This window comes from Orbicella franksi, chromosome 2, assembly GCF_964199315.1.
Source record: "Orbicella franksi chromosome 2, jaOrbFran1.1, whole genome shotgun sequence".
In the NCBI taxonomy this organism is placed as follows: domain Eukaryota; kingdom Metazoa; phylum Cnidaria; class Anthozoa; order Scleractinia; family Merulinidae; genus Orbicella; species Orbicella franksi.
In genome coordinates, this window is record NC_138146.1 from 17,669,222 (window position 1) to 17,809,511 (window position 140,290).

General features: G+C 39.2%; 8 protein-coding genes, 1 long non-coding RNA gene and 1 pseudogene across 13 annotated transcripts in view; 6 read left to right on the forward strand and 4 right to left on the reverse strand.

Moving 5' to 3' along the window:
• The first annotated feature begins 6,213 nt into the window (after positions 1-6,213).
• LOC145478367 (galanin receptor type 1-like) lies at positions 6,214-22,781 on the forward strand. Of its 3 annotated transcripts, none has more exons than XM_081456374.1 (3): positions 6,214-6,511; positions 19,339-19,409; positions 20,856-22,781. In XM_081456374.1, exons 2-3 carry the CDS (start codon positions 19,361-19,363, stop codon positions 22,052-22,054), a joined length of 1,248 nt encoding a protein of 415 aa, XP_081312500.1. In that variant the 5' UTR covers positions 6,214-6,511; positions 19,339-19,360; the 3' UTR covers positions 22,055-22,781. The 3 variants fall into 3 exon arrangements, with proteins under 3 accessions (XP_081312500.1, XP_081312499.1, XP_081312498.1); XM_081456373.1 differs by lacking the exon at positions 6,214-6,511 and adding an exon at positions 16,761-17,340; XM_081456372.1 differs by lacking the exon at positions 6,214-6,511 and adding an exon at positions 16,761-17,113 and having other exon boundaries at positions 17,226-19,409.
• Positions 22,782-24,682: 1,901 nt separating this feature from the next.
• On the forward strand, positions 24,683-50,845 carry LOC145478370 (RRP12-like protein). 2 transcript variants are annotated; one of them, XM_081456377.1, is made up of 41 exons: positions 24,684-26,372; positions 27,009-27,038; positions 27,703-27,756; positions 28,059-28,135; positions 28,456-28,561; positions 28,752-28,868; positions 29,076-29,199; positions 29,555-29,631; positions 32,424-32,477; positions 34,510-34,608; positions 35,255-35,346; positions 36,962-37,073; positions 37,262-37,362; positions 37,516-37,594; positions 37,851-37,886; positions 38,038-38,138; positions 38,313-38,354; positions 39,073-39,197; positions 39,893-39,957; positions 40,818-40,868; positions 41,392-41,503; positions 41,846-41,994; positions 42,502-42,569; positions 42,723-42,816; positions 43,128-43,286; positions 44,067-44,144; positions 44,236-44,344; positions 44,734-44,841; positions 44,969-45,072; positions 45,393-45,446; positions 45,954-46,045; positions 46,556-46,673; positions 46,923-46,969; positions 47,194-47,257; positions 47,614-47,731; positions 48,053-48,190; positions 48,383-48,414; positions 48,949-49,018; positions 49,116-49,174; positions 49,588-49,670; positions 50,529-50,843. In XM_081456377.1, the coding sequence occupies exons 1-41, from the start codon at positions 26,037-26,039 to the stop codon at positions 50,620-50,622; spliced, it is 3,828 nt and encodes a 1,275-aa protein (XP_081312503.1). In that variant the 5' UTR covers positions 24,684-26,036; the 3' UTR covers positions 50,623-50,843. The 2 variants fall into 2 exon arrangements, with proteins under 2 accessions (XP_081312505.1, XP_081312503.1); XM_081456379.1 differs by lacking the exon at positions 32,424-32,477 and having other exon boundaries at positions 24,683-26,372; positions 50,529-50,845.
• Positions 50,846-50,962: 117 nt separating this feature from the next.
• Positions 50,963-64,651, reverse strand: LOC145471255 (myoferlin-like; the record flags this gene model as incomplete). The annotated part of the gene is made up of 18 exons (XM_081454833.1): positions 50,963-52,068; positions 52,456-52,565; positions 52,933-53,102; positions 53,725-53,827; positions 55,045-55,135; positions 58,561-58,608; positions 58,947-59,077; positions 59,283-59,313; positions 59,421-59,509; positions 59,825-59,967; positions 60,544-60,692; positions 61,167-61,337; positions 61,970-62,061; positions 62,357-62,392; positions 62,514-62,636; positions 63,252-63,383; positions 63,729-63,845; positions 64,496-64,651. Coding segments are annotated over 18 exons (2,085 nt in total), but the record flags the coding sequence as incomplete, so codon positions are not given.
• Positions 64,652-65,217: 566 nt separating this feature from the next.
• Positions 65,218-74,384, reverse strand: LOC145471271 (myoferlin-like). The gene is made up of 11 exons (XM_081454835.1): positions 74,373-74,384; positions 73,680-73,782; positions 72,978-73,105; positions 72,403-72,591; positions 71,809-71,863; positions 71,376-71,453; positions 71,069-71,250; positions 69,967-70,116; positions 69,631-69,729; positions 65,716-65,880; positions 65,218-65,427 (listed from the first exon to the last, which is right to left on the reverse strand). Exons 1-11 carry the CDS (start codon positions 74,382-74,384, stop codon positions 65,218-65,220), a joined length of 1,371 nt encoding a protein of 456 aa, XP_081310961.1.
• On the forward strand, positions 67,401-68,672 carry LOC145470249 (QRFP-like peptide receptor). Its single transcript, XM_081454084.1, has one exon. It carries the CDS (start codon positions 67,530-67,532, stop codon positions 68,670-68,672), a length of 1,143 nt encoding a protein of 380 aa, XP_081310210.1. The 5' UTR covers positions 67,401-67,529.
• A 6,249-nt stretch (positions 74,385-80,633) lies between the features above and the next one.
• LOC145478374 (uncharacterized) lies at positions 80,634-85,584 on the reverse strand. Its single transcript, XR_014048242.1, has 3 exons — positions 83,970-85,584; positions 83,343-83,389; positions 80,634-80,825 (listed from the first exon to the last, which is right to left on the reverse strand). It is a non-coding gene; the product is annotated as an uncharacterized LOC145478374 (long non-coding RNA).
• A 3,505-nt stretch (positions 85,585-89,089) lies between these two features.
• On the forward strand, positions 89,090-90,866 carry LOC145478373 (adenosine receptor A1-like; annotated as a pseudogene).
• A 10,091-nt stretch (positions 90,867-100,957) lies between these two features.
• LOC145478369 (myoferlin-like) overlaps positions 100,958-140,290 on the reverse strand; it is a 67,171-nt gene continuing 27,838 nt past the window's right edge. For both annotated transcript variants that reach the window (XM_081456375.1, XM_081456376.1), the window contains 33 exons: positions 136,793-136,945; positions 136,259-136,408; positions 134,939-135,016; positions 134,649-134,728; positions 126,153-126,270; positions 125,703-125,805; positions 125,001-125,128; positions 124,426-124,614; positions 123,833-123,887; positions 123,381-123,458; positions 123,073-123,254; positions 121,954-122,103; positions 121,616-121,714; positions 117,851-118,015; positions 117,407-117,587; positions 116,656-116,738; positions 115,892-116,008; positions 115,417-115,548; positions 114,690-114,812; positions 114,534-114,569; positions 114,145-114,236; positions 113,342-113,512; positions 112,672-112,820; positions 111,952-112,094; positions 111,548-111,636; positions 111,073-111,168; positions 110,687-110,734; positions 110,229-110,319; positions 105,814-105,916; positions 105,023-105,192; positions 104,567-104,676; positions 103,891-104,038; positions 100,958-103,311 (listed from right to left, as the gene is read on the reverse strand). In XM_081456375.1, coding sequence (XP_081312501.1) covers positions 103,279-103,311; positions 103,891-104,038; positions 104,567-104,676; positions 105,023-105,192; positions 105,814-105,916; positions 110,229-110,319; positions 110,687-110,734; positions 111,073-111,168; positions 111,548-111,636; positions 111,952-112,094; positions 112,672-112,820; positions 113,342-113,512; positions 114,145-114,236; positions 114,534-114,569; positions 114,690-114,812; positions 115,417-115,548; positions 115,892-116,008; positions 116,656-116,738; positions 117,407-117,587; positions 117,851-118,015; positions 121,616-121,714; positions 121,954-122,103; positions 123,073-123,254; positions 123,381-123,458; positions 123,833-123,887; positions 124,426-124,614; positions 125,001-125,128; positions 125,703-125,805; positions 126,153-126,270; positions 134,649-134,728; positions 134,939-135,016; positions 136,259-136,408; positions 136,793-136,945 — 3,843 coding nt within the window. In that variant the 3' untranslated portion in view covers positions 100,958-103,278. The remainder of the gene's footprint in view (positions 103,312-103,890; positions 104,039-104,566; positions 104,677-105,022; positions 105,193-105,813; positions 105,917-110,228; positions 110,320-110,686; positions 110,735-111,072; positions 111,169-111,547; positions 111,637-111,951; positions 112,095-112,671; positions 112,821-113,341; positions 113,513-114,144; positions 114,237-114,533; positions 114,570-114,689; positions 114,813-115,416; positions 115,549-115,891; positions 116,009-116,655; positions 116,739-117,406; positions 117,588-117,850; positions 118,016-121,615; positions 121,715-121,953; positions 122,104-123,072; positions 123,255-123,380; positions 123,459-123,832; positions 123,888-124,425; positions 124,615-125,000; positions 125,129-125,702; positions 125,806-126,152; positions 126,271-134,648; positions 134,729-134,938; positions 135,017-136,258; positions 136,409-136,792; positions 136,946-140,290) is intronic.
• Positions 118,022-121,577, forward strand: LOC145478371 (QRFP-like peptide receptor). Its single transcript, XM_081456380.1, has one exon. The coding sequence runs from the start codon at positions 119,664-119,666 to the stop codon at positions 120,792-120,794; it is 1,131 nt and encodes a 376-aa protein (XP_081312506.1). The 5' UTR covers positions 118,022-119,663; the 3' UTR covers positions 120,795-121,577.
• On the forward strand, positions 126,288-134,568 carry LOC145478372 (adenosine receptor A1-like). The gene is made up of 2 exons (XM_081456381.1): positions 126,288-128,547; positions 132,821-134,568. The coding sequence occupies exon 2, from the start codon at positions 132,839-132,841 to the stop codon at positions 133,874-133,876; it is 1,038 nt and encodes a 345-aa protein (XP_081312507.1). The 5' UTR covers positions 126,288-128,547; positions 132,821-132,838; the 3' UTR covers positions 133,877-134,568.

The following is a 140,290-nucleotide window of genomic DNA, read 5'->3' on the forward strand; positions in this document are numbered from 1 at the left end:
AAAGACGAATCGTTGAACATCTTCTGTACATGAAAACTTGCTTTATCTAACTTTAAAAATGCATTCCGTTTCTCTTCATGATGGTTGATATTACATTTCACGCTTCAAAATGCAGCCTGTTGATAATTTGTTGGATAATAACACTCACGCTGCTCAATCTTGTGGAATGATGTATGATTTTAGCCGAGTCACCTATTTCCCCATTGGTTAAATATCGGGCTGTATTCTGCATGATTTTGCAGGATAAATATTTGCTTGATTTTTGGGCTCAGTTTTATACACAATGTAGAGAGTGGATTCATAGAAACATTAGGAGCAGAAATGTTATTGTTTCCGCAGAGATACAGAATTATATTCAGGGAGCAAGTGCCGTTTTGGGAAGTCTTCAATAAAACGCTCATGAAATTTCAATTTTTATTATCCAGTCGATGAATAGCATATTTCAACACTCATAACGTACATTACTTGCAAAAAATATCGGACGATTTTAATTTCGGACAAAACCAATGTCCGAAAATAAAACCTTCCGAAGTTTTTAAGCGGCCAAAATTTTAAGAAAGAATTTACAGACGAGTGCAATACAAAATTTTAAAGTCGCTCCAAAGCTCTTAGTTTCCTTTATGGAGCGAACTCAAGTTGAGACACTACTGGAGATAAGTAACAGCTTGATAGAATTGGTGTTGTTTCCTCGTCGATGTATTTGTGAAACCTTGAGGGTACAAAAGATAAAAAGTGTCCGAAAGTTAAGTGTCCGAAATTTTAACGTCCCAAATGTTTTGCAAGTAATGTAATTAGTTGCTTGGCGTTCATAAGACAAAAACTGCAGGCTCAGTCTGGTTTCAGAAACCATTATCAGCCATCAAATGGAGCTTGTTCCCCCTGAGTGAATAGTTAAAGACTTCTGGCAAGTCTAATTTAGAGTGGGAGGGAGTGTAAGGGTGGTCTTAGTATGCAAATAAGGGGCTTTAATAATTAATTATTTTTTTTTACGATAACTGCATAAATTCTCACCCGCTCATTGGCTAATTTTCATTGTCAATAAACGGACAGACACATGAATTTCTAATTTACGCGATACGTCAACGAGCGAGAGCGGATAATTTGACAATTTGTTATTGTAAAAGAACACAAATTGACGTCAGTTTTTCATGCGTCTGTCCTGTTATTGACCATGAAATTCGTCAGCATTGTCAAAGTTGTCTGTATTCACGATCAACAACAGGACAGACTCATCAAAAACTGACGTCAATTTGATAAGTTGAGCTATTTATTGTTATTTGTAAGAAGCAAGTAGGAATTTTGTAATGCAATTGATACAATTTTCACAGTTAGTTTGAAATTATTAAATTCTTTTGAACAATTAATAGTTTGAATATGGTTGACTTCCGTGCGTGTCAGATGGGTGTTTGTCGAGTCATGCAGTAGGTATTACAGCTCTTCAAGAAAGAATCAATGTACCTGTTACGTGATCGTGTCAGTCATACGAAATGGTTCTAGAATGAAATGAAATTAGTAGCTGCTCAAAATTACCAATTCTGAGACCAAAGACGTTTGAAATGAGTTATCACATAGCTAGCAGAGCCGTGTGATCAAATTCAGTACATGTGACACAGCCTTAGCTATAACCCCCTGGGGATATTGGGCCGGCCAGTATACGTAAGCGGGTTATGACCGAGAGATTTCTATCGCGCATAGAAATCGAGAGCGAATAATCTAATTGTTTTAATATAAATCTACCAGTCGTTCAAAACTTTATCTAAATCCTCCTTATAGACACTTCGAAACCACCAAGAAGCGGCCGTCATTTTGTTAACAAGATCACACTGCTACGCTACTCACTATCTACCACAGAATAGATAATGAGTAGCGTAGCCAATCGGAGAACGGCTTCGTGATAGAAAGCTTGTAGATTTATACTGAAATCCGTTATAGTTCACCACTAAATTTTCTCCGATTCTTATTGGTTTAAATTATCGTGACGCGATAGTGTTCATCCGCGGAGAGACACTATCAGCCCATAGTGCCCGTCCGTGGAAAATACCCGGATGGATAGTACTCGTCCGTGAAAAGTTGCTGTAAACAAGCGAGCTTATAAAGAAAATAAACAAATGAAACTGTATTAAGTGGGTTTTGTTTATTTTCCTTTTAAAATTTTACAGTTGGCTTTCACGGCTTTCATCTAAAAAAGTTGAAAATAATTTAATGTGATTTTTGAACTGGCACGCGGAAGAAAATTTAGTGGTGAACAATAAAGACAATAGAGTGTTTAGGTCTCGGAACTATCGGTCTGATAGTTGCCCCTTGGAAATTTGATGTTCTTAAAACAAATATTTGCCCGAGAAGCGAAGCGTCGAGGGCAAATATGCTAATTTGCGCGCGGCAACTATCAGCCGATAGTTACTCGACAGAAACACTCTATTGTTTAAATAGCACGCGCTGATAGCGGGAGCAAATCGTTTCAGCCAGTATATTTCCATCGGGTACATTTTCACCGGCAACGCCATGAAACATTTGGTTCATGCTTTTAGCTGTGCACTATATCGATTTATGGTACACGTCGAAGATATGGAGAACACTCGAAGCTAGAGCTGCCCTCGGCTCTCGCCTTGAGCAACTCTTACACTCCTTTCTTGCTCTCCAAATAAACGGCGTACACCATAACTTGATATTACGCGCTAAAGCATGGCCCAATTCTCTTTTTGTCCTTTTGCGAGAAAACGCAAACGTTTACTGATTATGGTAAAAGGAAGCACTAAGAGATAACGGTTCAGATCTTAACAATATCAAGTTTATTGTAGATCTGGGGCTGAATTTACGAAGCTCTCTTAGGTTAAGATGTGTCGTAAGCATTGTTTCTCAACAATAGTCTTTTAATCTAAAAGGATTTTCTGAATCTGGACCCTAGTTTCTTTGTTGCCTGCTGTCCTCACTCACTCGAACGAACGTCTTGACTTGAAAGTCTGACTGACGTAGAAATACTCTATACATCCGGTTCGACCCCCAAGAGCAAACTCTAACTTAAAGCTATATTGCTCTCAAGCTAGTGTTAACAGTGACCTCTGATTTCAAGAAGATCACGTAATTTATAATATGGTAAAGATCAATGGGACTAAAAGCCCATGCTGAGTCCTCATTAAGCCGGAACTGGTTAAATCTGGAGTTTAACTGAACAGTATCTATTGGGGAATGTGATTATGTGTCTCTTGAGACTTGCTTATACTGAGGTACTCAGTTCACTTCAGGCACGAGAGACTTCCCAAAGAGAAAGTGAATAGACTAACTCTAACTTAACGACTTTTGCAATAACATGACTGTTAAAACCAAAACCAAATCAAGTATTCTAGCCAAAAACAAAGGACTCAGACAATACGGTGAGCCAATCAAAACTCGAAGTGGTCTTACCTCTGATTGGATGGAAAGTTGGCGCGAGTTTTTTAAGCAAATCGTGTAGCGTGGTAAATGCAAATAAAACCAATTACTTTTCGACAATCTAATGAAAACCACTGTAAATTAAAAGGGCAAATACGAAAAAGCGCTGATCCAGTCTTTGGATTGGCATCCTCATACCAAAACCTACCCGTCCCTCTTAGCCCGCGGGGACTAGGCAAGAGCAAAATTTGGCTCTTGAGACACTTGGTTCGATTGGCTAGATTCTAGGATTAAGATTACGGACAACGGAAGCTCAGTAAATCTCGGGCCCCAGAGAAAAAAATTTGTGTCATTTGTCGTGGACGACATGCAATGGAAATGCAAATATCTGTGAATTAATCAATTATAATGTACCTCAAAAACACGAGCTTGGGTTAGTTATTATTTGAAGAACACTTCACATCATTAGTGGAGCGATTACCGGTATGATTTTAGCTTCCTATCTGTTACCAGGAGCTCCTGCTGTTACCTATATAACACATACAACTTCCTCTCTGGTACGACACTTTGTTCCCCGGGGGAACTCCCATCTAAAAACGACCGGGATGCTCCTCGTAACTTTAGGCCGGGCTGAAAAAGCGGTTTTGGTACCTCTCAGGGTGTTCAGCCTCAAAAAGCCCACAGCGGGTGCTTTAATTTCGCGGTACCTTTTAGGGTGATGAGCCGAAAAAAAATATGACAGGACATATTTGACAATCAACTATACGAGACGAAGGTATTCGAAGGAATCGCGTTTGTCATTTAATGTATTGTTTTAGACTTGGTACCTCTTAGGGGTGAAAAAAAACTCAAGCCACGCCCACAAAACAGGATCTCGGTACTTCTTTAATAAGGGCTCTTTTCAAAATTCCCAACGAGCACCCCCGTGGCGCGTCCGTTTTATTCGGGAGTCACCCCATGGGGGATTTCGTTCTGACCTTCAATTCGGTGTCGGTCAGTAAAGAGGTTTAACTGACCTTTACTGAACTGTTCAACGTACATTAGTGAGTAGAGATATTGTTTGGCATCTTGAGGATACATGTACTGCTAACTGGTCGATGTTAGCTACGATAAAATTTAGTCCGCGCAATTTAAGTGCTGCTAAAAGGTATTTCATCTCTAACGGAACTAAACAATCATCAAACTTCCGAGAAAATCTGCATTTGCAATTCAATGACAAAATCACATCTTTCCAAATAGCTCAAAATAAAGAACTAAACCTGAGCATCAGATCACAAACCAAACATAAATACATCGTCTTTTCTTTCCCCACACCGTGCCGTAAATGCAAATTAATGTCTGGCCGGAGTTGGGGAATTTCGGCCACGAAACGAAATCTGCATCAGTAGAATCAAAAAATCCGCATGAATGTGTTGATTCCTCATACGTACCGCGAAATAAGCAGAATAGAACAGTATTAATTCGTTTTCCGGTGAAAAGAAAGAAAAAGAAAAAGTCAATTACCAAGGTAAACTTGTCTCATTTTTTATTAATTTGTAACGCTGCTCACTAATGTAAACGCTATTTCCATACTGTTTTTAATAATCTAGGCACAGTATTGCCATGTATCTGTTGTCCTGATTTATTTGAATGTTGTCTGTCAGTGTGTTACCCCGGTGAGTTGACACAATGTTTTCTTTGCTCGATTCGGCTTGGATTATTTTAGGCTTTTGTTTTCTTTTTTTGTTTTTGTTTTTTTTGTTTTGTTTTTTTTGTTTTTTCCAACTTAACTCTACTCTAGTACAATGCTATTAACAGAGGTTTTTGTTCTGTCTTGGGAAAACTATTTAGATATCACAGTAATAGAAGTGACAGTTGATATGTGAAAAGACACCGACCGATATTGAAAGACATCGAGTATGACACCACATTTTGATCACGATACCATTGCTATTTTTTCATGACACTTTCGCTTCCTTGGGGGAAATAGAGTGCTTCCTTTCTCGACCTTTCAATTAATAATGGAGATAGCGAATCGAACCGACTAATGAAAAAATGTGCAGCTTTCATTTAACAAGTGATAGGCAAACAAAGATTTCGATTTAAAACTTGACAGCGTAGTTCCTTTTCAGGGTTTGGTCTCGATAATATATCAGTGAAATAACAGTAAGTTAAATGCATGAAAGATAAGTATTACAGTGACTATAGAAGAATATTAATTTCAGGAAGTAAAATCGTTCTAGTGGAATGAACAATTCTCGAAACCTAAGATCAATCGTGGACTTAGCGGGAATTGAACGGGGTTGACAGAAAGAAAATTGTCAGGGTGTATTTCCATTTTCCGGTGCAGTGTCTACAAAAAGTTATAATTGCACATCCAGAACCTTCGACATCTTGCTCTGGTTAGGTAGAGATACATGCAATAAAAGACTGAGGAGCTGGACCAATGCACTTTAAAAAAAAAAAATCAAAATTATTAACTGAACGCAACGTAGATATATTTGGAATGTTATGAACCACAGATTCGACTGAAGGACCCTTAAAAAAATTCTAAGTGTCAATTCGGTCTGACTTATAAAACGAAACAATACATGTTTCAATCAAAAGTCTATATGTTGCAAAAAATTGTCTCGAATAACCTCTTCTTGAATTTTATACCTTGGAAGAGATTAATATGGAGAAAAAAAACGGCTCAACGGGTGTCGCATTTGTCGCTGAAAAAAGGCACTGTTATATTTCTCTTTGTTGATTACGCATTTTTAAAATAAGTTCCTGCAAGGTTTGACAAAGGGACATGTTCTCTACATGCTAGTTACTCACAAAATGTCTTCCTTCGCGCAAAGTCACGGTGAAATCATTAAATATTTTGATTTTCGCTTTCTTGACAAAAGCAATCACTTTTTGTGCGATAGAAATCAGGCATGCAATTAGTAAGACGTGCGGCAATGAGTTTTAATGTATTCAGTCGAACTTGAAGTGCCAATATGTGAGTGACAGAAAAGCTAGCTATAGACACATAAAAGCATTGAGTCCCAACATCAAACGCTTTGTTTCCGAAAGGAAATTTTAGGTCGCTCATCCGAGCTATGTACAGCTTGCGCCCTGAGAAGAAACTCAAGTTTCGTGACAACGGTATTGGAGTCTCGAACACTTGAGGAAACCGGTGAGTACACTAGTTTTGAGCGAAAAGAAAACCATACTCATGTATTGTTATCGCAACTCGAAATCATTTAAATTAAGGCATCCTTGAATTTATCTTAGTTCTTTACCACAATATACAGTGATGTGGACAGAATCATAACCTCATCCTCGTTGTGAAGGTACATCCGACACCCTCTTCTTTTGACTTAGCGTCTAGTAATTAAGTTCTATGGTTTGAGTACGTGTTCCTCATGATTTTACGTAAATTTCATGCGGTTTGCCTCAACCATCTATCCTTGAAATGATGTTGTCTATTTTGCGCAGCTATCGATGCCATAATGAAACTATCGGGAAATGAAGTAAGCCAGTTCTCTGAGGCGGCTGAATTGCATATTAAAAAGAAAAACAATTGCAATAATTATAACTTGCATGGGCGCTATTACAATATGCAACTCAAGGTGTAATTTTCCGGGTATGTTACATTTTATGTAAGACACATGAAACGTTCTGGAGATATTAGCGATACGCCTCTAATAGACAGTAAGCAAAGAGCGAAGCTTAGCTGAGATTATGTCTCAGATCAGAGTGGGAGGCTGTTCCCGCAAGAGTTCCACAGGGGACCACACTGGACCCCTGGCTGTTCGCTATTATGACAAACGATCTTTCCGTAGCAGACACAACTCTATGGAAATACGTAGAAGATACCACTCTCGCCGAGCCAGTATCCAAGAACGAGATCAGTTCCATGCAGTCATTCATAGATGAGCTTGTTCGGCAGTCTGAAGCTGACGGATTTCAGCTGAATGAGTCAAAGCGTAAAGAGCTGAGAATTTCCTTTTCTAGTTCACGTAGCACTGTAGGCCCCGATGATGAGCAAATCGAATTCGAAGTTATCTCTTTCGCAAAGTTATTGGGAGTTATAGTTTCAGATAACCTCAAGTGGAACGCGCATGTTGAATCTATTTGCAAAAAGTCCGCAACGCGCCTGTAGGTCCCACCGAATAATACGCTACTGTTTCAGACCGCCGACCGGTTAGCTCAGTTGGTAGAACGTCGGACTACCGTGCGGGAGGTCTCGGGTTCGAGCCCCAGACCGGACCAACACTCAGGGTCTTAAAATAACTCAGGAGAATATGCTGCCTTCGCAATGACATCTGCAAATGGTTAGATATTCTAGTCTTCTCGGATAAGGACGATAAACCGTAGGCCCCGTCTCCTGCATCTTCACTGTTATGGTCAGCAGGGGACGTTAAAGCACCCACACACTAATCGTAAAGAGCAGGTCACGAAGTACCCGGTGTTGTGGTCTGGTCTCTGCCCATTGTGCTGTTGAAATGCTCGGAGACATTAGCTGTTAAAGCTACTCTACAATCCGAGGGTAAATAAAGTATACTACTACACTACTACTACTACGACGACGACGACGACGACGACGACGACGACGACGACGACTACTACGACTACGACGACTACTACGACTACGACGACTACTACTACTACTACTACGACTACGACGACTATGTCATTCGAGTGTTATTACATTTTGCGTTATTACATTATGGATTAAAAAAGTTATTACATTTTGCGTTACAAAGTTGTTACATTTTGCGTTGATACTTTATTACGTTTTGCGTCGATGTTATTACATTTTGCGGTAGTATTACATTTTGTGTCAGTATTACATTTTGCGGCGATTATTACATTTTTGCGGCGTAACAGCGTTTCTATAGGGCTGTCGTCGAGATGGAGACATGTGCAGTAATAATTATGGCAATAAAGAAAATATAAGGCTAAATGAAGAACTTGAAGAAAAATACCTGTCATTGTAACACCTTCTTCGATTGGACAAAACATATAACATAACTCCATGAACGCCCAAGGCCAAAAACACGCATGATTCGATTGGGCGGCGATAGCTCATTTAAGCTTTCAACTGGCGTTGAGTGAAATTCAGATTTTGAATCCCTCTTGGTGTAGGATACACATTAGACATCACAAAAGTTCACCGCCCCGGCCACAAACCTATTGTTTTCATTGTTTTCCTCGTTCTTTTGTTCTCTATTGTTTTACCTCGGCTGTGTCTTTTACACCTAGTAAGAGCCCAGATTTTCAATTAAAGCTTAAACAACACATGCTGGCTGGCCTCCCGAGAAACTGCGAGATTTGTTTGTCCAAGAACCACGGTGGTTCCGGAGACGAATTTGGAGAACATTACAGGGCTTCGGGAACCAAAAGCGAGGCTGTGTCCTGAGGGAGGTGGAATTCCGTCTGTGTTTCTGTTGCCATCCCATGCAATAGTGTGTTCCCGCGGTAACTACGAAAAAAATGGTCAGACTCAATGAGGTTAAAATGATCGATAAAGCTATCAATTAAATGCGAGAATCGAGAACAACCTGGAGAGGAGATTTCACTCACGTTTGCGTATCGAGCCGGTTTTTCTCTTTTCCCTTTCTTACTTTTTAAATTCTTAATCCTGACTGCAGTAAATGCACTCGGTTTATCGCTTCTTGTTATTCGTAAGAGAATAACTTAGTGTGGAATCCTAAAAAATGTTTAATACTTATTAATTGCGGCCGAAATATCCGGACTCGTTAAAGATGCCCGTCACAAGACAAACTTCGGAGTCCCCTATTCGTTGTATCTGGAACTTTCACCCACCTTGCAAGAAATTGTGATGAAACTGGAGACTTGTTGTGCGCCCAAACGGCGAAGCGAAGAAGTGGCCAAACTAGACGGTCCGAATTTATCACAAATTCGAATTCTGCACGAAACTTAATCCTCACTAGCGTTAGTAAAATGGCCCTATAACCCATAGTCAGAACAAGGACACAGGTATAGCGGAAGCGCAGTTTCTCAGTCGTCTTCACTTTAATTTCTGTACCTGTCATTTCACGAGCTGTACCTTTCAGGTTTCAAAATGAAACTGTTACTATATATTTGATTCTTATGATATTCTTGAAATGGCAGGTTCTTCCGTCATGGTGAACATTTCGGAGTTTCAGTCACACCAAACTTTCACTTTAACAACTTAAAGCAAATCCATTTGTTATTGCTTTTGAGCTCATAGGGAAGCGCTCACGACAAGCAGTTGTTAATGTCGGTGAAATCATGAGGAGTGTTATGAGAGGGGTCGGGGAGGGGGCTGTGGAGCAATCCACTAATAACTGAATTATTCCTTTTGACTTCTCCTGGAGCAATGAACCTCCAAAAGGCTGCGACAGCGGATTCTGTTTATTTTCCTTTTCGTGGTGTTTCAGCTGATGTGTGCTAGTTTCAGTTCTTCCTCGCTTGACCTTCCCCATGTTTTAACAGGCCTTCCCACCTTTCTTTTATCCCGCAGATTCCATTTTCATGCCTGCTTGGTAAATTAAGGGCTGTTTTTCGCAGTTTGTGACCTTTCCAAGTTCGTAATTCCTTCTTGTTCCAGAGTCAGGCTTTGTTACTCGTCCTATCTGGCCAGTGAATCCTGAGGATCTTTCTGATAAATTTGTTGACAAAGTCGGCTCTGTATCGTATTTGACTTGTATCACTTTCCAGGTCTTTGAGCTCTACAGGAGAGTAGCCTTTGCATTAGAAGTGAAGATGCGCAGCTTGATTTTCGTGGACAACAACGAGGCATTCCAGATTGGTCTCAGGGTGTCAAATACCACTGAGTGGTTCATACCTCCAGTTACTTTCAATTGATGATATTGCCCAGATGAGTGAAGCTTTGAACATATTCCATTTCCTCGCGTTCAACTTGATTTTATCCTGCGGTTTTCTCAGTTAGTTGCATCTCTTTGGTTTTCTTTCAGTTTTGCTTACCCTGCCAAATTGTAAGGTTTTGGCTTGAGAAAAGAGTTGAGTTGTAAGTGTAAGTCCAGTGTAAATACCTGTGATTAACCTAGTTCAAGGTCAGCAGTTTAACTTATTGTAAGATAGTCATATATTTCTCTTTTCAGTGTGCCTGACGGGTTCGGAAAACGATTTTTATTCACGTGGAACGACTTCAAATGATTGAAACACATCGCATGCAAAACGAGTCAATTCGAGTGAATCCTAGTTCCGTTGTTAGCACGCCTTGAACTTTAATTTCCCATAGAGCTAAGAACACTTGGCGAAAAATCTCGAGAGATTTTGGCAACAAACACAGCTTTAAATTTTAGCGGGCCTTACAGCAGAATCAAGGCCAGGCCGCTAAACTGACCAATCACAGCGCGCGTATGGTTAGTAACTAAGAGTCACAATACACCATTTTACGTTGAAAGGTAAAGCTCGATATGCAGTGGAGCCAGAGAAGAGGATCGCAGTATTTTGCTTTAATTTTTTTCAAATTTTTTTTTTACTACGGCTCAAAATAGACCTTGGGTATAGACTAGCTATATGAGTATCTTCACGCTTCCCTTTTCTCCCTTCCTGCCTGCTCTATCGATCGAACAAGGTCAAGTAAGTATTCTGTATCACAATATGTCAGTTAATGATGATAGTGACGTCTAATGATCTAATGCCGGTAAAACAAACTGTTCCTGTTTGGTGGATTCAACTCAATGCCATCATCTCATCTCGAGATGCCACACGACACACACCTCTTTAATGATGTTCGTTTCCATGCCTTGCTCATAATGCCACTGTTTACTGGGCAGATCGCCACTTCACGTAATGAATTTGCGTCGCGTTTCAGCTAACCGAAAGACAGGAAATTCAGAGAAGTCCCAAAACTGGCTTCGTTATATGATATGCTGCTGGGCCACTGAGCCACAAAATATTACTTTTACAAGTGTATTTTTCGAGCTATTTTGCATAGAGGCTCTCGTTTTGAACTAATTTTCAGCGAAAGGATACACTATTCCAGGCTTCTGTCGGCAAAGTGGTAACCTATCTCAGACTGTTCTGAAGAGAATGTATAGTTTTCTGAACCTCGTTTACATAATTTGTGAGGACTAGCTACACTTTTGGGTGGATGTTGACCAGTTAATTAAACAGATAACAACTATTTCGCACATGTAAAGGACGCCAAGCGACTTTCACCATGCAAAGGTCAAAACTAGTGGTTTTGGTTGATTACGAAGTGGTGACAAAACAAGTCATTACTTTAGCATACTATGTCAGTTACGTTTTAGTTAGGAATGGCGGCATTTGGTCGGCCCTTTAAGCATGGCATTGATGTTATTCCATGAGCACGGATCGAGTTTAAGTGCCAGGTAATAACAGAGCCACTTCAACAAGATCAAGCATCGAGAAACAAAAGTTGTTTTTTTTTCGTGCGAAATAATTTTCGAGGGTTGATCACTGCCCAAGTAAGACTTGGCCTTGACTTGGCACAGTGCTCGTGGAATCCCACCTGTTTCAGTTCATTCCACGAAGTCGGTTAGTTTACTAATCCTCTTAGTCTTAAAATTCTCTACGGATCAGGCTCTCTATAACAGGGTTATTCTAATAAGATCAAAATTTGCAATAGCATTTACCGCCATAATCGAATCAACAAGGTTATTGGAGCTTTGTTCGTGAGGTGACTGCGGTGTAGCAAGTTTTTGTTAGTACGTACATTCCGTATTATTACTTGTGTCAAGGATAGCTGCATTGAAAATACTCCGAATTGCCGAAATTCGCGGTAAAGTTTGCCAATCCTATTTATGAAAAAAAAAAAAAAAAACAGCTGGTTATCAACAAATGGCAAGTTCTGCTCATTTGCTGCAACGCCATTTTGTGTTATCATTTCATAGTCTTTTTACGTACTTATATGTATTTGTTTTGGTGAGCACCCACCACGTGAAACAGCAATGTATAACCAGGGCGATATAGCGAGTTACCAAACCATAAGAACCTTTGGCTATGAAATGTGCTAACTAGTTAGTGAAAATGAGGTATCGACAGTTTTAAAGGAAATCGTACACATCCCACAACCGCATGATACCCGGTCGACCCAAGATGGGCATGAAGTGTTTGGCAAAAGATGAATTCTTATTGTTGTAGATTAGATATCGGCTTGGTTAAAGCTTCCGTATATCAAAACCTGTTTAGTGGTGGTCAAAACACTTAAATAGAGCCGATTAATATCTGTACTGTAAAATTAGTATTATTTCACTATTTATTTGGATCGCGTGCTTGCAAACATTTTTCAGCCGAAAGTGAGACGATATATCTAAACGTCTGGCGAACTCTGACACTTCATTCCCTAAAGTAATTAAACGATCATGGCCAAAAGAATACCGATTAAAAAAAGTCTTTAAATCTTGTTTTAACGTTTTTTCCTTAAGCAAGGGCAATTCAATTTTACGGAGAGCATTATAGAGATTCCTTCTTAATTTGGTAAATATTTGGCATTTTAAGAATGTGCCTCTTTTTTGAACTTCTGGAATACTCAAGTGGCTAAATACAAATTTGCCTATAGCTCTCAAAAATATTTTCTCAAAGCCCTTTGCCTCAAAAAATGAATCTAGTTTAAAATTATTTGATACAGCAATATCATAAGTATATAAAAGTGGACTCTGGCTACATATTGCCCAGTGCGGGAACCCCTTTTGAAAAAGACAATGGTACTCGTCTTAACCTTTCAGGTTTAATCTCGTGAGAAGACTGATAAGACGAAAGTAAAATTTTTTTATTAGTATCGTTAGAGTTGTATAGTCACAATCTTTATCAGAAATTGCTTGTGGCAGTAGATTTATTGTTTTAGAATTGCTACCTCCTGGGGTGAAAGTAATTTTGAGCCACGCCCACAAAACGAGGTTTGGTAACTTTTGGGAGTTCTTGTTAAATAAACCGACGCACGTTCCCATCAATTTCTCATCGACGATCCCCCCTCCTTAGGCAGAGTATCAAGGGACTCATTATAAGGTGTTTGTAAGACAAACCGCTTCACATGTTGCGCTATGTTTCGAATGAATACTGCGTAAATCTGATCAAGCAAACAAAAACAGTTCCGAAAACGCGACAATTGCGATTGAATTGGGACCATGCTCAGTCTCAATCAAAATGAAAGGAAAAAATAATCAGAAGGCAAAGAAAATTATCTCCAATTACTGGATGAGTCTCCGTTGTGAGAAAATGAGATAAGTGTTATCTACAGAAGTTGAAGGTTAATGCTGATAGCACTTGGCGAAACCTTGATTATTCCGGATCTGGACTTCACAAAAACCGAATCCGATCATTAATAATTAATGATTATACAATGTTTCAAAGATAATATCAACTGTGTGCTGAGCACAATCGAAAGTTCGCCTAGTGAAAGTTTACGAAGTGCCCGGGCTCCGCTCGGAAAGTCTCGGAAATCATGCATCGGTGCCCGGAAACGTGACGAATAATTTACGGTAGCGTGTCATAATGAGCAATTTACTCGCAGAATATTCATTTGCTGTCGCCTCCGCTGGTTTTCATAAAATAAAATGATGCAAGCCTGAGGGACCGCAAACGAAAATGCTGCTAGCTAGGTAAGATCTGTAAAAGATCTGATCAGCCAAAATAAAAAACATAACAATTAAGCAAGGACAACGACAAGATAGGTCAAAACTGAAACCTTAGAATTGCCATCGTGGACCGCTGTCTTCAAACCGGAGGAACTTGAAGACGCCGGCTTTTCGTTTTCGAGTGGACGGAGAACTTTTTGAACACGGAGCTTTTGGAAAACTATGACTTCCGATAATCATGTGATTTCCCTGATCGAGTTTTCCTGGAAAACAAATCCAAAATGACCGGTGATTGTTGCGTTTTTTAAATTCCTCCGGCGAATTGTGGACGGAAAATGTTTGATCCGTTTTCAGAGTAAAATCTCTGTTTTCAAATTCCTCCGGCGTAGTGTGGACGGTGTCTGAGCTGAAACTTTGGATCACCTGTCTTCCTTTGCAGCTTATCATAAAATTAACGTTAAAACAGTAAGGCTGTGGCATGATAACACATTAAAAGAAAGACAGACTGCATGTGTCATGTCAGTTAACCGCATTTCTTCTTCATATTCTTCATTTAGTCATCCGCGCAGCTTTATTACAGAAAAGAGATTTTAACTTTATATGCTAGATTAACAAGATAATCAACATACATTAGCCTTATATAGACATACTTTTTGAATAGAAAGCTATTTGATCCAGCTGAAGATGATTCTAAGGACGCTTTTCTTCAGGTTTTTTTTCTGCCGGAGTAGAGAGACAAGCTGACTTTTACTTACGTCCAAAATCATTGAGATCGCATGCCGGTTTTTCCTCTGTTACTTCTGTGTCCAGAGTTTCGCAGTGACGGCTTTATATCAACAGCTGATCATCAAGCTTTCATTAATTATAGATGGTTTTCGATAACATATCATATAATAAACAAAATAAATAACTTGCCAAAGTTGGGTCACATATCATAATTTTACAGTTAAACTTCGCAAATTACTTTTAAGATTTTCCCTGAAAGCAAAAGGGTGAGGCAGTGAATGTTACTACTTTAAAATGTACAAGTGAAGTACGGTAAACGATATCTCAGCGCCTGTGAATAGAGAGCTTTGTAAAAGCAGAGCAGATCAATTTTAAAAGCTGTAACTGAGCCATGAAACCAGTATATTTGTTGATATCGCCTATTATAGACTTGTCGCGAAGTTTGACTGGAATCTTAAGTACTACGAAAGTGCCCACACTTTGTTGTCGATGATAGTCAAATTTTAATTTGTAATAAAATCTTTGATAGGGAGGTTCTTCCCTTCAACCGTGCGAATCCGGCTGATCCTTTTTTAATAACAAGTTGAGTACGCGTACGCACACTTATAACAGCTAAAATCTTGACAGATAAACAGCCACTTAAGTTTTTCTCACCCCAAGAAATATTTCATTTATACAGAATTTATACATGCATTACACGTTTGAGACGTCAGACTATTTATTAGAGCAATCCCTCAATTCGTGAAAAAAAAAAAAAACGCTGAAATGACACTCACTGTAAAAAATTAAAGAAACAAAAATTAAAAAGGATAAAAAAAGTAAAATTTCACTGGCCTTCCAAATGTCCTTAACGCCTATTCAGATGTAGTGCTGCATGTTCCAATAGTTCAGAAAACCCGCTCAAGAATATTGATAAGCAAACATTCAGATTTGATTTACAGTTTAATGATGCGGCAATTTTGCTTATTACCTACAATTTTAAAAAGTTTTACGGAAATACGCGAACCAAATTAGCACCTCCCCGTCTCGTTCTGAAGTAAGCATGGGCCATTAAAGAGGGTTTCGACTAACGAATCGTTAACGAACAAATTCTCTGCTCACAATTCAGAAGATATTATTTCCCAGCTTGAGGCTAAAATAGAGGAAGCAACGAATCTAAACTGCTTTAATGAAGGAAAATATAATTGCGTCGGCCCCTTTTAACCCGTAAAACATATGCCACGCCTATATGATATATATCTTTTACGGGAGGCGCAATAAAATCACAGCAGAGATCTTTCAAGTTTATATTTTCTCAGTTAAAATCTCATTATTCTCATAAAAACTGGAAAAAACGCGAGTAACACTATGAAGCCAAGGAACATAATATCAATAAAGACAAGTTTATTTCTGTTTCAAATAAAAATAGCCGAAGGAAGAACCCTTCTACTAATTGGAGACACAAAAAATAAAACGTAAGAGGTACTATTTGCATGACTAAAACAAAATACATTCTAAATGTTATTTAAATTCTTTTCACGTATAGAGCCACCTTCATGAGATGGATCCATATATTGCGTTTGGTGAGAACTTGCTAGCCCTGAGCCAAGCCACCTATTTCCTTGAACAATTTTGTCAGAGGTGAAACACATACGGTGAAATTTCATCTCGGGCCGTTTAATGTGATATTCACGTCAGTGTAGAAGGTGGTTCGACGACCTTTCAACACTGTTGATGAAGCCTACTACGTCGCCATATGATTTGCATTAGATCTCTCGAGCTGTCTAACTTTCTTATGATGTTGTTTCTTGTGATGCGCAAGGTTGGTATAGATTGTGGGTCTGTGGATGAAGCCCTATAATGTTACCATTCAGATGAAAGCCATTGAGTAGTGCTCTCATTCTGTTCTGTTTCTTGTGCTGTAAAAGTTGGTTCCATAGTAAATGATGTGGCTTGTAAGTCTGCAGAGGAAACCTTGATGTGTGACCATTCAAATGAAAGTTATTGTATAGCTCTTAAATGTGGTAACGATTTGTTACGCCTTAAAAAAAAAAAAAAAAAAAAAAAGCAGACTTGATCTTTGGATCAAATCGCAGTGTGTTACGTTACCGTTTCGTTTTCCTTTTTTTGACGATAACAAAATGAAAGTCAGTATTTTTTTTTATTAGCTTTGGCATTTGTCAATAAGGTATAGGCAAAATCACGGTATTAACTCCCGTCACCTGTTTGGTCAGTGACATCTTGTGAGGAGAAAATGATGTATGATCACTTTTGGAAGTCAAGAATAAATTGACCTAAAGGCCAGTCCGAGATAAGATATTAAAGTCCTGATGCTAGAAAAGCCGGATGGATTCGCACGAAATAATACTATTTGTCCTTTATCCTGCTCTTCGAAAGTAATGGCATGATCTTCTCAGCAAGACATAACATTGACGATATTTAAAGCAATTTTACGAATTCGTAGACATTGGCACGTAGTGCAGTGCGAGAGACGCTGAAAAGACCCGCAGGTCAAAATTGCTCTATTTTCTCAGGTAAAGCTGGTATTTCTGGTAAATTAAATCAGTCATTGGCGAGCATTCGCAAAGACTGGGTCTAAACATCTATCGTAAGGGCTACAATAACTAGTGATTTTGTCATTTGTAGACTGGGAATTCAGTTCAACGTACTGCATGGTAAACTTAAACGACGGGTTGAAGTCGGCAGCCCAAAGCTTCGACTAAACTCCTTTCCTGCCTGGTTAGCAGTGTCACTATCGGAGGTAATGTTGTGTAACACTTCTAAGTAGTTTGATTGTATATTTTTATATTTCAAGCCTTGAAGTACAATTACATTCTTTGAAAGACTTTAGAAGCTAGGCCTCGAGCTTTGGCGCAATTAGCAGGCGCAAAGTTTCTTGAAGGTTTACACTGAACGGACTAGAAATTTTTTGTGTTTGTATCTGAACTAAAACATTATTAAAGAGTCAGGCAAACGTCTGCGTAAAGGGACCAACAACGTTTTTGGTTTACGAAAACAATGTTTAGCAGGTTTCTTCCACCTTAAACGCGATCATTGTTCATGGTAAGACAGCCATGGAATTGTTCCAACTAAAATTAAAGGTAATGGTTTTGTTGCGAATTGTTGTGTTTGGATAATCAAAACAATATTAAAGAATCAGGCAAACGTTTCTCAGCAACGCAACTTAGAATTAATGAAAATAATGTGGAAGCACGTTCAGTTCCAGCCATAGTCCCGACTGTTGTTCAGCGTAAGACAGCCATGGACCTGTTCCCACAGAAATTAAAGATGATGACTTTGTTGCGGTTTCCGTTTAGCAAAGGTTCAATAGTTTTATCTCAAGAATGTCAATATGAACGCTAACAATGTTTTTAGAAAGGCGTTCTCCAGTCTCTATAAACATAGCTTAAAAATAAGAAACGAAGTGAAATTCTCGATCAGATGATCAAAAGGTTCATCTTGAACTTTTACGAGTCAAGATCCTTCTGGAAATTTTTACGATAACCTAAAATCAAGATAAAATTAAGTTATTTTAATTTTAAGCTGACAAAACGTCTCGAAACAAAAATTCAAGACGAGCCACACCTTGTGATTTTCTCAGGTCACGATCAGATTAACTCTCGTTAATACGTCGGCAGGTCTTGGTAAAGACTTCAATTAACGCGAAATTTTATTCATTTTATAGATAAGCGTTTATCTACAAGAAAAATGTTGACACGAAAACAAAGTCTCTTTTCCTCTTAGGTTATTGCTCCCTTATAGAGTAATTGATGGCAATCATTCTGGAATAGTGCCATTGGACTTGCGAAAAACTATAAAGCGGTTTTCTATTTAGTCATTTATTTTGGTTTTTGTTTTTATTACCGTTTGAGATTGGCTGAGTAGTCTAATTGGCAAGTAATTGGTTTGGTCTTTTACGACACTTAATTGAAATGCACTCTGTTATACCTATTAAATTTTCGATCTAATTGAGTACCTCGAAAATGCGAGCTTCGCGCACCTAGAGTAGGTCTGTGGCATGTTTTCTGTACCCAACAGAAACTTCACAAGCATAAATACAGTCTGACAGCCTTGTATATACTATTTTCGGAGCAACTACACAACTCTGGGTGACCTTTGAAGGTGCATATATTTAGTGGCTCGTTTGGCTCGGTAGTGGATAAAAAACAACGAGGGATAATCTATATATGCTTTACGTCTTAGGTCTGATATATTTATTAGTGGCTCGTTTGGCTCGTTTGGTTCGTTTGGCTCGGTAGTGGATGAAAGAACGAGGAATAATCCATATATATACGTTAAGTCCTAGGTCTATATAGTTAGTGGCTCGTTTGGCTCGGCAGTGGATGATAGAGGAGCAAACGAGCCGGCTCGTTTAGTGGATGATGAAAAGTGGCCCTGTATTCTGTAGTTTAGCCCTAATAGTTCAAACGCTTACCGATGCGAATGGAATGGAGTCCGAGATATACGCACGCATTGCAGACCATATTTATGTTGTGGTCCGACTTGCTTATTTATTTTTTAATTCAATCAGGATTTACCTAACCATTTGTATGACATATCGATGAAACACTGAATTCGTTCAGATTTTATTAGTTGTTATCATATCAACCTTGAGTAAAGGGAGGGGAAAATAATTGGTATGTAGATTAATTTGTGCCTTGAATTGATCTATCGCATGACTGAATGGTTATTTTCTTGTTTAAACAGCACAATCAAGCCTGTTATTTTTCTCTAACTCAACTTAAAACTATTTTTACAGGCGATTTTGACAGGACTCCAACATGACCTTGGAAGGAAATTCTTCTTTCAATCAAACAAACAACTCAGCTTGTAAGTGCATTGAAAGTTAGCAAATTTAGCGTCTAAAAACACTTACCAACAAGTACAAACCAGAACAGAACTACCTTCTATCACAACACTCATTTTACTCCCCGTCCACACTACGCCGGAGAAATTTGAAAACGGAGGTTTCACTCTGAAAAAGGCATCAAATGTTTCCCGTCCACATTACGCCGGAGGAATTATGAAGAGCAACAATCACTGCCAGGTTATTTTTGATTTGTGTTTGGAAAAAAACTCCGAGTCAGGGAAATCAAACCATTATCGTGATATTGTCGTTTTCGAAAAGCTCCGTTTTCAAAATGCTTTCTGTCCACACGAAAACGAATCGAAAAGCTGGCTTTTTCAACTTCCTCCGGTTTAATTAAAAAGCGTTTTCGAAAAGCTCCGTTTTCGTGACGGATTTGTGTGGACCGTGGGCCTAACCGTAGAATTTTAGCTGCGTTTTCAAATTCCTCATGCACAGTGTGGACGGGCCTTAAACAAGCAAAACGCACTTAAACGGTCACTCTTTCGGCTTAATTGAATGATAATAAACCTCACTGTTTCTCACTGCAAACAATAACAAAGGCTTTCACTCACAAAAGCTATACTCGCGGAGTTAGTTACTATTGTTATTCAGTTCGTTGGAAACTGCCTGAAGTTTTCGACTGAACGTGTTTGGAAAATATATCTCTATTTGAATGGCACTTGAGTGGCTGAGAAACACAGAAGTCTATTCAGTGTACCCTATCACTTATACTACAGTTAATATTAAGGACTGAAGTAATGTAAAAGTTGAGCTGTTCTGGCAAATGGCGTAATGCCTACACTGTACAAGATTAGTAGCTCATTGCATCCAATCAATGAAGGATGTTATCGTTTAAATTCTTCTTGCTTTGTTTGGTACTGTGTATTGCACTGATGTTCTTATGAAGATTGGTGACGAGAATAAAGAAATTCCTCACGTTGGAGAGCTTGCATCAAAAGAAGTCAATACGCAAATGAATAAGGGGAATCCTAAAACACAGAATCTCGCGTTTTCAGCTGGAGAAAAACAACAACAATATCTTTATTCCGCTCGACACAATATCAAAAAGATGCAATGAGTATATTTAGTTTTTGAATATGTAGTTTATAAACCCAAATGGGCTAAACATGACTACCACATCATTAAGATTGGGGAAATTTCCACGTCTAAATATTACATTTAACCACTCGGCAAGTGTATCGTGTTGCCTGGGTGTTATTATCTGTTCTGGAACGATCGCAGTTTATCGTGATTATTCCCCTCTTTAGACCACCAACCCCAGCCGCCCTTCCTTGGTTAGATCGCCATGTGCTTACACGGGTCAAGCTTTTTTCAGTGGGCTTTGCTGAGATTTCTACAGGATATCTAAAACACGGATTTCACAGCTTGCAGTCCACTTTCCCTCACACCTCTGTTTGTCTTCTCAGATGCTGCACACCACGGCCATTTTTCCACCGGATCATGGACGCACGATATCAAGATCACGATAACGTCATTATACGCAGTCTCCTTTCTCTTTGGATTTGTGGGAAACGCTCTTGGACTTTATATCATCTGCAGAAAATGTGGCATGAAAGCAGCCACTCACTTGCTCATCGGTAACCTGGCCTGCTCCAACTTACTCATCACTCTCATTGTTATGCCAATGTCGGTTTTTTTCTTGTACAACGAACACCGCTGGCACGCGGGGACCGCGGGAACCGTCACTTGCAAACTCTCCCAGTATTTGTTTCTATTCCCCATTGCGACGTCTATTCTCACCATATTGGTGGTCTCTATAGATCGTTTCTTTGCGGTGTTTCACCCATTAAAAGCCAAGGTGTTTCGAAGACCTAAAATCATGACAGCGACGATTTGGATTTGCGCAGCAATTCTTATGAGTCCAACGTTGGCAATTTACAAAGTGATATCGTCGCCAGATGGAAAATGGTTTTGCGTATCTTACTTTGGTCAAGAATGGCACAGGGCCGTTATTCTCTCTAAGGTTTATTATAGCCTGATATTTGTCCTGCTCTATTTACTGCCTCTTTTCGCTATCGCTGTTTTGTACGCGCTTATTTGCTACAAACTCTACCATCGAAAAGTCCCTGGCCTATCACGGACTCAGAATTATAGGGAAACGGTCGAGAAATCGAAGCGCAAGGTAGTCAAAGTGTTGATTATGATCGTTGTAGTGTTCGCACTCTGCTGGTTTCCAGCTCACGCTATGCATTATTTCATCACTTTCCAGAGCGAATTTTACGCTCGTATGCCAGCTTATCTATTTCCATTACTCTTGTGGATCTCACATACGAACAGCGCTATAGAGCCGTGCTTGTACATGCTGCTTAGCCAAAACTTTCGAAAAGAGTTCCGTCAGGTGATCAGTCATTGTGGCTCTTACCAGAAGGAACTACGCTTGGGGAATCGTCTCTCAAGACTGACATTCAACTTCTCTAAAAGGAATTGGGACGCGTATCGTAATGGGTCTTTTATCTTCAGGAAAGCTGGCTCTTACAAAGTTGCTTCACCGCATGATATGGAAAGTGAAGAAAAGGACAATGTGCATGGTTTGAACATGCGCAATTGGTCACCGACAGAAGAGTATAACAGAAGTTTGGAAAAATTGGATGATCACGCGCTCTGATGGTCAGGCTATTGCGACAGTTCTCGTCCTCCAGCTCCAATCTCTCCTCGCCCTTTATTAAAGGTCTGGTTTCCAGACATTAGTCACTCACAAACTTGATTACTATCGTAGATGGACCAGTAAAGGCTGCAGCATCTTAAGTTGTAAAATTTATCCCCTTATCAGAGTAAATTTGCACAAGTAGTTAATACCAATGGCGTAAACCATTTTATTGTAACTGGGCTGTGACTCCGAGGATGAAGCAATGTTCTCAAACTCATTCACTGATATTTCATCAAGTTTAAACAAAGGAAATCATGACCGTGAAAGTGTTTGGATATCTGATCTTGATTAGCATAGATTTTTTTGAGATTTTATTTCTCCGTTTTCTCCTTAATTAGTTTTAGTTTTGATTGAGAAGATAATTCAGTCAAACACCCAAGACTGTTTGACCCATTTCCAAACAAACCGAAGTCCGTCAAAAATCATGATACCCCGCTGCGCGTCGTATTTTCAACTTTCTTCGCGGTGTTTGGAAATGTGTTCTAAAACGGTCTTTCGTGTTTGATATATTGCATCTAGAATTCGCTTCAATTGAAACTTTGTCTTCTTGAAAAACGAGCGAAGATTACCTTGCGCGAAAAAAATCAATTTCCATCGCGATGCTTCTGCCAGTCAGGCTTTGTAACAGAAAGTTGTTTGTTTCTAATTATAGATGTAGGTAAGAGACAAAACGTGTCGGGTGATTGTTAAAACGTGTCGGGTGATTGTTAAAGTGTAACAGATTGCAGGACAATCCCCTGCTCCCTAAGAAAAAAATACCTCTTTTGTTCTTTGGCCTGACTTCAACAGCACCGACAAAAAAAAAAAAAAGCAACAACAACAAGAACAAACAAACAACAACAACAAAAAAACACAACAAAAACAACAAAAAAAACACCAAACAAAATAAATTTCTAATTTCCTAAATGATACCATGGTAACAAAGGTCACTCTCCATTCTCCTCTCTCTAAATATTGATAAATAAAAGCTGCATCAGCAACAAATTAATCAACTTTTGAGATCATATCACATTGCATGTACATGTTGCGTAGTAGATGCCAGCAATCTTCCGCCACAAACGGTAGCTTACTTAAACTGAATTTGTCGCGGGATTCAGTCTATTTATCTCTATTCAAGGCGCACGGATGTAGACTGAGCAGTATGTAAGACTCGGGCACTAAAGCCTGGTTTTCACTACGACATAAGCACAAACACAAGCACACGGTAGCGAGGACGCGTACAACACTGCGCATAAGCACAAGCACAAGCCAAGCAAAAATTATTGCTCCTCTTGTGCTTGTTCGTGTTGTTGCTAGTGCCAATTGCAAGTGAGAACGCTCTGCTGTTAGCTGTTAAGTCCGCCATCTTGTTTTAATCGGGCAATTATCCAATTTGCCTATGCTTACATGCTCATGCTTATGCTATGGGCGTACTCACTACCGTTATGCTTATGTTTGTGCTCGAGCTTATGTCGTAGTGAAAACCAGGCTTAAAGTTTGCGAGACTCCAAGTTTTCGATAAAGCTATAAATCATTAAGGAATCAATTGCAAGGGACATAGCAATCTCGTATATCTTGCAATTAACAACCTCTATTCTTTGCTTCTCGTTTCCATTCTTCTTTCTTGACCACCCTATCGGGGATCAGGCACAGCCTACTCTACGTAATTAGCAATATAAAACCACTTCTAAAGTGGCTATATGTCGCAAGAAGTAAGGCCATTTTCTTGAGGTAAAAAACTTCCTTGAAATGGCAAGAAACCTTGCAGTAAAGGGTTAGTAATTAATTAGGGAATAAAAAATAATCCAGACTGAAGTCAAAATCTGTTGACCCAATTAAGCACTTATGAATTGCGGTGCAACGATGAAAAAATCGCCTTAAAGCAAGTGTTTAAAGCAAGTGGCTTAAAATCAAGGCTTTTCAAGGCTTGAGTTGACGAGCTTCGAATTGGAAGGCCCAACAGTTCTGTAGCAGCATTATTTTGAAGTACCTGCAGTTCTGACATTATGGTGAGATTGTTCTTGTCCCCCCAAACGAGGTCTCCATAATCAAAGAGTGGTAGGATTAAGGTGTTGTATAGGGTGACCCTGGCTTGAAATGGCATTAGATTTCTAACTCTCCTGATTAGGCCTATCCTTTGATTAATATTCTTACAAACAGATTCGATGTGATCTGCCCAGGACATAGACTGATGAAGTGTTACGCCCAAATACTGGAATGATTCTGTTCTATCGATTATAGTACCCTTTACAAGTAGTGAAGGACTGGAACAGCCTCCCGCGTGAATTAGAAGACACACGTGTTTTATCTATTTTTAAAGCAAAACTGAAAACTTTTTTGAATGATTTTACCTAATTTTAATCTTTAGAATTTTAACTTTTTAACTAATAGGAACTCTTTTTACTCTTATTTCATTTTAGCTTGTAGTAATTTATTAGGTAACTCTTATTTATGTCATTTTTAGATGATTTTTATTCAGGAGGGCTCCACTGAAAACCGCCTTTGGCGAGTTGGATTCCCTCGCTAAATATTATTATTATTTTATTTATTATTTTATTTTACTGGAACAAGCAAGGTCGAGATTTGGGAAGATTGAGCTGGACTACGAAAACCGGACGAATTCGATCTTGAAATCAGCAGGCGCCATCGGTGACATGTATAGCTTCTTAAACAAGCAATAAAACAATAATAACAACAGCAACAACAAACTAAGCCCAGAAAATGGGCTCGGTTCATATTTATCGCAAAAAGGTAATAGTACAATTCAAATTATTCTTTTGAATGAAATAGAATTTTGGGTTCAGCTCTCCTGGCTACGTATGTTGGCAATTTCTGGGAAATGTACCCTAGCTTTGTATATTGTTGTTACTTTTTGTTAAGACCAGACCACGTGATGCTGACGGACCTAATATTTTCATATATGTGCCTAAGATGTGTCTTTCTCGAGATGTAGAACGACTTATACTGCATTTTGTTTTTTCTCAGCATTACAAGCATTACAAACTTCCCTTGCCTGGCTTGTTGGCGTTTTCGCCATTTACAATTCCCTTCACGAGGCCTCCTCGACACTCACAATAAACATGCGTCTGTGCGTTCAGTAAACAAGACAGGTGTCAGTGGATCATTTTTCCAAGGTAGAGCGCGGAACGCCGCGCGATATATGCACGGGGTCTACTCGCGAGATGGGAGAAATTTGTTCGTCCTCGTACGTGAATAATGCGCCCCGGGCTTTATTGCAAAAAGCCCGATTTATTTAATCGAATTTCATCCAAGCTCACAAACGTCAGTTTAATTCTGCAAACGTCCGAAGAGCTCACAACCTCGTTTCAGAGGGCTTTTCCTCACTGAGGGCAATAGAGGTAGGCTCAATTACCAGCCGCGGTAGCTGGAGGTTTCGTACCCAAGCGAATTTGCGCCCACCGAGTTCGCACCTTCATACTAGCTATCAAGTGCTTAAAACTTATCTTTCTCTTACCGAGCAAAAAAGACAAAATTGTGGGCATAATGAAACAAAATCACGCAAGACATGTTTATTTCTCGTTCTTCAATGCATTGAAGGTGAATGAATTACCAATGAGTTCAGGGGTGCAAACTATCGATTGGGTGCGAAACAGGTAGCATTTCTAGCCGCTGTCCGGGAAAGGAGAAGGACGCTCGGGGACCGGAGCCTAGAGAGCGGCGGAAAGCACCTCAAATAAGCAAAGCGCCTTAAGTAGGCAAAGCACTTCAAGTAGGTTAAGCAACTGAAGTAAGCAAAGCACGCTTGGAGTGGCACAATATATCGGTACAATATATTTCCCCATACACCAAGTACTCACCCTATTTACATTTCTAATTACTGCTGTTCATCGGAACAGAATACCGCGGGCTCGATAAGTAAAGCCACGAGGATTTCGCAAATCGACAACATTGTCGAGAAACACACAGAATAATGATGTTTTAAGGAGTTTAATCTCCCATCATGGTACGTTTACGACAAGGTAAAAACAAACGTTGGCGAAAGGGCCAAAGTTGCGAGTCCAATCCGGCAACAAGGACGCACAGAGACGCGGCGAAGAGGGGTGCCATTGTAGGACATGCTACTCGGAACTCTAATTTGACTGTCGATGCTCTGGCTAGGCATGAAGAAAAACACGACGAAGAAGGCGACGTTGAACTTAAAGATGAGGAAGGATTGAGTGTAAAGAGCGGGCAAACGTTTGGCGCTTTCAGTGTGAGTGGTTTAACGGACTGTTCTAATCCTGTGTTTGCTACTGTCAGACGATTCTGGGATTCTCCTTCCTCGCAGCACAAAGAGGTCAGTTCACTCAAGCTTAGGACTTACTTATTCACTGTGACATTTGTAAGCTGGAATTTTGCCTACCGGCAAGCTTTCATGTGTTGGCTTTTTCGGGTTATAATGTGCCGCAAATTTACATGTAGATTAAACACAGACCGTGCATAGCCATCAGATTGATTTGAGCTACAGTGTACAGTTATTGTGTTTCTTTGTGAACATCCTGATCAGTATCAATGATCCAAGATCACTTGGATCATGGTGCTTCAAAGGATCTTACTGGTTCTTTGAATCACCAATCACTGATTAATTCCCAAAGGAATGCACGCTGTATTCACCAGCCTGAAGTCTGTTTGCTTGCATGGATGCAAGCTGGTATCAGTCAATTTAGGGTAAAATAATATCAAACCCGAGATGCTTAGCATAGCCTCAGCATTACAGGTTATGTAAAGTGTAGAAATTGATAGTCGACATCTTTCCTCCTGTCCTGACCTGTCATTTTCACCCTGTCACGTGTTGGAGTTTTACTCTGAAAGGGTAAGCACAAATACATGTATACTGTACATGTACTGAGTCAGGTGCATAGTGTTACATGTAGTAATGGAATCAAGCTGTGTCACTGACAAAGATACATTTTTTAACTCCATTTTTTTACAGGTTTGTGCTGTTCTGGCTGCAGTCACTGAGGTAATGATGTAACAATTTGCTAATGAAAGTCTCTTCTTGTCTGTCAAGATGGGTGAATGTCCTGGCTGTTGTCACTGTTTTGTATTCTTGGGCTATCTGATATCTTACTCTCACAGCTCCTTTCCCTGTCTACACTGTACAACCGTAGGTGTAGAGTATATAAATAGGTACAAGCAAATTTATTGTTGGAGGTAACCCTGCAATAGCCCAGAATCACATCCCACATCCAGGAGAGGCAGGGCTGGTACAGAGGGGGAAGGAGGGGGGGGGGGGGGGGGTGTAGAAAATGCATGTATACTTTAGGATTTGCCCTCAGTAGGGACACTTGACCAGACTCAGACTTTTGAATGTACCTATCATTTCAATTATTTTATAGTTGGAAATTTTTATATCCGGATATTATTATTACACACTCTCATTCAGGTCATCATACAGGTACATGTATGTTTAGTGGAAATTTTGTAATGAAACTAAAACTAAGTTACATGTACCTTGCATTATGGTATTGCTGTAATAACTCAATGCAGGATACCACATGCAGCTTGGTTGGATCTTAATGTTTGTGTGCTTAATTCTTTCGTTACTAAAGCTGCAATGACGAGGACACATGATAATTATTATGCATATGCATGTAGATGTACAAATACTGTTTAATTATTTGCAGGTTATCAAGTCAAAGGGTGGAAAAGAATCTGAAACAGAGTACTTTGCAGCTCTGGTAAATTAAATGTATTTTGATTCTCAGCCTACATTTGAGATTATGGCAAATTCTTCCATATGGCCTTGACAATGAACCCTTATTTACAAGGATGCTACAAGCGTGTTGCCCAGGTTACATAAATTAGTCTAGTATCAGTCTAGTATCAGTGCTGTATTTCCTTTTATGATAGTTCAAAAATTACACTATGTGTACATCAAGGATACTTGCTCTTTGGAGTTTTGGCCTTCATATAGGTCAGAACTCTGTCTCCTAGAGGTAATCATTAATAGCAATGTTTTTGTTTCCTTCTTTTTCCGTAGATGACTGCTTTAGAGTCAGCTGATGAATTGGAAGCAATTACTGCAATTACATTTCTTTTGAGTCTGGTTATTAAAAGGTACAAAAAATGTACTGCTATTCATTGTATTATTTAAGAAACATTTATTTCATGTACATGTAAATGTAGATGTACCTTTAATATAGGTGAGTACACTATTTCTATACATTGTATGTACAATCTCATGTTAAGAAGGAAATTAATTCAAAAATAAGCACAAAAATATTGGTTGCCATGGTTCACACAATTTGCCCAAGAAAGGATCTAGGCAAAGCACTGCACATACGTGTACCACTAGATACATGTACATTGCTAGCTAACATGCATATTAGAAATTAATTATTACATAATTTTGTCTTTTCATAATTATTTTTATATAGTGTCCCTGATGGCATTCTTCAAGCCAAGTTCTCTAAGTCTTGTCAAGTTCTTGTCACGATCCTGGCATCTCATGCTGCAGATGGCACACCAGGACTGCTTAGACCTGTAAGTTGTCACAAAATCACCAGATCAATAGACATTACTTTTTGCATGTAGTTCTGGCATTATTTCACCACCATTTCTTTCTCCTGAGCATGTTCTGAGGGACTGGCATGTACATGTACATCTACACGTACAATCTACTCTTGAAAACAATACTTAATTCTAATGATATTTTCTCTTGTTGTTGCCCCAGCTACTTGCCTGTTTGTGCAGGTTGCTTAGTGTTCAAGAAGGAGCTGTTTGGTCAGAATCATCAACAATGACAACTTTCAATGGATTACTGAGCTTTGTGGTACATAGTAAACCGAAGGTATGCTTGGTGGGAATTTTAATTCTCCATTGTTAAAAAATTTTCTTGTGATACAGGAACTCACTGTGAATTGACTGATCATTGGATTAGAGCCACACATGTATGTATGTGTAGTGGTCTCTGGAATGATAAAATTCATGTACATGTATAGCTGTATGTGTGCAGGTTGTCTGCTTGCCATCTCCCTTTTCTCTGTTTCCATTACAGGTTCGCAAAGCAGCACAAGAAGCTGTAACGCTGCTGTTAAAGAAACCACCAGGTGACATGCAACATCATCCAGCATCAGCAACAACGGCTAAGTTCTGTGTTCAGCAAATTGAAGAACATGGAGGTAAGGGGCCAGGTCTCAGTGATCCCCAGAGATCCAGGGGCAGATATTCTGGGCAGGAGGAAGTCAATGGGTCAAAGTGGTACAAACCAAAGTTTACAAGAGTGAACGACTGATCTTGTAAAGTTTTGTTTGCACCACTTTTTTCCTCCCGACCCGACTATCTGCCCTGCGCCCTGGGTCTCCGAGAATGAGGGGATCTGATTGAACAATATTCCTGATTGAGTGGTATATGTATTTTATTAGCCATGCACTGACTTTTCTTTAGTGCATATTAGTGCATATTTTCTTTAGTGCATATGAACATGATGTCTCCAGATGTTGTTTTCTTGATTTCTTTTATTTATTATTTTTCAAGGATCTTCACAAGGTGCAACTACAACTCTCCACGTCATAGGTGTTTTAAAGGAAATACTCCCTTCTCTTCCTGGACAGGTTTGTGTTACGTGATGTTCATGTACATTTACATGTATTTAATTTCCTAACTCTACAAAATGTTATTCTTGATTGATGATATTGTTACATGTAAGTTACATGTGGAATGCAATTGAATCAATAATTGAATGGCTTAGTGCAAGACTGACGTAAGTGACTTTTTCGGGTGAAAAATGATTTTTTCGTTCAAAAGCGCCCAAATTTTTGCATGTGGTCTCCAACATAATAGGAAAACTTTGCCCTGTGTTTGTATTCCTTGTTTTTTTCACCTGATGTACAAAACAAAGTGGAAAGTTTACTCGCTCAAAGACTGGATCTGGAAATGAATTTCTTCAACTACGTTGTGACGTAAGCTTGCGTTTGCATTATTTTGGCGCGCAAGACAACATCAAGCTTTCGATCAGACAAGTTGAAACTTCACCTGTTGCATGAAGTCCGCTTATTTGACTCATATTTGCGCCCGCCTGGCGGTGAAAGGACTTCATTAAGTCCGGAAACCCGTAAGTCACTAGCATATCTCAAAGAAGCGAGATGTGTTGCTGTTCCAAGATCGCTAAGCGGTCGAAGGCACACTGAAGCCAGGCGAGGAGTTTGAAAGCACTTCTCAAGCCAAAAAATGAGTCGATGGTGAGAAGTGGCCCATTTGCCAAATGTTGCTGTGCAGAACGTTTGGAAATAAAGAAGTGCTTTTAGACTCTAAAAAAATCTGTTTAGTCGGCCCGTAGGCCTTGCCGTGTTGAAGTTGCTCAGGGATATCCCATAATAATCTTTAATGCATCTCGATAGGTCTTGTCAGTCGATCTCAGTCGGCAATGGAAAACGTGACAAACTTACATTTCGCTCAGCCAACGGAATATTAATTGAAACAGAATCGACGGAAAAGATATTTTTTTCACTGAGAAAAGTAATGTATTACTTCATTTAGACAAAAATAGCCCTAAGCCCTGATTCTTTCCAGGAATAAATGGCCAATGTTTTCATGTAAGAGAAATGATTGATCCAAAGTCGCGATTGTTGACCATTGTTGTGTTACAGTGTGACAGTTGACCTTTTGGGAACTGGGGCAAACAAACGCCAATCATATTATGGACTAGCGGCTTTCGATCGCTTGCCTTTATTATCATGGAATCCCAATGGAATGATTCGTTTGTGAGGTTAGAAGATGGCGAGAGAAAGAGACAACAGTGTAAGTCTTTTGTCTTTAAATATGCCATTCCTTTTGCTATATATTTTCCGTTTGTTTTCGGTTTTCCCGCTTACATTCAGTTCAGTGTTTTCACAAATATACAGGGTATTTAATTATCGCAGAGACGGAGCAATTTCAGATTGACTCAGCCATTCAAGTACTGTAATTCGGAAAAATCATCTCTCTTCGAATGTCAAGCGTTAATTCCTTGTGGCAACATTTCAAGAAATATGTTTTATAAGGTATTTGTTGTTCGTCATGCAGTCAAAGTAATGGCAAGCTGCGCTGTTACAGCTCATTGAATTTCAAAACGTTTTACATCATCGCAGTAGCACCTATGAAATGTCGCATTTCGCTAGTGATTTTCACTTTTTTTTTTCGAAAGAATGCAAACCGAGCTCTTTTTTGTTCTAAACGAGTTTCATGTTTTCACTGATGGCAAAACGTTTCACTCTCAGAAGATAGGTAACCACCGCTAATAGACACTGGTCGTTGACTTTATTTAGATTCTCGATCATGCATGCTTTGTTTATGAAATGAAGCGTTTTCTTGTTTTATTATTTTCCCTAGGCTAGCACCAAAATAGAACTAACCCTACCACAAAGTGTTTAGAGACTCTAACCCTAAGCCCTAGCCCTAGCCCTAGCCCTAGGCCCTAGCCCCTAGCCCCTAGCCCCTAGGCCCTAGCCCCTAGGCCCTAGCCCCTAGCCCCTAGCCTCTAGCCCCTAGCCCCTAGCCCCTAGCCCCTAGCCCCTAGCCCCTAGCCCCTAGCCCCTAGCCCCTAGCCCCTAGCCCCTAGCCCCTAGCCCCTAGCCCCTAGCCCCTAGCCCCTAGCCCCTAGCCCCTAGCCCCTAGCCCCTAGCCCCTAGCCCCTAGCCCCTAGCCCCTAGCTCCTAGCCCCTAGCACTAAAACGGTAACCCTAAACCCTAGCACTAAAACAGTAACCCTAACACTAAATGCTATATCTAGGCCAAGGGTTAGGGTTTGCTTTTAGGTCTAACGCTAGCCGTGGGGTTATGTTACCTTTACTGTAACTGTCAAGCTATAGGCTCATCTTTCTCTAAGGCCCATGTTCATCCATTTCGTTTTGCGGCCCTGTATTATTGTTTTGAAGTCATTGTTGTCCTAATGTTTCTTTCTTTTTTTCCGAAGACAAAGCGCAAACCAGCTAAAAAAATATACGGGGCTATGCTCTTGTACTCAATTGAAGACGACACGCAAAAATTCGGGCGCTTTTGAACAAAAAAATCATTTTTCACCCGAAAAAGTCACTTACGCCAGTCTTGCACCAAGCCATTCAATTGTATCAGTTCCATGGAGGTATTTTTTTACGAATTATCTTCACAAATTTGTTACTGTTTAAAGATACTAAGTAAACCATTAAACTGGGGTTTCATTAATGTTTTCAGCAGTAGGGCAATTGGTTTTCACAGGTTGGGTAAAACCTTTTTAAACTGAACTTTGTGATAAAAAAATATTCCCTAGTACATGGTTAATCCAGGCAGGCAAAATCATCCTCTAACAGCCAGTTACTGTAATTTGTCCAGTACCCAGCCATTTATGAAACCCATACATCAAGTATACAATTGCTGATTCTTTTCATAGAATGTGAAGGCGGTTTGTGAGTGCCTTTTAAAGCTGATGACGTTAGGAAATGTGGTATGTCTTAACTGCAGTATTGTGTGAAAATTAAGCCTCATGTACCAGGTGGATTAACTATTGTACCTTCAAGGAACTTTAGTTAACAAACTACTGTATGTTACAGAGTTGTTTAAGCTTGATAGGTTCCTGACCTTTGAATACTGTCCATATTTCCTCCCCCTAATCTTCTGACTTACTCCTTATCCTGGTGCTGCTTCCTTGCCATCCTTTACGTTTACATGTACATACAAATCTCCCATAAATTTTCTCCTTTTTCTACCTTCTTCCTTTCTTGCGGTTTGATTTTTAAAACACCAACTTCTGTCTCTACAGTATGCTACTTCCTTTCTTTAGACAATTCATCTTTCAGCTTTCTTACATCCATAATATCCTTCCTTCTTTTCTTTCCCCATTTTCATTTTCATTTTCATTTATAAGTTACTGTTTTCCTTTTCTGCATACGCAGTGGTATTAAAACATGGCATTTCAGTGATGGCATTTCACCATTATCACGTGCAAATAACTGTATTAGTTTGGCAATGCTTGTAGAAATGAAAGTGTGAAGTACATTACATAGAGTAAAATGAGGGATGTAAAACAAAAGAATGTAGTACATAGCTACACATGTACATGTAAGTGAACAGTTTTGCTGGGATGGAGTCTGTTTGTCAATGAGTGTTTAAGGTTGATCTCTTCAGTTTTCTTTATTAGGAAAAAGAGACCAACTTTAAACACTCATGACGAACAAATCCAAAAAACCTTAAACACTAAAAAAAAAACAAAACAAAAAAAACAAAGAAAAAAAAAATGAGAGGGCAATGAAGACCCCAGAAATTTAACTGAAATTTTGCGAGATTCATATTTTTTGAAAGGCCATTTGCCACCCTTGTAATGGACAACTCCTTAATGGAAGGCTTTTGCTTTTCCTTGGCAAATGTTCTCTTAGCATTTGTGACCCTCTGTGGGAAAACAAGGATAAAGGTGATAGCACTCTCACAACACACTTCACTTTAAAACAAAAGAATTTGGCTTTAGCATGCTTAAAGTGCCGATGAAACCAAAAAATAATTGCTGCTTATTTGAAAGGCTTTTCAAAGTTAAGAAGAATGGCATTTGCCTTTTTGGAATATCTTTTTTTGTTTTAGAGATATTCACGTTTTTGTATTACGCAAATGACGGAAGTGATGGCATCATAAATAGCTCCACTTAAACAATAAAAATACTGAATCAGGAATATCTCCAGAAATATTATAGCAGTGTTCTTCAAACTTGGCACCAGCAATGTACATCACAAAAGAAACAGAATGACACCTACTATGATGTTGCCATGGCAACACTCTTGGCTCCAGTCTCTTTCTGTGAGAAGCGAAATATTCCCATTTGCAACCTTCTGAAGTGGGAGAGCGAGTCTTGCTTGGAACACACATGGTTTCCATATTGTCTTTATTCTCCCCATTAGATTGTTGGGAGTGGATGATCCTTGTTTGAGATAAAATCTGGGAATTTTAGTCTTAATTAAAACAGGACCAGTGGCATAACTGTTGTCATGGCAGTGGCACGACAGGTGTCATTTTATTTCTTTTGTGATATACATTTCTGGTGCCAAGTTTAAAGAACACTGCTTTAATATTTCTAGAGATATTCTTGATTGAGTGTTGCACTGTTTTATTGGAACCACCTATGATGTCATCACTTTTCTCATTTGAATAATACAAAAACGTTAATGTCTCTAAAATGAAAAAAGATATTCCAAAAAGGAAAATGCCATTCTTCTTTACTTTGAAAAGCCTTTCAAATAAGCAGCAATTATTTCTTACTTCATAAGCACTTTAAAGCGTGTAAAGGAGCACGCTTCAGTAGTAAGCTCTTTTGTTTGGTTGGACACACAATAAAGTGTGCTCACACTTGTGTGTTTTAATTGGTGGCTTATTTGTCACACGTCTGTTTTCCCTCCTTTACACTTCGATCTACATATATTTGAAAAAGGAATTATGCTGCCTACACTGTAGGTTGATGCACAGTTTTAAGATTTGTGTTTTCTTTTGATCAGATGGTGACCGTGAATTCTCTTCAAGCCATTTACAAGTTGCTTTCTGCATCACCAGACATCACAACCCTAAGCAAGCAACTCAATGCTCAGCTGATCAATGTAAGAATGCTGGTTTTTTTTAACACAATTATTATTATGTAAAATTGTATATCACGTTGTGAGACTCTGGTACTGGTCAATATTTGGTAACATTGTAGGCATGCAGTGCATACAAATGGTTATGTAGCTGTAGCCTTTTTCATGCATTGTGAGCCTTGGATGTTAGTCAATGTTGGATAATATCAAAGGCATGCAATGCGTGCTGAGGGTTATGAAGGTGTGGCCCTTTTCATGTATTGTGGATCTAAGATGCTGGCCAATACATCGAGAACATGCTAGCAACTTGTTCATGTATATGATATAACTGACACCCTTGAGAGTGGGATTTGGTTTCCAAAATGCAAAAGTGATGCTTTGGGAAAGTGTTGGTGGTGTGAACTGACTGTCCAGGAAACTTAGTCTTGTGCTTGTACTGATATTTGCACTGGATTACATGTAGCATTCCATCCGTGGAGAGTAACATGTTCTTTCAGATCACTTGATGCTACCAAAACTAGAGTATTAGCCCTTGTACTGTGAGGCTCTTTTAATCCCAGGGATTTGCAACCTACTGGTCTTCTAACTTGCACTGTACAGGTTTGATTTTATTTTGAATTATTGCTATTATTGCTATTATTAAGTAGAGATTATTACATCTCTTCTTTAGGCCCTGTATGATTATCAGCCCAGTGTAAATGACCATGAAGTATCACAGGCCTGGATTTCAACCATGGAGAAGGCTTACATCAACCTGGGAAGGTACATGTACAGTGTATACAATTACATGTAGTACAGTGTAGATGCTCATACTTCTATTGATTGATTTACCGTTGGTTTAGTGTTATCTTTTCTCAGTAGACCATGAGGTGAACCTGAGAAATATGTTCTCCCTTTACCTCTGTAATGCATTGTTTTACTTACATTGTACCAGGGGTCTCATTAAGTTTTGAGTCACCTATAGCCTTGTTCTTCACACCCTCAAAAAATAACTTGTTACTTTGAGGCTGAATTCTATCAACAACAGGCAATTTGACCCATAGTACCAGAGGAAAATCAAGCATACATGTACACTGCACTCAGCCATGACAGGTGTTACAGGCTACGACCCTTAGTGACAGCCCTGCTTACACTTTTGCAGGCTGTAGTGTGTGATGTTAGATTTTAACAGTCAAAAACAGAATAGACTACACTATGCACTGAACATTGGTGTGAATTACACAATGGTGATAATGGAGATAATAGTTCAACAACACAATCACGATCAACTACTTGTTACATGTACTTGGTAACACAACATTAATGAGGTTAAGATTAATGAATATATAAACAGATTCCTCAGTGCAGTTTAATATACTTGTATTCCTTCCAAATTGACACAAATTAATTGACAGTAGTATCAATTTGACAATGCAATCTCATGAAGCCTGTCAGAGCTCTTAACTGTCAGTTGCATTATTTAAGGTGGCCGAACACAGTTTTGAAGAGCCTATACCTAATTCACCATTACTTTTAAGCTATTTATGCTTTGGCGCCCGTTTTTTGCAAGAGTTGAGGTTAACCACAGAAAAGTTTATTATCGCATTTTGGCTAAGGTGTGTGCTGTTACCATGGCAACGGGGTCGATTAAAAACAAGGCTTAAAAAAGGGTTTTTGTTTATTAAAAAAAAATCCAGTCGTTATATTTTTTTCATCTTTTGCCCACTACGAATTGACATTAAATCCCTTCTATCAACACTGTTCTAATAAAATTTTGATATAGGCGATTTTCGTAATTCGCCGTAAATCGTTTTCACTGCATGTTCTGTATTATTAAAAATTCCCTATGTCAAAATTCAGACTTTTTGCGATAGATCATTCACGTGGTTTCTGAACTATTTTTTTGCCAAATTTCTCGAAATTCTAACGACTACATCGTAAGAAATTGGCAAGTTTCTGCAAAAGCAATCGGTCTCAATTTTTCCAGCAACTGCGCATGCGCTGCATTTAACTGGGTTCTTTCGGTAACAAAGAAAAAGCTGAGAATTGTTGGGTTCTTTGCGTCGTTACCTTTTCTAACATATCTTTGTAATAAAAGACTTAAGTCATCAATACATTGCGTTCAATAATAGAGAAAAATAGCACAGATAGTGCGGGTGTTGAGTAAATAAAATGATCTCTCTATTGACGGCATGTTTGTTTTTGCAATCCTTGTGCGCGGGCTCAATTGCATCAGCAAAAGCGCGCGCGAAAACTGTGTTCGGCCACCTTAATGAATCTTGTTTTCTTCATGTTTACTACTTGCAAATGTTAATTAATTAGAATGGAACAATAAAAAAGAAGAGACCGTAGGCCCTGATATAAAATTTTATACAGTAACCTTGATCTCTTTGCTCAGATTAGATGCAGTTTTGTGCTACAACCATCTTCCAAGGATTTTTTCATCATTGATGAGCTACTACTTATCAGATCACTCTACTCTATACAAAGCAGCTCAGGAAACAATGAATGTAAGCCTTCTGGAACACTACTAAATTTTCCTTGAAATTAGCCTATATACATTGTACATTGAACGTAACCTGTAGTAAGGTGTTTATAGGATTCTGTCATGTACACATTTTCATGTGTTTCTCAAAGGTTGGACTTGTCCTGCCCTGAATGACACTAACATGCAAGTTTTCCTCTCTCGTTACTTTAGACACTTTTACAAGACTGTCTTGCTCCAGTTGCTGATGATGTGTGCACAGAGATCACCAAGTCTGCTGGTACAAATAATACACCATTACAAAAGATAATTAAGTGAGTTGCACCTTTAACATTACCAAATTGTTGGTTTGATTGCAACAGTAAACTTACAGTACTGAAGAATAGGGAATGCCCAGTGTATACGTGTGCATTACATATATATCTGGTCAGGTCAAGTTAACAGTTGCCTTTGTTTTCATCACGCAGATGTCTAGAATCAGGTCTCCAATATCGTTATCAAGCATCTTGGGCTGTCATCTTAGAAGTGATCGGAGTTACATTCGAGGTTAGCGTCTTTTTTTGGGTTTGGTTTCCTGTTTAGAGTAAGTTGGTTCTTGCAATTAATTAATTTACATTCATGTTTGTGACGTTACATTGACTATCACACTTGTATTTCTGCAATTTACTAGCCATGGTTTTAGTATGTACTTGCTTGTTAGTTACAGTGTATATTAGGGGAAAATGTACACTTGTGTCATGATCGTGATTAATTTATTGTGTGGTGCAAAGTGGCTAATATAATTTTAAATTTTGTCGTCCAGGTTCTTGGAAAGCATTGCCCAAAATTATTGAAAAAGGTTAGCCACTGGGAAATTGTTTACTTGTAGATGTTTGTTGTATATTCTTTGCATTTATCTCCAATCTTCCTCTTTTGTTATTGTTTTTTCTTTAAATATGAATAATAATAAGACTCATAATTATTCATTATTGTGTTAATATTTCTTGAAGCTCTTGATGTCCCTTTGTGACTTGCGAGGCACACATCAATTTCCTTACATAAACAAACTAGAACGAGCTGTTGGTATGGCTGTTCAGAAAATGGGACCCAGGTACAATTATTTGCAATGATTTATATGACACATTACATATACTGTTAGCATATCACAGGATAATGATATGACGTACGTGAATAAATCAAGTTTTTAACGTATGCTAAATAATTAGTGTGGTACATATACTTGTACGTTTGATAATTGGATATGAATTTTGTTCCTATTTCCTAGGATTGTCTTGGAAGCTGTGCCACTACAACTTGACAAGGAAATGTAAGATTTGATGTTTACCACTTACAGTAGGAGCTTAATACGATACAATTCTGATGAACTAAACAAAAACAAAAACAAAAACAAAAACAAAAAACAAAAACAAAAACAAACAAAAAAAAAGAAAAAAGAAAAAGAAAAAGAAAGAAAAAAAATTGGCTGTGTGGAAAAAGATAGAGGAGACCCGAGGCTGAATTAAACTCCATAAACATCCTTTTAAAGTGTTTGAACTTTGGTCTTAGCGGGGAAATCATACTGTACAAGATATTTGTGTTACTTTGTATCCAAGTTTAATCCTTGACATAACTACTCTTTTGTAATATGACGAAATTCATAATGATTGTTTTTAACACAGTATTATACTGCTCTAAAACAGCGACTTGTGAATGTTGAGATCGAAACGTACATTGCTCGTAACCATGGATTTGTTACAATGTACGTTAATGCTGATCACAAACGTCAGTCATACGTGTACGCTCGTCAATTTACCGAAAATATTTAACGGAGAAAGTGAGACGTCCGTTTTCTTCAGGTTGGCGCATCGCTTTCCATTGCATTCTAAAATTTCGAAATCCCCTGAAAACGGACAAACTCTCTTGCCCCCGTATGTAGATGATCGAAACCTAGTCCACTCTCGTTTCATTGTTCATACCCACAGATGTACCCTGAAAATGATCATTTGCTTGTTGGTAACTGACTTATTTCAACGTCGCTTTCGCAGAGGCGGACCATGTAACTTTCCTCGGAGTTGGCTGCTGCCTGTATTGAAGGATAACGTGAAAGACACTGAACTAAAGTACTTTTTCGATGTGATGTTGCCACTGTCGGCTAACCTGAGAAACAAAGGTAACAACCGTTGTAAAAGAACAACTGCGAGTCAGAGTATGCTAAGAATAAGAAAATGATGATGTTGACTGTAGTGGTAGGGCTTGGTGCTCGGCAGGAGGTAGGGGTGTTCATAGATATATTACGTAGGAAGAAGCCATTTTACAGTTGTCTGTTCAGTGACCTTGCTTTTGACTGGTTGCGAGGCTGGATGTGACCTTGTTTTCACTAAATTGATAAAGACCTGACTGCTTTTGTTGTGTAAATCAAGTCGTTCTTATGTTACGTGTAACTACAGTAGTTGACCTTTAAATGAAAAAGCGGAGAGGTCTGTATTAAAAGCAAGGTCACCTCCAGCCTCGCTTGAATTCGCAGGCCAGGTAACTAAGCACACAACTGTAAAATGGCCTATTTACAATGACTCAAGTCAAAGCTTTTATTATTACATGTATAGCTTTGACGTGTATCAGGACATTGAAATCTATTCTTAGCGTGGATTTGAGAGGGTCCATGATATATGACGAACTTACTTGTAGATTACAAGTACAAGCAAACGCGACAGATTAGGTAAAATCCTTGGAATGTTCATTACTGACTAACAGGGATAGAAGTACACTACAATAAGATGCATGGTTGAGATGACATTCAACCTGGCTGTTTGTTTTTACTAACCAATTAAATTTTGACATTTTCCTTTCGGTGGCTGTTTGTTTCAGCGATGTCTCTGAAAGAAGCAGGGAAACTCCTCGAGAGTAAAGTGTATGACACTTTACAACTTCAGGTAAATAATTATGCACGTACGATTCGTTTATTTTCTTGACAAAACCAATCAGTTTCAACGGACCAGACTTATAACGCCATCGACTGACAAACACTATTCACATCAGTGACTATAAGGATGACTTCCGCTCAGGTTGTGGAAACGTCAGTCACCATCAACAGTTCTTTTCTACCCTCACCCAAAAGATCACATTATACAAACTGCTGATACTCCTCCTGAGTTCAAACCATTTGCTATGCTGTCAACTGGGTTAATTCATGTTTTTGTTCGTTCCAATCCATTTAACTCATGACAATTCTTTGCGGCCATTTTTATTTTGCCATGTTAAGTGGATGGGCAAATTAGTTTAAAGAGAGAAAAATGAACACATCCTTCTGTGAACTTTTTTTTTTTTTCGGGCGAAGGGACTTATAATCCAGGCGAACTGACATCGAGCGAACTGGCTGTCGGGCAAAATGACTGGCTACTGATGAATCAATTGCAAACATGACTCTTACCCGGCCCTCGAGCTTTCTTCTCTGGAACAGGAATTGTTTTCTCTCGTTATTAACCTCAGACAGGTTGCTCAGCAACTCGACTAAAACCTTCGAGTGCACGAGAATGACTTGAGTACCATCAGAGTTAGCCTGCGAGCAGGCCCACGTTGCGCGGCGTAGTCGCGAGTAAGAAATCGAGCGGCGAAGCCGCGAAGCTGGACTCCTTCTTTGCTCTTCGCCGCTCGCGTGTGTGACTCAAAGGTGAGCTTGCTCGCAGGCTACCTCAGAGTGCTCTCAAACGCTCTTACGCTCACTTTCTTGATTCGTTTCACACAGCGTCAAATTTTGGTAATGAACTCAACTAGTTTCTTTTGTCTTTCACAGACCTGGGCTCTTTTACCAGGATTCTGCACCCGACCTACTGACCTGTGCCAGGTACTGCATATACACATGTAATGGAGCATAACTTATGCTACCGTTTGCAGAAGATTCTACTTCTTTTTCGTTTTCACCATAGAAAGTTTTTCATGAAAAGAACGCGGCTTGCAGTCGACTTGAGTAAAGGACAAAAAGGAGAAGACTAGTGTGCTAAATATAGCAGAGGGAAAAAAAAAATTAAATGAGCCCTGGAGTCAAGAATATATGCTTTTTACAAAATCAGCGGAGGCTTTAAGTGCCTGTTACATGTAGGCATTGCAACGTTGTATGGGTAAAGGTGACAATACACTCCGAGCATACAGTATAAATTATAGGTAACTGCTATTTTGACAACGTGCAAAACATCGCTGGCGCCCAGTTTCCAAGATAACTTTCGTTCATGCGGTCTTCTACAGTCTTTTGACTTGGGGTAGCGTAAAGCTTGTGAAATACTTGTGGAAAAATGACCAGCCCTTAAGGCCAGAACGTTTTTGTTTTGTTTTGTTTTGTTTTTTTATATTAACCTCGACCTCTTTCGTAGTCATTCAAGTCTGTTGCCCGGATATTGGGCGTGGCTCTTACGGAGAGACCAGACCTGTGTTTGACGGTGTGCCAGGCCTTGAGGCTGCTTATTTCCAAGACGTCTGATAATGGTGAGTCGACCAAAAAAAGGCTTTCAATAATGTGCACCCTCATTACTGTCACTACTTCAGTTATTCCACATAACGTTATTGTGCTGGCTCTCGCGAGAGGGATGTCTGTCCCTCGAGAGCGAGTCGTCACTTTCGAGAAACGCGTCGAGTCTTGAGAAAATGGACGCGACGCGCAAGAAACGAGATACAATGTGGAAGAAGTTGTCAACTTACTACAGGTAGTATTTTTTATTGGTATTGATGTCAAAATGATCGCAACCTTCCGTACCAGTCAGGGAACTGTGCCATGTTAGTGATGATATTCAATAATTAAATTTCATTTTTTTTTTTTGCCTCTTTTAGCTGAAAGCAAAAACGAGTTGTCTCTGTATGCAAAGAACTACTTGCCGATCCTGTTTAACTTGTATACCGCGGAAAAGAAGGAAGGGGATCCTGACAAATTGCCAATACTGGAGACCATCAGAGTTTATTTGACCATAACAGATCCCAAGGTTAGTTCTGTGCCCTCCCTGTGGTTTCCGGTAGCGCAACTTCGCTACTGGGACGTTCTGGGCAACAAGTACCTTTTCGCCTAATCTTCGAATCTGGGGATTCTCCGACATGTCAAAGAAAGCATGCGTTGTCTTTTTAGTCAGTTAGGAGCGTACGCACGTTATTTTTTTTTTGAACTTTTCACCGGTTATATGTGCGAAATTAATTTGTGTCGGCCTGTGTTGTGCTGTGCTGTGACGTAGCGTGCCGTGCCATGCCGCCTTCCTCGTTGTTGTTCAGTTGACAGATATGAGAACTTAAGAAATGCGCGTTGTCTTGTGTCACTTGGCATCATTCCCACCGAAAAGTCAATTCTCGGAGAACTGATAGCAACTGAAAAATAGTTCCTCTAATTCTTATGTCCTTTACATTTACATATAGTTGTGTCTCTCTTGCAAGAATATCTGGATTAATGTCCAGTTGATACTGTACATAACTGTACATGTGTTCCTCTTGTCACTGTTTAGCTTGTTGCCACGTTCTTCTCCAAGGGTCTAGAAAAGCTAAGAGGAAGCGAAAGTGATACTAGGGCGAGGTATGTGAATTTGGAAGCGAATTTAATTTATATAGAGTGACATTTCTTTGTGAACGAATCGAAAGTACAGTTGCATTAAATTATATCAAGCTTGGAATGTTTGTAAGCAATGTTTGCTCTGTCCATTTATATGAGTTCTGGCGATCTTTGCAGAAATTTGATGATGGACTTGGTCATAGCAATGACACCTTACGTTGATGGGAAAAACATCAAACTACTCTACGACTTGGCGTTACCATGGCTACAGGTATATAAGCTGTGCACTGTTTGTGTTGTCTGGTGTGATTGTCCGCGTGATTATAGACAATTTGGCCGGTAGGTACAGTTGTTAAACAACGTCCAAACGCTGTCCATGTGAGTTGCGGCTCATTTAAGCTGAATTAAATCAAATTAATCCTCGGCCTAGTCCTCGGGTAAAACCTTAAGTCAGTTTAAACCATATCAAGCTCAAAGGAACTCTGTGACGACATTTTAGCCTCGAGAAAAAGAAGGGTTTTAGCCCTTTATTAAAATAAAGAACCACCAATGGGTAATTGTGACTTTTTGTTCATTATTGAGGTCACGGATGTCACGCAGCAGAAGAAAGCTTATCGGATTCTGGAGCAGATTTGCGGTGCTGATTCTGAGAGCAGTAAAAAGTTCGTGGTGTCGCATCTCAAGGAACTTCAAGAAATCCTTCTCAAGACATTGGCTTCTTCAAGCTCGGCTTCCAAAACTGTAAGTACCGCTGCGTTTTTAATGCACAAATTAAATCTTTTATGCAAAGGATTGATTGAAAGAATCGATGTTACGAACAAGACTTTCAGCGAAGTTGATAATTTCAATATCCTTCAAAACATTCACGTAACCTTATGTGTATTTGTCCTTTTTTGACGATCAACTGCATCCTCGAAGGGAAGCTTTGTCATATCACTCTTGGCTCATCGGACTCTGTCCATGGGGTTTGGAGAGTCGGGAACTTGAGTTCTGGTCTTGCATACAACTGTTATTGGAGTTAATCTTCCCTGTGAATCCCTCCTGCATTAATCGTTAACCTCCTAGTTTGTCCCAGTTATGGGGATCGGTGTGGCTAGGAGAGTGCAGGAAATTATCGTCAAGTGACGTTGTCTTTCTGTAATAGGCCCTTTGCACGATTCGGTCACATGGTACGGAATTAATTACGCTGAGACGCAAGTTACACAGTGGGACTTTCAAAGCAAAGGAAAGTCGGGCTGAACTGGTACGAGTTCCTTTGTTTTGGATGTCCCACTGTGTAACTTGCGTCCCAGCATAATTAATTCCGTACCATGTGACCGGATCGTGCAAAGGGTCTATTCTCAGATTCTCAAAGAATCCAGGACAATGTATCCTACACTTAATATACGTACAGGGGGTGGGGGGGAGGGGGATGGTTGTTATTGAACAAGACAATGTCTTAACAGATCTTGGCAACTCCTTTAAAGATAATAGATCTTTACGATTAATTTACCTACCCTATTTGCTCTCCTGCCTTTGTAGCCCCGTTTGCGATGTCTTGCTCATATAGTTCGGAGGTTGGAGGATCCTGTACAGTTCATTCAAACGATTATTCCAGAGGTAAACTTCAACTGTTCCTAAGGTTTAGCGGTTTTTATTGACTAATGCTTACATATAAGAATGTTGCTTTTGTTTCTTAACCTTGAATCAGGTCATACTCTGTACCAAAGAAGTTGCAGTCAAAGCTCGTTCGTCGGCGTTCACTTTACTGATCGAGTGCTGTAACGCCAGTTTCCGTTCTTCGGGAAAGACAAGACAAGGTGAGAGTTTGTCTCTGTTTGTTTGGTTTTTAACTCGCGATTGCAATGGCAAGTTGCGAGTTGTAGTGGGTGATCAGATTGTTGTTTTGGATTGTAGTTAGGTGAAACGTTCTTAGGAATAGCGTGTTTCTTATTATTAGTACTAAAATCATCATAGTGAATTTTATTTTTATCCAATACAGCTACCTATATTACTTGCAATAATGATACTTACACAACTAACATTACAATACAGCTACTTACACAACATACAATACAACACTGATACTTTTACTTTGATGTATTGTGTCCATTTGGGCCGAACAGACTTAATTATTCGCTACACACACTATCCATGTTGTTATTACTGTTTCACTCATAACCTTTTGCACCTTCTTTTGATGTACTAGAATGTCTGACGTCATTCTTGGAGTTGGTGGTTGCTGGTATCGCGGGCTCACCTCACATGATCAGCGCAACTATAATTTCCGTGTCTAGAGTGGTGTACGAGTTTCGAAGTGAGTACGTCACTGGAATTAATAACAGATCTTGTGAGCCCTTTGGTTTAAAATCGCTTGGTGTGGTCTGATTTTTGCATGTAATGCCATTAATTCCATTCACTTTGAATTTTCTTTTGTCTTTCAGACGAGATTCCCAGTGTAATCCTGGAGCAGCTTATTCAGGGAATTCTTGTTTGCCTGAGATCTGTTGCTAGGGAGGTGATAAAGTCCTGTCTTGGTTTCTTTAAGGTAATGTTACTCACCCTGTAAATAGGAAACTAATCAATCGCAAATAACCTCTTACCCCCTCCCACCATCGTATGTGCTGAGACAAAGGTTGCCCTCACAATTTAAAGTTCACTGTTTATGCAAAGCTGGCGAGAAAGAGGCAACGGGAGCCCCTTTGCATGAAACACGAAAGGACTACAATCGCCCAGGGTTCGACCTTCGACATGTGGATTTCTAGTATGGTTTCTGCTATAAAGTACTTGTCATACTGTTTAAGTTACGCAATTTAAGTACACGTTGATGTAGAAAGTTTCTATGTCATTTCTTTTCTCCTTCTACAGGTTATAATTTCTGTAATGAGCCAGCAGGAGTTACTTCCATACCTTCAGGATCTTGTAAGTGAAAGTAAAGACCTTGGTTGATGGAAACGTTCCGTTAAAGCGATCTGTCATTCACCTTAGAACCCACAAGCTATAATAGAACAGCTCGAAATACTTATTTACTATTTACTAATTTTATTGTAGTATTGTAAGTTGTAAAGCGCTGTTGATCAGTAAATGTAAATAGCGATCTAGAAGTTATTAAATTATTATTATTATTATTATTAATAGTATTATTATAGTAGTAGCTGAATCATCATAGAGCTGATTAAGTAAGACGTTATTCGTTAAAATAAACCTAAATTCAATTCAGTGCCATGAACGCGAGGCAGAGAATATTTCGAGTCTCTCACGGAAGTCAAACCCTGTGACATTTCTCGCATCGGTCGGTTGCTCAATTCACTAAGCTACGAAGAGGGATATGGTGAGCAAGGCCATTACTAGGTTTATAGGTGACACGCTCTTACATGCTGCGGGTACATTCATTAGATAAAGTTGTGTGTTCTAACTTCGTATTTATAGATTGCTGGTCTAGTGGCGTGGAATGACGATACGAGGCGCCGCTTTCGATATAATGTCAAGGTTCTATTTGAACGGGTCATCAGAAAGTTTGGGTAAGTGCCACTAGAACAGTCAGCGTAAAGGACCTTACACGAATGGGCCATTTTCTTACTAAGAGCTGTTCAATTTGTTTTCTTGGTACAAGTTACGACTTTACGTTTATAATGAACTTTAATTCAGTAATCGTTCTGTTAATGTCGCCGAAAGACTTTCGTGTATGATTCTCCTCGCTTTCTTTCTGGTTATATGCGCTAGAATTGGATATTCTTCTGGTGCGTTTACCAAGTAGAAACAATGCTGCGGCTCGATCAGTGAGTCCCTCAACGATCTCGTAAGAAGCGCAGCAACGGAGTGTAAAGTAAACGTATTCTTCTGAGAATTGCAAGCATTACCGATGACGGAAACTATTCTTTCAGGCCAGCTAAATATTCCGTTTGAGTATATTGTCACTTGATTAAATCAGGGACATAATAGTTTTACCTGACAATATTCAAAATTGTTCAAAACTATTCGTTGCAAAATAAAGCGTAACTAAAACCGTCTACTTTTTGCTTTCTACGTAGCTACCAAACGATATACAAGTGTACACCCGAAGAACATCGTAAGTTAGTCCACAACATTTACAAGACAACTCAGAGGCTAAAGAGACAGAAAATGGCTGCAAGAAGGGAAAGAAAATTAGTAAGTGTTTCTTTTTTAAACATTTGGGATTTCAAGTTTGATTCACGTTCGCTCTACACTCACGAGCAACAGCAACAACAACAACCTGAAGTTCAAAGGATTGTACTCTTAAATCTTTCTCCTACTCTACGCTACTCCTTATCGATCGGCCCCTAAAGCGCCACTGGCTGACGAAAGTTAAGGCAGTATTTTCGCATCTTTTCTGGCGTTGATTCCTGTTTGATTTTTCTTTCTTTTTTTTTTTCATAGCATGAAGACACCGAACGAAAAGAAGAGGAAACTCCACAACTTGAAAGGTTTGTTTCGGTACCTTGTTACTTTCCTTTTCTGTTGACTTCTCGGTGTTGCAGTTGAAGCTTACTAAATAACAAAACTGATGTCTATCCGAGCCAAAGATTCCCTCTTGTTGTCGAGCTAATCAAGGATTAGCTTGAAATCAACTTACTGTATTTGAAGGCTAAGCATGCAGTGTTTGTTCATTAGTAAGTACTCAGAATTCATATAAAGTGTCTCCTTCTAGTTATGAAGATCTCATGTTTGGAGAAGACGAAGAAGAGGAGCGACCAGGCATGAAAGCAAAGAAGGTAACGATATCCTGCCTTTTCTCATTACTTTCGTGGAATAAATTGTGAACAGCTTCCCTTTTTCTTCCAATTTTGAGATGAATGAATGGAACAGCGGTCTGCTCAAAGCGGCTTTCAAACATAACTGTGACTGCAGTAGCATGAAACCTCATTGGAGGCGAATGTTACCTTTGCGAAGGGGAAAGAAAAAAACAAGACAAAACAACAACAACAACAACAAAAACAGGTGCGTCAAGCGCGACTGCCTCTCCAGCAATGTGGATATGGGGTTTGAAAACCAAACATTTATCAAGGATTATATATTTTTTGGTTTAAGTATTTTCCAAACCGTTATTGATTAACTAATCGTTTTACAGGCGGCCAAAGCAGGAAAAGCGAGCGAACGTGCGAAAGGCCCGAAAGCCTGGATCCGAGAGGGAACTGAGGAAGAGCCGGTAGATTTTCTTGACCCAGGAGTGGTGCAAAGAGTTGTTGGTGAGTTTTATTATTCGCAAGTCACTTTGTTACGCAACTAGTCTTTTAGGTCATTATGAAAATTCTTTTAAGAATTAAGATTAAATTAAAATCATTATAATTAGAATTACAATTGAATTAAAATAATGTTGATCAAGTTTGTTATAGCAAGTTAATACACGCAGACTCAACCCAAAAATATGAGTGTGTTTCATAGTCGTCCGTAAACATTCTATAAACCCCGCGATTCTGAACCAATAGTTTGGTTGACGTCAGTTAGATTAAATAATCTTTTCGTCGGTAACATTCCTCTTTACTTATGTTTGAATGTCTCTCGTTAAGCCACTGATCCCAAGAAGCCTACCAAACGTAAAGCGACTGATGATTTCGAAACTTCTGCCGATGGTAAACTCATTATCCCGGATGACGAGGACGAGGAAGTACGACAGGAATCTGGATCCAAACGCAAAAGAAATTTAGGTAATGATCTGTGTGTAACCTCAAACATTTCCAAACACCTCAGAGTTCATCAAAATACTCCGCTATACGCGTCGTATTTTCAACTGTCTTTCCTGTGTTTGGAAATGTGATGAAAAACGGTCTCTCGGTCTTTCATACTGTTCTTTATCTACATTTTAACTGCCATCTTTTAATACTTTTGTTTGTGCACAGGTCTGCAAGACTCCGATGATGATATGGAGGAGGTAAGTCACAGCGTGATTATCGACTCAGAGAGCGTTTATTAAATGTAGTGCCAGAGAGAAAACCTGTCACAACTCCTGGATCCACTTCAGGGTGTGACAGCATGGAGCGGTTCTCAAATGAGTGTCGTAAAACAAAACTCAAACCAATTACTTACCAAGAATAGACTACTAGGCTAATCTCAAACCGTAGTAAAACCAGAACCAAAAGCAAAGTAATTGCCTGATTACTTTCGATACTCAATCGAAAACCGCTCTAGAAAAAAGAACCGACGTGGAGGTTTGGTTAAATAAGGAAAAAGTTAAATTCTGAGGAAATTAAAGGACGCCAGCTTTACGTTGTGACAGCAATGGCCCTTTTTCAGGGCATTCTACGTGGTTTTCGTTATGCACTGATTTTCCAAGAGCGTTCCTTGTCAAAGAAACAAGTGACGAGAGTGAACAAAATTATCAACTAAATTTAAAGCATATTGCAATTAGTACAAAAACTGCCTTGGATTTGAAGGCCATTCATTGTTATTTGCATTTTTCCATCAGAGTCCATCTTCAAGGAAAAAGAAAGGGAAGCGCTTTGGAGCTGATAATGACGATGACGACAATGACGAAGGTTGGCGTGTTGGCGGGTGGTCTTTTGATGTGATTATTTTGTGATTCTTAAATAACCATTTGAGATATTGACTTAAAGATATTGATTTACTTTGTAGGACTTTCGTCAAAACGTGTAAAGAGTGAAAAGGCATTGGGTGCTGAATACAAAGCAAAGGTATGCTCAGTGACTGAGTGACTGAGTGACTTATGGAGTTACTGAGTGACTGAGTGACTGACTGACTGACTAACTGATTGACTGTGTGACTGACTGTGTGACTGACTGTGTGACTGACTGGAGGACTGAGGGACGGACGGACGATTTCTTTCATTTCTGTAACGTGTGCCCTTCAAGATTGACTTCCATTGTTGCTTTACTTTCCGTCATCGCGAATGGATTTTACTACACATCTTCTCTGTTATTCAATCAATAAAATTCACCCATTAACGTGCGTAAAATAACGCGACATGAAAATCCTCTTTAACACCTCTACAGGTGTCTTCTCCAAGCAACTGCCAGCTACTTTACGGAACTGCGTAAAGTGAAGGTATTGACTAACTTAAAGAGATTTCTTTGTCACCTTTCGATAGAAAGCGGGCGGTGACGTGAAGAAGAAGGGAAAGCCTGATCCATTTGCTTACGTACCACTCCAGTTAAATATGCTTAACAAAAGGTAAGTAGCTGTGGACAACGTAGGCCTAGTAAAAAATGAATTTAATTTCGCAATTGTCTAGATCTGTTTAGTGCGCCTATCGGTCTTCTGGGTCTCAGAACTTGCTCAAGCTAAATATGTAATGCCAGCGTTCAATTCCAAATGATTGTACGAAAAATTAGTCGCCGTCGTTCGCGTTCCCTAGAATATGCGGAACCTAGTCATTTCACGTTGTTGTGCAGAGACCGGCTGAGAAATGTACCAAGATTTATAACGCACGTGCACAGCTATTGTTTTGCTCGTTAAAATATTTTGTTTAGTGGTATTCTCGTTGCTGTTGCCGTCGTGATTTGCCTAAGGTCCCTATTACCTCTTTGAGTTTGCCTGTTGGATCGTAGTTGAACTTGTAGCAAACCACCTGAACTCGGTCTGACATCGCTCGGGACATTTTATCCATAATACTGTATAGTACCAACCAGACCTTCAGTTTCTTTAGACATCTAAGGATTAGGGCGTTTTAAATTTACATTTGAAAACTGTGAAAATCTAGGAATTTATTTTTAGGTAGTCGCGGGTTTTGCGAACGTTTATTTCGGACTCGGCAGCATTTAAGTCTCTTTTCAAACTGCCTAATTGGCCTGTGCTGCATGTTCAGTAATAAGTGTCCGTTTTACACTTGGATTGAACAAGCCGAATCAAAAGAAATCTCCGATGAAATAATTATTGAAGTCCTACAAAACAAAATACTAAAATCTCTCTATGGTCAGGAGAGTTTCAGAGATTGTTATTTCTTTAACTGGGTGTGTGGGAAATGTGCAGTAGCTAAGCCACCTTAAAAAAGATAGAAATGAAAAAAAAAAATCTATTTCTTTGGCACAGAAAACAAAGAAAAATGGCGGGTCAGTTCAAGGGACTGGTGCGAGCGACCAAACGAGGCGCGGCGAACGTCAGACACAAGAAAGCGAAAAGATGACAACCTAGTCACGACTGCGCAGCAAGCTGCAGTCCTCATGGGTGGATAAATCAATCAATCAGACAAATTGAGCATCCGAGCATTTTATTTTCTTCACAGCTGAAGATCATTTCTGACGTCTACCTATATATGCCTTATATTTATGATGTGAACCCTTCCACTTTTAAATAAATAACAATGAGTTCCAAATGTTCGCCCATTGTGATCGTTTGCAAAGCAGTCGTAATGCTTTTTAATGACAAAATATTGTCCTATAATTCTACCAGATGCCTTACGATTTCACTGGGTGCTATATGTTTTGAAAAAAAGTCTGATTATTCTGTAGAATGTATATTGAAAAACTCTTGTCTAGTATTATTCGATTGGACTCCAAATATTCTAAAATGTTCCGCCTACTTAGATTTAACTTCACCTTCGCATCTTAATGGATGCAGTCAATCTGAAATTCGTCTGATGCACATTACAGTCAAGCGTATCACTCAATTTAACAACCTTAGCTATTTCCGCGCCATTTCATACTTGTTAACGTTCTGTTCCTTTGTATGAGCGTTTTATTTGACTTTCGAATTTTAAAACTTGCTATCCCCGTTGCCTGGTCTGCAAGCAAGTCCTCTTCTTGAGTCTAGGCCATATCGTCGTTACGCATTCAGCATTTTCTTCATGGTATATCCCTGCAAAACAAACCGCATAAGGGAACGTCTTAACTACCTAGTCAAATCACTGAAATCATTGAAACCAATCGTAAGTGGCGAATGCCGCTAACACTGTGGAGCCTGTCTATATATGTTGGGTTGTCGTGTCTGTGTAGTGTAAACTTATAGCAGGCGTCTGCCAGCTGGTTGCATGGCAGGCCTGTAGCTTTACCAGTAATTGACCCCAGGTTAAGCAATATAATTGATGTGTTCGACTTCCTAAATCACCCTACGTTTCGCTAACGTGGAATTGCGCTTGTTATAATCTTACTAACTTTGTGCTTACAAGTTATCCAAGTTATAATATATTTACTTTGCGCTCGAAATGTATTCTGGCTGTTTTATGCCTAGATTAAGTCAAGGGGAAGAAAACGTCATTTCCTTCAAAGTCGGAAAAAAGTCTGTGTCCAGTTCCAACTTGTTGTAGTAACTTGGATTCTTTCCATTTGATTGGCTATTTTCATCAGTGAAAATAGATTCTTGGTTCGGAATAGTCTGGCCAGTGACTTATTTTATTAATGAGCGGCAACAATGTGTTTGGCGTGATTTGCAGTGAAAACGCTAACTCTGCTGTCTAGACGGGTCGATTAAATACGATTCACTCACCGGTGCGGCGTAAATGAAGAACGCAATGAGGCTGACGATAAGAATGAATATCAAGAAACTGATGATATACCACTTGTACCTGCCCCAGATGATATGGCGGAGAGCTTTCAATGGTGATGTGAACCATGGAAACGAGGTTGGAGGACGACGGCAAGGAAATACAGAATGTTTTAACATACGGTACATCTGTGTATTATTTTTTATTCTATCCTATACACCTTGATTTTTCTACAGTCGTTCAAATACAAAGAAGCTGCAAAGAAATGGCAAAGGGTGCCTACTTGATACTTCTACACAATGACTATTACGTCCTGTCTACACTTGATCGTTTTAATCCTGCATTCGCTTCGCCGCGTAAACCAAATGCCAATCTGGAATTTAAACGAAAGCTGTGTCTAAATGGTACGATCTAAAACACTACGTAGTGTAAACGAGATATCTAAAGAATCGGATATGTCTTCAGATTCATCATTGTAGTGTAAACAATAGTGTAAAGTATAAATTCTTAGCTTCAGTTAAACTGTTACAAACATACTTTGGTTCCTCCAATGTTGGGTTCTTATTCGGATCTTCTCGCCCCTGTCCGGCCGGTTTAGCCTCTGCTTCCGCCTTTGTCATTGTTTCTAAAGTCATCTCAATTTTTCCCTGAAAGAATAATGAAATTCCTTGTAACTACTTTGCTTTTTCGTCTCCGTTTGTAACTTTCTCTCTCGTTTTTCCTCCAGTATTCTCGTCTAACCTCCCACCAGCTGGTACACACGACAAAGTTGGTGTGCTATATTAGCATACTCACATTAAATTTTACAAAACGAAATGCCTTGTGAAATATCAAAAGTTCTCAGTGACCAGTAACCTTGTTGTTGGTGTTGTTGTTGTTGTTGTTGTTTTCGCTATTTTCATTTGCATTTTACGGTAATGGCTGGGAAAAGATGCTGGGAATGGTGCATGTATGGTGATAAGCTATGTGTGTATTAGGTGTTTTCAAATACGCTGCTACTGACAAGAAGCATACCGTGTTCTTCAATGTTCCGGTTTTCATGGAACTCATCGCCCACCAGCCGTAGCATCGTTTCTGTCTAAACAGGTCCACTGTTGGTTCAGGGCTTGTGCCACTTGGTAACTTGCAGGAGCGGGCACTTGTCGCCGGCTTGATTAAAGAGGTCAGGTCGAGTTGCAAAGAACCTGCAATATTCATGGGAAACATGTTTGTTCCGTCATGTAAGGCTACCTGTATGTTCCTAACCGGTTCTGGTCCGAGGCTGTTTCTTTTATGGGTGGGTGTCGTTCTCACGATACCGGTCCCTATACCAATCTGCTACTGGATCAACCTGAGCCAATCAGCTGGCTTTTTTTTTACAATTTGTCATGTGCAGACTAAACGTTGTATTGGACCGTTTGGGACCGGTCACGTGTGAACCTAGCCAAAATCTGGTGGCAAACCGGACCGGTCTGAGTGTTCGCACTGACCAGTTCACCTTGAGACCCGCTGTTTTGCAGGTGCAAACATCCCACAGGATTGAGACCGCATGAGCGGTATGGTTAGTAAGACTCGTGCGATCGAAAAGCCTATCCGGTCCGATTTCTGATCTCGATTTAAATAAACCGCCCATGTATGAAGCATTGTCTATAAGACGTTCTCTTATTATCTAAAGTATCTGCGTCGAAACTGTGGCTTTCTGTCATTCAAAGCTGTTTTTTGTCCTTATCGTGAGTACTCTTCAGGGACTATGTTTTTACCGATTTCATTCAGAAATAAGTTAAAAATCAACAGATTTACTACTGCTTAAAGCATGCAAGCACTCACCAAGAAAATCATCATTAGCGAATCCCAGATCATTGTCCCATATTTGAACCATTAACGGAGGCGTAAGTTTTTCTACTGACTCGTCAAGACTCCAGAAGTGCTCCTGCAAATTGACACACAATACCCGCTCCGCTCAACATACATATACTGCGCTGTCTATTGTCTCTTCTATGATACTTGGAAACAAAGTACCAAGAGTTACAATAAAACATGCACTCCCTGCATCGCTGTTGAAACAGTTACACCCCCGCCCCCGCAAACTCCATTTTGTATTGCTTTTTATGGAAACTAACAGGAAGATATAATGAAACTTCCCTTTTTGTTTGTTTGGTTTTTAAAGTTCTGTTCCAGATAGAGTAAGCACCCCTCGATTTCGGGGTTCAGGCTGATCAAGTTCTTAGTTACCGGTGCTTAGTGAGAAATCAACCTGAAAATGTTCTTCAAACTTGTTTCAGAAATACTATACATTGTACATTCTACACAATCATGTTTATTACTTACACTAAAAAATCAATTTCAAGTAACAAAAATATGTATATATATATATTACTACTAATAAAAGGGAACATTAACTGTTAAAAGTTCAACATCAAGTTGTTAACTAGTATAGTAAGCAAAAGGGTGTGAACTGTTATAGTCCCACAGTGCCATCCTTCCTTCCTTGTCAGGTACTATAATAGTACTTAAATATGAGTGCTTTTTATTCTGGCCACCTCTTTTTATACAAGAACATGTTTTATTTATCAGGCTGATTTGGTTCTTATATCTGTAAATCAAGTCATCGGCCTTTTAAAGTGCAATACTCTCACAGCCACGAGTATTAAATGTGAGCGCCACTTGACGCAATGCTTGGGAGAGGGGCAGGGGATAACCTACAATGAACTAGCATGAGTACTTAGTACTAAAAGAACCCCCAGTTATGGGCCGCGTGACCTCATTTTGCTCTCTTTTATGACCTTTACACAGAAACCAAGAAGTTACAAGAGCGTTACCCATTAGTCTGGGAAATGAAACTGAGACTCCCTTTAGTCACGTATGTCAGCCGCAAGGCTTCCCCCAGTACACTTTAAACTAAACAGTCTAAATTAGTGGCAAGGGGAAAGAAGGAAAATCCCGTGGGTGGGGGAGGGGGGAGGGGGGAGGGGGGAGGGGGGAGGGGAGAGAACTCCCATATAAGAAGTACGGGGCTGCTCGTTGTGCCTTTTCTCGGTTAAATCTTCTGAGGAGTTGTTTTCAAAATTTCTGACGAGCAGCCCCGTCCATGTTATATAGAATTCCCCCCCCCCCCCCACCACGCCCCCTTGGGAGGAAAATATGAACCTTTTCTTTTATCAAAAGTTTCTTCTCCGTTGGAATGTAAGCGAAAGGAAATACAAATCTCCAGTTGAAGTTTCCTTCCCCGTCCATAGATCTATACAATGTATAAATAGAAAATATAAAGTTAAGGCACAATCAAAATGAGCTTGGGAAGTTTGTGTCTTGTTTCACAAAATAACGCCGGAAAACATATTAAGAGTGCCTGCCTGTAAAAATCAGACAAATTCTTAATTTCGCGGCAAGGGTCGAAAATTCGATTTCGCTAATATTCTTATGGTAGACAGGCTAGGGCATGACAAAAACTACTGGATAGTTTTTTTGGTAAAATATCCTTTTATTTCAAAGAAATATGCAAATTACCAAATTCCATTAAAATCGTCATTTGACGCACCATTTTATTAAGCAAGTTTGAGAGCCTCGCATGCAAAACCACATCATTCTTTAGTCTTTAAAACACTCAAATATTTTTGTGCAATGTTTAAATGTGTACTGGGTTGATTTTAGGGAATGTTGCGTTGTCTTTTTGGGTGCAAAATAATTAAATTTCGAAGACATGTATTTCATTCACTTAAAAGTACTTCTTGAATATAATTAATTTTCACTATGTGCGAAACCTTGAAATGGATCAAGCTTCTGGTGGTTGAATTGCAGAAGGATGGTCTACAGATTCCTGTAAAAATTTCTTTGGGCAAATGATTGTGAGCGACGCGAGAGCTTTTCAAAGTACGTCAAAAATGCAAATATTTGACCATCCGTCGTCAAATTTCAATTTACGGGTTAGACGTATATTTTAGCATGTGCCACACGACTTGACCTATAATAAGTTGAAATAGACACAGAGCTGATTATTTCGAAATGTTCTAACCTTATTTGTTGTAAAAGGCAGGTCCAAAGCCGATTTGACGTGTTTCTAGTCGATCTCTCACCATTCGTCGCACATAAAGCAGAAGTTCGCTTTTGTTTACACAAGGTTAACGTCCGATGTACATCGCCTACTGTCAACCTATTATTGGTCGAATACTATGAATCTGTGACCATCTTTCTGCGCTTATGAACATCACTGCATCTAAGTCTAAAACGGCTGAGTCATTTGTAGATAGTTGCTTGCTTTACGCTTAGCCAAAATATTGCGTTTGATCGATTGCTGACCATTGCTGATAAGCGTGTCGGCGCAGCACAATCTTACAGCCGTTATTTGTTCGTCACGCAATGCTGTCACGGCATATGCTGCACATTTTGATCTATTTTGTATAGAGTACTCTCGGGATGACTGAAACAATTTAATCATTGTTCATCTGTTTGTTCATATATATAATAATGTGTGTATATTTATATAATCGCGTTCTATAGTGTACGAGGCGTCGGTCCACATCACGTTTGTTGTACGTTCTGACGTTTCAGACAACAGCTGATAAAGCTAGTGCCTGTACTCACTAGAATTTTAAGAAAATCGCCATAAGCAAATTATAGATCAATGAAGCAAGAACTAGCTGAAATAAAAATAGGAAATCACAACGTGTCTAATTCGTGAGAAAAACAGACTAAATTTAATTAGTAATTACGTGAGTAAATAGCCCTGGCCATGCCATTTTATTTGGCGTATTTTGTTTGCTTAGTGGCGAGGCATTGGTATGTTGTTGTCAATACAGTCCAAAATTATCGTCAGTAAAATATTATAAATAAAACACCTATTGACCGGTTACCTCCGCGGCCACCATTTGGTCATTCCGATAAGGGTTTCATTATTGTCTTTACCCCTATTAAGCGGCCACCCAAAATTTAAGAACTTTGTTTTGGAAAGGGCGATGGCAGATAAGAGTCTGAAATTGAAGGTGCATGACGAGTGATAATTCAGACACACGTCTATCATGATTGTCTTGAATGTTCACCAAGTAATTTATAGCCCGACAGTGACAAATTAAATATTCAAGGTACACCAACCTCTATTTAAGCGGCTACCCCCATTAAGCGGTCACCACCCATTTCCCCAAGGGTAGCCCACTGTATTACATGTAAACCAAAAATAATTACATAGCGCGAAAAGACCTAGGTACGAGTTTAGCGTTACAGTATTACGCAGGGCATGTAGGTAGCGGTGGTCGAGTAAAAGATAACAACAGGGGCAATGGTAAACTATTCATTCTTTTCATTTCTTAATTCAATCTCTTCCTACTCAACACGATTGTGTGCTCCCAGTGATTCCAAACCTTACGGAGCCTTACGTATTAGGATAGAAATTGTCCTACCGCTACCCCCTAAAAGGGGATGACAGCATTGCGTGACGAACAAGGAACCGCTGCAAACAAGGATTCAAGCCATCAAACCATGATGATCAAACGTAATATTTTGGTGTAGTGCAAAGCAAGCAACTATCTACAAATGACTCAGCCGTTTTAGACTTAGATGCAGTGGTGATCATATGTGTCGAAAGAGGGTCACAGATTCATGGTATTCGACCGTTAAATAGGTTGACAGTTGGCGATGTACATCGGACGTTATGTAAACAAAAGCAAACTTCTGCTTTATGTGCGACGAATGGTGAGAGAAACACGTCAAATCCGTTTTGCACCTGCCTTTTACAGCAAATGAGGTTAGAACATTTCGAAATTATCAGCTCTGTGTCTATTTCAATTTAACATATGTCAAATCATGCGGCGCATGCTAAAATATACGTCTAACCCGTAAATTGAAATTTGACGACGGATGGTCAAATATTTGCATTTTTGACGTACTTTGAAAAGCTCTCGCGTCGCTCACAATCATTTGCCCAAAGAAATTTTTACAGGAATCTGTAGACCATCCTTCTGCGATTCAACCACCAGAAGCTTGATCCATTTCAAGGTTTCGCACATAGTGAAAATTAATTATATTCACGAAGTACTTTTAAGTGAATAAAATACATGTCTTCGAAATTTAATTATTTTGCACCCAAAAAGACAACGCAACATTCCCTAAAATCAACCCAGTACACATTTAAACATTGCACAAAAATATTTGAGTGTTTTAAAGACGGAAGAATGATGTGGTTTTGCATGCGAGGCTCTCAAACTTCTGTAATAAAATGGTGCGTTAAATGACGATTTTAACGGAATTTGGTAATTTGCATATTTCTTTGAAATAAAAGGATATTTTGCCAAAAAAACTATCCAGTAGTTTTTGTCATGCCCTAGCCTATCTACCATGAAAATATGAGCGAAATCGAATTTTTGACCCTTGCCGAGTTATTTTCCATTTTTATGGACAGGGACTCTTAAGTACGTTCTCTTTTGGCGCGATGAAATTGCTTTGTAAGTTGTGGAAGTTCTGGTAAATATTCACAAAACACTCTTAAAACGCGTTTTTAAGTTATTTCTCATTGGACTTAGATTCTTTACACGCACTGCCACCACACGATAAGAACACACAACAACACAATGTAACATGTTGAACAGTTTGAACTGCAGTTTGAACATTTTGCTCCCAGGGTTTGTCTTGGACGGGAATAATAGACCCTGGAAAGGAAGTTGGTTAGTTATATACCTGTAATGGACGTCCGTTTCCTGTGATTCGTCAATGCCATCTATCCACCTGATCACAAACAGAGCGGTCTAAGTAATTTTCAATATTGCTTTACTTTATCAGAGTCATGCCTGGCCTTAATGTGTTAAGATATTGAGACTGGGCAATGCAACAGAAAATGTTCACAGTGATCGCAATTATAGACTGAGCAGAACGTAAGATCATTTGGGTTGTGCTGTTGCTTTTATGTGTTTGTTCCATTATTTTCTAAGATCGTAACCTTGTTAAGTCTCACCTCATGACTTTATTATGTGAATATTTAGTCTCTCAACCTAATGGGCTGATATTGAGATTATTTGTACCATTTATTCAACCTCCTCTAAATGAAGAAACTTTTCTTTTCGTACCCTTTCACATAGATATCACTCATTTTCTCTCCAGTGATCGAGGTCTCCTCCATGATCACGTTTGCGGTGTTCCAGATGATAACACGAAGCACATAGTTAAACATTAAAATGAGAAAATTAAAAAGCGCACACTAAATCAACCACTATGATCAAAAAGTCTCTTTAAGACACCACGATTGCAGCATTAGTAGACTATTACGAAACGTTCAATGAATTACTGACGACGTCCGACTGTGCTTGCATCGTCAACAGCAAGAAAGCATTTTTGGATCATGCATGTACCACATACTTCCCTTTCTACTTCCTTAAAATCATCAAGATTTTCAACATTTTAACTATGGAAGCCTTCATGCCCGCACACAGGTTGCTTTATAAAAACGTTCAATCGATCCGGCACTTCGTACCCGCGAAGAAAGGTGAAAAAAAGTTTCGATGTTTGTTTGGATAACTTAAAAAATCATAGGTTAATCTTACTCTTGTGGCTCCCTCGGCTTGACGTCGACTGCAGCAGGTGGTTTACCCTCTGAGATTGGAAAAATATCAACCCGCAATTGAAGTTTTCCCTAGAAAATAAAGAACAGATAAATAACCAAACCGACAACACATGATGGAAGGCCTAGGAGAAGCCAAACTACTTCGTTTGTCTCATTCGCTTTCGCCGAGAGAATTGAAACGATCTTTCTTAATTTCTCGGCCGTTATAGCCCTTTCACTTCCGACAGTGCCAAAACTTTAAAACGGTTCCAAATACTGAAAACAAGCTGTACCAAAAAGAAAGGTACCACTCATATTAGCTTTCCTCTTAATTACAGTTCCACTCTAAAAACATTTTGTAAATTTGATAATGTAGTTCCATGTGAAGCTACATGCAGAAGTTACCTGTTCCGTTGTTGGCTGTTGTGTTTTGTCATACAGGCCCCTAGTTTCCACGTGCTCAGGAACAAGGTTCAACTTGTTGAGAACATAGACAGCCAAGCGGCTCCGTTCTTTTCCAAAATGCTTATGGATCGCCCTTCCTTCCTCTACGAAAACAAGTATTCATGTAGGTAAGTATTTAGGCCCAAAAACTATTCCATGAAATGTATCAGTGTTGCCGCTGAAATCACGGTATTTATACTAAACGCAATGTTTAGATTGACTCTTGAATGCCGTGTTTTGCCTCATTGATGTCAGCAGCGCCAAAAATTTATCGGCATAAAATGCAAAAACCGAATGGAAACGTCACGTTTTGGAATGTCCCAGTAGCAAGCCCGTGCTCTTTACGTTATTTCTGGCGGCGTTATCAGCTGGTAACTAACGTTTGAATACTTGGTTTGCCTCGATGATGCCTACAGCGCCAATAATTTGTCGGCATGACGTGCAAACACCGAATGAACGCGTCACGTTATAGAATGTTCAGGTAGCAATTAAGCGCGTGCTTGCAACGTTATTTCTGACATTATCAGTTATGAACTAACCACATCTTAAAGAGTTTTGTAGCAACCCCTAACGAAGAAGCCCCAATAAATTCCTTTTGCTAGTGTCTTGAAAAGTGTTCTTTAGGTGTTGGCATAAGTTAAAACAATACAGATTGACACCAATCTGGCTAGAATCCTCACCAAACTCAGCCAAAGTATATGTTTGTCCATCCACTGTCACTGAGCATGGTTCATCGGTATACACTGGAAGGCTTATGTTGTTCATTACGCACCAGTCATTGAGAATTGTTCTCGGTTTGCGACAATCTCGCCATCTGTTAGGACCAGTCCTTTGAAGGGGAATCAGTGAATGAATCGATCAGTCGACGAATAAATGAATGAATGAATGAATGAATCAATCAATCAATCAATCAATCAATCAATCAATCTTTCAATCAATCAATCAATCAGTCAGTCAGTCAGTCAATCAGTCAATCATTCAATCAGTCAATCAATCTATTAATCAATCAATCAATCAATCAGTCGATGGATCGATTAGTCATTTAATCAATAAAACAATCGATCAGTCAGTCAGTACGAATCAAGTAAACACATGATCATGTTAAAAAGTTATGATGGATAAATAAATGGCGTAAATTTTGTTTGCTTTTTGTTTTGCGATTTACTATTATGGGACAAAATCATTTTAATTACTGTATGAGTCTACTTTTTAGTAGCTAATGATACAAAGATTGTAGCTGGGGAGAACACCTATACGCCAAGGGCAAAATGTTGTAAGTTTAGTGCACTCTGCCATTTCGTACTTGCAGTAAGTCTTAGAACAACCACACGTGGCGAAATATCGAGACAGCATTCTCTGTTCCAAATCAATCTGTGTTTCACCAATAAGGTCATCCCGTCCGATGAGGTCATAATCCATGACAGCAATTTTGAGATCTTTGACAACAGGAATGCTAGCAGTGAACTCGAACATTCTGAAAAAGAACGACAAAAATATTTTGTTTTTGTTAGAGGATAAGCACTGAGTCGACGACCCTTTCTTTAGTATTTGATCAGTAAGTTACAGGTCCGTGTTTCAAAATTGTTCATAAAATTTCGATATTTAATTTCTCAAGCAAAATCTCGTTCTTGCATCACACTAACCGTGACAACTTAGTGACGTTTTTATATCCACCCGTATTTACCTTGTATTTTTCTAAAAATACAAGGTAAATAAGGGCCTTGAAATTAATTCGAATCCGCTTTCACAAATCACTTAACGTTTCATCCATGATGCTATATACACAGCTGCAAAGAAAACGTTTTGAACACCGTATACATCTCTCTTCTTGACTACACTGTACTGCTGTAAACATGGCCCGAATCATAGCAGACCGTTGTAGTGTGCATAACGCTGCACACTTGGTTTTGCATAGTTTTTCATTCTGCAACGAAGTATTACCTTTCTACGAATGTCTACTTAAATTACAGTCGCCGACAAATTTATAAAAAAGTGCTGTCTTCTGAGAAGTACCGCAATTTCATCAATTAAACAAACGGCATTCTGTCGCGAATCTTACAAACAAAGTGGAGCTTGCGCAGTAGCGATTGCTGGTGGGTGGCTTACCTCCCAAACACGGGGTTCACTGTGTAGGGTTTGTAAATGTCCTTGTCATCGAACTCTTGTTCCCCTAAACTAACTACCAAGTATGGATCAGCCTACAAAAAGAAATGAAAGTAAATTTAAATACAATATCTGTCCAGATGTGAACGAAGTTGAGGCATTACTTACCTATGAATTCACTATTTCCTTTGTATTTGAAACGTTTTGGGATGGAACAGATATAGATTATTGCTTTATCATCTTATTTTGATTCTGTTTTGTAGCAGACGAATGCTATCCTCATAAAATTCCTCTCCGGCTTTTTTTTACCATATTTTGATCTGGCTCTTTTGTATGTCGTATTGGATAACTGGATCGTGGATATTTCGATCTCACGTCACATCAACTTACAGTTCCAGAGTCATTCCTTGGCTGAAGGTCCAATGCCTGAAAAAAAGGTTTTTTTTATGAAATAAGCTGTCTGCTGTTAACGACATGATAAATTTCTCATTAAACTATAACATTCCTTAGCCCCCAACATGAGGTTTTCAAACTTTGGTTCTCATACCTTGATGACGTAGAGACGGACAATACATTCTACCGGTTTGCAGGGTGGTAGATAGGTAAAAACAGTTTCGGGTAATGGCCAGGATCTCTCGTCCTCTGGCATCGGGTAAACTCGAAACGTTCCCTAGAAATGCAAGGAGGAGAGATTAATAAAATTACGATACCTGATGTTCTATTTTTTCTATTTTTTTCCGTGGTAATTTTGTTGAAAATTATTTGAGTTCTCAAAGGCAACTGTTGTGTCAATGAATAGTCCATTCAAGATGGAATTCTTTACTTGTATGGAGCGTTTTCTCTCACGTGGCCAGCAGCCATGTAAAATGTATTGAAATATAAAACAGAATAAAATATTTGCCAAAGAAAAGAGTTCACCCCCCACAGGATTGGTTTGGGACACCAAAATGGCCAAAGTTTCATTGCTGTTTTGGGACACCAATATGGCAGCCGTCACGTCATGTGAAAACGCATTATGGCATATGGCATTCACGGGGAAGCTACGTTTCCGCTTATCCTTCCTCCGCAGACAATGCGCCCCGGCTCCAAAAGGGAACATACATCTAAAATTGAGGGTGCACGAGGAGCGACGGAAAAGGAAAGAAAAACGCTTTTGTGTCCCTTTTCTTCCTTTTCGTCGTGTAAGGAGGATTCAAGCAAACACAACTTCGTTACTGTTTTTACCGGTTTCGATTCTTTTTTTCTTAAGTACAATTGTCTGTTAAAAATAGAAAACTTCTCCAACCTTGAATTCACCAACAATCGTGTCCTGCTCTTCGTCTCTTGATTTGGCTCTTCCTCGGTAAATGTGGAACGAAGAGATAAAATCTTCAAAGCCATCGAACTCATCCACTTTCTCCAGTTCGGTCTGGTAGAGCTGGAAATTATGGTGAAAAAAAAATAGTTAAAATTGACTTTGAACAGAATATTTCTTTTTGGAATCTTCAGGCATTCCGTGACGGTGACCACTTTTGAGAGGTTGCCACGCAACCATACGCACGTCTGTAATCATTACACTTTCTGGTGTATCGTTTGAACCCGAATTTCACTCAGTTAAATTCTTGTACGGGGACCAAATTTTGTTTGGAATGATCTTTCTAGATGCGATAAGTGCTCATTTTTTTGCACCACCAAAGACCGCCCATACTCCCCAGATTACACACAATAGGTTCTCAAGGTACTTTCTAGTGCTTTTGGAAGAAATACGTATTTGATTCCTCACCGTCATCTTTTCGTATCCTTGGTTGATATATTCTCCGCATTTCTCTTCATCTCCAATTGACGCATAAAACTTTGACCACCAATCCAGGAACTCCTCAGTAACCTCTTGCTTATCTTTCTAGAAAATGCAGTAACAAAGATATCCGATGGGTAACTCGGGAACAAAAAAAAAACTTAAATGTACCGTTTCAACTTAGATTAACATTGCTCAAAAAACTTGTCGTATATGCAGACCTCTTTCCCAGGTTTATTGCTCGTTATTTTCTTGAAATAACGTTTTCGTTTCCCCTGAGAGTTCGAAATAGCAGGGTTCAACTGTATTTTGTGTCATATATCAAACACGAGAGACAGTGTTTCATCAGGATATCCAAACACCGAGAAGAGAATTAGAAGTAAGACGCGCAGCGGAGTATTTTTGACGAAATTCGAGTTGTTTGGATAGCCGATGAAACACCCTCTCCAGTGTTTGACATATCTTCTCAATCTAAACAAAATCTCGGGAGTAAACGGAGAAGTAAATCGTCAAAATCTATGCTAATTAAGACCGGGCATCCAAACCTCGTTCACGGTTATGATCTTCTTTGTTTTAACTTGATGGCTTATTAATGAGTTCGGTGAGAAGCGGAAAGCTAAACGTGTCTACTGTTTCTGACTTTCAGTTGGGAACGAGAATTAGATTATCACAAGCCTTGGAGAATTAATTGGTTGACGAGGTAGAGCAATTTAGAATCGTGACTTTAATCGATGTTTTTTTTTTTTTTTTTTTACCTTCTTCTTACTCTTTTTCGGTTCCTTGACATCCACGACATGTGACGCCTCCTTGCTTAAGATCGAAACATTGTCTGCAGTAGCTAAGAATAAGCCCAAATAACAAATAAAGAGTGAAGAGAGACAAAGGATTAATTTAAGAGTGGATTCGTCGTGTACAAGTTAGTGCAGTTGAGGAAGCAAATCTCATTTTAGCATTTAAAGGGAAAACTCCCAAAAGTTTCATACCAACTGTCTACACAGGAGATAGAGCAGTAAGCCATTTAAGTCTAGTAGCTTAAAAGGCCTGTGATTAGATAAGTACCTGCAGTTTATGTTGCGTGAATGGACTCGTAATAAAGCTACTATTTGGACACTCTAAATGAAAACAAAAAAACTCAAAAGTAGGATTTTGTGTTCAAAATCTATTTGTGTACAACAGAACGGAGACGTTAATCTTACCTTGGTTTGAAAAGCAACGGCTCAAATAATTGTTTGTTGCTTTATTTCATTACACTAAGGTAAACTCGAAAGAGAACCCAGCATTTCCAGGAGCATATGCTTCCTTTATAACTATTTTGCCAATCAAATATTCTTTGCCTACTTATTAGCTAGAGATGCACGTTAGTACATGCCATGCTAAAAAACTAAAATTGGTTCACGAAGAAGATAATTACTCTGCAATTATCAGACAGTGGGCCTTTTTGTTTGGGTCTTCTGAATGTTCTTGTAATTACATATTCTTAACTTACTAATCGGACCCAGGCTGTACCTTTTGGCGCTGGACCCTTGGCACCGGAGTCGACCTCTTCAACCACTTTCGGCGTTGGGCAGCGGTATTTCTGAATCGACCTCAATGAATGCACGCCGACAATTGGTCGGCGACCAAATGAACGGTTGTCACGGACGCGGATGTTCAGTGCTGGTGCGTAAATCTCTTCCACGGGAAGATTCTGTGAACGAAATTGAACACAAAAACAGCGTCAGACAGCTGGCAATCGTATATCCCTATAGCTCGCAATTTTGATCTCAGCCTCGTTATACAGAAGTCCCTTTTTACATGGTGAATTCTTCCCTTACAGAATACCTGACCGCGTAAAAGGAGCCGTGAGACGTTTGTTTGTTGACTCATACAAAAACAAAAACAACAACAACAACAACAACAACAAAAACAACAACAACAACAACAAAAAACATGTTACACGTCGTTAAGTAGATAAAATGAATATAGGTGTAATAACCACCATCATTCTGGTAAGAAGAGGTTTTTCAAAGTTTGGATTCTTCTTAGTGTCCTTGATGACGTCAGACTGGACCACTTCCCTAGCACACTCAAACTCTATGCTTGGCGACGTCACACTTGTGAGTTCAAACTTTTTCATGTTCCTTACACCCCAACACAAAACCTGTCAATGACAATGAATTAACCGATAATATATAGATTTCGCCAAGCCTAAAAGCGGAGTTCCTGATGGCTTGAGCCTGCGATCCAATCAAAAACCTATATCTAGGCAGCGGTCAACATCAAAAAAACACGTGATCTCCATGAGCTCTAAACATAAGCCTGCCATATGTTGCGTGAAGCTGATCAGGGGATACCTTGTTTGGACAGGTATCAGTTGAACATAACATGTCCGCCCAATATCAAAGATGCACGCTGTAAACCTGCCCTCGCAATCTCTTAAGAGAAAATCTCCGGGAACGAGGTTGTTGAAGAGTGACAAATCACATTGATTTACATGAAGGGGTGCACGTACGGACGGATGTAGGGCCAGCGCGTGATAACCAAATTTTTTAGCTCGATAGGTTACCAAATTCTCTGAGCAATGGGGCCGGCTTATGCCCCTTCGGCAGCCAGGAGCTCCGCTATTAAGTGAATTTATCAAAACGTACATCATGACCTGACATGATGACTCGAAACGTACAGTATTAAATCTTTCAGTAATTTTAGCATGTCTTTGCTATAGCAAATCTCTCCAGATCTGATTAATCAAAACTTCAATGACGGAAAAGAGTTTCCTTGTTAGCACATAGTTAAGATAACACGACGAAGTTCTATTAGAAAGCAGATTTTAGCTAAGGCCCCGTCCATACTAAAGCGTTTTCGAAACGATACGTTTTCGACGACGCATTAGCGCCAAAAACGCTTCCGTCCATACTACCGTTTTCGCAGCGTTTTCATCGTCCACACTAAAACCTTAAGAAAGCTGAAGGGCTATGAGAAAACGAGCAGAGAAATCACCACTTTCATTTGCACATGCGCAGTGATGTGAATAACGTCAGAGTTTTCGGATGTCTCCGTTTTCACTGTTCACACTAATACCATAAGACTCCGTTTTCTCGTTTACACTATGGACTGTATTTTTGGATGTACACTACGCGTTTCAAATGAAAACGATGAATATTTTCCATTGTTGTAGTATGGACTGTAGGCGAGAGCGTATCAAAGAGTATTCGCTTTCAAACCAAAAGCATTTCGTCGTATTATCTTAACTCTATGCTAGCAAGGAAACTCTTTTGTATTATTGAAGTTTTAATTCAATTCAACTGCTTTTAATTTGAAGTTCCTTCGTCTCTATGGGGTGAAGGAAATACCGTTTTTGTAAAAGATAGACAACAACTAATAATTACACGGTCTCTCTCTCTATATGTGGCTTTTAACAACAGGAAGCCGAAATAATAGATTTGTACTTTGAAATTTCGTTTTCCACCTGTCGTAAATACGTCGAATGAACAAACATGCTTTGTCATTTGGACAGCTTTTCAATGTATTTGCAGAGAAATAAACGCTGATGTGGTATATTGGCAATTACCCTAATGAAAGCCGTATAATCTATTGTAAAGCAAGGAAGCCTGTCGTTCATTACTTTCTTAAATACGAACGCAAAATTGAAAATTATTTGCATTGGCTTCTAATATACTGAAGTGTTTGGAGCAACGGAATTGAAATTCATTTCCGATTAATCGCGACTCACGAAGTATATCGGGTCAAAATATAAAAGGGCGTGCTTCTACAGCGCTAGCAACGACAATGCTTGAGAGTAAGGAGTAGATCATGTCATTGAGAAACAACACCACAATCTCAGTAACTGTGAACGAAACTGCCCTAAGCCAATCGAACACGTCATGCGATCCCCATGTTCTTCACATGACGGCAGAAAGAATTTCTTTCATATTCCTCTATTGTGTTAATTTGATGGATAGTTTCATCGGTAACATCTTCATAATCATCATCGTCTACAAGCATCGAGATTTACGAAAAACAGTTAACTATTTCATCGTGAACATGGCTGTGTCAGATCTACTTTTCCCACTGATTGTAATCCCTGTCAATATTGTTGGATTGGTGACTGATTCATGGCAATTGCGCGTCAGTGGAAACTTGGGATCGAGTTTTTGCAAGTTGTTTTATTTGTCGAGTGCTGTGGCCCTCCATGTTTCTGTTCAGAGCTTGGTGTGGATAGCAATAGACAGATTTGTCGCCGTCGTTTTTCCAATAAAACTTGGTCTTATTTCACCAAAGATTCGCACAACGGCCATCGTTTCCACTTGGATTTTTGCAGGCTTGTTTAATTCACCATTGCTGATAATCTCGGATGTTGTTGTACTCGAAAATAAAAACACGTTTTGCGACTACACAGGCGGTGATTCAGTCTACAACTCGGATGTTTCGGCGGCATTTATGTTTGCACAATTTTTTATGCTTTTTATTGCTCCGTTAGTTGTATTAACCGTTTTGTACACTGCGATAGCAATCGCTTTAAAAAGACAGAATAAAGCCCTTAATGACGCCGCACAAAATCTACAAAGGCATTCTGAAAAGAAACGAAGACAAGCTATTCGAATGGCCGTTATCATTATAGTGCTATTTTACATTTGCGTTATTCCATCGACGTTGTCATATTTCGCTGCATACAGGAGTTTGTCTTGTGTCTCTCAAAAACTGTTTTTAACTCTAGCGAGTGTTGTGTTTTGTTCGTCTTCTATGGTCAATCCAATAATTTGTTTGTCGTTTGTTGAGAGTTATCGCCGTGGATTACGAAACATTTTATGCCCTTGCACGAAAACACCGGACAACATAACGGCGAAACGCGAGCAAGTTACTTTACAAGGAGTGAGAAATCGTTCCGGAGAAAACTGTCGACGAATTTTGAAGGACACAGAAAACTACAAAGAAACATTGAACACTGCTATGTAGAGATGGTTCTGAGACGACCCTAAAAGATGCCGTGTAGGCAAACAAATGATTGATAAAGAACATCGTGTATGAATTTGTTGCTTGTATTTGAAAAAGGGAAATATCGGTAAATGATGTGTTTGCTGTGATTTTGGGTGTTGATGATATCCCAGGATTTAGTGATTGTGGGTGTTACCATGGTTATCACATTTGTCAGAAATGAGTTACGAAAGAATGTTGTTGACAATAGGCCCTTTGCACGATCCGGTCACATGGTACAAAATCACACATGCTGGTGAGCAAGTTCCGCAGTGGGACTTCCAAAACAAAGGCAGGTCCAGGTGGACTGGTACGAGTGACATTGTTTTGGAAGTCCCACTGTGCAACTTGCTCACCAGCATGTGTGATTTTGTACCATGTGACCGAATCGTGCAAAGGGCCTATTTGAAATAGAATCTCGATAAAACCCTGCTTGAATAATGACTTGAAGCTGGAATGCTGTGAGACGCATGAGAATTATACAGTACCTTTTTGTGATCTCCGGAGTAAGATCCTCTCCTTGTGCTTATTATTAGTTTAAACTTTTTTACAAAGTTATGTGACTTCTCAGGTCTGTATAAACACTCCTTTTGTGCACATAAGGAATATTGTTGCATGCATGGGATTGCGTGCATGGGGTTCTGTTCCTATAGTTATGGGGCTCCGCTTAGCGGCCCTTGGGGCCGCCGGAACTCTGCTATAACTTTCCTCCCGAAGTACAGGGAAGCTTGCTAGCTAACAACACAAAGGGGAACGTTTGAAATTTGTGCCACTTCGTGCAGTAGATGTAAATGTTTTCCCAGAGCGAAATAAATAATGTTATTAGCGACTTAAACAAAAGAAAGCGAGGAGAAAATGATTTTCTTTTATCTGGATTCATCAGCGATTAAAAAGAAATTAAAACTAAAGAAAAAAAAAATTAAAGGGAAATAAAGCCAACCTCGATAGCCGAGCGTTGTAACTTTGGGCGCACACGACTTCGCACGGCGTACAACGCTCCTCTCATGGGTGGAGTGAATGGTAACTCTGCACCTTCGTCCTGCAAGTACAGTACGTGAATGACACAATCGTCTTCTCTATTACATCTCTTCAATTCACATTGGAGCAAGAGACGAGGAAGTTAAGGGGGAACAAAAGACTAAGATGTACAGTAAAATGATTTTGGATCAGTGTTACCCACTCAACTGCTGGATGTAAATTAAACCAAAAATACATTGAAGAAGAGTACAGTGAATGCGTTAAGAATATATATAAAACCCAAACATGACGGACGCACAAGGAACAGTTCACAAGCAGCTAATAGCTCGCCCCCTTCCTCTTCTCCTTTTCTGATCTTGTGCCACTGCAGTCGTGGTTCAGGAGTCTGGTGTCCTTCTAGCCTTACCATGGGCGATATCACGCAGCGATCAAGAAATCCGTCTTTACCCTGTTATAAAATGAAACATCTGATTGCTTTCCCTCAACATATACTACAAGACACATAAACTACCTCTTTAGATTCGATTATTTTCCCTGTCTAAGTGAAAAGGAATTCTTTTTTTTTTTTTTTCCATTGTGATCAGCGGACCAAACATATCATGTGGTTGAATTCTCTCAATCAATCATCGTATGTACGTGCAGTACCAATATATATATATGTTATTAGATGGTTTGGTTTGTAGTATCGTTGTATATTTTTTCGAGTTGTGTCGTATTTTGACGAGCCCGTAGGGCGAGTCAAAATACAAAACAACGAGTAAAAATATAAAGCGATACTACACACCAAAACATCTAATAAGAGATTTATTATCCAACTACTGTAGTCAATAAATTTAGCAGTGAAAGAGGGAGAGTGTGACAGTTTTGCGGGCGGGCGCCGACCTGTATGGCAAGCAGGTTTTCTACTGATACAAATAACTGTACAATATCGCTGTATATTTGTACTGTTATTTGGACGGTATTCGCTGCAGTTAGATAATAATAAGGGAGACTTACTAATTAAGTCTCATTAAACGGGATAAGAGTTACATTGAATTATGGGAGTTAACAAAATAGGGAAACAAATGTATCTAAACTACCAAAATCGGTAGGATTGCGTCGGGGTTATAGCAATCTATTTTTGTATTGTCTATAGGTTTTTGGGAAGGAACCCATAAAATGTTTTTTAAAGACTCTTTTTGGTACAAGTTAAAACTTCTGACATTTTAATTACGAGTCCTCCCTAAACCTTCATTAATTATTCTCTTGCTTTTTTTTTTAGAATTAATTGAAACCTACTAACTAGTCCTTATTCTTGGGAAATAAGCAAAACAATCTTACAACATGCAATACTTTTTATCATATATAGTGAACTGTGGAACGTAAGAGACTAAAAATGTAAAAGAAGACACAAATCTTACCACAGAGTCTCGATCAAACAACTCTACCACCACACTTGGCGGGTTCTTTGCCACGTTCTCGACACCCTCGTAAATTTCAATCTCGTCGAAAATCAGAGTCTGATCCCAGGTGGGACACAGAGTCTGAGTCAGCACTGCTGTCACAGCACTTTGCTTACAAAATGCAACACGGGCATAGGCATCTAACAGAGGAAAGCACATGCATTCAATAATAGTGTGTTATTATTCAAGGTGTCAACTATATAAAATCATTAGTAAATAACAGGCACCGCGATGAAAATGTTTCAGGAACGTAATGCATTTTTACCATTCATTCCACTTTCGTCCATCGCAAGCAAATCACGTGCTTGATAAATGTAGGCCCACAACTGATACTTGTGAGGCTCTGTAAAAAAATATCATTTACATTTTTATGTTTTGTTTCATATAATGATCATAAAAAAGCAATGTTATCCAGTCAGCTTTCCTAAACTTTCAAGCTTTTTAATTTGCACTGGTTCTTATAACATTCCTGTTTATTTTCACCCACATAAACCAACATTTCGCGTCTTTTTGATCATTCGACAATGGCTCTAGATTGGCAGCCGAAAGCTTATTTTAACCTAAATTTTTCAGACAGAGAACGATGAACATAAAATTTTGAACTTTGAACATAAAATTGCATGCCAAGTGAGTTTTGTCTGTTTATAAGCAGAATCACAACTGCTCACAGAACGTTTCCAAATGAACATTTTACTCACTGTGATAGGTGACAAACAATCTTGGAATATTCGTCAAACAGTTTTTACTGTCTTCCTGTTAATTAAAAGGAAAAAAAAAAACGCATACGCTGCGAAGTGAGACTTCTTCAGGATATCATATAATTAAGAACCCAGGATTGCTAGAGAAGCAATCACATTAAAAGAAAAAAGACAAGTCTGGTAGGTTTCTCTTGATTTGGCTGGCTATCGAATGGAGACGAACGACAAAGCAAATGTAAAACACGTGCACCTTAAAGAAAAATTAGTTTTCCTTTGGTTGGGTGTCTTAAGAGCAGCTTATATCTTTCGATATATATATTTTGCTATAACCAATAAAGACGAAATAAGGTTAACGTTGGAATTGCTTCCAACAATAATTATCTATACGATGAAAATAAACTTCGTCCAATGTTCTGGTTTTCTATTGCTCTACTGAATACCGATATTTGACCTTTTTCTTTTTCTAGGTCTTCAAGAGCCCAAACAAGAACAATAGCACGAAATTTATACATTTTCCAGTTTTTATCCCTAATCATTTATGTCATTTTTTCCATTGCTAAATAAATTAAGGTTGGCTATCTACAAGACTCTAACCTCGCCGTCAATTTCTAGAAGACACACGGGAGGCATGGACGCTTTGACGTCTTGTCCTCCTTTTGCAACCATTTTTCGGTGCCAACGTCGTCGCCTGACAAAATCGATCTTTCTTTCCTTGTGGTGATATTTGGCCGTGAAAATCGAGGCGTATTCCCACCCTTCTTTCGCAAACTCTTCAAGTTCTTTCTGGAAAAAGGAAAACAAAAAGAATGCTTTGTCTACTTAGGCTTAAATTGTTGAGAGAAGCATGTAGTCGTAAGGAACATGCAATAGTCATTTCATCTCATGTTTGTTGTTGTTGTTTGACTTTTTCAGAAGTTACTCCACCTTATCTTGTCACATTATAGTATTTAAAAGTTACCTGGGTTAACTGCTGCTTTAAATTTACCTTCGATCTCGTGTTTTCATTATTGTTTTGAATTCACTCCTTCTGAAGGAGAACACGACTTACAAAATTTATTGTAAAGCTATAGCTATTTCAATAAATCATCATTGCAAAATGTAATGACGGAAGGAAAGGTCCCTTCAGAGCGCGAACAAGAAATTATTTTAAGAGCACTTCTTGTTATTACCTGTTTTACAACAGCCTTCGAATCCTTCAGGAGTCTCTCTCTGACCCAACGTTTTCTTCTCACCAAATGGTAAGCCTTTTGTATTGCTCCATACACTCCGTAAGATGCATCAACTGCGTGCTCCCAACCTGAAACAAACAGTCCCATGCGCTAACTCGTACACTACATGTGTGCTCTCACGTAAAGTGACCTTGAATTTAGGATGTCAGAACATCCGAGCAAACATTTTACTTCAATTATTACTTAAAATGGTGCATTTTCTTTGGGATGCTCCGGATTCCATGGACACTGACATGGTACATCAAAGGAACCTTGCCCAGACTAGATTCATCGTTCTGTCCGGCCCTTTCTTTACCAAGTAATCTCATATCATTATTCCTTATCCTGATCATCCCAAAGAAACGTACCCGTGATGTAAGTCCTTAAATGCAATGCATGGAGGGTGTAGATTGCTAAATGAACAATAACTGTGGCTGTTTCACCCTAAAAGCAACAATTCATAATTGGATTAAGAAGACATCACAAAACTCAACATTCTTCAAGATGCGCCTTTAAGTTACGGACATGTACCACTACGGATGGTAAGAAACTACGTTCTGCTTGAATCAAGACCACATTATGTACAGTTTTACTTCATCACTATCAATTTACGTTCAATCTATTTCGTTCGAGTCAAACTATTGCGTATAAGTAGAGTTTTACCTTCGTCGTCCACAGCTCTGTTGTCGTCGACTTCCCAGTTACTAGTCCACTCCCAGCCTTCTGGACATTTAATCTTGTCTTTTTCATCGATCTTGTCACCATGCTGTAAACGTGTAGATATAAAAAGAAGATTAATTCAATTTTGCATGTAAAGACATATAAACAACTAACTCCTCTTGGCGCGCAGCGAAAATAGAGAAGGATATTTGTCCGTGGATCGTTCGTGGAACTGCTAAGTTCTCACATGAATGGCTCGATCACCTTTAAGAGAACAATAGAACAAACAATGCCCGCCCTAGCTCCAAAACATATAACAGCTGCTACAGTTCCGCTTCAGTGAGGCGACCTTCAAACGCAACATCCTTAGCAGACTGATGGAAAGTAGATCAGTTCTACAATACAGGTGAAAAGCAGCCTGTTGCTGGCTTATGAAAACAAATTCTTTACCACATTTGTCTATGGCGCGGATGCTTGGCCCCAGTTCCCACCAGGAATCATCCTCGCCTCGTTTTCAAATACATCTTCCAAGAAGATCTTATGCCCTGAGTCGCGGTCAAATAATAAGCTAAGGATAAGAAATAAAACGCTCTCTTTACTATGTGGCTATAAACTGGATCTGTTTTATAAGGAACATAACTAAATAAACAAATATCTGAAGAAGACATACGGACGGTTTCTAAGGCTTTCCCTTACAATGTTGGACATTGCTACTAATCATCTGCTTAGCCTGTCACCCCAGTTCCTAACTTCTGAATAAAAGAAGGTAAAGTCTACATACGAGACAAGTGGCTCATCAGGCCGGAGCTTATCTTGGTTTCAGTGGCATGAAGCGACTAGAAGTGTTTCTATTCCCCCCTGGATGGGATTCTAGTCCACCGCAGGGTTACCCCCCAGCATTAAATTCGCCATTAGAGTAAAGTTTCTTTCCCAAGAACACAACACAATGTCCCCAGCCAGGGCTTGAGCCTGCACCGCTCGCTCCAGAGTCGAGCGCACTGACCATGAGGCCACCGCGCCTCCCACTAACTTCAACTAACTTCTGAATGCCCCTGAATAATTTCAGTTGTTGTGGCCTATAGTTAAGTTTTTGTAACGTTTAGTTTCAAAAATAAGTTGTAAATTAATTTAAATGAGTGTGGTGAAGTTCTTTTTCACGCTTCGTCTCTGAATATTCGGCTTTAATCTCGCACATTAAGTTCACCGATTCCCATGAAAGAATGTTTCGAATGATCTCACGAACAGATATTCACTTCTCGGAAAAGTGAAGCAAGCTCGGGCACAAACCTATCAGCAGATATTCAAAATTGATAGCCGGTCATTCAGACAACTTATTTTAATGATTAGAATGTTATCCTAAATTCGCAAATCACAAAGGAAAACGGAAACGTTCGATCGTTTTGTTCGTTTCATAGCGTTACATGGGGCCAAACATTTATCCTAGAGACGATGCTGCATCTAAACCGACAAATGTTCCTTCCACGGATTAGGCATCTTTTTGCATACCCGGTATAATACCCGGTGTAACTGTCTCTTTCATATATACACTCTTTTTTTTTAATATTGAATATTGTTTTTCTGGCCGATGCTGGATATTTTGATTTTTTCTGCCGATTTTAGGCTGTAAACATTCTCGTGAATATTCGTAGAGTACAGCGTGTAACGTGTCTGTTTTTGAATGTATTATTTGGTGTCTGGATGGTGTTAAAGTTATTTTAGACTCAGACTGCAGTAGATAAAGCCGGATACGGCTCAAATAACTTCTTGCAGAAATGGTATTAGCATTGAACATAAGGCTAGTGCTGTTTTTGTTATTTTTTGGCCAGTTTTGTAGTTTAAAGAAAGGAAGAATTTTATACGGTTTAGTTTAAATTAAAACATGTAATTCTATTGTATTTTAATACAAATTTTCAAAACACCAAAATTATGTACTTTCAAAATCTCAGCCTCGGGTTTATTCGCAAAATATTCTTTAAAATTTTTGCACATTTCAGCCTCAATATTCTTCTAAAATATATTTTTATATATAAATAGAGTGTATCCTGTTACAATGACTTCCCACCTGAAATTTTTGTATTTGCATTTTTATTGCGTTTGAGCAACATTCTGTCACAAAATTTGACATGGCCAAATTTACTCAGATACAACTACAGATAAATTTTATACATTGCTGTTCGAATGATTTCATCACTGCAGCTTCAGAGTAAACTCGACAACGTTTGTTTTGAAGGTAACACTTGGAATAAAATTTCCTTCAATTTTCATCGCTGGTATTTGTTACCACTCATTAAATCATTTTCTTTTCACTGATGTTGTTGATTAATTGACCACGGCGGCATATTCATCTTGAGGAAAATACGCTTTTTTATGCTATGCACCCTCGTCGTATTTGCACACTAACGCTTCGAAGCAAACAGCTGCCAACAGAGTCCGCCAAATGACAATTATCCCTATCGACAGGAACCTCGTTTAATCAGCGTATCATTTCCGGTGACTCTTTGGAGAGACGGATGATTTTGAAAACAAAACTAAAGCTCAAAGGTTGAAGACTTTTCAACTAAATATATATTAAGGTAGGTGTCTACTTTTCTTTACTTTTTATTTTTTTACCCTAAACGAAAAGCGATTGCTTCCGTTTGTTACTGATTGTGGAAAGAAATATCATAGGCAGGGAACAGGTGCAAATTACTACTTCATGCATCTTCGATGGCTGATATGTCCTCAAACATAAAGAGAAACATCAATAACATAGGAAGTTGAATAAAGAAGAATATCTCGTCGATCCTATTTCTCCTCGAACCAACAACATGAAGAGAGAGTGGGTCACATAAACATCAGCAAGGAATCTATTTATCTGAAACTGAATCCACGCTGAGCCCATTATCCAGAACAGGTAGGCTACTCGCGTTCCATGTCACATGTAGAGAACAAGATATCACTTTGGTGTCAGGTTTAGCACACATGTGGCAAATTGAAGGCTCAAAGCGAGGAGGATCCCCTTGTAAATTTTTAATTGATCGTAAGGAAACAACGCTTCAGGGATCGATCAATCAGGTATCATCTTTAACAATCAAGCACTTAAATCATTTCACAGTCAAATCGTAGCCGAGACAGGACAAGAAATGAGATCGAATCGAATTCTAGCGTAGAAAAAAATAATAATAATAATAATAAAAACTAGCAGGGGTCGACAGGGTCTAAGCCAGACAAATTTTTTTACCGTGGCGTTATCAGAAAAAAAGACTTTTAATTCCTCCAAATCTGTTTATTATTAACGCATAGCCTTACACAAGATCCTCAGCCTCGGCTCGCCTGTTACTAACCTCCCACGCAGACGCTCTTAGGGCTCGTCGTGGGAGGCTAGCCTGTTACTGTAGCTACGACCCTACTCGGGGTACCTTTCCCGTTTTATTTGTGTCATAAGTCTTGTAAAACTGGCATAAACAAATGGAGTGACAACAAAAGCGATTAAGCGATATGTGCAATTCTGAGAAATATGGGCATTTTTTTTTTTACCACTTTCCTTCTCGTTGCAACATAGCCTTCTCCCCTTAAATCAAACTTTATCAAGTATTCTTTCTTCCGTTCGCTGTCATGCGATGAAAGACACCAACTGGCAAGCTAGAACCAATGAAATTTTTAAAAAGAAATGACTTTCCTCCCAGCGTTATGAGACGAGTTCATGTTATGTGTATAAATATAGCTAAGAGAAAAGGAGATTGTTTGAAACATGTAGCAAATGTACGCTCTTCGTGTGATTTATAATTTGCGCGTGGAGCGACAATTTCATTTTGGAAACTTGGAGAGAGTGTTAATGAGAAATAGAGGTGGGACGTTGAACTGTTCAAATAAACATCCGTGCCTAACATGTTATTATTTTTTTATTCAAATTACCTCACTCGTTTGCTAGAAAACATTTAGGAGGAAGCTCTTTCACAATAGTGATAGTGCGAATTCCTAGAACACAAGTTCATTTGTGATATAACGGTCCTGTATCGGCTCAGATTAAAAGCAATATTAAAAATTATAAAAGCCTTTTGAAAATAGAGCGCTACCTGCCACTGGAAAAGTTGAAAATTTACAGAGTATGTAAATAACATGTAATTAACATGTAAATAATCAAAAAGAGACTGTAAAGATTAATTTACATGATTTTTCCCCTTTTACATGTTTTGGAGGTTTCATGTAAAAAAAATGTAAATATTTCAAGTGAAACATGTAAATGATGAAGAAAACACGGTAAATGTTTCAAAGCAAAGGGCTAAGATCATGTAAATAACATGTAAACTGTGCCTGCAAATACTGTAAATAGCCTGTAAATTTCTTGTGATTCAACCTGGAAACCCGTAAATAACATGTAAATTTAATACAGGGAGGCTGCCATAATACTGTAAACAACATGTAAATAAAAAAAAAGGGAGGCTGTAAATAACATGGAAAATGAAAACAGGAGCCTGTAAATAACATGTAAATTGAAAAAGAGAGCCTGTAAATAACGTCTAAATCGAAAAAGGGAGTCTGTAAATAACATGGAAATCAAAAAAGGAGCCCATAAAGAACATGTAAATCGAAACAGGGAGCCTGTAAATAACATGTAACTCGTAAAAGGGAGCCTGTAAATAACATGTAAATGGAAAAAGGGAGCCTGTAAATAACATGTAAATGGAAAAAGGGAGCCTGTAAATAACATGTAAATCGAAACAGGGAGCCTGTAAATAACATGTAAATCGAAACAGGGAGCCTGTAAATAACATGTAAATGGAAAAAGAGAGCCTGCAAATAACATGGAAATCGAAAAAGGGAGCCTGTAAATAACATGGAAATCGAAAAAGGGAGCCTGTAAATAACTTGCAAATCGAAAAAGGGAGCCTGTAAATAGCATGTAAATGGGAAAAGAGAGCCTGTAAATAACATGGAAATCAAAAAAGAGAACCTGCAAATAACATGTAAATCGAAAAAGGGAGCCTGGAAATAACCTGGAAATTGAAAAAGGGAGCCTGTAAATAACCTGTAAATTGAAAAAGGGAGCCTGCAAATAACCTGTAAATTGAAAAAGGGAGCCTGTAAATAACATGTAAATCAAAAAAGGGAGCCTGGAAATAACCTGGAAATGTAAAAAGGGAGCCTGTAAATAACACGTAAATCGAAAAAGGGAGGCAGAAACCCTGTACGATAAATAACTTGTAAAAAATAACTTGAAGAAAAATGCATGGAATGTACTGTTTTATTGTAATCAAATCTGTTGACCTTAATTATAATAGTAGAAAACATGCAAATTTCTACAGAATCAGAAATTTATTGCAATCAGAACAAACTCAGTAAAATTCAAATAGTTTTTATATGCCATGAATAAGGTTTACAATGTACACATTGCAACAAATAAAACATGTTTTCTTTTCTTTCTATCCATAACAAGACGACTTTAATGTAATTTTGTGCATGGCCAAAATATTTTAAAATACCATGACTGAGCTCCTTTAACCGAATTCAAGCACTGTTCAAGAAGACTACTAAAATTCAAGACCTTTTCAAGATTGTGCAAAACCATGTCATATTCAACTCTATTTAATTCATAAATAGTAAAATGATTAAGAACTATACTGTTGTCAGCTACAACGAGTGAAAATTTTGCAATTTAGGCGTATTACTAAATTAAAATCGTTTGCAAATGGATACCTGTCTTAAATATATACTAAATTCACAAAGTCAAATGTAACATAATGATAATACCTTTGTCATAAAATGAATGGATAAACTGTTTTTTTCTTACTAAGTAATTAATGTAGGATTAAATTAGCCTTAATAATTATTATGAAAAATGTGGGAGGCACGATGGCCTTGTAGTTACATGTAGTGAGCTCAACTCCTGATCGAGCGGTCCGGGTTCAAGCCCTAGGCAGGTACATTCTGTTGTGTTGCTGGGCAACACACATTACTCTCAGTGCCTCTCCACCCAGGTGTATAAGTGGGTACCAGCGAATTTAATGGTGGGGTAACCCTGCAATGGACTGGCATCTCATCCAGGGGAAGTAGAAATAGTCCTAGTCGCTTCCTGCTACAGAAAGCGGGATAAGCTCCAGCCTGTTGGGCCACGTGGCTCATATGCAGACTTTACCTTTACCTTATTATGAAAATTACTGCAATGTAAGTGTGAAATATTGATCAGCTTTTTTCATAGAGTGAATTGTTCTTTTGAAATAACAGAAAATAGGGAGAAAAAACATTTACCACAAGATAGAGATTGACATTTTAAATTCATCATAGAAACATTCATGCTAAAGGAATACTACATTGCATAACATAAAACAAGGCTTCTGACATCTTTTAGGCTATGTTTACAAAGTCACAGTTTCCTTCTTTTTCCAAAACTGTACAGAATCCAAACAGGACAAACATTTTGAACCCCTGACAAAACATTCACTGTAAACAATATTCAAAATTTTACTTTTTCTTTTTGTGATAAAAAAAAACTGTACTGTAAAAAAAAAAAAAATTCATAGGGACCTGTTGAAATTGAAAGGCCTATCTAGTACCATAGTTCCCATAACACATCATAAGTTAATAAATTATTGTTCTGGTACTACATGTATGTAAACATAGCCGTTGCTTTTTATGATGAAATCTTATAGCTGCTGTATTGAACAATAAGTATCAACCTAGCAATCTAAGATATTCAAATTTAATGCTAATTCACTAACACAGGTACAGTGTAGGTGATACTTCAAAGCATTGAAAATAATGTTTAAAGTGGTTGAATTTATGCCAGAAAGTGTTGAAGGTCACCATGTTAGACTGTAATGCACCAGGGGCCCATTTCTTGAAGGTCCCAAAAAGTTTTCGCACCCAGAAAGCCATACCAAAATCTGAAATCTTATGCTTACAGAGCTGTTTTATTCGCTTATTCTCAATATGAACAGAGGTTTCCTTCACACAAGAAGTTTCAGGCATATACAGCTCTTAGTTTTTAGACACAACTCAATTAAAGATGGCTTTATGGGCCCAAAAAGTTTCCAGGGCCTTCAAGAAATGGACCTCAGACCCCTTATAGAGTCATAGGTACTGTAGACTTCTCAGTGGCTGATTTTTTCCTGATCAAGCATCAATGCCAAGGAGTATGCATGTATTGACCACTCTCAATTTTACTCCATCCTACAAGTAACATAAAACATTTCGTTAAATAAGATAAGTTATGTCTGAGTATGAATCAGCAAATTCTGTGTATGATATCAATCAGCGAATTTTACACTGGAGTTATTATTTCGTTTCTTATCATTCCAATTTATACTGTGACATTTGAAATCGGACTGTAGCCGGTCATGTTAACCGGCCAAAGTAGTTTTAGCTCAGTCACGTCTCATTTCTGACTGGTCAAGATATTTACGAAAAAATCAAGTACACGTAATGTGAGCTAAATTAAACCCACAAATATAGTTTGTTTGTTCCAGTCACTGCTACACCGTTTAAAGATTGGCTTAATATTTTTCTGAACAGATTTAACCCCAGTCGCTCGAATGGCATTCCTATCGATCTTGAATGCATGACAAACAGCAAGCGAATGGTCTTTAGCCGTTCGAACAGATACATGTATGCATTGGTGTATGTTTTCATTAGAGGTCATGATAAAAAAGAGATAAAAACTCTCAGATTTACAGTTGGGGATTTGATTGTTTATTCAAGAATGAACAACGTGACCGTCTCAACATGACATGACTGGTCAACATGACCGGCGAGTGAAGTTTTTGGCCGGTCAAGTCACCATTCTGGCCAGACATTGCCCGTTGACCGGCCATTATTTTGAGCCCTGAATATTCATCAATCAAACAGATCATACATCTACATCTGTAGGTACTGTGTGACAAAAAATTTGCATCTCTGATTGGAAGGCACTGAATGTCAGAGGATGTAGAAGAACTAAACTCAAAATCCATGGCAGTAACTATTCAATGTTCACTATCTCCTACATTGTAATAATCATGGACAATAAATCAACCTCCTATCAAACAATGTTTAAATAATAAGTCAAGTTATTTGCAGGCACAATTTGATTGTTTCTTATGTGCACTTATGCTCTATTGGTGGACAAAGGTACAGATGATGTCATAAAAGTTTGTTTTTGTTTCTTTGTTATCTATTACGAAGCAGACAGATTCTATGTTGTTGTGCATCTGTTCAGTAATAGATCACAGAAGACATCAAAATGTGGTAAAAACATCAGTGACACACACCTGAAAAATTCACAGATTCTGTGACACACTCTAGTAATGGCTTATGTGACTATTTTTTGTTTTTACCACATTTTGATGTTATCTGTGATCTACTCAAGGCAGGAAAAAACCCAGGTTTGATTTCCTCAGCCAAGTAAATTTTGCTCTTGGGCAAGCGAAAATAGAAGTTCAGTGGCCCAGTGGGCAAGTGAAATTACAGTGTAGCGTCAGTAGTCTTGTGAGTCTGACTAAAAATGCCAGCTTGATAAATGATAATTTCCAGTCATTCCATTTCAAAACTTAACACCTAAAGATTAGTTAATTATTAGGTTGAAAGCATGAATTAGTTTGGAATCCGAGTGTACTTCATTCGCATTTGTCCCCTCATTTCCTTACTGGCCACCACACTGGCAACTAATATTTAAGTGGGGCAAGTGAAAACTGAAATTGACTGGCCCACTGGGCAAGTGACTTACAATTTTTTTTCCTTCCCTGCTACAGATGCATGAACAGATGCATGACACATGAAACCTAAATGTATTTGGTATGAGCCCAATTTTGTACAAGTAAAATGTACAGCTGTGACAGGGCTCTAAAGTGCTGTCTGGTTATCCCAGGGTAAGGTAATCGATTGAAATCAATCCATAAATTGATATAAATCAATAAATTGAAATTAATGTAAGTGTTATCAGTGCTATCGATCAATTGAAAGAAATTCGTACTCACATGCTAGAAAAGTTTCAAGTTATCAGTTTGATTTTACCAAATTTATCAGTCATTAGAGAATCAATTGAAAGTTGGTCTCTCTTTGTTAGTTCACCTAAACTGTAGAAAAATTGTCCCTCAACACAGTGTTTGATTGTAACTTTTTTTATGTAGATTTCAAAGGCACTACCAAAAACCCCCAAAACATAGTCCCTGATACATGTATGCCAGCAAAATATTGTTTACGAGATACAATGTTATGTTTTTATGTAGTTGTATTCATGATTTCATATTTCACTTTAAATCTTTTGTTCATTTCTTTCTTATTAAATGTTGCTTAAAAGATAAGCTAGTATCAGCAAAATTGATAATGCTTATTGAAAATTTGATCACAATTGATGACTCATGACGAATCCTTTTATTGATTTCTGATATCATTGACTAATTTCTATTGATTGTTATGAAATAATCGATTGACTATACTGTGTCATCCAAGACAAGTAGATTTTCCTGCCTGGGCAAGTTACTCTTCCTTTTTTTCAAGTCCTGTGTAGTTTTCACGACAGTTTGAGGTACATGTATACCTCTTCATAAAGTATCATAGTGTTTTTTTTGTGAAAGAAAATACCACAACATTTAACTTACTACAGTATCAGTACCAGTGGGTGCAATGTCCATGTACAGTTGTGTATAACAGCATATTGTAACTTGCGTGTAGGTACAACTGTAGACACTTGAGTAACTTCAGAATACTTACTCTAGCATAAGAGAAATTTCTCTGCTGAAGATGGCACAGTACATGTCCTGTGTAGAAAAAAAAGAGTCCTGTGTAGTTTTCACGACAGTTTGAGGTACATGTACACCTCTTTATAAAGTATCATAGTGTTTTTTTTGTGAAAGAAAATACCACAACATTTAACTTACTACAGTATCAGCACCAGTGGGTGCAATGTCCATGTACAGTTGTGTATAACAGCATATTGTAACTTGCGTGTAGGTACAACTGTAGACACTTGAGTAACTTCAGAATACTTACTCTAGCATAAGAGAAATTTCTCTGCTGAAGATGGCACCTTACATATTAGCTTACTAGCATTCACATCAGAGGGCAACATAACCTTACAAGAGCATGCATCAGAAAGAATCATGAGGTGCATATAAGCCAATAACAAATGTCGCATGCTCATGCTCAGTTATCGAGAACAGATAATAACAGATAATAAAGCTCTTTATGCACGGCAGGTAAACATCACCAAAGTCGATTCCACAAGCAATGTAACTTCTCCTTGATAATGACACATTCACAACCAAAGGCAAAACGAAATGTATACGTATCTTGACGTTACTTAACTCTGCTCGTTCAATTTATGCAAAACTTGCTTACCTGTTGTTTTTGTTGCCTGTAATCGCTATCTTCAACTTCTGGGTAACGGTAAACTTTGCCTTGAAACCGTGCACGGTGACGAAGCGAAGGTAGAGTTGATTTTGGCCCGCTAAAACAGAGCTCGAGTTCGATGCAAGTTCCAACGAACTGCCAAACATGGCGGGAGAACCGAGAGAACCTGGTACCTAACATGAAGACCGCTGATTCCTGCTTGTTGGAGATCGGGCAATCACAAGGCTGGTATGCTCTTATAAAGGGACTGGGATAACAGTGATGGCAATGAAAGTACAAAACGGTAGAAATCACCAAAACAAAACAAAACAAAACAAAACAAAACAAAACAAAACAAAACAAAACAAAACAAAACAAAACAAAACAAAACAAAACAAAACAAAACAAAACAAAACAAAACAAAACAAAACAAAACAAAAAACAAAGAAACAGTGAACATGCAAGGGCAGACTTAGTTGTATTAATCTTACTTGTAGAATGTGCATGTTTCGGGATATTTAACGCTCTAAATCGATGATATTTCGTTCATTCTCAGCGGTTCAGGAGCACAACTGTGACCTCGAACTTTCGCGATATGAGAAGTTTAATGTTTGTTGTTTTCGGATTGTTAAAAATGTCATTTTGGGTACCGAAAAAAAGTCTGCTATCATTTTCGGAAAGGCGATAAGACCTAACGTTTTCGGGAAATGGACAAAAAAGCCCTAATAAGTTCGAGAATACTCAAGCTCCTCTAGAATAACCGAACAGATAAATTTTTTTTGCGCAACCTAAAATTAACCTACAGAGCTTTGAAAGTACACCAGATAGCCTAAAACAGCGTTGAAAAGCATTCGAGAGGAAACGGTCGTTGGGTGTTCCTTATGGTTCCCTGCCTAACCTAACTCCGCGTCAGTTCAAACTCGGTCACCAGGGCACTTTCCGTCTTGAACTCACACAACACGTGACGCTTTCATGGTCCTTCATGAATAAATACGTACGTGTCCGAGAATTAATTTTTCTCTTTTCTAGAGACGTAAGCTTGGGACGCCTGCATGTGCAGTAACAATTCTAGTTTTATTTTGTCGTTGTGGATGCGCGGAAAGTTCACAAGAAGACAGCTTCGTTAGTGCGGTGTCGCACCCGTGCAACTTCTAGGTTTTCCATTTACATGGTTTCTACGTGTTTCTTACAGGCTCCCTTTCTTTCATTTACATTGTTTTTACATGTTTCTTACAGGCCCCCTTTTTTCATTTACATGCTTTTTACATGTTTCTTACAGGCCCCCGTTTTTCATTTACATGCTTTTTACATGTTTCTTACAGGCCCCCTTTTTTCATTTACATGGTTTTTACATGTTTCTTACAGCCCCCTTTTTTTCATTTACATGGTTTTTACATGTTTCTTACAGGCCCCCTTTTTTCATTTACATGGTTTTTACATGTTTCTTACAGGCCCCTTTTTTCATTTACATGGTTTTTACAGGGTTACAAACATAACATTTCCAGACTTTTTACAGCATTCGCTTGAATTATTTACACGTTCCTCACATGGTTTAGCAAAGCAATTTACATGTTTTTTACAAAGCCAGATACTGTAAAAGTGCGTAAAATATTTCACAAGTTTTTACATGTTCTTCAAATGATCATTGTCGACAAAGACAATGTAAATCACTATTTACAGAACATTTACATGCTGTACTAAAAGCTGTAAATTTCCTGTAATTTTATTTTACAAAACCCTAACATGTAAATTGTAATTGACAAAGAATGTAAATCAAGATTTACATACTGTAAATTACAATTGACATGTCCATGTAAATTTTCAACTTTTCCAGTGTGCCCTGGAATAGCGACTTGAATATTGATAAAGAAAGACTTATTGAAGTATTATAAAAATTCCTTGTTCGAAAAGTGCCACTTATTTTTTTTTTCCTTTTTCAAATGAAAAGCTATTAAAATGACACGGGACTACTTTCTGTAGAGTGGGCGCTTATCGGACAGAATAAAGATTCAGTGTAATTATCACGGTATTTTCGTTCATTTATGCGGAGTTCACGTGGCTTATTATGGCGACAGTTAACGTTGTTTATGTGAGATGTACTGTTATTGTAAGATAGATAAACTGCTGTCACACTCCGACAATGGGCCTTTTGGTTATTTGAAATTATAAGAGACCCAAAACATTGTTGATCATCCGGTTATATCGCAGTTCGGTTTTGTTTGCCTACATTACTTCAGCTACCCTCTCCCGCAAAAGTCAATTTTCCAAATTAAAAAACAATAGTTTCGCAGGTGTTAAGGAAGTCCTAACAGCATGCTAACTGAGGAACACGCGTAAATTAGTCACGTCTTGTTAAATTTAGCCATTAGCGTTTGGACTTTCACGAAACTCATCTCATTTTTCAGGTACGTTAGTTCTACTAATGTAGCGCAAAAGGATAGAGGTTATTAACTTAGTTGACGTATTTGCACCATTCATTGGCGTTAAGCACACGTAAAATACGTTTTAATTCAAGTAGGAGTTCTAAAAGGGAAACTTATTTCCTTCACCCTGCGTCCCAGACAGTCTGCACCGACGTTATAGATCGCAAACGGACTAATTCGAGGATTTTGTAACACGTCGGGCTACATTGCAGGCTAATCTTCTTAGAAATTAAAATTTTTGACACGGTTTCTTGTGAAGTAGCGGTGAGTTCAAAAGATTTGTTCAAACCGTAAATTTCTCTTTGAGTCGAGGAGAAATAGAGAGACTATAGAGCTACAATATTTTGAATTCCGGAAGTCATTTCCAAGACTACTCTTTGTTCCTTTAAGCCGATTATTTATGGGTTTTCTCATCTGTGTTAGTGTTGTCATGGGTTTTCCCTCTATTTTTCTGTTGCCGGTTAAAAGAGTTAGAAGAGTTTGAATTATTCAACATCTCATACTACTACTTTGTAAGAGTATTCAATATCTAATATTCCGCTTCTATCCCTGCAGGAAGCGCTTGTCTTTCTCTGAGTTAATTGATCTCTGGGCTCAAAAGCAGCCATCAGAAATGCAAGAGTTTTGGTGTTTTTTAGGGGCAAGTGGTTTTTTTTCTTTTTTCTTTTTTTTTTTTCTTTTTTTTTTTTGTTTGCGTATTTAGTAATTTTTTAAGCTGAACTCTAAAATAAAGGCAGCGAAAAAGCCAACAACGTTTTTTTTCTGGTTTCTTAAGTAGTCATTATCAAAATTCGACTTCTTCCGAACAGTTGATTTCGGTTGTTTCATTCCGTTTGAAAGCTGGCGTCGCTTTATATAAAAACATCGTTGGCTGCAATCCATTGTTAATCGAAACGAATTCGATCATTGTGACGAGTTTTAAGATAACGTTTTGGTTATTGCTGATCAATTTTTCATTGTCGATACTCATTGTCGACAATCCGTTAGTTTTCGCTTTGCACGTCACTGTTGCTATAAATATTCTGTCTTCTTCAATGTTTTCAGTGCTGGAAGGTTACTTATTATTTACATGCATTAACTCGATCGGGTCCCCTTCTTAACAACAGTAACTGCTACCATAGAGACTACAAAGTTGACACCCCGTGCGTATCACGAGAAAGAAGGTTAGTTTTTACATTAATTTAAAACATCGAAATGAAAAATTAAACTCTAAACGGCATACATTCTAGGTTAAAATGTTCATAAAAGTCATTATTTCCGTTTAATTTTCACATCTATCATCATGCCTTTAATTACACTTGAATGCATGGGTTATACCAAAAACTAGCAGACTAATAGTATATGATATTGCGGGTCCTGCAGGCAAAAAAACCTAGTTTGACTTACAAATTGATTTTTCTCTCATACGGGTGCTGATTGCGGTGTCAATCTTTTCACATCGCAAAATTGACTTAAAAATTAACTTTTTCCGAATTAAACCTGAGGAAGATGAAGAGATGGTAGCACAAATGGACCAAATGAACTTAAATTCAAATCTTTTATGTGCGCGCAAGCTGCTCGAAGAGGAAGACCTCATTTTTCAACTTACCTCGTACAGTATTACACCTTCCTGTGGAGTTTTAAATTTTCAAGTAGGCTTTTATTCTTCCCCTTATAGTGATCGATGATGAGCGTAAAATACATCTCGATAATCAATAACATTTCAGTGCAAAGTCAGATACGTGAAAACGTCGGACTTCAATCCAGAAGTGTTTAATTAATTCACCCAAGGTTTATATGCTCCCCAATCATTGACATGACCACTGAATCGACCATTAAGCCCATACGAAATTTGACGGCTGTAATTTGCTGCATTTTGGTCAAATCAGAGCCTGAATTTTATTTGAGTTCCTTCGCTCGTACTCGAAATTGCTATTGCAACATCAAAATACAGATATTACGTAAATTGTTGACGGGAGAGCAATTGTTGCCACGAAGCAGAAGTTGAAAACGTCTGACAAACGTTTTAAATGAGATACCTGAATCTTGTGCATGCATCCACTCTTTTAATACCTTCAGCGCACTTTTTAAAAAAATGTTTAGCGATGGTAGACCGTTGTTTTTAGGATTCTGTATATAAAAAGTATATCTTTTAAGACCCAACATTTCGAAGTCGTGATCATTGTAGTGTTCTTTAAAACCCTGTGTTTGCTGTCAGGTATTGCCCAAATTCTAATTACCTACTTTGCAGCTGTCGACCATTGTCCATGAGAAAATTAAAGGAAAATGGGCGGCTATACACAGGCTCAAAGAAATTAAATTTAACCGGCGTTTCTAGCAGATTGGAATTTTAAATTAATTATTTTTTTAATTAAAACTTGCAAGACTGAAGCCCGCAATCTAACTGAACTTTACCGCGTTTAACTTGCCATGGTCGTAATTAAGTCGAGAACTCTCATTGGTTGAATTTGGAGCACTTACACTTGTGACACAGTTTAGCTCAATCTTGATCCCAGGCTCTCACTGCCTCCCTTGACAAGGGAGGTAAACTGGAGTAGAGAGAGTTTAAGATAAAGGTTGAGTCCAACCGGCTTACTTTCAACCGATATTGAAATAATCAGTCTCAAAACGTAGCTTGACCTCATCTACATTCGCTAAGCGAATGGAAAAGAAACCATCTAAGCTAAAAACTTATTGCTCATTTTTGTCCTTTAGAAACCTCTTTGTTTCACAATGACATTTCAGTCCAACCTTTGCGAACAAGTATGGGCGCCATTTGCAACTTCTGTTACTACAACGACCGTATCTGCTATTCTGTGTATCATAACAGTACCTGGTAACTTACTTATTTGCTGGGCTGTAATTTGGAATCCAACAAGAAATCTAAAGACTCCATTCAACTACCTGGTTCTTAACCTCGCCATTGCAGATTTGATTGTCGGAGCAGTGACAGAGCCAGTTTTTGTAGGTTATCACGCAAACGAGGCTCTTAAACACCCTGTGCTGGGTGTATGATGGGTGGTGTACACCTCATATTTTATGACTTCAACAGCATCTGTCTTGAGCTTAATGGCTCTAGCGGTCAACAGGTATCAAGTAGGGACTTCAAACCGCATCGAAAGAGGCAAGATTCCCAGTGCAGTTGCTACATCTGTGGCTTTGTGGATATGTTCTCTCAGTCTTCCTCTTCTCTACCTGGCTGTTGGCTTTTACCTACTGGCCTTCATATTTGCCAATACAGCCGTTGTGGTCAGCATTGGTGTCCTCTTATTCGTAAACTACCGGATCTATCACAGTCTCCAAGAACACGAGAAGAACTCGGAGCACATTCGAAGCAGCCGGGACCGACAGAAACATGTGAAACGAGAAAAGAAGATCACAGTCTCGTTTCGCTTAATAATCATCTCGTTTTTAACTTGCACTGTACCTTCCCTGGTGATGATCTATGTCATCAACTTGTGCAGCACGTGTAACTGTGTTCTAATTCACTGGTTACGAGATTTGCAATACCTGTTCCTTTTGCTCAATTCTGCCACTAATCAGTTTCTTTACGCTTGGCGAATACGCTCCTTTCGGGCAGCATTTAGAACAATTCCTGTAGTACAGTGGCTTACAAGACCATTTACTGGAACAAAATTGATCAGGCGTGTTCGCAGACGGATACCCTCTCAGGTACAGCAGTCGGACAGGTAGATCACGAGAGTGGAAGAAAATTACCTTGAATTTGCAACGAAAGGCGGATAGACAACAGAGTTCCCAAAACAAACTGATTTCATCGCACTAAGCAGCACATCAAAACTACAACTTGGCCAACCACACAAGCTGCCTTACGTGATCCACGAGGCGGGAACTAGACTAGCACTTTATGTAAACATACTCGTTACAGAATTGAGCTCGCTAAACACTTTTTTACACGCCACTTAATTGCAAGTCCGAGCGCACACACACTCAGGGGTGACGGGCAAAAATTTCTATCACTTTCCGGCAATTAAACTTTGAATGGTCTATACTATCACTCTTTTTCAAGTTGTTTTACAATATTGGTACACAAATGAACAGTCGTCGGTGAACACATGTTGTTTCTCTTAATGACATAATAGATTTCCATAGCAACAGTACACCTATTAAAAGCACCCTTAATTTTAGCTCTTAGTGCTTATTACTTAAAATTCTGCGAGGGGGTTCAGAGCCACCTTAAATTTTAGAAAATTTAAGATGGCATATTTATGCATCTTACTGTTAAGTGTGTTGACTACACACTTACTAGAATTCTTATCAAACAAAATTTTAATTTTAATTAGTCTTTAAGTTACCTATTTACTTTTTCGTTTGGTGAATCATGTAAGATACATTGAAAAATTAGCCAAGCGCGAGTTTTCAGGATAGAAAAAAGTTGTGGTACATGTACAGAGTTATCAACATAGCTGACCTCATTTCAGGCGCAATATACCAGTCTCCCTCGAAAGCCCAACCTTCAGGAGCCTGGAAACTTTTAGTTGGTAGCGGTAGCTGTTTAGAAGGATCATTACGATAATTAATAGACGGTCATAGGCTCACAGTGCAGAACGATGGTATAAACTAATGGTATGAAATTGTTTAATAAGGGACAAAGTAAGAATAAGTATATTGATAGCACGGTATGAGATAACTAAGGAAATAAAACAATGTAATATTAATGTTAAACAAACAACAACAACAACAATAATGTTATCAAGGCAAAAGTTCATACCTCTCCACTGGCATTAGAAAATCCTGGTCTTGTAAGCGCTTTCTCCGTCCAGAAGCCAATTTTAACTTCGTTCTCGTACTGCAATGGAATATATGACATCAGTTTTAACCGATACTGAAAAGTCACCTTCAGTCAGAAGGCCGGTCGCAAGTTTGCATACTTCAGTGAAAGTAATTGCTGGTATTATGGGGACATAATTAATTATTATTTGTTACTACAAATTGTTAATATGCTTTTCAATCACAGCTTCCTTATGCGAGGATAGAAAATGTATGTACCTACTCTAAGTAATAATTCAAAACAAACTTAAAGGATACCACCACGGGTGGAATCTTTATTTACCTTCCTGAATTGACAAAAATCAATTATTGACCGAGATTTTTCTGGCTGAATATTGACTAACTTCTTTTCTTTTTTTTTTTTTTCTTTTTTGCAAGTTTATGGACGGAGACAAAGAGGTCTATAAACACCCAAAATCGAACGCGTTTGGTCGATATCATGATTATTATTGCGGGAGAGAACGAAATTGGTGGTATGCACTGTCACGCTATCAAAAATAAAATTCCTAACCATTCAATAAATTAAGTCAAGAATTTGGGATATGATATATGACTGATATATAAAACAAAACTCGCAAAGATTTAGCTCTGTGCAGATTTTCATTCCTGCGTTATTTGGAAAAGTGTTTCACCCTAATTTATAGACCTTTGTATGGAGACGCCATGTCTTCAGAGGGGTATCAAAATGGCGGCCGCACAGTAACAGAAACATGTCATTGAGTTTTGGTAATCATCGAAAAATTATTACTCTAGAGTTCCCACAAAATCCAAGAACTGTTCAGTTAGCAAAAACGTAAGCAATAACTCCTCTTTTGACCTACACGAGATCCATCTTTGGCCGCTATTTTAATGTCGCGCAACGCATAAATTGGAAATTCATACGTCAGCTGTAACAAAATGAGGAACTCTGTCGAGCTTAAACGCCATAAAACGTCAAGTTTTTAGCTAGGGTCTTATATCTGATGAAACTAAAACTTCAGTACTGTGGGATTAGTGATTTTTAAGTTTGAAAAATGATGACGTCGTATGAAAACCGGCATTATCCCGAGCAGCAATTGATTTACATTATCCGACTTGACGTCATCACTACAATCGAATCCAGAATCTCCTGGACCGAGAATACCTTGGGTCTAAGGAGTGAAAGTCTATATTGAGGCAGTTTTTAACATTTCATTTGCAACTTTAAATTCAATTTGGTCCTCAATAAGGGTAGATCATATAGTCCTTACTACTAACTGACAAGAGAAAGGGTGTCGAATTTCGTCCTGTCAACTCACCGTTTCTGCTAAGACACCAAATTCACCTTCGCTCTGTTCACGTGCAGTCCAATTGCTCTGATGCCTTTCGAGGCCAAGCCATAACTCTACGCGGACGACCGCAGGCAGTTCTGGGTGGTCTGCGATATCAAGGACTTTCTTACCGGGATACTAAAGCAACAGAGAAAGAGTCAGGAACTAAAGCAACAGAGAAAGAGTCAGGACCTTAGTAATACACGTGATAAATATGAGGGTACATGAGAAAGTCCAGTCACTATCTTTAGACATACAGCACTATGCAATCAGACAAACAAAAAAGACAGAGAAGGAAAAGTGAAATTTCTAGCTGGCTGGGTTTACAAGGTAAGTCTAAGGTTAATAGCTTAGAATTCTTTTCAAAACCGCTACTCATCAAGATACGAGTTACAAGAGTTAGGAAATGTCTAGTAAAAAAAGGTAAAGTCGGCATTCGACCCAAGTGGCCCATCAGGCCGTAGCTTATCCCGGTTTCTGTAGCATGAAGCGACTACGAGTATTTCTACTCCCCCCTGGATGGGATGCTAGTCCATCGCAGGGTTACCCCCAGCATTAAGTTCGCCGGTACCCATTTATACACCTGGGTTGAGAGAGGCACTGTGAGAGTAAAGTATCTTGCCCAAGAACACAACACAATGTCCCCGGCCAAGGCTCGAACTCGGAACGCTCGATCCAGAGACAAGCGCACTAACCATGAGGCCACCGCGCCTCCAAGGAAATGTCTAGTACACATTGGTAACCCTATAACCAGTCATCATAAAACAGAGTTTGATAACGTAAAAAGTGATCGACATCGTACCAAACACTTCCTAATAACATTAATACGCTGGATGGAGAAAGGCAAAACTTTATAGATCATTAAAAGATACCTTCATTTCAATCGCGATTGTTTTTTCACAATATTTACCACAGGCCTCCTCCCTGGGTGAGAACCTAACATGGTAGGCTGGTATCCTGTGGTAGGCAATTCTTGTGGAGCCGCTAATCATCCAGATAATGACATCGGGCAAACTATTTTGAGGCTGTATGGGTTGGATCAAAGAATTTGATGAAAAAGCCGACCACCACCATCAAAAAACATAACTTTTAAAATCGTCGCTGCCGTTACATAAAACAAACAAACTCAAAATAGGAAAATCGTGGTATAACTGAACAGCTCATTAGATAGTTGCGTGCAAGGCTCAAAGCTTTACGAACTGGCAAGCGCTCGCAAGCGCAATTATACTTTTCAGTTAAAACTAAAATCAACGATTTTCTCTCCTTAAATTTAATCATAAACACTGCTTGAGAACACTAAAAATTGAAAGGCCTAATAATATAACTAAACAACTTTTCGTTCAGTTGAATTCCCTTGTCCAAACAAAGCAATGGAAATTTGAATCGAAGTTTGGCAAGGCTCTGCCCCAGAAAGGTAATCATGAAAGCATTTTAAAGTTCAATTCCAACCTCATGCACAGTGGAGAAAGTGCAAAAAGGAAGGTAGCTTCAAATGGATGGATTTCTTATGAATTAATTTTCAACTCCTGGTCATCTCTGGTAGAATTCTGTTGCTCGCCGAAAGAAGAAAAAAAGTGTCATGCATAACTTTAATTGACACAAGAAACTATCTTTAACTCGTCACACGGTCCGGCTGAAATAATACAACAATATTTCTGTGACCTTTTTGAGGAATTTCAACTTTCCAAGTCCGACGGCGAACGCCTCTATTCACCCTACGTTGTTGCTTGTGTCTTAAATGCTCTTTTATCGTATACAACCGTCGTGTTGAATGCCATAACGATCCAGGCGGTGAGGAAAACAGCTTCATTGCAGAAGCCTTTGAAAACGTTACTCCTGAGTTTAGCTGTTTCAGATCTTGGTGTTGGTTTACTTTGCCAGTCCTTTGCCGTTGCACTGTGTGCGAAGTGGTTACAACAGAAAAGTCCAAACTGTGCCGTCTATACCGTCTTCGCCATTATCTTAACATTGTTTTCCCTTATGTCTTTCTTTGGCGTTATGCTGATAAGTGTGGACAGGTTCATGGCAATCTATCTTCATCTAAGATACCAAAAACTCGTCACTTACAATCGAGTTGTTGCAGTGGTGATCTCAGTTTGGATGTTCAGTGCATTTCTTTCACTAATTACGACGTGCATTCCAGCTAACATTATTCTCATAGTTTTTGCCGCCATTGGTATTTTATGTATGGTGCCAACAGCATTTGTAAATTACAAGATATATGTGGTTGTTCGACGCCAGAGAAATCAAAACCAGGCTCTCCAAGTACAGCCAGTAGCACAGAATGGTGAAATGTCAGATTTGGTAAGTGTTAAAAAATCTGCACACGGTACATTTTACATTTATGTTGTGTCTTTGCTTTGCTTTGTGCCGCAGGTTTGTAGTTCTTTCGCTATGACAATGTCTGGAAAAAATACTATTGTAGAACAAACTGTAAAAGGTTTGACAATTTATACTTACTCGGTGGTGTTTCTTAATTCATCTTTGAACCCGGTTATTTACTGTTGGAAGATGAGACACATTCGACACAGTATTATTGAGCTACTGCAAAACATGTTTGTTCGTCGTTCATGATAAATGAGGACGACGCTCGTCATCAATTAAAGGCAGGGCACGAAGGGACCTTATGACGAAAGATCCGAAAGCCACGGTTAAAACACAAAAGAAATCTGCCTAGAGGAGTGCCATGCACTTTTTTTTTAAGCCAGTATGATGCTGTTGCAACTTTTCATGAGCGGATCAGATCTGGGTAAGTGTTCTCCAAGAAACAACAGGATTGGTGGTGCAATCTGTTGTTACATCATGCATTGTCATAGCTTGTTACATCATGCATTGTTATAGTTGGTCCCAGCATGCCTTGGGGTCGTAATAAAAACGTGGCGTCCATCTTTGATTTCTTTATGTTTTCGTGCAGCCACAACATGGTGTCAGAAGTGTGCTTCGCACCGATTTAACAGTCTCCCCGGAACTCAGGAATCAAGATAAATCTGACGATGGCGTCTTCGTCCGGACAGGGAGTCGCGGCGGTCATGCTCCCGAGGTTTTCGACCACGGGAGATCCACGAAGAAATTGTGAAAAGTTCATTCAGATGTTCAAAGATTGGTGCGAGCTCAATGGATGGTATGATAGCGAGCCTCCACCCGAAGCACCAGAAGAAGGAGCGGATCCCGTGCCTGTTGAGCCAAAGTGGCTTTCAAAAGGAAAAGCGTTGGCAGCTTTCCGTTCCGCCATTGCTGGTAACGAAGAACTCGAAAACCTTGTACACGGCTTTCAACTATCAGAGGAAGAAGCAAAGGAACCGAACATTATACTCAAGCACTAGCAGGAACACTTCATGGCTAGCGAAGGAGTCCTAACGGAAAGGACAAAGTTCGCCCAAATGAAACAGGAAGACCAAGAATCTGTCACAGCCTGGGAAGGACGAGTTAAACAACAAGGTAAGAGACTTGAGTACTGTGATAAATGTGAAGATCAGTTACTCAGAGATAAATTCATATCAGGGATCAACAACGAGAGACTGATGTCAGAACTACTAGATAAGGGCCACAGAGATAAAACAACGAAAGAAATCGTCTCATTTAAGACAATGTTACAGGTAGCTAAGAACTTTGAGCAATGTGAGAAGTCTAAAGCAATAATGCAGCAAGCTTAAGGCGCCGCAGAACAAGTAAACTACACCGGCACAAAGTCGCCCTCAAAGTCGGAGCAAAACTGGGGTCAGGGTCAGGGTAACTACAAAGGCACAAAGACACCCCCAAAGTCCGAGCAAAACTGGGGTCAAGATCTGTCTAAGCGCCAATTCAAACCTGACACCTGTCAGTATTGTGCAGGTCCTCCACACCCTCGCTCCGTATGCCCAGCTTCAAACAAGTGATGCTCTAGTAAGGGCTGTGGGAGAATAAGACACTTTGCCCGCGCATGTCGAATGGGAGCACCCCCTGTAGCCAACTCCAGCCAAGCACACCATCTTGATGCCAGTTTAGGGGAGGAGTATGAAACTGACCTATTCGAGGTGGATATCAAACCAGAAAAGTATGCTCAAAGTGTCTACAGCACTTCGCAAAATCCTCATGGCGCCGTGGTGGGCCGTAAGTTCTTCAGCCACTTGAAACTAGGTGTGACCAAGGACCTAATCAAATCGATCAGAGTGCAGTTAGATACTGCCTCCACTTGCAACACATTGCCAGAAAAACTTGCTCAATCATTAATTCCTATTGGGCAGAAGATCACAAACTACCTCACCCCTAGTAAAGCCACCTTATTCACCTATGACAACTCTAGACTCACACCCATGGGTAAACTGGAGTTACTAGCTGAAACCACAGCAGGGTACCACCTCCTCACATTTCATGTTTTGAGAGACTTGCATATACAAGGAAAGCCACCCCTCCTGTCTGGCTCAGACTGTGTGAAGCTGGGACTGGTGAAGATCCGTGCAGATGAAATTCATTCACTTGGAACATCACGTGGCACTGCAACACTTCAGAAACCCCACTCTGAGCCCCAGTACAACTGCCAACATCTGAGAACTCGCACGCCAGGGAGACGCCAGCACCACGGATGTTTGATGTTCCGCATCCAAAGACATCGTTGCCATCCTGCCCTGCCAATATGACTCTTGAGTGGGTTCTCAAAGCATTTCCTGATGTGCATACAGGGTTGGGACAGTTCGGAAAGCCTGTTTCTTTTGATTTAGACCCGACAGTGACTCCAGTCCATGATGCCATCCACCGGCAACCAGTAGCAAGACATGCCAGAATCAAAGAGCAGTTAGACAAGATGGAAAGCGAAGGTAAAATTTGCCGACAGTATCAGCCAACAGCTTGGTGCAGTAACATGACAATTAGAGAGACAAAGGACAAATTTAGAATCTGTTTGGACCCATCAAACACCATTAACAAGGCGATAAGAGTCCCCAAGCATCCAATTCCTCGCTTCGAGGACATCTTGCCACAACTGAACGGTGCAAAGTGTTTTTCAGTCGCAGATGCGATGTCTGGCTTCACCAACATACTTCTAGATCACGAATCAAGCCTGGCCACAACATTCCACACACCTTTTGGCAGGTACCGGTGGCTTCGGTTACCCTACGGTGTCTCCAGTGGACCCGAGGAGTATCAAGCGAGACAGCAGGAAGCCCTTGCAGGATTGAAAGGTATCTGCAACATTGCTGATGATGTTCTTATTTATGGATGTGGACAAACACAGGAGGAGGCCGAGAAAGATCACGATGAGAATCTTTACAATTTCCTGCGGCGAATGCAAGAAGTGAAACTCAAGCTGAACCCAGCCAAGTGGAGGTTCAAAACTCAAAAGGTGATCTTCATGGGATTCCAGCTCAGTCCTGAAGGGGTTAGCCCAGCTCCAAACATGGTGGAAGCAATCTCAAACATGCCCAAATCTGCAGACCCACATGCTGTTCAGCTTTTTTTGGGTATGCTCAATTTCCTTGCAAGATTTTGTCCAAAATTGAGTGACGTGGTCAAGCCTTTAAGAGAATTAACCCACAAAGATGTCACTTTCCAGTGGACTGACTCACATGACAAAGCTTTTGGTAAGTCTAAGGAACTCATTGCTCATGCCACTGTTTTGTGGTATTTCAATCCACAATTGCCTGTAACCCTTCAGGTGGATGCGTCTGGTGTTGGCGTTGGTGGAGCGCTCTTGCAAAATGATCAACCAGTGGCATTTTACTCCAACACTCTAACAGAAACTGAACAGAGATACGCTGTGATTGAAAAGGAATGTCTTGCTATCTGCTTGGCGTTTGAGAAATGGGACAGTCTCCTTTATGGAAAGTCAGATATCACAGTACAAACGGATCATCAGCCACTAGAGAGTATCTTCAAGAAACCTCTCAACAAAGCACCACGGCGACTACAAGCCATGCGCATGAGACTCCAACGATGGTCATTTGAAGTGAAGTATAAGAAAGGGGCACAACAAGTCATAGCCGACACCTTGTCCAGAGCTCCCCTCCCACAGCTTTCCAAAGCAAATCTTTCCGGAGAACAGATATTTCGAGTGGAGCTAGAAGCAATGGCTTTGGAGAATTCCGGTATCTCCAAGGTTACTCAGGAAACTTGCAGGAGCAGACTGCTATGGATCCAGCACTGCAAAAGCTATCTCTTCTCATAATGACTGGCTGGCCAACTTCCAAAACAGGTGTGGATCCATTAGTGCGACCTTACTACACTTTCAAAGATGAACTTTCTGTGGCAGACGGCATAATGTATAAAGACCAGCAAGCAGTCATTCCAAGCTCAATGAGACCAGCTATGCTTGAGAAAATCCACAGAACGCATTTTGGAGTATGCTCCTGCATTCGAAGAGCCAAGGTGTCCCTCTTCTGGCCAGGCATGACTTCAGATATCAAGAACAAGTGCATGTCATGCCCACTGTGTGCTCAGTATGCTAGTCAAGCCCCAAAAGAACCCATGCTCAGCCATGATATTCCAGACAGCCCATGGTCCGTGGTTAGCCAAGATATCCTCATGTGGGAAGGAAAGTGGCATCTGGTCACGACGTGCCATTACAGTGATTGGGTCGAAATTGATGTACTGCCCAACACACTCACTGCAACAGTAGTGCAGCTGACCAAAGCGCACTTTGCAAGATTCGGGATACCTGAGCGCTTAATTACGGACAATGGTCCACAGTATATCAGCACCGAGTACAAGCAGTTTGCTTCTGAATATGGATTTGAATATGTAACATCATCCCCGTACTGGCCACAAGGAAATGGCAAGGCTGAAGCGGCCGTGAAGATTGTCAAGCGGATGTATCAAAAGAACAAGGATATTCATTAAGCACTCCTGGACTACCGAAACACCCCTCAACAGGGCCAGGAACACTCGCCAGCTCAAAGGCTCATATCCCGACGCACGAGGGGCATACTTCCAATGACACCTGGGCTTCTCAAGCCTGTAGTCGCACATCCTGTTGCTGTCAAAGCTGAAATTGGTGTACGTCGAACCAGAGCAAAACGATATTATGATAAAAATCTGGGAGGAAAGGCACATGAAGAAATTCAGCCTGGCCAGTGGGTATATGCCAAACCCAACCCTAAGCACAAGCACTCTGCCTGGCCTCATGGCATTGTACAGAAAGTGTCCTCGCCCAGGTCATACATTGTTGTCACTCCTAATGGCGGAGAGATGCGCAGAAATAGAACACAGATCAGGTTGGCCGCAGCCCCACCACCTGATGCGAAGACCTATATGTCCCAGCAACCAAGTGCATCCTGTGAGGATGGCCAGCCATTAGGACAACCACTGCCCACCATAAATGCGAGGATGACTCCTCAGAATCCCCTCCAATCATCACAACAATTCAGCAAAGACCCTCATTAGACGCAGAGTCAAGTACCAGCAGTCCAGAACCAACTTACAGACTCGCGGTTTCACAGAACCCTACAACCACAACAAAGGCCCTTCGACGTACGGGGCACAGCTCAGTTCACGGAAAATGGGTCAGCCAACAGTGAAACAGAGAGCACTACAACACCAGCCAAAGAAGTGAGGACTCGCTTCGGCAGAGTTGTGAAAGCACCAGCCCGTCTGGATCTGTAAGAGACTTACTGGACTCCCTTGTGTGGAGTTAGAGACATTGATTGAACTTGAACATTCTATAAAACATTCTAGTTGAACATTGCCTTGAAATGCTCTCGTCTTAATGGTGGCAACACTAAGTTGGATCAGTTGGGACAAACCTGTTATAACCCCATTATTGCTTTTCGGTGTTGTGTTTATATTGTATTTCATTTATTTATTTTATTTATTATTATTATTATTTTTTTTTTTACAAAAGGGGGGATGTTACATCATGCATTGTCATAGCTTGTTACATCATACATTGTTATAGTTGGTCCCAGCATGCCTTGGGAGGGGGGGGGGCGTAATAAAAACGTGGCGTCCATCTTTGATTTCTTTATGTTTTCGTGCAGCCACAACACTGTAAGTCAGTGTAGCCTTCCGTGTTTCCCTACAGTGCAGCTTCTGGCTACTCAATTGGCAATTGCCATAAACTGATACCATTGAGAGGGTAATCACGTGGCATCCTTGCCACATGACCATCAGATCGACGTTGAGACTAAGCCACACCTTTGCAGAGGCTGAGCTGGATTTTCTCCAAAACGAGGACACCGCCAATCACATAATTTAGACTTTCAAATGCGTAATCAATATACATGTAAGAAAGCTAGATGTTGAAACTTTCGTCATTTTTTTGTCGATTTTCAAGTGATATCTATTTGGGATAATATCATTACTTGAATAAAACAGTGTTCAATGTTTCCAGGTTGCCCTTCGTACATCATTTCAACCCGAGAGCTATAAAATTTGATGTGTTTCTTTGAAATGCGGCATGCCTTTAATTAAAAAAATTAAAAAACGACATTCGTCACGCCATCAAAGACGGATTGCGAACTGGATTAATTTCTATGCAATTAAGCGACAACTAAAATCAACAACGATTCAGACAGCTAAAGATTCAGATCAGCCTTTCATTGTTGTCATTTCTTAACCTGAGTTAATTATCAGTTAAATATGATAAACTCTATTAATTAATACCAGGTCTAATTTAAAGGAAAAAGTTATGAGAATAAAATAAAAGTTGTCTGTACTACGAAGCATGCCTTCACTGTTTACACTGCGAGTCCAAAAGCTTTTTTAGCATGTATTCGAATATCTTATGACGATAGCCCGCCACCAACCCCACCCCGCGCCGTACTGTTTTCACTCAGTGGCTGGTCAGCGCTCAACGTTATGACGTAAACATGGCGATCACTTCCTGATTACCGTCCTTGTCGATCAGTAAATCAAAATACCAGCGTGATATTGCCTCGAAGATGAAGCAGTTATGTTATTTGATTCGTACTTCACATTCGAGTCGAAGATTAGGTGGCACAGGTTATTTCTTACGGTGGAATCGACGAGGGGAATTGGAACACTAGTTGTAGTGTTTGAATTGTTGGAAGAAATGGTCGCATTGGGATGTAGGAATGGTAAGTTTAACGAACAATTTCAAAGTTTGCCGCTTGAATTGAAAGTAAAGTTCATTTGAATGCTTTCGTATGTATTTCTGACGGTTTTAGATCTACTGCTCGATTTATATCTGCTACGCTTCATGTTGACAAGTCCCTCAAAATGGCTGCCAAACTTGGAGATCGCCGAAAATTAGGTAAGTTCACGGAGTTATAAAGTTTTAGTAAAGGTCGGGCCGCAAAGATTTTTTCTGTAGTTACCTTTTCTATGGTAGCTACTTCCTAGCTATGTTAGTTGGATCAGTTAAGAACGCCTCACTTTTTCAAAAATTCACGTTGAATTTGATCGGTTTTCGCGTGTGTGACTGAAGCTAACCGATAAGGTGTCACTCAAGTGTTCCTGTTTGCTTGATTGAAACGTGATGTTCACGAAAGTCGCCTCGATGGATAAGATAGAGTTAATATACATGACTGTTGTATTTGATTTTTGCCGAGTCCCGTAGTTTTTCGTAAATTGTCCTCCAAAGTTGTCTCAAATTTAAGTCTTAAAAAGTATCACGACAGGCCTTCGCTTGATTGAAATTTGATTTCCGTAAAACTCTGAAAAATAAAGAGATCCGATCAAACGGATGGTGGATTTAGTATAGGTACATGAATGCCTTACCACAGACAAGAAATGAGCTAAATCTGTGTCTCAAGCAAAATCGACCGGACCGCTCTTACAGAGACACTCTCTTAAGTTTCTTTAGACATCTAAGGATGAGGGCGTTTTAAATTTACATTGAAAATCTAGGAATTTATTTTTAGGTAGTCCCGGCTTTTGCAAACGTTTATTTTGGACTCGACAGCGTTAAAGTCTCTTTTCAAAATGCCTGATTGGCCTGTGGTGTATGTTGAGTAATAAGTGTCCGTTTTACACTTGGATTGAACAAGCCGAATCAAAAGAAATCTCCGATGAAATAATTATCGAAGTCGTACAAAACAAAATACTAAAATTTCTCTATGGTCAGGAGAGTTTCAGAGATTTCCTTAACTGGGTCTGTGGGAAATGTGCAGTAGCTAAGCCACCTTAAAAAAAGATAGAAATGAAAAAAATATCTATTTCTTTGGCACAGAAAACAAAGAAAAATGGCGGGTCAGTTCAAGGGACTGGTCCGAGCGACCTAACGAGGCGCGGCGAACGTCAGACACAAGAGAGCGAAAAGATGACAACCTTGTCACGACTGCGCAGCAAGCTGTTGTCCTCATGGGTGGATAAATCAATCAATCAAAGACAAATTGAGAATCCGAGCATTTTATTTTTTTTACAGCTGAAGATCATTTCTGACGACTACCTATATATGCCTTATATTTATGATGTGAACCCTTCCACTTTTAAATAAATAACAATGAGTTCCAAATGTTCACCCATTGTGAACGTTTGCAAAGCAGTCGTAAAGCTTTAAAATTACAAAATATTGTCCTATAATTCTACCTGATGCCTTACGATTTCACTGGGTGCTATATGTTTTGAAAAAAAGGTCTGATTATTCTAAAGAATGTATATTGAAAAACTCTTGTCTAGTATTATTCGATTGCACTCCAAATATTCTAAAATGTTCCGCCTACTTAGATTTAACTTCACCTTCGCATCTTAATGGTGCAGTCAATCTGAAATTCGTTTGATGCACATTGCATTTAAGCGTATCACTCAATTAAACAACCTTAGCTATTTCCGCGCCATTTCATAGTCTTGTTAACGTTCCATTCCGTTGTATGAATGAGCGTTTTATTTGACTTTCGAATTTTAAAACTTGCTATCCCCGTTGCCTGGTCTGTAAGCAAGTCATCTTCTTGAGTCTAGGCCATATCGTCCTTACGCATTCAGCATTTTTTTCATGGTATATCCCTGCAAAACAAACCGCATAAGGGAACGTCTTAACTACCTGGTCAAATCAATGAAATCATTGAAACCAATCGTAATTGGCGAATGCCGCTAACACTGTCGAGCCTGTCTATATATGCTGGGTTGTCGTGTCTGTGTAGTGTAGGCTTATAGCAGGCGTCCGCCAGCTGGTTGCATGGCAGGCCTGTAGCTTTACCAGTAATTGACCCCAGGTTAAGAAATATAATTGATATACTCGACTTCCTAAATCACCCTACGTTTCGCTAACGTGGGATTGCGCTAGTTATAATCTTTTTTTTTAGTTATAAGCACTGCGTGCTTACAATTTATCCAAGTTATAGTATATTTACTTTGCGCTCGAAATGTATTCTTGCTGTTGATTTCAGTGATTTGACTATGCCTTGATTAAGTCAGCGGAAAAAAAGAAACTTCATTTCCTTCAAAGTCGGAAAAAAGTTCTTGGTTCGGATTAGTCTGACCAGTGACTTATTTTATTAATGAGCGGCAACACTGCGTTTGGCGTGATTTGAAAACGCTAACTGCCTGCTGACTAGACGGGTCGATTAAACACGATTCACTCACCGGTGCAGCGTAAATGAAGAACGCAACGAGGCTGACGATAAGAACGAATATCAAGAAACCGATGATATACCACTTGTACCTGCCCCAGATGATATGGCGGAGAGCTTTCAATGGTGACGTGAACCATGGAAACGAGGTTGGAGGACGACTGAAGGGAAATACAGAATTTTTTAACCTACGGTACATCTGTGTATTATCTTTTATTCTGTCCTATGCACCTTGATTTTTTTAGAGTCGTTCAAATATAAAGAAGCTGCAAAGAAATGGCAAAGGGTGCCTACTTGATACCTCTACACAATGACTATTACGTCCTGTCTGCACTTGATCGTTTTAATCCTGCATTCGCTTCGCCGTCTTAACAAAATGTCAATCTGGCCCTAGTTCGAAAGGTGGATAACGCTATCCACCGGATAAATCACCATCCAGCGGATAGCGTGGTTTGGTTTGTTAACACTTATCCACTGGGTAGCGATTTATCCGGTGGATAGCGTTATCGACCTCTCGAACAACCGGGGCCTGGAATGTAAACGAAAACTGTGTCTAAATGGTACGATCTAATACTACGTAATGTAAACGAGATATCTAAAGAATTGGAATTGCCTTCAGATTCATCACTAGTGTAAACAATAGTGTAAAGTATAAGTTCTTAGCTTCAGTTAAATTGTTATAAACATACTTTGGTTCCTCCAATGTTGGATTCTTATTCGGATCTTCTCGCCCCTGTCCGGCCGGTTTAGCCTCTGCTTCCGCCTTAGTCATTGTTTCTAAAGTCATCTCAATTTTACCCTGAAAGAATAATGAAATTTCTTTTAACTACTTTGCTTTTTCGTCTCCGTTTGTAACTTTCTCTCTCGTTTTTCCTCCTGTATTCTCGTCTAACCTCCCACCAGCTGGTACACACGACAAAGTTGGTGTGCTATATTAGCATACTCACCTTGCCTTGTGAAATATCAAAAGTTCTCAGTGACCAGTAACCTTGTTGTTGTTGTTGTTGTTGTTTTTTTTTTTCGCTATTTTCATTTGCATTTGACGGTAATGGCTGGGAAAAGATGTTGGGAATGGTGCATGTATGGTGATAAGCTATGTGTGTATTAAGTGTTTTCAAATACGCTGCAACTGACAAGAAGCATACCGTGTTTTTCAATGTTCCGGTTTTCATGGAACTCATCGCCCACCAGCCGTAGCATCGTTTCTGTCTAAACAGGTCCACTGTTGGTTCAGAGCTTGTGCCACTTGGTAACTTGCAGGAGCGGGCACTTGTCGCCGGCTTGATTAAACAGGTCAGGTCGAGTTGCAAAGAACCTGCAATATTCATGGGAAACATGTTTGTTCCGTCATGTAAGGCTACCTGTATGTTCCTAACTGGTTCTGGTCCGAGGCTGTTTCTTTTATGGGTGGGTGTCGTTCTCACGATACCGGTCCCTATACCAATCTGCTACTGGATCAACCTGAGCCAATCAGCTGGCTTTTTTTTACAATTTGTCATGTGCAGACTAAACGTTGTATTGGACCGTTTGGGACCGGTCACGTGTGAACCTAGCCAAAATCTGGTGGCAAACCGGACCGGTCTGAGTGTTCACACTGACCAGCTCACCTTGAGACCCGCTGTTTTGCAGGTGCAAACATCCCACAGGATTGAGACCGCATGAGCGGTATGGTTAGTAAGACTCGTGCGATCGAAAAGCCTATCCGGTCCGATTTCTGATCTCGATTTAAATAAACCGCTCATGTATGAAGCATTGTCTACAGGACGTTCTCTTATTATCTAAAGTATCTGCGTCGAAACTGTGGCTTTCTGTCATTCAAAGCTGTTTTTTGTCCTTATCGTGAGTACTCTTCAGGGACTATGTTTTTACCGATTTCATTCAGAAATAAGTTAAAAATCAACAGATTTACTACTGCTTAAAGCATGTAAGCACTCACCAAGAAAATCATCATTAGCGAATCCCAGATCATTGTCCCATATTTGAACCATTAACCGAGGCGTAAGTTTTTCTACTGACTCGTCAAGACTCCAGAAGTGCTCCTGCAAATTGACACACAATACCCGCTCCGCTCAACAAACATATACTGCGCTGTCTATTGTCTATTCTAAGATATTTGGAAACAAAGTACCAAGAGTGACAATAAAACATGCACTCCCTGCATCGCTGTTGAAACAGTTAAACCCCCACCCCCGCAAACTCCATTTTGTATTGCTTTTTATGGAAACTAACAGGAAGATATTATGAAACTTCCCTTTTTGTTTGTTTGATTTTTAAAGTTCTGTTCCAGATAAAGTAAGCACCCCTCGATTTCGGGGTTCAGGCTGATCAAGTTCTTAGTTACCGGTGCTTAGTGAGAAATCAACTTGAAAATGTTCTTAAAACTTGTTTCAGAAATACTATACATTGTACATTCTACACAATCATGTTTATTACTTACACTAAAAAATCAATTTCAAGTAACAAAAATATGTATATATATATATATATATATATATATATATATATATATATATATATATATATATATATATATATATATATATATGTCTGAATTTATGAAAACCGTGTTAAAGACTTTGCACCAAAATAGCGGGGATGTTTTTGGAAAATCGGTTAGAAAATGTACATAAATATGGCCATGTCGTACCGAGAGTGCTATCTACCTCGTGTACTCTTGACAGAGTCCATACCATGCCTATACAAGCCTTTGAAGTCGCTGCAAATGAGTCGAACGAGCCAAACAAAGCTAAATTAGAGCTTACATTGATCATTTGGTTCGCCGCGGCACTAATTTAGATAGGCTTAACCTCTGCGATTTCACCTAAATGACCGCACTATGTCTTTACTGTGGGTTAAATTAGCCAGTCACGCTAACAAGAGCATGATAAGCAGTGGAATCGGTTATTTACCTCTATATTTCAGCCAAAAAGTAGCCGTTACGTGACATTTCATCTCAATATCTGACCGGATTCACAAAAACGTAGCCATAGAATTTGACTTGTCACTGATAATCTTGCTACAATTCTGTCCCAGAGCTAGCTTTCCACGAGGCTTATCGTAGCTCAAATAGCAGCAAATAACTCTCCTGTATGCCTTTTGAGACCAGGAAGACTAAATTCACCGTCTTTTCGTTGAATCATGAATTGTACAATTTAATTAAGAGTGCTTTTAACATGAAATTGGAGTCTAAATCAACACGAACGTACAGATATCAAAACCGCGGCGGAGAGCCAATCTATTGCTTTCTAAAGGCCTGCATCGTCCTAAATGGACTGAACAAGAGCTTCCTACATCGAGAATCGATTGAAATTCAGACAAACTAGGCCATAGTTAGCAGTAAGTGAACACTCAACATGTTGTCGTTACGTCAATTATCGCCCGGAAGCCACGCAAATAAATTTCTTCCGCGCTAGCGAATCACAGACAGTTCTGATACTTAGCTAAGCCGAGAACGCCTACAATTGATAAAACAAGGAAATTCTACTCACGATCAGCGCTTGAACTCATGTTCTTCTCTCTCCTCGTGGCCATGTTTTGCTGGCAAATAGCAATGTCCCGGATGTACTTCAATTTTGTCGAGCGCGGAATGGCACATCCAGATTTCAACAGATTTTTTTTCGAAGTCTTTAGCTACATCAAAGTTCAAAGCAAATGACGCCAACAGCAGCTAGAAATGTCTGATCCATTGCACGTCTAAGCCCTAAATTGATGTGGCTAAAGAGTTTTGCTGTCTAAAGCAAGCACAACATTATCGCCACAGGGCAAACGGCCTTCTGTTACGGGACTAAATGTGACCCGTACAGTTTACACATCTCCTCAGGCCCGCCTCACGTACGATAATGACGACGCTTACTAGCAAATCGTTAGACTTGGGCCTTCATTGGACTTAATGATGTCCTCGGGCAGACTTCCTTTAGACAGCAAATACAGAACGCTAATCGGTCGCTCCTTGTCAGAGTCACCGCGCGAACTGAATTCAGACGAGTGTAGCCTGGGCTAAAATTCACGCAAATTGAAAGGGGGGTGGGGTGGTCGATAAATGATGAAAAAAAATACCTAAATAAATGAAACATGCGGCAGGGAGTTTCTACATTCCATGCTAGGTAAGATTTACAAGTTGCTGTCATAGCGAAAGCAGAAAAAATGAAAAAAAAAAATGAAAAAAAAAAAAAACAACTAAATCAAAAAAGACTTGATTCAGTCTTTAACACCGTTTTCATAAATCCAGACATATATATATATTACTACTAATAAAAGGGAACATTAACTGTTAAAAGTTCAACATCAAGTTGTTAACTAGTATAGTAAGCAAAAGGGTGTGAACTGTTATAATCCCACAGTGTCATCCTTCCTTCCTTGTCAGGTACTATAATAGTACTTTAATATGAGTGCTTTTTATTTTGGCCGCCTCTTTTTATATAAGAATATGTACTTATTGACTGAGCAAGGTCGGGCCGGACGGGAAAATATTTGGCTCGAGGTCAGGACGTACGGACCGAGCGCAGCGAGGTCCGTGCGTCCTGACCGAGAGACAAATATTTTCCCGTCCGGCCCGACCTTACTCAGTCACTAAGCATTTTATCATATGACCACTTAACGGTTGAACCTAAATAGGGCGCGATTACATAACATCAGACGGCCGTGCGGAAAAACTACAGAGAAGATTCTACCATGAAAACTCATTGTCGTTTATTTCTTCGTGTCGAACAAGAAACTCACAATTCATCGAAAAACACGACTCATTTTCTCATATTTGTTTTCAATGTAAGTCTACAATTACAATTCATGCCAAAAAGCCAACAGAAAGTTGACACAAAGCTGTCAAAGATATGTCAAAATCATCAAAAACTTAACGAGTGACAAAAGTTCGCTTCACGCTTCTATGAAATTGTTCACAAATCTTCTTCATCTGAAGACTTAAGAAAATGTCGGCGTCGTTTCAAGCTATTTGTCTACCTTTTGGATTCTCTTGAACAAGGAAGAACCAGCAACTGAATATTAATGACACCGATGTTAGCTCCCGCAAACAGTACCTGGGTTTGCTGACTTTGCTGGCTTTGCTATGTAGCGGAAATTCAAGCGAGTTTTATTATCTGGATGAACTGTACGGTAATGAACTTGTGTTCGTACTCAGTTTTGTTTCTTCAAACAACACTGATGTAGAAACTGCAGAGCAATATATCCTACTGTTCACAAGGTATGTTTGTGATTTCTCTTCTCCCAAGTCTGGAAACTCGAAGAAAAAATTTATATCATACTTTGTTTTCTTCGCGACTTGCCGGTTTTCTTGCTTTTGACCTACGATGAATTCTTTGATGCTTTCCACTGAAAGAAGTTTCGCCTCAAGACTGTTTGCTTATTCCAAAGGTTAATTATCGGACAATTCATTCGGAAAAGTTCTTTTCTTGACCGCCCGTTTGCTTGTTGTTGGCTTCTGAGAAAGTTGTGAACTTCTTCAGTTGTGAGGACTGTGGACTTTCTTTCTGTTCTTTCGGAGTGAGTTGGCGACTGAAGTAGTTCTGCATCGGACAGTTCGCCTGGATAGTAAACTTCGCTCTCAGAATGTTCACTTTCATCTCTCATTTTGAAAAGAACAAAATTTTGCAGCGACAAAATTGTTTTATCATTAACTCGCATCGAGTTTCTAGTAGGGCCGTACGCATTTCTAGTAGGGCCGTACGTGTTTTTCCGACCCTATCACTTCGACGCGTACGGCCCTCATACGGGACCTTTTTTCTTATGGTTTTCCAAGAAAATTGCGCGCAGGGCCGTACGGGTCATATGATAACATGTTTTATTTATCAGGCTGATTTGGATCTTATATCTGTAAATCAATTCATCGGCCTTTTAAAGTTCAATACTTTCACAGCCACGAGTATTAAATGTGAGCGCCACTTGACGCAATGCTTGGGAGAGGGGCAGGGGATAACCTACAATGAACTAGCATGAGTACTTAGTACTAAAAGAACCCCCAGTTATGGGCCGCGTGACCTCATTTTGCTCTCTTTTATGACCTTTACACAGAAACCAAGACGTTACAAGAACCTTACCCATTAGTCTGGGAAATGAAACTGAGACTCCCTTTAGTCACGTATGTCAGCCGCAAGGCTTCCCCCAGTACACTTAAAACTAAACAATCTGAATTAGTGGCAAGGGGAAAGAAGGAAAATCCCGTGGGTGGGGGAGGGGGGAGGGGGGAGGGGGGAGAACTCCCATATAAGAAGTACGGGGCTGCTCGTTGTGCCTTTTCTCGGTTAAAACTTCTTAGGAGTTGTTTTTCAAAATTTCTGACGAGCAGCCCCGTCCATTTTATATAGAATTCCCACGCCCCCTTGGGAGGAAAATATGAACCTTTTCTTTTATCACAAGTTTCTTCTCCGTTGGAATGTAAGCGAAAGGAAATACAAATCTCCAGTTGAAGTTTCCTTCCCCGTCCATAGATCTATACAATGTATAAATAGAAAATATAAAGTTAAGGCACAATCAAAATGAGCTTGGGAATTTTGTGTCTTGTTTCACAAAATAACGCCGGAAAACATATTAAGTACGTTCTCTTTTGGCGCGATGAAATTGCTTTGTAAGTTGTGGAAGTTCTGGTAAATATTCACAAAACACTCTTAAAACGCGTTTTTAAGTTATTTCTCATTGGACTTAGATTCTTTACACGCACTGCCACCACACGATAAGAACACACAACAACACAATGTAACATGTTGAACAGTTTGAACTGCAGTTTGAACATTTTGCTCCCAGGGTTTGTCTTGGACGGGAATAATAGACCCTGGAAAGGAACTTGGTCAGTTATATACCTGTAATGGACGTCCGTTTCCTGTGATTCGTCAATGCCATCTATCCACCTGATCACAAACAGAGCGGTCTAAGTAATTTTCAAAATTGCTTTACTTTATCAGAGTCATGCCTGGCCTTAATGTGTTAAGATATTGAGACTGGGCAATGCAACAGAAAATGTTCACAGTGATCGCAGTTATAGACTGAGCAGAACGTAAGATCATTTGGGTTGTGCTGTTGCTTTTATGTGTTTGTTCCATTATTTTCTAAGATCGTAACCTTGTTAAGTCTCACCTCATGACTTTATTATGTGAATATTTAGTCTCTCAACCTAATGGGCTGATATTGAGATTATTTGTACCATTTATTCAACCTCCTCTAAATGAGGAAACTTTTCTTTTCGTACCCTTTCGCATAGATATCACTCATTTTCTCTCCAGTGATCGAGGTCTCCTCCATGATCACGTTTGCGGTGTTCCAGATGATAACACGAAGCACATAGCTAAACATTAAAATGAGAAAATCAAAAAGCGCACACTAAATCAACCACTATAATCAAAAAGTCTCTTTAAGACACCACGATTGCAGCACCAGTAGACTATTACGAAACGTTCAATGAATTACTGACGACGTCCGACTGTGCTTTCATCGTCAATAGCAAGAAAGCATTTTTGGATCATGCATGTACCACATACTTCCCTTTCTACTTCCTTAAAATCATCAAGATTTTCAACATTTTAACTATGGAAGCCTTCATGCCCGCACACAGGTTGCTTTATAAAAACGTTCAATCGATCCGGCACTTCGTACCCGCGAAAAAAGGCGAGAAAAGAGTTTCGATGTTTGTTTGGATAACTTAAACAATCATAGGTTAATCTTACTCTTGTGGCTCCCTCGGCTTGACGTCGACTGCAGCAGGTGGTTTACCCTCTGAGATTGGAAACATATCAACCCACAATTGAAGTTTTCCCTGGAAAATAAAGAACAGATAAATAACCAAACCGACAACACATGATGGAAGGCCTAGGAGAAGCCAAACTACTTCGTTTGTCTCATTCGCTTTCGCCGAGAGAATTGAAACGATCTTTCTTAATTTCTCGGCCGTTATAGCCCTTTCACCTCCAACAGTGCCAAAACTTTAAAACGGTTCCAAATACTGAAAACAGGCTGTACCAAAAAGAAAGGTACCACTCATATTAGCCTTCCTCTTAATTACAGTTGCACTCTAAAAACAATTTGTAAATTTGATAATGTAGTTCTACGTGAAGCTACATGCAGAAGTTACCTGTTCCGTTGTTGGCTGTTGTGTTTTGTTATACAGGCCCCTAGTTTCCACGTGCTCGGGAACAAGGTTCAACTTGTTGAGAACATAGAGAGCCAAGCGGCTCCGTTCTTTTCCAAAATGCTTATGGATCGCCCTTCCTTCCTCTACGAAAACAAGTATTCATGTAGGCAAGTATTTAGGCCCAAAAAACTATTCCATGAAATGTATCAGTGGTGCCGCAGAAATCACGGTATTTATACTAAACGCAACGTTTAGATTGACTTTTGAATGCCTTGTTTTGCCTCATTGATGTCAGCAGCGCCAAAAATCTATCGGCATAAAATGCAAAAACCGAATGGAAACGTCACGTTTTGGAATGTCCCAGTAGCAAGCCCGTGCTCTTTACGTTATTTCTGGCGGCGTTATCAGCTGGTAACTAACGTTTGAATACTTGGTTTGCCTCATTGATGCCTACAGCGCCAATAATTTGTCGGCATGACGTGCAAACACCGAATGGACGCGTCACGTTATGGAATGTTCAGGTAGCAATTAAGCGCGTGCTTGCAACGTTATTTCTGACATTATCAGTTATGAACTAACCACATCTTAAAGAGTTTTGTAGCAACCCATAACGAAGAAGCCCCAATAAATTCCTTTTGATAGTCTCTTGAAAAGTGTTCTTTAGTTGTTGGCATAAGTTAAAACACACCAGATTGACACCAATCTGGCTAGAATCCTCACCAAACTCAGCCAAAGTATATGTTTGTCCATCCACTGTCACTGAGCATGGTTCATCGGTATACACTGGAAGGCTTATGTTGTTCATTACGCACCAGTCATTGAGAATTGTTCTCGGTTTGCGACAATCTCGCCATCTGTTAGGACCAGTCCTTTGAAGGGGAATCAGTGAATCAATCGATCAGTCGACCGATGAATGAATGAATGAATGAATGAATGAATGAATGAATCAATCAATCAATCAATCAATCAATCAATCAATCAATCAATCAGTCAGTCAGTCAATCAGTCAATCAGTCAATCAGTCAATCAGTCAATCAGTCAATCAGTCAATCAGTCAATTATTCAATCAGTCAATCAATCTATTAATCAATCAATCAATCAATCAATCAGTCGATGGATCGATTAGTCAGTTAATCAATAAAACAATCGATCAGTCAGTCAGTACGAATCAAGTAAACACACGATCATGTTAAAAAGTTATGATGGATAAATAAATGGCGTAAATTTTGTTTGCTTTTTGTTTTGCTATTTACTATTATGGGACAAAATCATTTTAATTACTGTATGAGTCTACTTTTTGTAGCTAAAGATATAAAGATTCCAGCTGGGGAAAACACCTATACGCCAAGGGCAAAATGTTGTAAGTTTAGTGCACTCTGCCATTTCGTACTTGCAGTAAGTCTTAGAACAACCACACGTGGCGAAATATCGAGACAGCATTCTCTGTTCCAAATCAATCTGTGTTTCACCAATAAGGTCATCCCGTCCGATGAGGTCATAATCCATGACAGCAATTTTGAGATCTTTGACAACAGGAATGCTAGCAGTGAACTCGAACATTCTGAAAAAGAACGACAAAAATATTTTGTTTTTGTTAAAGGATAAGCAATGAGTCGACGACCCTTTCTTTAGTATTTGATCAGTAAGTTACAGGTTCGTGTTTCAAAATTGTTCATAAAATTTCGATATTTAATTTCTCAAGCAAAATCTCGTTCTTGCATCACACTAACCGTGACAACTTAGTGACGTTTTTATATCCACCCGTATTTACCTTGTATTTTCCTAAAAATACAAGGTAAATAAGGGCCTTGAAATTAATTCGAATCCGCTTTCACAAATCACTAAACGTTTCATCCATGATGCTATATACACAACTGCAAAGAAAACGTTTTGAACACCGTATACATCTCTCTCCTTGACTACACTGTACTGCTGTAAACATGGCCCGAATCATAGCAGACTGCTGTAGTGTGCATAACGCTGCACACTTGGTTTTGCATAGTTTTTCATTCTGCAACGAAGTGTTACCTTTCTACGAATGTCTACTTAAATTACAGTCGCCGACAAATTTATAAAAAAGTGCTGTCTTCCGAGAAGTACCGCAATTTCATCAATTAAACAAACGGCATTCTGTCGCGAATCTTACAAACAAAGTGGAGCTTGCGCAGTAGCGATTGCTGGTGGGTGGCTTACCTCCCAAACACGGGGTTCACTGTGTAGGGTTTGTAAATGTCCTTGTCATCGAACTCTTGTTCCCCTAAACTAACTACCAAGTATGGATCAGCCTACAAAAAGAAATGAAAGTAAATTTAAATACAATATCTGTCCAGATGTGAACGAAGTTGAGGCATTACTCACCTATGAATTCACTATTTCCTTTGTATTTGAAACGTTTTGAGATGGAACAGATATAGACTATTGCTTTATCATCTTATTTTGATTCTGTTTTGTAGCAGACGAATGCTATCCTCATAAAATTCCTCTCCGGCTTTTTTTTTTACCATATTTTGATCTGGCTCTTTTGTACGTCGTATTGGATAACTGGATCGTGGATATTTCGATCTCACGTCACATCAACTTACAGTTCCAGAGTCATCCCTTGGCTGAAGGTCCAATGCCTGAAAAAACGGGTTTTTTATGAAATAAGCTGTCTGCTGTTAACGACATGATAAATTTCTCATTAAACAATAACATTCCTTAGCCCCCAACATGAGGTTTTCAAACTTTGGTTCTCATACCTTGATGACGTAGAGACGGACAATACATTCTACCGGTTTGCAGGGTGGTAGATAGGTAAAAACAGTCTCGGGTAATGGCCAGGATCTCTCGTCCTCCGGCATCGGGTAAACTCGAAACGTTCCCTAGAAATACAAGGAGGAGAGATTAATAAAATTACGATACCTGATGTTCTATTTTTTCCGTGGTAATTTTGTTGAAAATTATTTGAGTTCTCAAAGGCAGCTGTTGTGTCAATGAATAGTGCATTCAAGATGGAATTCTTTACTTGCATGGAGCGTTTTCTCTCACGTGGCCAGCAGCCACGTAAAATGTATTGAAATATAAAACAGAATAAAATATTTGCCAAAGAAAAGAGTTCACCCCCCACAGGATTGGTTTGGGACACCAAAATGGCCAAAGTTTCATTGCTGTTTTGGGACACCAATATGGCAGCCGTCACGTCATGTTAAAACCCATTATGGCATATGGCATTCACGGGGAAGCTACGTTTCCGCTTATCCTTCCTCCGCAGACAATGCGCGCAGGCTCCAAAAGGGAGCATACATCTAAAATTGAGGGTGCACGAGGAGCGACGGAAAAGAAAAAAAGGACGCTTTATGTCCCTTTTCTTCCTTTTCGTCGTGTAAGGAGGATTCAAGCAAACACAACTTCGTCACTGTTTTTACCGGTTTCGATTCTTTCTTTCTTAAGGACAATTGTCTGTTAAAAACAGAAAACTTCTCCAACCTTGAATTCGCCCACAATCGTGTCCTGCTCTTCGTCTCTTGATTTGGCTCTCCCTCGGTAAATGTGGTACGAAGAGATAAAATCTTCAAAGCCATCGAACTCATCCACTTTCTCCAGTTCGGTCTGGTAGACCTGGAAATTATGGTGAAAAAAATAGTAAAAATTGACTTTGAACAGAATATTTCTTTTTGGAATCTTCAGGCATTCCGTGACGGTGACCACTTTTGAGAGGTTGCCACGCAACCATACGCACGTCTGTAATCATTACACTTTCTGGTGTATCGTTTGAACCCGAATTTCACTCAGTTAAATTCTTGTACGGAGACCAAATTTTGTTTGAAATGATCTTTGTAGATGCGATAAGTGCTCATTTTTTTGCGCCACCAAAGACCACCCATACTCCCCAGATTACACACAATAGGTTTTCAAGGTACTTTCTAGTGCTTTTGGAAGAAATACGTATTTGATTCCTCACCGTCATCTTTTCGTATCCTTGGTTGATATATTCTCCGCATTTCTCTTCATCTCCAATTGACGCATAAAACTTTGACCACCAATCCAGGAACTCTTCAGTAACCTCTTGCTTATCTTTCTAGAAAATGCAGTAACAAAGATATCCGATGGGTAACTCGGGAACAACAAAAGAAAAACTTAAATGTACCGTTTCAACTTAGATTAACATTGCTCAAATAACTTGTCGTATATGCAGACCTCTTTCCCAGGTTTATTGCTCGTTATTTTCTTGAAATAACGTTTTCGTTTCCCCTGAGAGTTCGAAATAGCAGGGTTCAACTGTATTTTGTGTCATATATCAAACACGAGAGACAGTGTTTCATCAGGATATCCAAACACCGAGAAGAGAATTAAAAGTAAGACGCGCAGCGGAGTATTTTTGACGAAATTCGAGGTGTTTGGATAGCCGATGAAACACTCTCTCCAGTGTTTGACATATCTTCTCAATCTAAACAAAATCTCGGGAGTAAACGGAGAAGTAAATCGTCAAAATCTATGCTAATTAAGACCGGGCATCCAAACCTCGTTCACGGTTTTGTTTTTCCTTGTTTTAACTTGATGGATTATTAATGAGTTCAGTGAGAAGCGGAAAGCTAAACGTGTCTACTGTTTCTGACTTTCAGTTGGGAACGAGAATTAGATTATCACAAGCCTTGGAGAATTAATTGCTTGACGAGGTAGAGCAATTTAGAATCGTGACTTTAATCGATGTTTTTTTTTTTTTACCTTCTTCTTGCTCTTTTTCGGTTCCTTGACATCCACGACATGTGACGCTTCCTTGCTTGCGATCGAAACATTGTCTGCAGTAGCTAAGAATAAGCCCAAAAAACAAATAAAGAGTGAAGAGAGACAGAAGACTAATTTAAGAGTGGATTCGTCGTGTACAAGTCAGTGCAGTTGAGGAAGCAAATCTCAGTTTAGCATTTAAAGGGAAAACTCCCAAACGTTTCATACCAACTGTCTACACAGGAGATAGAGTAGTAAACCATTTAAGTCTAGTAGCTTAAAAGGCCTGTGATTAGATAAGTACCTGCAGTTTATGTTGCGTGAATGGACTCGTAATAAAGCTACTATTTGGACACTCTAAATGAAAACAAATAAACTCAAAAGTAGGATTTTGTGTTCAAAATCTATTTGTGTGCAACAGAACGGAGACGTTAATCTTACCTTGGTTTGAAAAGCAACGGCTCAAATAATTGTTTGTTTCTTTATTTCATTACACTAAGGTAAACTCGAAAGAGAACCCAGCATTTCCAGGAGCATATGCTTCCTTTATAACTATTTTGCCAGTCAAATATTCTTTGCCCACTTATTAGCTAGAGATGCACGTTAATACATGCCATGCTAAAAAACTAAAATTGGTTCACGAAGAAGATAATTACTCTGCAATTATCAGACAGTGGGCCTTTTTGTTTGGCTCTTCTGAATGTTCTTGTAATTACATATTCTTAACTTACTAATCGGACCCAGGCTGTACCTTTTGGCGCTGGACCCTTGGCACCGGAGTCGACCTCTTCAACCACTTTCGGCGTTGGGCAGCGGTATTTCTGAATCGACCTCAATGAATGCACGCCCACAATTGGTCGGCGACCAAATGAACGGTTGTCACGGACGCGGATGTTCAGTGCTGGTGCGTAAATCTCTTCCACGGGAAGATTCTGTGAACGAAATTGAACACAAAAACAGCGTCAGACAGCTGGCAATCGTATATCCCTATAGCTCGCAATTTTGATCTCAGCCTCGTTATACAGAAGTCCCTTTTTACATGGTGAATTCTTCCCTTACAGAATACCTGACCGCGTAAAAGGAGCCGTGAGACGTTTGTTTGTTAACTCATACAAAAACAAAAACAACAACAACAACAAAAACAAAAACATGTTACACGTCGTTAAGTAGATAAAATGAATATAGGTGTAATTACCACAATCATTCTGGTAAGAACAGGTTTTTCAAAGTTTGGATTCTTCTTAGTGTCCTTGATGACGTCAGACTGGACTACTTCCCCAGCACACTCAAACTCTATGCTTGGCGACGTCACACTTGTGAGTTCAAACTTTTTCATGTTCCTTACACCCCAACACAAAACCTGTCAATGACAATGAATTAACCGATAATATATAGATTTAGCCAAGCCTAAAAGCGGAGTTCCTGATGGCTTGAGCCTGCGATCCAATCAAAAACCTATATCTAGACAGCGGTCAACTTCAAAAAACACGTGATCTCGATGAGCTCTAAACATAAGCCTGCGATATGTTGCGTGATACTGATCAGGGGATACCTTGTTTGGACAGGTATCAGTTGAACATAACATGTCCGCCCAATATCAAAGATGCACGCTGTAAACCTGCCCTCGCAATCTCTTAAGAGAAAATCCCCGGAAACGAGGTTGTTGAAGAGTGACAAATCGCATTGATTTACATGAGGGGGCGCACGTAAGGACGGATGTAGGGCCAGCGCGTGATAACCAAATTTTTTAGCTCGATAGGTTACCAAATTCTCTGAGCAATGGGGCCGGCTTACGCCCCTTCGGCAGCCAGGAGCTCCGCTATTAAGTGAATTTATCAAAACGTACATCATGACCTGACATGATGACTCGAAACGTACAGTATTAAATCTTTCAGTAATTTTAGCATGTCTTTGTTATAGCAAATCTCTCCAGATCTGATTAATCAAAACTTCAATGACGGAAAAGAATTTCCTTGTTAGCACAGAGTTAAGATAACACGAGGAAGTTCTATTAAAAACAGATTTTAGCTAAGGCCCCGTCCATACTAAAGCGTTTTCGAAACGATACGTTTTCGACGACGCATTAGCGCCAAAAACGCTTCCGTCCATACTACCGTTTTCGCAGCGTTTTCATCGTCCACACTAAAACCTTAAGAAAGCTGAAGGGCTATGAGAAGACGAGCAGAGAAATCACCACTGTCATTTGCACATGCGCAGTGATGTGAATAACGTCAGAGTTTTCGAATGTCTCCGTTTTCACTGTTCACACTAATACCATAAGACTCCGTTTTCTCGTTTACACTATGGACTGTATTTTTGGATGTACACTACGCGTTTCAAATGAAAACGATGAATATTTTCCATTGTTGTAGTATGGACTGTAGGCGAGAGCGTATCAAAGAGTATTCGCTTTCAAACCAAAAGCATTTCGTCGTGTTATCTTAACTCTATGATAGCAAGGAAACTCTTTTCTATTATTGTAGTTTTAGTTAAATTCAGTTTCTTTTAATTTGAAGTTCCTTCGTCTCTATGGGGTGAAGAAAATACCGTTTTTTGTAAAAGATAGAAAAAAATTAATGATTACACGTTCTCTCTCTAGATATGTGGCTTTTAACAACAGGAAGCCGAAATAATAGATTTGTACTTTTAAATTTCGTTTTCCACCTGTCGTAAATACGTCGAATGAACAAACATGCTTTGTCATTGAAGAGATTTTCAATGTATTTGTTGAGAACTACACCCTGATGTGGTATATTGGCATTTTACCCTAATGAAAGCCGTATAATCTATTGTAAAGCAAAGAAACCTGTCGTTGATTACTTTCTCTAATACGAACGCAAAATAGAAAATTAATTGCATCGGCTTCTAATATACTGAAGTGTTTGGAGCAACGGAATTGAAATTCATTTCCGATTAATTGTGACTGACGAGGTACATCAGGTCAAAATATAAAGGGCGTGCTTCTACAGCGCTAGCAACGGCAATACTCGAGAGAGAAGGTGTAGATCATGTCATTGAGAAACAACACCACAATCCCAGTAACTGTGAACGAAACTGCCCTTAGTCAACCGAACACGTCATGCGGTCCCCATGTTCTTCACACGACGGCAGAGAGAATTTCTTTCATTTTCCTCTATTGTGCTAATTTGATGGGTAGTTTCTTCGGAAACATCTTTATAATCATCATCGTCTACAAGCATCGAGATTTACGAAAAACAATTAATTATTTCATCGTGAACATGGCTGTGTCAGATCTACTTTTCCCACTGATGGTAATCCCTGTCAATATTGTTGGATTGGTGACTGATTCATGGCAATTGCGCGTCAGTGGAAACTTAGGATCGAGTTTTTGCAAGTTGTTTTATTTCTCGAGCGCTGTGGCCCTCCATGTTTCTGTTCAAAGCTTGGTGTGGATAGCAATTGACAGATTTGTCGCCGTCGTTTTTCCAATAAAACTTGGTCTTATTTCACCGAAGATTCGCACAACAGCCATCGTTTCTACTTGGATTTTTGCAGGTTTGTTTAATTCACCATTGCTGATAATCTCGGATGTTGTTGTACACGAAAATAATAACACGTTTTGCGACTACACAGGCGGCGATTCAGTCTACAATTCGGATTTTTCGGCGGCATTTTTGTTTGCACAATTTTTTATGTGTTTTATCGCTCCGTTAGTTGTATTAACCGTTTTGTACACTGCGATAGCAATCGCTTTAAAAAGACAGAATAAAGCCCTCAATAACATCGCACAAAATCGAAGAAAGAAACGAAGACAAGCTATTCGAATGGCTGTTATCATTATAGTGCTATTTTACATTTGCGTTATTCCATCGACGTTGTCATATTTCGCTGCATACAGGAGTTTGTCTTGTGTCTCTCAAAAACTGCTTTTAACTCTAGCGAGTGTTGTGTTTTGTTCGTCTTCTATGGTCAATCCAATAATTTGTTTGTCGTTTGTTGAGAGTTATCGCCGTGGATTACGAAATGTTTTATGTCCTTGCACGAAAACGCCGGACACCATATCGGCGAAACGCGAGCAAGGTACTCTACAAGGAGTGAAAAATCTTTCCGGAGAAAAATGTCGACGAGTTTTGAAGGACACAGAAAACTACAAAGAAACATTGAACACTACTATGTAGAGAGCATGTAGAGATGGTCTGAGACCCTAAAAGATGCCGTGCAGGATAGAAACATTGACATGTCTTCTTGAAGTAATATATGAAACACGAAAGACCGTGTTTGACAACATTTCCAAACAACTGATTGATACAGAAAATCTTGCATGAATTTGTTGCTTTTATTTGAAGAAGGAAAATATCGGCAAATGACGTGTTTGCTGTGATTTTGGGTGTTGATACTTTCCTAGGATTTAGTGATTGCGGTTATCACATTTGCCAGAAATGAGTTACGAAAGAATGTTGTTGACAAATTTAAAATAGAATCTCGATAAAAGCCTGCATGAATAATGACTTGAAACTGGAATGCTGTGAGACGCATGAGAATTATACAATATCTTTTTGTGATCTCCGGAGTAAGATCCTCTACTTGTTCTTATTATTAGTTTAAACTTTTTTACAAGGTTATGTAACTTCTCAGTTCTGCATAAACACTCCTTTTGCACATAAGTAATACTGTTGCATGCATGAGATTGCGTGCATGGGGTTCTGTTCCTATAGTTATGGGGCTCCGCTTACCGGCCCTTCGGGCCGCCGGAACTCTGCTATAACTTTTCTCCCGAAGCACAGAGAAGCTTGCTAGCTGAGAACACAAAGGGGACCTCTGACATTTGTGCCACTTCGTCCATTAGATGTAAATGTTTTCCCAGAGCGAAATAAATAATGTTAATAGCGACTTAAACAAAAGGAAGCGAGGAGAAAATGATTTACTTATATCTGGATTCATTAGCGATTAAAAAGAAATGAAAACTAAAACAAAAAAATTAAAGGGAAATAAAGCCAACCTCGATAGCCGAGCGCTGTAACTTTGGGCGCACACCACTTCGCACGGCGTACAGCTCTCCTCTCATGGGTGGAGTGAATGGTAACTCTGCACCTTCGTCCTGTAAGTACAGTACATGAATGACACAATCGTCCTCTTTATTACATCTCTTCAATTCACATTGGAGCAAAAGACGAGGAAGTTAAGCGGGGAAGAAAAGACTAAGATATACAGTAAAATGATTTTGGATCAGTGTTACCCACTCAACCGCAGGATGTTAATTAAACCAAAAATACATTGAAGAAGAGTACGGTGAATGCGTTAAGAAAATATATAAAACCCAAAACATGACAGACGTACAAGGAACAGTTCACAAGCAGCCAATAGTTCGCCTCCTTCCTCTTCTCCTCTTCTGATCTTGTGCCACTGCAGTCGGGGTTCAGGAGTCTGGTGTCCTTCTAGCCTTACCATGGGCGATATCACGCAGCGACCAAGAAATCCGTCTTTACCCTGTTATAAAATGACACATCTGATTGCTTTCCCTCAACATATACTACAAGACACATAAACTACCTCATTAGATTCGATTATTTTCCCTGTCTGAGTCAAAACGAATTGGTTTTTTTGCTTTTTTTTTTTTTTTTTTTTTTACATTGTGATCAGCGAACCAAGCATATCATGTGGTTGAATTCTCCCAATCAATCATCGTATGTACGTGCAGTACCAACATATATATCTTATTAGATGGTTTGGTTTGTAGCATCGCTGTATATTTTTACGAGTTGTGCCGTATTTTGACGAGCCCGTAGGACGAGTCAAAATAGAAACAACGATTAAAAATATAAAGCGATACTACACACCAAAACATCTAATAAGAGATTTATTATCCAACTACTGTAGTTAATAAATTTAGCAGTGAAAGGGGGAGAGTGTGACAGTTTTGCGGGCGGGCGCCGACCTGTATGGCAAGCAGGTTTTCTACTGATACAAATAACTGTACAATATCGCTGTATATTTGTACTGTTATTTGGACGGTATTCACTGCAGTTAGATAATAATAAGGGAGACTTACTCATTAAGTCTCATTAAACGGGATAAGAGTTACATTGAATTATGGGAGTTAACAAAATAGGGAAAAAAATGTATCTAAACTACCGAAATCGGTAGGATTGCGTCGGGGTTATAGCAATTTATTTTTGTATTGTCTATAGCTTTTTAGGAAGGAAACCATAAAATGTTTTTTAAAGACTCTTTTTGGCACAAGTTAAAACTTCTGAAATTTTAATTACGAGTCCTCCCTAAACCTTCACTAATTATTCTCTTGTTTTTTTTTTTCTTTAGAATTAATTGAAACCTACTAACTAGTCCTTATTCTTGGGAAATAAGCAAACAATCTTACAACATGCAATACTTTTTATCATATACTGTGGACTGTGGAACTTAAGAGACTAAAAATGTAAAAGAAACCACAAATCTTACCACAGAGTCTCGATCAAACAACTCTACCACCACACTTGGCGAGTTCTTTGCCACGTTCACGACACCTTCGTAAATTTCAATTTCGTCGAAAATCAGAGTCTGATCCCAGGTGGGACACAGAGTCTGAGTCAGTACTGCTGTCACAGCACTTTGCTTGCAAAATGCAACACGGGCATAGGCATCTAACGGGGGAAAGCACATACATTCAATAATAGTGTGTTATTATTGAAGCTGTCAAACTATATAACATCATTAGTAAATAACAGGCATCGTGATGAAAATGTTTCAGGAACGTAATGCATTTTTACCATTCATTCCACTTTCGTCCATCGCAAGCAAATCACGTGCTTGATAAATGTAGGCCCACAACTGATACTTGTGAGGCTCTGTAAAAAAATATCATTTACATTTTTATGTTTTGTTTCATATAATGATCATAAAAAAGCAATGTTATCCAGTCAGCTTTCCTAAACTTTCAAGCTTTTTAATTTACAGGTTCTTATAACATTCCTGTTTATTTTCACCCACATAAACCAACATTTCGCGTCTTTTTGATCATTCGACAATGGCTCTAGGTTGGCAGCCGAAAGCTTATTTTAACCTAAATTTTTCAGACAGAGAACGATGTTTTAATGTAGAATAATGTATAATACATTTACTTTCATTTTGAACATAAAATTGCATGCCAAGTGAGTTTTGTCTGTTTATGAGCAGAATCACAACTGCTTACAGAACGTTTCCAAATAAACATTTTACTCACTGTGATAGGTGACAAACAATCTTGGAATATTCCTCAAACAGTTTTTACTGTCTTCCTGGTAATTAAAAGGAAAAAAACACACATACGCTGCGAAGTGAGACTTCTTCAGGATATCATATAATTAAGAACCCAGGATTGCTAGAGAAGCAATCACATTAAAAGAAACAAGACAAGTCTGGTAGGTTCTCTTGATTTGGCTGGCTATCGAATGGAGACGAACGACAAAGCAAATGTAAAACACGTGCACCTTAAAGAAAAATTAGTTTTCCTTTGGTTGGGTGTCTTAAGAGCAGCTTATATCTTGCCATATATATATATATTGCTATAACCAATAAAGACGAAATAAGGTTAACATTGGAATTGCTTCCAACAATAATTATCTATACGATGAAAATAAACTTCGTCCAATTTTCTGGTTTTCTATTGCTCTACTGAACACCGATATTTGACCTTCTTCTTTTTCTAGGCCTTCAAGAGCCCAAACAAGAACAATAGCACGAAATTTATACATTTTCCAGTTTTTCACCCTAATCATTTATGTCATTTCTTCCATTGCTAAATAAATTAAGGTTGGCTATCTACAAGACTCTAACCTCGCCGTCAATTTCTAGAAGACACACGGGAGGCATGGACACTTTGACGTCTTGTCCTCCTTTTGCAACCATTTTTCGGTGCCAACGTCGTCGCCTGACAAAATCGATCTTTCTTTCCTTGTGGTGATATTTGGCCGTGAAAATCGGGGCGTATTCCCACCCTTCTTTCGCAAACTCTTCAAGTTCTTTCTGGAAAAAGGAAAATAAAAAGAATGCTTTGTCTACTTACGCTTAAATTGTTGAGAGAAGCATGTAGTCGTAAGGAACATGCAATAGTCATTTCATCTCATGTTTGTTGTTGTTTTTGGACTTTTTCAGAAGTTACTCCACCTTATCTTGTCACATTATAGTATTTAAAAGTTACCTGGGTTAATTGCTGCTTTAAATTTACCTTCGATCTCGTGTTTTCATTATTGTTTTGAATTCACTCCTTCTGAAGGAGAACACGACTTACAAAATTTATTGTAAAGCTATAGCTATTTCAATAAATCATCATTGCAAAATGTAATGACGGAAGGAAAGGTCCCTTCAGAGCGCGAACAAGAAATTATTTCAAGAGCACTTCTTGTTATTACCTGTTTTACAACAGCCTTCGGATCCTTCAGGAGTCTCTCTCTGACCCAACGTTTTCTTCTCACCAAATGGTAAGCCTTTTGTATTGCTCCATACACTCCGTAAGATGCATCAACTGCGTACTCCCAACCTGAAACAAATAGTCCCATGCGCTAACTCGTACACTACTTGTGTGCTGTCACATAAAGTGACCTTCAATTCAGGATGTCACAACATCCGAGCAAACATTTTACTTCAACTATTTCTTAAAATGGTGCATTTTCTTTGGGATGCTCCGGATTCCATAGTCACTGGCATGGTACATCAAAGGAACCTTGCCCAGACTAGATTCATCGTTCTGTCCGGCCCTTTCTTTACCAAGAAATCTCATATCATTATTCCTTATCCTGATCAGCCCAAAGAAACGCACCCGTGATGCAAGTCCTTAAATGCAATGCATGGAGGGTGTAGATTGCTAAATGAACAATGACTGTGGCTGTTTCACCCTAAAAACAACAATTCGTAATTGGATTAAGAAGACATCACAAAACTCAACATTCTTCAAGATGCGCCTTTTAGTTACGGACATGTACCACTACGGATGGTAAGAAACTACGTTCTGCTTGAATCAAGACAACATTACGTACAGTTTTACTTCATCACTATCAATTTACGTTCAATCTATTTCGTTCTAGTCAAACTATTGCGTATAAGTAAAGTTTTACCTTCGTCGTCCACAGCTCTGTTGTCGTCGACTTCCCAGTTACTAGTCCACTCCCAGCCTTCTGGACATTTAATGTTGTCTTTTTCATCGATCTTGTCACCATGCTGTAAACGTGTAGATAAAAAAAAAAGAAGATTAATTCAATCTTACACGTAAAGACATATAAACAACTAACTCCTCTTGTCGCGCTGCGAACATAGAGAAGGATATTTGTCCGTGGATCGTTCGTGGAACTGCTAAGTTCTCACATGAATGGCTCGATCACCTTTAAGAGAACAATAGAACAAACAATGCCCGCCCTAGCTCCAAAACATATAACAGCAGCTACAGTTCCGCTTCAGTGAGGCGACATTCAAACGCAACATCCTTAGCAGACTGATGGAAAGTAGATCAGTTCTACAATACAGGTGAAAAGCAGCCTGTTGCTGGCTTATGAAAACAAATTCTTTACCACATTTGTCCATGGCGCGGATGCTTGGCCCCAGTTCCCACCAGGAATCATCCTCGCCTCGTTTTCAAATACATCTTCCAAGAAGGTCTTATGCCCCGAGTCGCGGTCAAATAATAAGCTAAGGATATGAAATAAAACGCTCTCTTTACTATGTGGCTATAAACTGGATCTATTTTGTAAAGAACATAACTAAATAAACAAATATCTGAAGAAGACATACGGACGGTTTCTAAAGCTTTCCCTTACAATGTTGGACATTGCTACTAATCATCTGCTTAGCCTGTCACCCCAGTTCCTAACTTCTGAATAAAAGAAGGTCAAGTCTACATACGAGCCAGGTGGCTCATCAGGCCGGAGCTTATCTTGGTTTCAGTGGCATGAAGCGACTAGAAGTGTTTCTATTCCCCCCTGGATGGGATTCTAGTCCACCGCAGGGTTACCCCCCAACATTAAATTCTCCATTAGAATAAAGTGTCTTTCCCAAGAACACAACACAATGTCCCCAGGCAGGGCTTGAGCCTGGACCGCTCGCTCCAGAGTCGAGAGCACTGACCATGAGGCCACCGCGCCTCCCACTAACTTCAACTAACTTCTGAGTGTCCCTGAATAATTTCAGTTGTTGTGGCCTATAGTTAAGTTTTTGTAAAGTTTAGTTTCAAAAATAAGTTGTAAATTAATTTAAATGAGTGTGGTGAAGTTCTTTTTCACGCTTCCTCTGTGAATATTCGGCGTTAATCTCGCACATTAAGTTCACCGATTCCCATGAAAGAATGTGTCGAATGATCTCACAAACAGATGTTCACTTCTCGGAAAAGTGAAGCAAGCTCGGGCACAGACCCATCAGCAAATATTCAAAATTGAGAGCCGGTTATTCAGACAACTTATTTTAATGATTAGAATGTTATCCTAAATTCACAAATCACAAAGGAAAACGGAAACGTTCGATCGTTTTGCTCGTTTCATAGCGTAACATGGGGCCGAACATTTTTCCTAGAGACGATACTGCATATAAACCGACAAATGTTCCTTCCACGGATTAGGCATCTTTTTGCATACTCGATATAATACCCGGTATAATTGTCTTCATATATACACTCGTTTTTTTTTTAAGAATATTGTTTTTCTGGCCGAGGCTGGATATTTTAATTTTTTCTGCCGATTTTAGGCTGAAAACATTCTCGTGAATATTCATAGAATACAGCGCGTAACGTATCTGTTTTTGAATGTATTATTTGGTGTCTGGATGGTGTTAAAGTTATTTTAGACTCAGACTGCAGCAGATAAAGCCGGATATGGCACGAATAACTTCTTGCAGAAATGGTATTAGCATTGAACATAAGGCTAGTGCTGTTTTTGTTATTTTTTTGGCCAGTTTTGTAGTTTAAAGAAAGGAAGAATTTTATACGGTTTAGTTTATATTAAAACATTCAATTCTATTGTATTTTAATACAAATTTTCAAAACACAAAATTATGTACTTTTCAAAATCTCAGCCTCGGGTTTATTCGCAAAATATTCTTAAAAATATTTGCATATTTCAGCCTCGATATTCTTCAGTATAAAATATATTTTTATACATAAAAAGAGTGTATCCTGTTACACTGACTTCCCACCTGAAATTTTTGTATTTGCATTTTATTGCGTTTGAGCAACATTCTGTCACAAAATTTGACATGGCCAAATTTACTCAAATACAACTAGAAATAAGTTTTATACAATGCTGTTCGAATGATTTCATCACTGCAGCTTCAGAGTAAACGCGACAACGTTTGTTTTGAAGGTAACACTTGGAATAAAATTTCCTTAAATTTTCATCGCTGCTATTTGTTACCACTTATTAAATCATTTTCTTTTCACTGATGTTGTTGATTAATTGACGCACCCTCGTCGTATTTGCACACTAACGCTTTGAAGCAAACAGCTGCCAACAGAGTCCGCCAAATGACAATTATTCCTATTGACAGGAACCTCGTTTAATCAGCGTAACATTTCCGGTGACTCTTTGGAAGACGGATGATTTTGAAAACAAAACTAAAGCTCAAAGGTTGAAGACTTTTCAAATAAATATATATTAAGGTAGGTGTCTACTTTTCTTTACTTTTGATTTTTTTACCCTAAATGAAAAGCGATTGCTTCCGTTTGTTACTGATTGTGGAAAGAAATATCATAGGCAGGGAACAGGTGCAAATTACTACTTCATGCATCTTCGATGGCTGATATGTCCTCAAACAGAAAGAGAAACATCAACAACATAGGAAGTTGAATAAAGAAGAATATCTCGTCGATCCTATTTCTCCTCGAACCAGCAACATGAAGAGAGAGTGGGTCACATAAACATCAGCAAGGAATCTATTTATCTGAAACTGAATCCACGCTGAGCCCATTATCCAGAACAGGTAGGCTACTCGCGTTCCATGTCAACAAGTAGAGAACAAGATATCACTTTGGTGTCAGGTTTAGCACGCATGTGGCAAATTGAAGGCTCAAAGCGATGAGGATCCCCTTGTAAATTTTCAATTGATCGTAAGGAAACAACGCTTCAGGGATCGATCAATCAGGTATCATCTTTAACAATCAAGCACTTAAATCATTTCCCAGTCAAATCGTAGCCGAGACAGGACAAGAAATGCGATCGAATCGAATTCTAGCGTAGAAAAAAATAAAAAATAAAAAAATAAAAACTGGCAGGGGTCGACAGGTCGAAGCCAGACATATTTTTTTACCGTGGCGTTACCAGAAAAAAAAAGACTTTTAATTTCTTCAAATCTGCTTATTATTAACGCATAGCCTTGCACAAGATCCTCAGCCTCAGCTCGCCTGTTACTAACCTCCCACGCAAACGCTCTTAAGGCTCGTCGTGGGAGGCTAGCCTGTTACTGTAGCTATGACCCTACTCGGGGTACCTTTCCCGTTTTACTTGTGTCATAAGTCTTGTAAAACTGGCCTAAACAAATGGAGTGACAAAAGTGATTAAGCGATATGTGCAATTCAGAGAAATATGTGCATTTTTTTTTTTTTTTTTTTTTTTTACTTCTTTCCTCCTCTTTGCAACATGGCCTTCTACATTTAAATACAACGTTATCAAGTGTTCTTTCTTCCGTTTGCTGTCATGCGATGAAAGACAGCAACTGGCAAGCTAGAACCATTGAAATTTTTAAAAAGAAATGACTTTCCTCCCAGAGTTATGAGACGAGTTCATGTGATGCGTTTAAATATAGCTAAGAAAACGAGTTTGTTTGAAACATGTAGCAAATGTACGCTCTTCGTGTGATTTAGAATTCGCGCGTGGATCGACAATTTAATTTTGGGAACTTAGAGAGAGTGTTAATTAGAAATAGGGGTTGGACGTTGAACTGTTCAAATAAACATCCGTGCCTAACATGATATTATCAATTTATTCAAATTACCTCACACGTTTGCTAGAGAACATTTAGGAGGATGCTCTTTCACAATAGTGATGGTGTGAATTCCAAGAATACAAGTTTATTTGTGATATAACGGTCCTGTGTCGACTCAGATTAAAAGCAATATTAAAAGTTGAAAAAAAAAAAAAAAAAAAAAAAAAAAAAATGACAGCCTTTTGAAAATAGAGCGCTACCTGCCCGGGAATAGCGACTTGGATATTGATAAAGGAAGACTTATTGAAGTATTATAAAACTTCCTTGTTCGAAAAGTGGCACTTATTGTTTTTTTTTTCTTTCGTTCGGTTTTCTTTTTTCTTTTTCAAATGAAAAGTTATAATCACACGGGACTACTTTTTGTAGAGTGGGCGCTTATTGGACAGAATAAAGATTCAATGTAATTATTACGGTATTTTCGTTCATTTATGCAGAGTTCATGTGGCTTATTATGGCGACAGTTGTTTATGTGAGATGTACTGTTATTGTAAGATAGAAAAACTGCTGTCATACTCCGACAATGGGCCCTTTGGTTATTTGAAATTATAAGAGACCCAAAACATTGTTGATCATCCGGTTACATGGCAGTTCAGTTTTGTTTGCCTACATCACTTCAGCTACCCTCTCCCGCAAAAGCCAATTTTCCTAATTAAAAACAATAGGTTCGCAGGTGTCAAGGAACTCCTAACAGCATGCTAACAGAAACACGCGTAAAATTAGCCACGTCTTGTTAAATTTAGCCATTAACGTTTGGACTTTCACAAAACTCATCCTATTTTTCAGTTACGTAAGTTCTACTAATGCAGCGCAAAATGATAGAGGTTATTAACTTAGTTGACGTATTTGCACCATTAATTGGCGTTAAGCACACGTAAAATACATTTTAATTCAAGAAGGAGTTCTAAAAGGGTAACTTATTTCCTTCACCCTGCGTCCCAGACAGTCTGCGCCGACGTTATAGATCGCAAACGGACTAATTCGAGGATTTTGTAACACGTCGGGCTACATTGCAGGCTCAGTAATCTTCTTAGAAATTAAAATTTTTGACACGGTTTCTTGTGAAGTAGCGGTGAGTTCAAAAGATGTGTTCAAACTGTAAATTTCTCTTTGAGTCGAGGAGAAATAGAGACTATAGAGCTACAATATTTTGAATTCCGGAAGTCATTTCCAAGACTACTCTTTATTCCTTTGAGCCGATTATTTAAGGATTTTCTAATCTGTGTTAGTGACGTCATGGGTTTTCCCTCTATTTTTCTGTTGCCGGTTGTAAGAGTTAGAAGAGTTTGAAGTATTCAACATCTCATACTACTACTTTGTAAGAGTATTCAATATTCCGCTTCTATCCCCGCAGGAAGCGTTTGTCTTTCTCTGAGTTAATTGATCTCTGGACTCAAAGGCAGCTATCAGAAATGCAAGAGTTTTGGTGTCTTCCGAGCAGTTGATTTAGGTTGTTTAATTCTGCTTGAAAGCTGGCGTCGCTTTATGTAAAAACATCGTTGGCTGCAATCCATTGTTAATCGAAACGAATTCGATCATTGTGACGAGTTTTAAGATAACGTTTTGATTATTACTGATCAATTTTTCATTGTCGAAACTCATTGTCGACAATCCGTTTGTTTTCGCTTTGCACGTCACTGTTGCTATAAATATTCTGTCTTCTTCAATGTTTTCAGTGCTGGGAAGGTTACTTATTATTTACATGCATTAAGTCGATCGGGTCCCCTTCTTAACAACAGTAACTACTGCATCGAAGTAAATTTTCCAATTTAAGCAACTGGAAAGAAGAAGCCTGAAAAAATCAGGGCTTCAACGGGATTCGAACCCGTGACCTCCGCGATACCGGTGCGATGCTCTACCAACTGAGCTATGAAGCCACACATTGGGAGCGAGGTCAATTTATTGAGTTCATATCTTCCCGTGAGGAGTGAAATGATGAGAAGTTTATATGAAATAATTCATATATGAACTGCGGTTGTAGATGAAAGTGAAGAATGATCGTCGCAGTAAATTTTCCAATTTGAGCAATTGGAAAGAAGAAGCCTGAAAAAATCAGGGCTTCAACGCTTAAATTGGTCATTCTTCACTTTCATCTACAACCGCAGTTCATATATGAATTATTTCATATAAACTTCTCATCATTTCACTCCTCACGGGAAGATATGAACTCAATAAATTGAGCTCGATCCCAATGTGTGGCTTCATAGCTCAGTTGGTAGAGCATCGCACCGGTATCGCGGAGGTCACGGGTTCGAATCCAATAACTAGTTTTTGCCACGAAGCAGAAGTTGAAAACGTCTGACAAACGTTTTAAATGAGATACCTGAACCTTGTGCATGCATCCGCTCTTTTAATACCTTCCGCGCACTTTTTAAAAAAATGTTTAGCAATGGTAGACGGTTGTTTCTAGGATTCTGTATATAAAGGGTATATCTTTTAAGACCCGACATTTCGAAGTCGTTCTTATTGTAAACATATACAGGCAAAAACTAACGATAGACAAATCCGACGTTTCGGCGACATCTTGGCGCCATTGTCAAGGGAAACTAATTAAATATGCGATTTAAAGAGTAACTAAGAGTTCAGAGTTTCTAATTTGCATAAGTTAGACACGGACTTTAGCGCGAACTGAGTCTGATTGTACATTTAAACACGGTCGTAATTGTTTAATGGGTAACATCTCATTAATGAGACAATCAAACTTGTTGTGGCATTTTTTCAACACGCTAAAACAATTGCGAAGGTCATCCGGAATCCTGCCTGCGTGTCTATTATCATAGTGATTGCGTACTTATTGTAGTGTTCTTTAAAACCCTGTGTTTGCTGTCAGGTATTGCCCAAATTCTAATTACCTACTTTGCAGCTGTCGACCATTGTCCATGAGTAAAATTAAAGGGAAATGGGCGGCTATACACAGGCTCAAAGATATTAAATTTAACCGGCATTTCTGGCAGATGGTAATTTTAAATTACTTATTTTTTAATTAAAACTCGCAAGACTGAAGCCAGCAATCTAACTGAACTTTACTGCGTTTAACTTGCCATGGTCGCAATTAAGTCGAGAACTCTCGTTGGTTGAATTTGGAGCACTTACACTTGTGACACAGTTTAACCCAATGTTGATCCCAGGCTCTCACTGCCTCCCTTGACAAGGGAGGCAAACTGGAGTAGTAGTAATCAGTCTCAAAACGTAGCTTGACCTCATGTACATTAGCTAAGCGAATGGAAAAGAAACCTACTAAGCTAAAAACTTGTTGCTCATTTTTGTCCTTTAGAAACCTCTTTGTTTCACGATGATATTTCAGTCCAACCTTTGCGAACAAGTATGGGCGCCATTGGCAACTTCTGTTACTACAACGACCGTATCTGCTATTCTGTGTATCATAACAGTACCTGGTAACTTACTTATTTGCTGGGCTGTAATTTGGAATCCAACAAGAAACCTAAAGACTCCATTCAACTACCTGGTTCTTAACCTCGCCATTGCAGATTTGATTGTCGGAGCGGTGACAGAGCCAGTGTTTGTAGGTTATCACGCAAACGAGGCTCTAAAACACCCTGTGCTGGGTGTACGATGGGTGGTGTACACCTCATATTTTATGACTTCAACAGCATCTGTCTTGAGCTTAATGGCTCTAGCGGTCAACAGGTATCAAGTAGCGACTTCAAACCGCATCGAAAGAGGCAAGATTTCCAGTGCAGTTGCCACATCTGTGGCTTTGTGGGTATGTTCTCTCAGTCTTCCTCTTCTCTACCTGGCTGTTGGCTTCTACCTACTGGCCTTCATATTTGCCAACACAGCCGTTGTGGTCAGCATTGGTGTCCTCTTATTCGTTAACTACCGGATCTATCACAGTCTCCAAGAACACGACAAGAACTCTGAGCACATTCGAAGCAGCCGGGACCGACAGAAACATATGAAACGAGAAAAGAAGATCACAGTCTCGTTTCTCTTAATAATCATCTCGTTTTTAGCTTGCGCTGTACCTTCCCTAGTGATGATCTATGTCATCAACTTGTGCAGCACTTGTAACTGTGCTCTTATTCACTGGTTCAGAGATTTGCAATACCAGTTCCTTTTGCTCAATTCTGCCACTAATCAGTTTCTTTACGCTTGGCGAATGCGCTCCTTTCGGGCAGCATTTAGAACAATTCCTGTAATACAGTGGCTTACAAGACCATTTACTGGAAACAAAATTGATCAGGCGTGTTCGCAGACGGATACCCTCTCAGGTACAGCAGTCAGACAGGTGGATCACGAGAGTGGAAGAAAATTGCCTAGAATTTGCAACGACAGGCGGATAGACGACAGAGTCCCCAAAACAAACTGATTTTATTGCACTAAGCAGCACATCAGAACTGCAACTTGGCCAACCACACAAGCTACCTTACGTGATCCACGAGGCGGGAACTAGACTAGCACTTTATGTAACCATACTCGTTACAGAATTGAGTTCGCTAAACACTTTTTTTACACGCCACTTGGTTGCAAGTCCGCGCGCACGCAGACTCAGGGGTGACGGGCAAAAATTTCCATCACTTTCCGGCAATGAAACTTTGAATGGTCTATACTACCACTCTTTTTCAAGTTGTTTCACAATATTGGTACACAAATGAACAATCCTCGGTGAACACATCTTGTTTCTCTTAATGACATAAGAAATTTCCATAGCAACAGTACACGTATTAAAAGCACCTTTAATTTTAGCTCTTAGTGCTTATTACTAAAATTCTGTCGAGGGGGTTCAGAGCCACCTTAAATTTTAGAAAATTTAAGATGGCATATTTATGCATCTTACTGTTAAGTGTGTTGACTACATACTTACTAGAATTCTTACCAAACAAAATTTTAACTTTAATTAGTCTTTAAGTTACCTATTTACTTTTTCGTTTGGTGAATCATGTAAGATAAATTGAAAATTTAGCCAAGTGCGTGTTTTTCAACCTCGTTCCCAGGGTCTTTTCCCTGACTTGGGGGGGGGGGGGAGGCCCTTTTTTCCCGCCCCACCCCCAAGCCAGGGAAAAGACCCTGGGAACGGGGTTGCATGTTTTCAGGATAGAAAAAAGTTGTGGTACATGTACAGAGTTATCAACATAGCTGACCTCATTTCAGGCGCAATGTACCAGTCTCCCTCGAAAGCCCAACCTTCAGGAGCCTGGAAACTTTTCTTTGGTAGCGGTAGCTGTTTAGAGGGATGATTGCGATAATTAATAGGCGGTTATAGGCTCACAATGCAGAATGATGGTATAAACTAATGGTATGAAATTGTTTAATAAGAGACAAAGTGAAAATAAGTATACTGATAGCACGGTATGAGATAACTAAGGAAATAAATAATGTAATTTTAAACAAACAACAACAACAATAATGTTATCAAGGCAAAAGTTCATACCTCTCCACTGGCATTAGAAAATCCTGGCCTTGTAAGCGCTTTCTTCGTCCAGAAGCCAATTTTAACTTCGTTCTCGTACTGCAATGGAATATATGACATCAGTTTTAACCGATACTGAAAAGTCACCTTCAGTCAGAAAGCCGGTCGCAAGTTTGCGTACTTCAGTGAAAGTAATTGCTGGTATTATGGGGACATAATTAATTATTATTTGTTACTACAAGTTGTTGATATGCTTTTCAATCACAGCTTCCTTATGCGAGGATAGAAAATGTATATACCTACTCTAAGTAATAATTCAAAACAAACTTAGAGGATACCACCACTGGTGGAATCTTTATTTACCTTCATGAATTGACAAAAATTAATTATTGACCGAGATTTTTCTTGCTGAATATTGACTAACTTCTTTTTTTTTTTTTGCAAGTTTATGGACGGAGACAAAGAGGTATATAAACTCCCAAAATCGAACGCGTTTGGTCGATATCATGATTATTATTGCGGGAGACAACGAAATTGGTGGTTTGCACTGTCACGCCATCAAAAATAAAAAACGTAACCATTCAATAAATTAAGTCAAAAATTTGGGATATGATATATGATTGATATATAAAACAAAACTCGCAAATATTTAGGTCTGTGCAGATTTTCATTCCTGCGTTAGTTGGAAAAGTGTTTCACCCAAATTTATAGACCTTTGTATGGAGACGCCATGTTGGTGCCCTTCAGACTGGCATCAACATGGCGGCCGCAAAGTAACAGACACATCTGTCATTGAGTTTTGCTAATCATCTAGAGCTCCCTCAAAGTGCAAGAATTGTTCAGTTAGCAAAAACTTGAGCAATAAGTCCTCTTTTGACCTACGCGAGACCCTTCTTTGGCCGCTATTTTAATGTCGCACAACGCATAAATTGGAAATTCAAACGTCCGCTGTAACAAAAATGAGGAACTCTGTCGAGCTTAAACGCCATAAAACGTCAAGGTTTTAGCTAGGGTCTTATATCTGATGAAACTAAAACTTCAGTAATGTAGGATTAGTTATTTTTTAATTTTGAAAAATGATGACGTCGCATGAAAACCGGCATTATCCCGAGCAGCAACTGATTTACATCATCCGACCTGACGTCATCACTTACGATAGAGTCCAGAATCTCCTGGACCGAGAATACCTTAGGTCTAAGGAGTCAAAGTCTATATTGACGCAGTTTTTAACATTTCATTTGCAACTTTAAATTCAATTTGGTCCTCAATAAGGGTAGATCATACAGTCCTTACCACTAAGTGACAAGAGAAAGGGTGTCGAAGTTCATCCTGTCAACTCACCGTTTCTGCTAAGACACCAAATTCACCTTCGCTCTGTTCACGTGCAGTCCAATTGATCTGATGCCTTTCGAGGCCAAGCCATAACTCTACGCGGACGACCGCAGGCAGTTCTGGGTGGTCTGCGATATCAAAGGCTTTCTTACCGGGATACTAAAGCAACAGAGAAAGAGTCAGGACCTTAGTAATACACGTGATAAATATGAGGGTTCATACATACAGGACATACAGCTGGTTGCACTATGCAATCAGACAAACTAAAAAGACAAAGAAGGAAAAGGGAAATATCTAGCTGGCTGGGTTTACAAGGTAAGTCTAAGGTTAATAGCTTAGAATTCTTTTCAAAACCGCTACTCATCAAGATACGAGTTACGAGAGTTAGGAAATGTCTAATACACATTGGTAACCCTACAACCAGTCATCATAAAACAGAGATTGATAACGTAAAAAGTGATCGACATCATATCAAACACTTCTTAATAACATTAATAGGCTGGATGGAGAAAGAGGAAAACTTTATAGATCATAACGAGATACCTTCATTTCGATCTCGATTGTTTTTCCACAATATTTACCACAGGCCTCCTCCCTGGGTGAGAACATAACATGGTAGGCTGGTATCCTGTGGTAGGCAATTCTTGTGGAGCCGCTAATCATCCAGATAATGACATCGGGCAAACTATTTTGAGGCTGTATGGGTTGGATCAAAGAATTTGATGAAAAAGCCGACCACCACCATCAAAAAACATAACTTTTAAAATCGTCACTGCCGTTACATAAAACAAACAAACAAACTCAAAATAGGAAAATCGTGGCATAACTGAACAGCTCATTAGATAGTTGCGTACAAGGCTCAAAGCTTTACGAGCTGGCAAGCGCTCGCAAGAGCAATTATACTTTTCAGTTAAAACTAAATTCAACGATTTTCTCTTTCTTTAAAATATTGTTTTTAATCAAAGCGACTCCAGAAGTAATTACTACTGAAACATCACCATTGTCCAGTATATACTTATTTATTTTAAGTCACAAAGCGTGTATTTTGTTGATCCTGGGCAGTTATGTCAGTTATCAATTAAAATTTTTCATAGAAAAACATATGTTTAAGGAGAGCGTATTTACTTTTGAGAGCTGGAGCTTAATTACTTACTATGAAATGTATCATTAATTATAACAGGGAAGAATGGCACTGAATAGCGATTTTTCGAACTGATGAAGCTTTTAAAAGGTGTAAAAGAGATATTGTTATCCTGCTCAACAGAGTTGTGTAAGGAAAAAACTAGAAATTCGTTGTGTTTCTGTTATAACAATGCCTATTCTCTTCCTGACTTGTCGAGCATCAATGCGCTTTCTATTTCGTAAAATTAATTACCGAAACCTCGCAGTTTTCTTTGTTTTGCGGGTGACTCCTTAAATTTAATCATAAACACTGCCTGAGGACACTAAAAATTGAAAGGCCTAACTAAACAACTTTTCGCTCAATTGAATTCCCTTGTCCAAACAAAGGAATGGAAATTTGAAACGAAGTTTCGCGAAGCTCTGCCCAGAAAGGTAATCATGAAAGCATTTTAAAGTTCAATTCCAACCTCATGCACAGTCGAGAAAGTGCAAAAAGAAAGGTAGCTTCAAATGGAAGGATTTCTTATGAATTAATTCTCAACTCCTGGTCATCTCTGGTAGAATTCTGCTGTTCGCCGAAAGAAGAAAAAAAAGTGTCATCCATAACATTAATTTACACAAGAAACTATCTTTAACTCGTCACATGGTCCGGCTGAAATATTGAAACAATATTTCTGTGACCTTTTTGAGGAATTTCAACTTTCCAAGTCCGACGGTGAACGCCTCTATTCACCCTACGTTGTTGCTTGTGTCTTAAATGCTCTTTTATCGTATACAACCGTCGTGTTCAGTGCCATAACGATTCAGGGGGTGAGGAAAACAGCTTCATTGCAGAAGCCTTTGAAAACGTTACTCCTGCGTTCAGCTGGTTTAGATCTTGGTGTTGGTTTACTTTGCCAGCCCTTTGCCGTTGCATTGTGTGCGAAGTGGTTACAACAGAACAGTCCAAACTGTACCGTCTACACCGTCTTCGCCATTATCTTAACATTGTTTTCCTTTGCGTCTTTCTTTGGCGTTATGCTGATAAGTGTGGACAGGTTCATGGCAATCTATCTTCATCTAAGATACCAAGAACTCGTCACTTACAATCGAGTTGTTGCAGTGGTGATCTCAGTTTGGATGTTCCGTGTATTTCTTTCACTAATTACGACGTGCATTCCAACTAACATTATTCTCGTACCTTTTGCCGTCATTGGAATTTTATGTATGGTGCCAACAGCAAGATATATGTGGCTGTTCGACGCCACAGAAATCAAATCCAGGCTCTCCAAGTACAGCCAGTAGCACAGAATGGTGAAATGTCAGATTTGGTAAGTGTAAAAAAAATCTGCACACGGTACATTTTACATTTATGTTGTGTCTTTGCTTTGCTTTGTGCCGCAGGTTTGTAGTTCTTTTGCCATGACAATGTCTGGACAAAATGCTATTGTAGAACAAACTGTAAAAGGTTTGACAATTTGTGCTTACTCGGTGGCGTTCCTTAATTTATCTTTGAACCCGGTTATTTACTGTTGGAAGATGAGACACATTCGACACGGTATTATTGAGCTACTGCAAAACATGTTTGTTCGTCGTTCATGATAAATGAGGACGACGCTCGTCATCAATTAAAGGCAGGGCACGAAGGGACCCTATGACGAAAGATCCGAAAGCCACGGTTAAAACACAAAAGCAATCTGGCTAGAGGAGAGCCATGCATTTATTTTTAAGCCAGTACGATGCTGTTGCAACTTTCCATGAGCGGGTCAGATCTGGGTAAGTGTTCTCCAAGAAACAACAGGACTGGTGGTGCAATCTGTAAGTCAGTGTAGCCTTCCGTGTTTCCCTAATGTGCAGCTTCTGGCTACTCAATTGGCAATTGACATAAACTGATGCCATTGAGAGGGTAATCACGTGGCATGCTTGCCACATGACCATCAGATCGACGTTGAGACTAAGCCACACCCTTGCAGAGGCTGAGCTGGATTTTCTCCAAAACGAGGACACCGCCAATCACCGTGATTTAGACTTTCAAATGCGTAATCAATATACATATAAGAAAGTTAGATGTTGAAACTTTCGTCATTTTTTTGTCGATTTTCAAGCGATATCTTTTTGGGATAATATCATCACTTGAAATAAAACAGTGTTCAATGTTTCCAGGTTGCCCTTCGTACATCATTTAAACCTGGGAGCTATAAAATCTCATGTGTTTCTTTGAAATGCGGCGTGCCTTTGATAAAGTGGTTGAGACAGGCGCCACCAAAATGTGCTGATTAAAAGACGTCATTCGTCACGCCATCATACACGGATTGCGAACTGGATTAATTTCTATGCAATTAAGCGACAACTAAAATCAACAACGATTCAGACAGCTGAAGATTCAGATCAGCCTTTCGTTGTTGTCATTTCTTAACCTGAGTTAATTATCAGTTGAATATGATAAACTGCCTATTTGACAAAAAATTAATTTTAACCAACTTATAAAACTTTTTTATTAGCAAGTTTTTCTCGCCACGTGACTGGTCGAAGAACAAGGGTTGTTTCCTTTTTTCAATAATATTTTATATAAGAATATAATTAAATATATGCAAACAAAGGATCGTTTTAATAATGAAAACTGGGAGGTGACTGCTTTGGACAAAGAGTCATCGCATGTCGAATGTCTTGAATTGAATGGTCAGTAAACAGTCAATCGTAGGATAAAATTCGATCCCTATAGTATATTGTGCTCGTGCAAATTTAAATAAAACCTTTTTGAGAAACATACCAACTATATGATCTTTTCCGGCCTCTAGTCCTCGATAAGAAGACTTTCAAGAAAAATAATTACAGTTTCACAACCTTCACAATCACATATTACTATCTGGCGTTCAGAAAAAAGTGCGAAATGACAGATGTTAACAATAGAGATTGAATCTGTAATAACTTTGTCTGCAA

Coding starts and splice junctions, on each gene's coding strand:
- LOC145478371 (XM_081456380.1), top strand. CDS start 119,664: ATGTCATTGAGAAACAACACCACAATCCCAGTAACTGTGAACGAAACT.
- LOC145478372 (XM_081456381.1), top strand. CDS start 132,839: ATGATATTTCAGTCCAACCTTTGCGAACAAGTATGGGCGCCATTGGCA.
- LOC145470249 (XM_081454084.1), top strand. CDS start 67,530: ATGTCATTGAGAAACAACACCACAATCTCAGTAACTGTGAACGAAACT.
- LOC145478367 (XM_081456374.1), top strand. CDS start 19,361: ATGACCTTGGAAGGAAATTCTTCTTTCAATCAAACAAACAACTCAGCT. Junction 19,410..20,855: donor TCAAACAAACAACTCAGCTT/GTAAGTGCATTG, acceptor TTGTCTTCTCAG/ATGCTGCACACCACGGCCAT.
- LOC145471271 (XM_081454835.1), bottom strand. Junction 72,592..72,977: donor CGAAGGCTGTTGTAAAACAG/GTAATAACAAGA, acceptor TCCTTTTTCCAG/AAAGAACTTGAAGAGTTTGC. Junction 71,454..71,808: donor ATTGTTTGTCACCTATCACA/GTGAGTAAAATG, acceptor ATTTTTTTACAG/AGCCTCACAAGTATCAGTTG.
- LOC145478370 (XM_081456377.1), top strand. CDS start 26,037: ATGGTACGTTTACGACAAGGTAAAAACAAACGTTGGCGAAAGGGCCAA. Junction 29,632..32,423: donor TCCCTTCTCTTCCTGGACAG/GTTTGTGTTACG, acceptor TTCTTTTCATAG/AATGTGAAGGCGGTTTGTGA. Junction 34,609..35,254: donor TCAATGCTCAGCTGATCAAT/GTAAGAATGCTG, acceptor TCTCTTCTTTAG/GCCCTGTATGATTATCAGCC.